Genomic DNA, 144,179 nt, shown 5'->3' with positions numbered 1-144,179 from the left:
TTCTTTCTGAGAAGCCCAGGAACATTACTTAGAATAGTGATGGGGACTTGGAAATCCAAATCTACAGCTAGTGACCTCCAAATCTAGCTGAAGGTAGCATAATTTATGCTATACTTATTGTTGTTAAGTTGAATATTGAACTTACACTCTCTTTGAAACCTTTCCAATCAAACTTTTTAGAGAAAAAAAAATTAAATTATGCTTAGTGTCTTAAATCGGGAATTAGCTCTGATGTATGACTTGTGTTTCTGAGGAAATCTGGATGTTGATTTTCAGATGCTTATTTCTCTGGGATTAGAAAATTACCAGTTAGCCCAGAGGGTAATATTATAGAGAGGAGAGCAAAACATGATTAAGGAAATATTTTCCTTACACCTTCACTCCCAAACATTATCATTCTCATAGACCACAAATACTTGCCTTTATTCTCCCTCTGTGGTCTTCTGAAAATGAGAGCCAAAACTAAGCTCTTTAAGTAGAGGGAAACCTCCTGTTGGCACAGAACTGCGGGGGTGGGGGGGAGAGAGAGAGAGAGAAAGATGTGCTCATTTCCTGAAACTAGAAGGGTTTGTGTGCTTCAGCAGAAATATTACTAAATTGGAGCCACAAAGGCACTATCATCAGCAAATCTGTACCCATGAAAACCCTGAGTGGCATGCCGAGGAAGGGACTTTGCCTAAGTTTCTTCTTCATCAGCAGCATTTACATTTTTCTGTTTACATGCTTTATCATTTTATATTTATACTATTCCTTGTTTTTCTTGCCCACTCCCAAAGATAAAAATGTCAGATTTGAGTCTTGATAGATCTTTTCACATAAACATCTTCCTGAGAAACACATCCAAAAAGGAGCCCTGTGAACTGTCTCAACCTGATCCCAAACTTCACTGCAGACCATGCCCTTGGATCTGTATCAAAATGAACTAATCTAGTTAATGAAATAATATTTATACTTCAGGGAGCTGAAGCTTCTCAGAACCTTAAATGATCATAGCAACTGTCAGTTATGATTATCCTGAGTAATTTTAACATTAAATGCCAGAGTTAGATATCCACCAAAGCTGATTTCACATGTCACATTGTGTTAGATTGAAAATGTTATGGGGAAGGCCAAAGGCTTCCTTTGTTACTGGGCTGTAAAAATCTACTGGCATTTGAGCCTCTTGAAATAAGGATCAATAGTAGTGGTTGTCAGTAATATCATAAATGACCTTCAAAGCACCTGATTTTTTCTAATGAATGGAACCATAAATTAAAGTCAATAGCTGTGTTATAGGGTAAAGTCAAAATATGCAACTTTTTTGTTTACTGACACCTGATATATGTCTTCTTCCTGCAAAACTTGACATTCCCATCTAGTGATGAGATTAAGACTGAGTGTGATTCCCTGGGAGAAATACAGTCATCTTAAATCCAAAATTGCTTTTGTGTAGATTCTCATAGACAGGAAGACCCTAAAAGTTTTTTGGATTAGCCAACTACAATGTTGCAGTCCCTTGTACCTCATTGCGTTCTGATAAGAGATATTTTGGAATGATTTTATTGTCTTGCCTGACACCACATGAACAAAAGCACATCCTTTTTGCTGAAAGCTTCCCTGGGTTGAAGAGTAATTCATATAGGATTCCTAGGATCTAATCTAGACTATGTTTTTTTTATTTTTTTTCTTCCAACCTTCTTTTCTAGGATTCTTCAGTTTACAGACAATGGTTAGATACTTGAAAGAGGCTTACTCTGCCTGGATTATAACTAATGAATTATGCACTGAAATCTTATGAATAACACTAGGCTTTATTGTCAGGAAGTAAAATATATGTAACTAGAAAATGCCATATGGTTTGTGGTTTCTTGATTAAGGATGACACTATCTGTTAAATGTATTACATTTGGGGTAGTTTATCAAAGACTGACTCTCATATTCATCTTGAGGTTATGTGTCTCCTGGCTGTTAGATTATTATTTTTTTCCATTTTTCTTGCCAACAGAACTTGTTGACTCCTCACTCCTCCACTTGTCATTTAAGGGATGAGATGCTCATGTAATGTATTGGATCTAAAGTGGTGAAGAAAAAGTCTTTGCTGCTGCTGCTGCTGCGTCACTTCAGTCGTGTCCAACTCTGTGCGACCCCAGAGATGGCAGCCCATCAGGCTCCACTGTCCCTGGGATTTTCCAGGTAGGAACACTAGAGCGGATTGCCATTTCCTTCTCCAATGCATGAAAGTGAAAAGTGAAAGTGAAGTCGCTCAGTCATGTCTGACTCTTAGCGACCCCATGGACTGCAGCCTACCAGGCTCCTCCATCCATGGAATTTTCCAGGCAAGAGTACTGGAGTGGGGTGCCATTGCCTTCTCCGAAAGTCTTTGCTATCAGAGAGAAAATGAATTATGATCTTGATCATATCAATGAGATAAGCATATCAATTAATTTTTAATATTTTATTGCATTATGAAGGTGCTTTAACAAAAATAGAGAATGAAATATGAAAATTGACACTAAGGATAATATTAGGCCTGAGATTCAAGAATATTTTAATTCTTATCTTGGCTTTTTCAGTGATTTATTTTATATGATTTTTGTGTCTTGATTTTCTAAACTGGAAAATAAAGAAGCTATTATAGTCTCTCTTCCCCAATACTATTATCAAAACTTATTTGATATTATGTGGTGTTTTTACTTTCTTCAATAACTTATATTATAACATATATTATGTATATAACATATATATTATAACAAAATAATAAAGGTAGCCATTGTGCAGAATTGTGATTATTTAATAACAGCTTTTCATTTATGTAAAGTCCTCTTCTTGTCATATTATTCTTCGCTATTGTGTAAGTTAGTTTTCCCCATAACTAAAGGTTTGGAACTTCAGTTCAGTTCAGTTCAGTTCAGTAGCTCAGTCTTGTCAGACTGCAATCCCATGAATCGCAGCATGCCAGGCCTCCCTGTCCATCACCAACTCCCAGAGTTACTGTATTTAGAAAATCTTGTATATAATTCTTTTTTTTTTCTTCAGTCAGTCAGTCCTGAGCTTCCCACTTTGATGATTAATGAAACTGAAACTTTATTCAATAGGGATGTAAAGGCAGAAATAACTGTAAGATTCATTCCTCTAATTATTTTATTAATTTTTATATACCACCCAGCTGCAAGAACCTGAATTGTACCCATACTGAAGATCACCATGATAGCTGGTTGTTAGCAAGAAAACTTTTCAGTTAACTGAATAAAACAGGATGACTTAAAGCACACCATATATATCCTCCCACTGCCTTACACATACTTTTTCTCTTCTGCCTTAATATTGACTAATTACCAAAAAGTCCAATTTAAATTAGTTTTTTAAAAATATTTTGTTACTTTGATGCACATACAAGATACATAAGAGATAGTGAAGTAGAAATTCTTTGCAAATGGCTATTGATCAAATTAATTGACAATTTTTCCTAAGTAAACCATTGCTTTCATTAATTGCTTACTTTATGAATTATACAAAGATGAATTTTATTCTGCCTCTGTCTTTATGATCAAAACCTGGAAATATGTCTAATTCAATGGACTTTTATTCTAATACAATGTTGAATAACAGAAATTTCTTGAGTATTTGCCATGTGTAGCTAAGGAGACTGTGGAGCATAATTAAGGAAGTATTTTTTAAAGTATTTTGTCAGTCAGAAAAAAATAATATATATGTGTATAGGTATATACCCACACACACACACACACATATATAAATATAGCTTAATTGCTAGTATTGCCACATTAACCTGCTTTATTTTTTAACATTGCATCATGTCCAAGGCTACCTACTTCATCTTTTATAATTTTGTGGTATTTTAATGAAAACGTATGATAAAGGATAAATCTGTGCATTTTAGACTGTGTCATGGTTAAATATCTAAATGTTAAATACATTACTGCACAAATATTGAATAAGTAACCAAATTTAAGCTATATGAAAAAAAAATTCATTTCAACCAGACAGAGTTAAGTAATGAAAGGTCATAATTATAACTGAAAATTACATTTGTTAAGTTCTTCCTCAGCTTCCTGGGAATAGCAAGGAAACTTAATTCCTGGAAGATAATTGTCTTTAATGCTGCTCTTACAGGTTTCTTTTTTTTTAGTTTAAGAAGGTCTTATTGTTGCTGCTATTAAAAAAATAAATAAATAAAAAAACCTTGCTTTCCCCACAATTGTATTTCTTCAGCTAGGAAAAATCTGTGTTTGTGTGTGTGTGTGAGTCAGTTGTGTCTGACTCTTTGTGACCCCATGGACTATAGCCCACCAGGCTCCTCTGTCCATGGAATGCTCCAGGCAAGAATACTGGAGTGAGTAGTCATTTCCGTCTCCAGGGGATCTTCCCAACACAGGGATCGAACCCTGGTCTCCTGCATTGCCGGCAGATTCATTACCATCTGAGCCACCAGGGAAGCACAGGAAGATCTCTAGATGCAAACTATTTTTTTGGTCATTGACCAATAATTAATGAAACTAAATAAACTCTGATATCCATTGGTTCTTGCTATATTATTTAGCCAAGATGACTTGAAAGAAGTTTTCTTTCTTCCAGACAGACTAGATATGTTTGATGAGCCTTAATATTCAGGTTCAAAAATTTAGGTTCAAATTTGATATTTTCTATATTAATTTCTGTCTTGGCAGATAAATATGGGTCGATATTAGTTCAAACACTTGGGCCTACATCATACAGTTGATTCTTACTGCACCATCAATTGATTTTTCTCCCTCCTATCTAAAGAACAGTTAGCAAAGAAAACTATAATCTTTACAAAATAAATGGAAATATCTTCCCCTCAGTTTTGTTAATCGGTCAATGTATTAACATCATCTCTAAAGATTGGTTGTTAAATATACCAGTGCTTTTTCTTTCTATCTAGAGATTAGGTTTAATGAAAAATTAAGGAAGGATAAGTTCACATGGAGTTAATTGAAAAAAAATATGAAAGCATGTTTGTAGAAGGATTAGAAAACTTATGTTTTGGTCTTAGGACTGTTTCGATGACTCTGGGAAAATCATTTAAATTCTTTGAACTTGAGTTTACTCTTGGGTAAACAAAAGATAATAACTTACTTTTCTTGCTTCATAAGTTCTTGTGACTATCAAATGAAAAATCTATATGAAAGAACCCTGAAAACTGCTATATAAACTTAACAGAAAATATGATGTTTCTGATCTGACAGCAAAGTAATGAAAGCAATATTATCAAAGGGATGCACTATTACTTTGCATGACTTCCAAGAAATTCTTTTGTAGAAATAATGCTGGAAAATAGACAAGGATCCCTTTATATTTGGCTATCTAATGTTTTTTTTTCTATTATCTCTTAACTACAGTAATTATAAAATGTAGTTAAAATTGTTATCTCTTGGTACTTCACTGTTGTTCAGTTGTTCAGTCATGTCTGGTTCTTTATGACTCCATGGACTACAGCACGCCAGTCATCTCTGTCCTTCATTTACTCCCCAAGTTTGAAAACTCATGCCCACTGTGTTGATGATGCCATCCAACCATCTAATTCTCCGTTGCCCTCTTCTCCTGTTCTCAATATTTCCCAGTATTGTAGTCTCTTCCAATGAGTCAGCTCTTCACATTATGTGGCCAAAATATTGGAGCTTCAGCTGCAGCATCAGTAGTTCCAATGAATATTCAGGATGGATATCCTTTAGAATTGACTGGTTTGATATCCTTGCTGTTCAAGAGACTCTCAAGAGTCTTCTTCAATACCACAGTTCAAAAGCATCAATTCTTCACCACTCAGCTTTTTTTATGGTCCAACTCTCACATCCATACAAGACTACTGGAAAAACCAGAGCTTTGACCATATGAACCTTGGTCAGAAAAGTGATATCTCTGCTTTTTAATATGCCATCTAGGTTTGTCATAGCTTTTCTTTCAAGGAGCAAGCGTCTTTTAATGTCATGGCTGCAGCCACACTCTGCAGTGATTTTTGAGCCCAAGAAAATAAAGTCTGCCACTGTTTCCATTTTTTTCCCCATCTGTTTGCCATGAAGTGATGGTATGGGATGTCATGATCTTAGTTTTTCGACTGTTGTGTTTTAAGCTAGCTTTTTCACTCTCCTCTTTCACTGTCATCAAGAGGATCTTTAGTTCTTCACTTTCTGCAATGAGGGCAGTGTCCTCTGCATATCTGAGGTTATTGATATTTCTCCCAGCAGTCTTGGCACTTCACATGTTGTACTCTGCACAGAAGTTAAAGAAGCAGGGTGACCATATACACCCTTGAAGTACTCCTTTCCCAATTTTGAACCAGTCTGTTGTTCTATGTCCAGTTCTAACTATTGCTTCTTGACCTGCATAAAGGTTTCTCAGGAGGCAGGTTAGGTGTTCTGGCATTCCCAGTTCTTTAAGTATTTTCCAAACTTTGTCATGATCCACAGAGTCAAAGGTTATAGTGTAGTCAGTGAAGCAGATGTAGATGTTTTTCTGGAATTTCCTTGCTTTTTCTATGATCCAATTGATATTGGCAATTTGGTCTCGTGTGTCTTTGCCTTTTCCAAACCAAGTTTGTGCATCTTGAAATTATTGATTCATGTATTATTGAAGAATAACTCAGAGGGTTTGAGCATCACCTTACTAGCAAGTGAAATGAGCACAGTTGTATGGTAGTTTGAACATTCTTTGTCATTGCCCTTCTTTGGGATTGGAATGAAAATTGACCTTTTCCAGTCCTGTGGCCACTGCTGAATTTTCCAAATTTGCTGGCATATTTAGTGCAGCACTTTAACAGTATCATCTTTAAGGGTTATAAATAGCTCAGCTGGAATTCCATCACCTCTACTAGCTTTGTTCATAGTAATGCTTCCTAAGGCCCATTTGAATTCACACTCCAGTATGTCTGGCTCTAGGTGAGTGATCACACCACTGAGGTTATCTGGGTCATTGAGAATTTTTTTGTATAGTTCTTTTGTGTATTCTTGCCACCTCTTTTTAATATCTTCTGCTTCTGTTATACCCTTAGTTTTTCTATCTTTTATTGTGCCCATCTTTACATGAAGTGTTTCCTTGGTATCTCTCACTTTCTTGAAAAGAACAGTAGGCTTGCCCATTCTATTGTTTTCCTCTATTTCTTTCCATTGATCACCTAGGAAGGCTTTCTTGTCTCTCCTTGCTATTCTTTGGAACTCTGCATTCAGATGGATATATCTTTCCTTTTCTCATTTGCCTTTTGCTTCTCTTCTTTTCTCAGCTATTTGTAAGGCCCCTTCAGACAACCATTTTTCCTTCTTGCATTTAGTTTTCTTGGGGATGGTTTTGGTCACCACATCCTGTACAATGTTAGTCCATAGTTCTTTAGGCACACTATCATATCTAATCCCCTTATTTGTCACTTCCACTGTATAATCACAAGGGATTTGATTTAGGTTATACCTGAATGGCTTAGTGGTTTTCCCTACTGTCTTCTATTTAAGTCTGGACTTTGCAACACAAAGCTCATGATATGAGCCACAGTCAGCTCCCAGTCTTGTTTTTGCTAACTGGATAGAGCTTCTCCATCTTCGGCTGTAAAGAATATAATCAATCTGATTTATGTATTGACCATCTGGTGATGTCCAAGTGTAGAGTCATCTCTTGTGTTGTTGCAAGAGGGTTTTTGCTATGACCAGTGAATTCTCTTGGCCAAACTCTGTTAGCCTCTGCCCTGCTTCATTTTGTACTCCAAGGCCAAACTTGCCTGTTACTCCATGTATCTCTTGACTTCCTACTTTTGCATTTCAGTTCCCTGTGATGAAAAGGACACATTTTTTTTTTTTTGGGGGGGGTGTTAGTTCTAAAAGATCTTGTAGGGATTCAAAGAACTGTTCAGCTTCATCTTCTTCAGCATTAGTGGCAAAGACTTGGATTAGTGTGATGTTTATGTTTGTCTTGGAAACGAGCTGAAATCATTCTGTCATTTTTGAGATTGCACCCAGGTACTGCATTTCAAACTCTTGTTAATTATGAGAGCTACTCCATTTCTTCTAAGGGATTCTTGGCCACAGTAGTAAATATGATGATCACCTAAATTAAATTTGCCCATTCCCTTCCATTTTAGTTCACTGATTCCTAAAACGTTCACTCTTGTCATCTCCTGTTTGAACACTTCCAATTTACCTTGATTCAGGGACCTAACATTCCAGGTTCCTATGCAATATTTTTCTTTATAGCATTGGACTTTAGTCTTACCACCATACACACCCACAACTGGATGCTGTTTCCACTTTGACTCAGCTCCTTCATTCCTTGTGTAACTCATTTTCTGCTCTTCCCCGGTAGCATGTCGGACACCTATTCATCTGGGGGCTTCATATTTCAGTGTCATATATATTTTGCCTTTTCATACTATTCTTGGGGCTCTCAAGATTTAATATCTAGAAAGAAATTCAGACCACACAGAAAAGATACAGACTACATCAAAGTCAGAGGGGAACTGATAACAAAATTTATTTTTTAGATTCCCAACATTCTTCCAAACATCTTATTATTTTCTAGAATAGAAACTTTAAATACCGCAAAGTATGGCAATTTTCTAAATAATTAACAAATCTATGTATTTTGATCTTATTTATAGCAAATGAGTTGTATAATTCCAGGGTTTCCTGGGGCAATTAAAGCTATTTTTGTGAGCACGATTTTAAAAAATAATATTAAAAGATGAAAATATTGATTAAAAACAGAGTAGAATGAACAAAGTAGTAAAGCTCACTGATTAAAAGCTGTTAACCACCACTTTCTTTTCCATTGCTATGAGTCTTTTCATTTAACAAATTTTTATTGAATGCTTACTCTGTATCAAGACCTGGGGATATAGTGGTAAGCAAGGCAGAACCTCAGCCCTCTTGGAGCCTAGTCCATTAGAGGAGTCACACTAATCACACATATGACTGGATAATACATATGACCGGGTTTTATACACACACACACAAATATATATATATATATATATATATATATATATATATATATATAATTTTCTTTGCTCATTCATCTCGATGTTTAGTTAGATTACTTCTGTATCTTCACCATTGTAAATAATGCTGCTATAAACATTGTATCTTTCTGAATTAATTTTTTTTTCCCTGATGTATACCCAGGAGTGGAATTGCTGGATAATATGGTATTTCTATTTTAAGCTTTTTAAAAGAAACTTCCATATGGTTTTATGAAGTAAATGCACCAATTTACATTATCACTAACAGTATATAAGTGTTTCTTTTTATCCCCATCCTTACCAATATTTATTATTTGTATACTTTTTGATGATAGCCTGACAGATGTAAGATGGCATCTCATTCTGGTTTTGATTTTCATTTCTGTAATGATTAGTGATGTTGAGCATCTTTTAATAAGGCTCTTAGCCAACTAAGTGTCTTCTTTGGAAAAATGTTTATCAGGTCTTCTGCCCATTTTTACTTGGGCTGTTTGCTTTTTGGTATTGAATGTTACAGATTGTTTATATATTTTGTATATTGAAAATATCATTTGCAAATATTTTGTTTCATTCAGTAGGCTATCCTTTTGTCAATGGTTTCCTTTGCTGTGTTAAAGATTTTAGGTTTAATTATGCCCCATTTGTTTAATTTTGATTATATTTCTTTGCTTTAGGTCACAGATTCAAAAAATCATTTTATAATTTATGTCAAGGGCTCTTCTGTCTCTGATCTCTTTTAGATTTTTATGGTTTCTAGTCTTACATTTAGGCCTTTAATCCATTTTGAGTTTATTTTTGTGTACAGTGTTAAAGAATGTCCTAATGTCATTCTTTTTCATTTAGCTGTCCAGTTTTCTCAGTAACACTTACTGAATAAACTGTATTTTCTCTATTGTATATTCTTGCCTCTTTTGTCATAGATTAATTGACCATGATGCATGGCTTTATTTCTGGACTCTCTAATCTTTTCCATTGATCTATGTGTCTATTTTTGTGTCAGTGCCATGCTGTTTTGATTAGTGAGGATTTGTGCCATACTCTGAAATCTGGGAACATGATATTGCCAGATTTTATCTTTTATTTTTCTTTATTGCTTTAGCATATTGTGTTTTTTGTGCGATTATATATTAATATTGGGAATATTTGTTCTAGTTCTGTGAAAAATAGCATGGGTATTTAGATAGAGATTGCATTAAATCTGTATATTGCTTTGGGTAATATGTCCATGTTAACAATATTAAATCTTTCAGTCCTAGAATGTGTGATATCTTTCCATTTATTTGTATCATCTTTGATTTCCTTCATCAGTGTTTTCTTTTTTATAGTGTTCTTTCACTTGGATAAGTTTATTCCTAAGTATTTTATTATTTATGATGCAGTTTTAAACTGGATTTTTTGCTTTCACTTTCCAATATTTCATTGCTAGCATATACATAAGCAATATATTTCTGCATATTAATATTGCAACCTACAACTTTACAGAATTTATTTATTAGTTCCTATAATTTTTGGTGGAGATTTTAGGGATTTCTATATATAATATCATGTCATATTCAAAGTGACAGTTTAACTTCTTCCCTTCCAATTTGGATACATTTTACTTCTTTTTCATGTCTGATTGCTACGGTTAGGACTTCTAATACTATGTTAAATGGAAGTGGCAAGAGAGCCTTCTTGTTTTGTTCCTGATTTTAGAGGAAAGATTTTTAGTTTTTCACCATTGAGTATGATTTTAGCTGTAGATTTGTCATAAATGTTTTTATTATTATTATTTTGAAATATGTTCCCTCTATACAAGCTTTGATGATAGTTAAAAGGACAGCCATTTTATTTGCTTACATGTTTCTTGTTTAGCCCTCCTCACTACACTGTATGCTCTAAGAGCAGGGACTTTATCTTGTTTTCTCCACTCTCCCTAGGACCTAGAACACAGTAGGCTCTCAATAAGCACTTTGAGTGCCTAAATGAATAAGCCATCAAACAAGCTCTATGTTGAGCAGAGAACCATCTCATAGTGCTTGGACAGGACTATAAGGTCTTGTGACAATAATTGCCTAAACATTCAATAAAATCGGATCTCAGTCTGGATCATTCCACTTAGAATTGAGAAATGTGCCTGGAGAAAGTGCTTGAAATAAAGCAAGAGGCTATTTCATTGTGGAATATATCTGCATACTGGGCAAGGATTCTGCCTTTGTTTCTGTGATTGAAATGCTTTTAGCCATTTCTTTCATTTTTCTATCATTCAATACTCATTTATTTAAAAAAAAATTATATTTCTTTCACACTGCTGTGAAGACTCAATCTAAATACTCCAAGAAGTTTCCTGTTCTAATTATTTTTATCTTATCATGGTAAGTGCAGTTATTGCTTGTTTTATGGCATATGTATTCCAACAAATTGAAAAGGAAATAAGCTTGCTAAAATAAAATTTTAAGTCACATTGGTTTACATTAAACAAATAAATTACAATAGGAAAGTATAGAGTAGGAAACTTACCAAAGAATTGATATGGTTGTACCCTTTACATACAGGATAGTATTACGTAATAGTAGTTCTAAGGCTTGCTGATATAGAAGGATATGTGTTATCTGTTATCTAATTCCAGGATCTCGCCTTACCCTTTATTTTATGTATGCACTTTCCCAAATTATAAAATTCATCCCACAACTGGTGAGATCCTGATTCTACACTTTGATCACATGCCCAGGAAGGGTAGTACTTAGCTTGATTTCTCAGGGTAGTATTTATTAATGTCCATATCAAAAAGGGGGAAGAAAGAAGAAATGGTAATCCCTGGTTGTATCTTACTGTCATCACAGTAACTCAAATGACATTTGAATTTACACAGTGGTCTCTCTAATGCTGCTGCTGCTAAGTCACTTCAATTGTGTCTGACTCTGTGTGACCCCATAGACAGCAGCCCACCAGGCTCCCCCATCCCTGGGATTCTCCAGGCAAGAACACTGGAGTGGGTTGCCAATTCCTTCTCCAATGCATGAAAGTGAAAAGTGAAAGTGAAGTCACTCAGTCATGTCCGACTCTTCGCGACCCCATGGACTGCAGCCTACCAGGCTCCTCTGTCCATGGGATTTTCCAGGTAAGAGTACTGGAGTGGGGTGCCATTGCCTTCTCCGCTCTCTAATGCAATGGTTCTCAAACTTGGAGGCATATTGGAATCAGCTGGGAAGTTTACAAAATACTGGTGTCTGAGACCCATGTCAAAAGACTCCAATTTAACTTCTGTGAGGTAATTGCTGCTGCTGCTGCTGCTGCTGCTAAGTCGCTTCAGTCGTCTCTGACTCTGTGCGACCCCATAGATGGCAGCCCACCAGGCTCCTCTGTCCATGGGATTTTCCAGGCAAGGACACTGGAGTGGGTTGCCATTGCCTTCTCCGAGGTAATATCTGGGCACTGGTATTTTAACCGCCCCCCCCCCCCAGGTGATTCTGAGATATAATCACACTGAAAAACTCTGCTTTATGTATTTGATTAATTTGATATCATTCATCAAAGTTGATAAGAGTAACTTTCTGAATCTATAAAGTTTGGAATTTACCCTGAGTAATTAGAACCAATTTAACCCTTGAAGCATCTTCAACCACAGCAACATGGCTATGTGTCCCCAAATAGTATGAGAAGTATATACAAATACTTCTTCCTAATACCTGAAAGATAGAAAATATTTATCAAGTTTTTGGGAAAATAAATTGCTATTGACAATGTCTTTTTCATATCTCAGTTGTATATTGATATAACTCTCATTTTGAGAGATAATAAAAATTAAAGGGAGACAAAAAAATAGAAGTATGATTAACTGTAAAGCTCTATTTCCTTGTAACAGCTTTGAAAGTCAAGATGGGCAACAGCTGTGTTTGAGTTATGTGGTCCATGTATATTGAAGAAAGCAGCATCTGCTGTTGTAGTACTGTGGTACTACTGTTGGACACTTATGTGACACAGCAGTGGTATATAGTTCCATTGACCCAGCTTTGCCACAGGTAGCTGGGCTTTTAGATCTGTTTATAAATCATCTTCAGTAGTACCAGCCAGGAACTGCTTTACAAAGTAACATAATAATAAATTTAATACCAGCACTTTTCCTTTAGGTGACAGTGAAAAAGCCAATCAAGGAAGTGCAAGTGAGGATGGTGACCTCTTGAACTCCATGCATTCTGGTGACTCTGTTTAATTCTATCTTTGTTGTTTCTTTCACTTGCTACATCTGTCTCTCAACCCCACCTTGTTGCTACATCATTCCAGTTGCTTGATGATCTATGAGAATGCAAGACTAATTTCACTATTAGGTCATCAAGGGCATTTCTCCATCTCAGTCAGCACCAATGAGAGTCCTTTAATTTCCCAACTTCTCAGTCATGAGGTTGACTATCATAGCTTACTGGAATAGTCCTTAAGAAGAAATTCTGATAATAACCTTAAGAAAGTGCTGAAGGTCATGAGATAATGACCTATGAAGCAAGGTAAATAGAACTGGGATTTTATATTATAGAGAAGAAAAGTCTGGGAGGAGTATTAAGGGAAGGGGACATTTTAGTTAGTCATGGAAATTCATGCTAATGGCACCTACCTATTTTTCTGTTAATATTTAGTTGGTTTAAGCTACCATACAAAACATATCCTGTACTGGATTTAAAGGTGATATTAACGGACAGAATTATAAGTGATCTCTCCACTTCTCTGCTTTCAGACTAGTCTGAGTATATATAACATGGTGCTAGTATGCATGCAGCCTAGAAGTCTGGTCCATTTTAGTTCACTGATTTTTAAAAAGTCAGTGTTCACTCTTGACATCTCTTTTTTTAAGACTTGCAATTTACCTTGATTCATGGACCTTATATTCCGTGTTCCTATGCAATATTTTTCTTTACAGCATCAGATTTTACATACATCATCAGTCACATCCACAATTGGGCATAGTTCTCGCTTTGGCTCCATCCCTTAATTCTTTCTGGAATTAATTCTCCACTCTTCTCCAGTAGCATGTTGGGCACCTACTGACCTGGGGAGTTCATCTTTCAATGTCAAATATATATATATATATATATATATATATATATATATATATATAGTCTCTTCATACTATTCATGAGGTTCTCAAGGCAAGAATACTGAAGTGGTTTACCATTCCCTTCTCCAACTTCAGCATTAGTGGTTGGGACATAGATTTGAATTGCTTTGATATTGAATGGTTTTCCTTGAAAATGAACATAGATCACCCTGTCATTTTTGAGACTACACCCAAATACTGCATTTCAGAATCTTCTTTTGACTATGAGGGGTACTCCATTTCTTATAAGGGATTCTTGCCCACAGTAGTAGACATAATGGTCATCTAAATTAAATTTACCCATTTCCATCCCTTAGAAGAAATGGAGTGGCCCTCATAGTCAACAAAAGAGCCTGAAATGCAGTACTTGGGTGCAGTCTCAAAAATGACAGGATGATCTCTGTACGTTTCCAAGGAAAACCGTTCAATATTGCAGTAATTCAAGTCTATGCCCCAATCACTAATGCTGAAGAAACTGAACTTGAACAATTGTATGAGGACCTACAAAGCCTTCTAGAACTAATACCAAAAAAAAAAAAACTGTATTTTTCATCACAGGGGACTGGCATGCAGAAGTAGGAAGTCGAGAGATATCTAGAGTAACAGGAAAGCTTGGCCTTGGAGTACAAAATGATGCAGGTCAAAAGATGGCAGAGTTTTGTCAAGTGAATGCACTGGTCATAGCAAAAAACTTCTTCCAACAAGACAAGAGACGACTCTACACATGAATATAGCCAGATTGTCAATACTGAAATCAGATTTATTATATTCTATGCAGAAAAGGATGGAGAAGCTCTATACAGTCAGCAAAAAAAGAAAAAGACCAGGAGCTAACTATGACTCAGATCATGAACTCCTTATTACCAAATTCAGACTTAAATTGAAGAAAGTAGGGAAAACCACTAGATCATACAGGTACAATCTAAGTTAAATCCCTTATGATTATACACTGGAAGTGAGAAATAAATTCAAGGGATTATATCTGATAGAGTGCTTGAAGAACTATGGATGGAGGTTCAAAACATTTTACAGGAGGTTTTGATCAAAAACAAGAAAACAAAATGCAAAAAGGTAAAATGGTTGTTTGAGGAGGGCTTACAAATAGCTGAGAAAAGAAAAGCAAAAGGCAAATGAGAAAAGGAAAGATAAATCCATCTGAATGCAGAGTTCCAAAGACTAGCAAAGAGTGTTAAGAAAGCCTTCCTAAGTGATCAATGCAAGGAAACAGAGGAAAAAAATAAAATGGGAAAGACTAGCGATATATTCAAGAAAATTAGAGATACCAAGGGAACATTTCAGGCAAAAATGTGCACAATAAAGGAGAGAAACGGTATGGACCTAACAGAAGCAGAAGATATTAAAAAAAGGTGGCAATACACAGAAGAACTATACAAAAAAGATCTTAATGACCCAGATAACTACCATGGTGTGATCACTCACCTAAAGCCAAAAATCCTGGAGTGCAAAGTCAAGTGGGCCTTAGGAAGCATCATTACAAACAAAGCTAGTGGAGGTGATGGGATTCCAGTTGAGCTATTTCAAATCCTAAAAGATGATGGTGTAAAAGTGCTGCACTCATTATGCCAGAAAATTTGGAAAACTCAGCAGTGGCCACAGGACTGGAAAAGGTCAGTTTTCATTGCAATTCCAAAAAAAGGCAAAGCCAAAGAATGTACAGACTACCTCACTATTCCACTCATCTCACATGCTAGCAAAATAATGCTCAATATTCTCCAAGGTAGGTTTCAACATTACATGAACTGAGAATTTCCAGATGTTCAAGCTGAATTTAGAAAAAGTAGAAGAACCAGAGCTCAAATTACCAACATCCGTTGTAACATAGGAAAAGCAAGTGAATTCCGGAAAAACATCTACTTCTTCTTTACGCTAAAGCCTTTGACTGTGTAGATCACAACAAGCTGTGGAAAATTCTTCACGACATGGAAATACCAGAACACCTTACCTGCCTCCTGAGAAATCTGTATGCAGGTCAAAAAACAACAGTTAGAACCGCACGTGGAGCAACGGACTGGTTACAAATTGGGAAAGGATTACGTCAAGGCTGTATATTGTCACCCTGCTTATTTAACTTATATACAGAGTACATTATGCAAAATGTGGGTCCAATGAAGCATAAGATGAAATCAAGATTGCCGAAAGAAATAGCAATAACATCAGATATGCAGATAACACCATCCTTTTGTCAGAGAGTGAAGAGGAACTAAAGAGCCACTTGATGAAATTGAAAGAGAAGAGTGAAAAAGCTGCATTAAAACCAAACATTCAGAAAACTAAGATCTTGATATCCAGTCCCATCACTTCATGGCAAATAGATGGGTAAACAATGGAAACAGTGACAGACTTTATTTTCTTGGGCTCCAAAATCACTGCAGATGGTGACTGCAGCCATGAAACTAAAATACACTTGCTGCATGGAAGAAAAGCTACTACAAACCTAGACAGTATATTAAAAAGCAGAGACATTACTTTGTTGAAAAAATTCCATATAGTGAAAGCTATGGTTTTTCCAGTAGTCATGTACAGATGTAAGAGTTGGACCAAAAATAAAGCTGAGCACCAAAGAATTGATTTTTTGAACTGTGGTGTTGGAGAAGACTCTTGAGAGTCCCTTGGACTGCAAGGAGATCAAACCAGTCAATCCTAAAGGAAATCAGTCCTGAATATTCATTGGAAGGACTCATACTGAAGCTGAAGCTCCAATATTTTGGCCACCTGATGTGAAGAACTGACTCATTTGAAAAGACCCTGATGCTAGGAAAGACTGAAGGCAGGAGAAGAAGGGGATGATGGAGGATGAGATAGTTAGATGTCATCACTGATTTGATGGACATGAGTTTGAGCAAGTCCTGGGATTTGGTGATGGACAGGGAAGCCTGGTGTGCTGCAATTCATGGGGTCACAAAGAGTTTGACACAACTGAGCAACTGAACTGAACTAGACCTCTAGTTGGTCTTTGTGTCTATGTCTCATTTTATATTCTCTGTTTCCTGAAAACATGAATACTTTTTACTCACTTTTGTAATTCTGTCACCAGCTTAGGTTCAGGCACATGGTAGGTACTCAAGAACTGAATGAGTACATGGACAGGAGAACAAAATCCAGCAGTGAATAGTTTTTGAGAAAAATATAGAGTCTTATTCCTTAGAATATATAGCCTCTGTGGGCTTCCCTGGTGGCTCAGTGCTAAAGAATCCACTTGCCAATGCAGGAGATGCAAGAGACCCAGTTTCAGTCCCTGGATCAGAAAGATCAACTCAAGAAGGAAATGCCAAGCCACTCCAGTATTCTTGCCTGGGAAATCCCATCAACAGAGGAATCTGGCAGGCTACAATACATGGGTTCACAAAAGAGTCAGACATGACTTAGTGACTGCTGCTGCTGCTGCTCTTAAGTTGCTTCAGTCGTGTCCGACTCTGTGCGACCCCATAGATGGAAGCCCACCAGGCTCCCCCGTCCCTGAGATTCTCCAGGCAAGAACACTGGAGTGGGTTGCCATTTCCTTCTCCAATGCATGAAAGTGAAAAGTGAAAGGGAAGTCACTCAATCGTGTCCAACTCTTAGCGACCCCATGGACTACAGCCTACCAGGCTCCTCCATCCATGGGATTTTCCAGGCAAGAGTACTGGAGTGGGGTGCCATTGCCTTCTCCGGACTTAGTGACTAAACAACAATAAATGCTTTAGATACAGATTTGATTCATGTTTGAGCCAGGAAGAGAATGAACAAGATCTTAGAATATTCATACATTTACTCACTCAACAAATGTTTATTAACCCTGAGAGTTTCTGTTTTAGGAACTTATGACATCAGTAAACATAATACACAGTATCCCTGCCTCAGGGAGTTCACATTCTAGCACATAATAAAATTTAGAATCTACCTGTCAATGTAGGAGACACAGAGATCCTGGTTCAATCCTTGGGTCGGGAAAATACCCTGGAAAAGGAAATTGCAACCCACTCTAGTATTCTTACCTGGTGAATTCTGTGGACCTAGGAGCTTGGCAGACTATAGTCCATGGGGTTGCAAAGAGTCGACATGAGTGAGTGTCTAACACCTGCCTTCTGCTCGAATATGTGTGATAATAAAATTTATACTTAAGGACTTGAATAATAAAAGCCAGATGAGGAGGAGAAATTGGTGAGGAGCTTTGCAGACTGAGAAAAGATAGTAAAAAGTTTTTTTTCTTGTAGATTTAAAGATAAATTTGAAATAGTTATGTCCATGAGGAGAAACTGTTAAGAGACCAACAGTGAGCTACACAGAACCTCAATAAGAAATTTGACCATAAGGATAAAAGGGTGAGAGCAACACAATGAGGCACCTGGAAAAGCAGAGGAAAGAAAAAGGAAGAGTACCTACTACCTCTAAGATTAGGGATAAAATATTAAGTATAAGCATTGGAAAATAATTGTTTAGAACATTTCTGTTGATCATGTTCATGAGGGCATGTTATTTTTCTCCATTTCAACATCTGTGCTCCAGCTGAGCTTTGTCAGCTTTTGCTATTTCTGCTTTGCTTTCAAACCAGTAAGACAGAATAAACTGATTTGCTCAAGAGTTCTCAACTTCTGTGGTCAGTGAAAGCCCATGACCTAGTAGGACACACTCTTGGCTCAGTTCAGAAATGTCCCAAAACAGAACATAGGGAGTTCTACTTCCACTTTCTAGTCCCTAAAGCAAAGAAATAGTCTTGGTGTGTGAAAGTTGATGGCTGTGCAAGGGACTAAGGGGATACACCAGGGAAAGTTTACTTGCTCTCCACTTGAACTAATCTGGACAGTGTCATATGATATGAAACAGCACAAACTTGGAGGCACAAAGAACAGGTTTAGATTCCTGGTTCCAATATGTTTGACCCTGACCAAGATACTAAATTTAAGATCCTCTGTATCATATACAGTGTTAATAACAACAGATAGAGTTTGGATAATGATGTAAAAATACTTCAGTTTCCAATAATCCTTAAGAATATAGATCTAAGGCTTTTCCATCTAGTATGCACTTTTGTAGGTTACCAGATACTCTTCCTCATAGGGAGGATTTTAAATTTCTACTGACTTTACTGGCTACTCTGATAAAGCCACCAAACCATTATATGAATGTAGGTTGTCTATTTTTTTCTTCACCATTTTCTCTGATATCAGCAACAATGCATGAAATTATTAAAATCAGAATAATACAAAGCAGAAATAGCTGATATTTATTGAGCATTTATATGCATTTCCATTTTATCTTCAACACAGCCTTATGAAATATGCACAAATTTTAGCTCTCTATTACATATGAGAAAACTGAGTTTAGAGAGATGAAGTGATTTGCATAAGGTCCTAGGCCTTAGTAAATAGAATATCTAGGATTAAAACTCAATCCTCCTCCTTCATATAAAGTGAAAGTCTCCTGTAAATCCACCCTATAGATTAGAGTTTAAAATTTGCCCCCCCCATGTATATACATATATGTAATACATAAAAGAACTCATACATTTAAAATTTGCTCTTTATTCAGTTAAAAATATATTGTAGACCTTTCTGTATCTGTGCATATAGGTTGACCCCTTTCATTTTGTTATTTTTTTTAGTTATTAGGTGGGGAGAAATTAACAAGATAGCATCAGTCAGGCTCTCTTTCCCCACATTCTCACACCCTCTAGCCCCATGTTCTGTAAACAATGACTTTGTAACAGCTGAGATCACATATAGCACTGCACGTGTGCATCACAAGGTACTCACTTGGTCGTGGGCTTCTTTGTGCAGTACACTTATACATGGGCTACTTTGTGTGGTACACTTATATGGGCACCATCTGGGAAGGTTTTGCTGCTGCATTAGAGCTACATTAGAGTGACACCAAGGTTATGTTATGTGAGGTTACTCAATAGCTACATTATGGTTATGTTATGACTGCTGCTACAGCTGCTGCATCAGCAAGGAAAGAGGCTGTGTTATGTCTGCCATGCCAGCCAGGAGAGAATAAATGTCTCTGCATTTCCTACGGTTCCTTGAATCGTCTTCCAGCCTCTTAGCTTGAGCCTTACCTACCCTGTGTTCAGCGGAGTGTGTGAATAGTATACTTTTGTTATTTGAAATTTAGATCCCTAGATATTTGCTTTAGAAGTGTAAATATGAGCAAATAAGCATTGTGTCCATTATTAAGTATTAAACACTGCTATGTGGAGATATCTTTATCTCCCCCTTTCCTCATGTATTCTTTATTATACTGATAAACTGCAATTTATTTAAATTATATTAAATTATTTAAATAATTCTAAATTATAGTTTGTATCAATGGACATATTCACTTCTATATTGATTTGCTCCTTCTAATTTTCCCTATTATAAGGAATGATGCAATAAACATCCTTTTTGTATTTCATTGTATCATGTCTAAATGTTTCTGTACAATGATGTCTTAAAATTAATTTTAAAAATTCAATAGCTCAGTAAATATGCTTATTTAATACTGACAGATATTGCCCATATTGTCTTCAAAAATGGTGGCACACATCTACACTCTGGCCATCCTCATGAGAGACTGCATCTTTCCCCACACCTCTACCAACAATGGACAATAACAACTGCTTTTATCTTCTGTCTATTACAGGTGAGGTTTAGCATATTTCCATGTGTTAGCTAGCCAAATGTATTACTTCTTGTGAATTTGTCATCTAACAATTGCTAAAATTTTCATTGGTTCATATCAGTTCAATTGCTCAGTTATGTCCAACATTTTGCAACCCCATGGATTGCAGCATGTCAAGCTTCTCTGTCTATCACCAGCTCCTGAAGTTTGCTTAAACTCATGTTGATCGAGTCAGTGATGCCATCCAACCATCTCATCCTTTGTCATCACCTTCTCCTCCTGCCTTCAATCTTTCCCAACATCAGGATCTTTTCCAAGGAGTCAGTTCTTCACATCAGGCGGCCGAAGTATTGGAGCTTCAGCTTTAGCATCAGTCCTTCCAATGAATATTCAGGACTGATTTCCTTTAGGATTGACTGGTTTGATCTCCTTGCAGTCCAAGGGACTCTTAAGAGTCTTCTCCAACACCACAGTTCAAAACCATCAATTCTTCAGCCCTCAGCTTTCTTTATGGTCCAACTCTCACATCCATACATAACTACTGGAAAAAACATAGCTGAGCATAGGCCCCAGGGGTCGGACTCTCAAGGAAATCAGGACTAAAGCTGGCTGGGTGTCTGGACACAAACTACAAACCTAATTACACCTGAGGAACCCTGGGTATTAATAACTGTGGGGGGAGGAGCAATCAGTCAATTTTCTTTTGGACACTGGAGCAACCTTTTCTGCCCTCAGTGAAGCCCCTGGTCCACTTTTCTCCTGACACACTACCATAATTGGGCTGTTTGGATAAGCCAAACGTTATTGTTTCAGTTTTCCTCTAAGCTGCAACTTGGACTCTGTGCTGTTTTCTCACGAGTTTCTCATCTTGCCAGAGTCTCCCTCACTCCTTCTGGGGAGGGATATACTGAGCAAGGTTTAGGAATCTGTCTTCATGAATATGGAGCCTACTCTTTCTCCCATTAATTGAACAAAATGTAAATCCTAGAGTGTGGACTGATGGAAAAACTATGGGTCGAGCACAAAATGCTGTCCCTGTGGTTATCAAGTTCAAAAACCCTCACCTATTTCCACACCAAAAGCAGTATCCACTAAAGCCCAAGGTTTAGGAAGGGTTAAAACTCATCATTGAAAATTTTGTTAACATTTTTTTTATAGAGTATATGAAGAAGTGAAGTCGCTCAGTCATGTCCGACTCTTTGCAATCCCATGGACTGTAGCACACTAGGTTCCTTGGTCCATGGGATTTTCCAGGCATGAATCCTGGAGTGGGTTGCCATTTCCTTCTCCAATCATTGAAAATTTAAAAGCACAAGGGCTATTAATTCCCTGTAACAGTCCATGCAACACTCCTACTTTGAGTATAAAAAAGTCAAATGCTAAGTGGAGACTTGTTCAAGATATATGAATAATAAGTGCCTAATCCTTATACTTTACTGTCTGAAAGTCCTGAATGAACCAAATATTTTTCAGTCATTGATTTGAAGGATGCTTTCTAGAGTTAAGCCTATACTAAATAATCCTCTACCTATGACTTCAAGACTACTAATAGGATTCTTGGACTTTACAGTCTATTGCTGCATTTGGATTCCAGATTATGGGGAACTTTTCTCACTTTTATATACACTTCTAACTGAAACTCAACAGGCCAAGACTGATAAGCTGGTTTTGTCATGAGAGACTCAAAAGGCTTTTAAGACTCTTCAAGCTGCTCTCTTGTAAGCTCCTGCTTTAAGCACCCACAGGGTTAGAATTTAATCTGTTTGTTACTGAAAAAAAGGTATGGCCTTGGGGGTGATGACACAATCCCAAGGGCCTCACCTACAGCCTGTAGCTTCTATTGGTTTGCTAGTGCCTAAAGCAAATATTTACTAATGGGTGAAAACTTACTGTACTGACTTCTAATGATATGAGCAGAACCTTAAACTCTAAAGTTCAGAGTGACAATGGCTCCACCTTTAAAGCTGCTGTAACTCAAATCATTTTTATTTACTGGTATATATTATTATATACAATGGGTATCATAGTTTTTTTTAAATGCTTTTTAAAATCTGTTTATTAAAATAATATATTTTAATTTCAGAAAATTATGAAGAGTAACAAGTACAAAAGAAAATTTAAGCCTGCCAACTAAAAGCACATATTAATATTTTATGCTTATTTTCCACTTAATATAATTACAAAAAGAAATTATTAAAGAAAATATATGATCATTGGGAAAAATGGGAAAATTAAAAAAAAAACTTTAAAGTTTTTTTGAAGCATTATAGTCAAGTACATCATATATTTAATCTAATTAAGATCATAACATGTATAGTTTTATACTACACTTCATTGCTTAATATTAGATTATAAATTTTTTCCTAAACCTTTAAAAATTTCTCCAAAACTGTAATGAACTTTTTTACAGCTTTATTGATATATATTTTACAAACTATAAAGTTTACTTATTCAGAGTATACAATTTAATCATTTTAATATATTCACTGAGTAGTATAATCATGATCCTAATCAATTTTAGAATATTTCATAACTCCCAAAAGAAAAATTTACCTATTAGCAGTCGCTCCTTATCCTTTCCCCTATCTCCCAGTCCTAGGCAACAACTAAATCTATCTTCTGACTCTGTATATCGTCCTATTTGTTAATGAAATTTTAATAATGACATATTTGTTTCTACCTACCAATATGGGTACAGATATTTTCTTAAAATCCTCCAGATGATGTGTGCTTGGGGAATGTAAACTTATGCTTGGCACAGTAGAAATGTTATCACATGGTGCGCAATTATGTAGCTTTTGGTGTGTCATAGGTCAAATCCTGTCTGAAGGCAAAATAGCTTCTCATATCTGAAGGCTAAAATCTAGCATGTTAGTCAAGGGTATAAGTGCTGAAGAGGAAGTCATCCATCCATGCAAAAGTGGCCCTGTTCCACCCTGAACTTGAGCTTGAAGAAACCACCATTCCCCCCAGTTCTTCCTATAGAAGATCCATCACATCTTCAAAGTTCATTTCAAATGTCAACACATTCTGCTCAAAAGTTTTCATAATCTTTTGGGAATTTAATTATTCACTCTGCTATGACTTTATAATATTTTAAACTCTTAGTTATAGCACCTTCTAATTTCAATTTTGTTAAACCTATCAGACACTAAGCATCTGGTACATACCAGGCCCTTGGCTGGGCCCAGAATTATATAGATTCAAGAGGGAGGACACATATGTACACCTATGCCTGATTCATGTTAAAATACAGCAGAAATCAAACACAATATTGTAAAGCAATTATCTTTCCGTTAAAAATAAATAAACTTAAAAAAAAAAACCTCATAGTACAAGACACAGTATTGATAGGAGTAACTCAAAATATGGACTCTGACTACAGACTGCATAGTGCATAGGTTTAGTTCTCAACTCTGATTAAAATTAGGTATAAAGCCTCAAGAAAGCCATCTACATTCCACAATGTAGATATATTACCCTGATCACCTGTAAAATATGAATAAAATTAGTACCTTCCTCTGGAGAAGGCAATGGCACCCCACTCCAGTATTCTTGCCTGGAAAATTCCATGGACAGAGGAGCCTGGTGGGCTGCAGTCCATGGGATCACTAGAGTTGGACACGACTGAGTGACTTCACTTTCACTTTCCACTTTCATGCATTGGAGAAGGAAATGGCGACCCACTCCAGTGTTCTTGCCTGGAGAATCCCAGGGACAGGGGAGCCTGGTGGGCTGCTGTCTATGGGGTCACACAGAGTCGGACACGACTGAAGCGACTTAGCAGCAGCAGCAGCAGCAGCAGCAGCAGCAATTACCTCACAGAAGTTAAATTGGAGTCTTTTGACATGGGTCTCAGACACCAGTATTTTGTAAACTTCCCAGCTGATTCCAATATGCCTCCAAGTTTGAGAACCATTGCATTAGAGAGCAAAGAAGGCAATGGCACCCCACTCCAGTACTCTTGCCTGGAAAATCCCATGGACAGAGGAGCCTGGTAGGCTGCAGTCCATGGGGTCGCGAAGAGTCGGACATGACTGAGTGACTTCACTTTCACTTTCCACTTTCATGCATTGGAGAAGGAAATGGCGACCCACTCCAGTGTTCTTGCCTGGAGAATCCCAGGGACGGGGGAGCCTGGTGGGCTGCTGTCTATGGGGTCACACAGAGTCGGACACGACTGAAGCGACTTAGCAGCAGCAGCAGTACCTTCCTCATAACCTTAAGGTTTAAGGGTTAAATAAGGGACATAATCAATATAAGGAACCTAAGACAGACCTGACATAAGTCAGTAATCAAACATCTTAGTGAAATGAATTGGGATTAATTTGAAAGTCCATTCACGAGAGGGATGAAACTCCAGTACTTTGGCCACCTGATGCGAAGAGTTGACTCATTTGAAGAGACCCTGATGCTGGGAAAGATTGAGGGCAGGAGGAGAAGGGGACGACAGAGGATGAGATGGTTGGATGGCATCACCGACTCAATGGACATGGGTTTGGGTGAACTCTGGGAGCTGATGATGGACAGGGAGGCCTGACGTGCTGTGGTTCATGGGGTTGCAAAGAGTCGGACATGACTGAGTGACTTAACTGAACTGAAGAGAAATATTGGCAGGCCCAGACTGTCAGGGATCTTCCTAGACAATAGGATGTCAGGGTTTCTTGCTCAACTTTCCGCGCCAGTGGGTAAAATGAATGGAAGTAGCAAGCACATGAAATGTGGACAGTGTGTATACATCACATCCACCCACTTAGTCAGCACAAATGTCTCACTTCCTTTTTTCTGTGACTTTAAGAATCAGAGTAAGAGAAACTTTGCTTTTTATTGTTCAGTCCAAAACAAACGAACAAACAAACCTGGTGGCATATATTAATACTTGCTTCATTTTTAATTTTTTTGTTTGTTTTTCTTTCTTTGAACATACACGCAATCAATGAATCTAGTCTTGTGTGTGTGTTTATAACGTCCCCACATTTAAGGTACAGATATATCAACTCCAAAACTGTTTTTCCCTCTTGAACTTCAGGGTTTTCCTACTTAGCTCCAAGAGACATCTGACAACTCTTCTGTGCTTTTCAGAAATATTTTGCTTGGCTTCTTATTCTCTTATATACCCTTGTCCTTTCTATTCTAAGTGTTCAGTCATAGAAAGAGCTTTTGAATCAAGCACAGTTGAAATTGTAGCTCAGATTTGCTTGATTCCAAAGCTCTTTCTGTGACTGAAATCAATAATGCCTTCTCCATCCTCTTTGCCTGGCTAGTGCTAACAAAATCTCAGGTTCTAGTCCACATTTCAGCTATTCTCAGAAGTCTTCTTAAACCAGTGAAGTCCATAGGAATTTTTACCATCTCTGTGTACCCACTGCACAAATAAATTTCTATCATTCCCTTATCATTTAGTATGTGAGACCTGTTGTTAGTTTACTTTTAAATGGATCTCCCTCTTTTATGTTTCTTTGGTTAATGTTTGAGTTATGCTTTGTATCTGTGTGCGAGTGTTTGCACATGTATATACATGCTTCTGCTGTTGTCTTCTGTTTTGCTTGGATATATGGATCTGTGTTTCAATGCTTGTTTTTGAAAAGGTTGAAAGTCTTTAGGTTGTCCTATGGTTTATGGCTTCCCTGGTAGCTCAGTGGTAAAGAATATGCCTGCAGGAGAAGAAGCTGCAGGAGACACGGGTACAATCCCTGGGTGGGAAAGATCCCCTGGAGGAGGACATGGCAACCCACTCCAGTATTCTTGCCTGGAGAATCTCCATGGAAAGAGAAGCCTGGTAGGCTACAATCCATAGGGTCACAAACAGTTGGACATGACTGACAAAACTTAGCACAGCACATGGTTCTGTGTTTCAATCCTTGTTTTTGTGTTCATGTGTATGTCTGTGTATATTTGTGTGTCTATATGACTGTTTTATATGTCTGTATTTTGTTTTTTTTTTTTTTTTTTTTTGCATGTATATTTCATGTGTTTTGTGGATAAGGAAATGGCAAACCACTCCAGTACTCTTGCCTGGAGAATCCCATGGAGGGAGGAACCTGGTAGGCTACAGTCCATGGGATCACAAAGAGTTGGACACGACTGAGTGACTTCACGACATGATGACAATTAATATTTATGCTTATGGTCATTATATACTCATATATATACATACATATGCATACATATATGGGACTTCCCATGCGGTACTAGCTGAGTGGTATGGGAGTGACTGTGAAGAGATACCCCACGTCCAAGGGCAGAGAAGCCTCAGCAAGACAGTAGGTGCTGGAGTGGTGGCTGCACGGTGCTCAATCAACTGTGAGGAGATATCTCATGTCCAAGAAGAAAGGAGAAGCCCCAGAAAGACAGTAGGAGGGGCAAAATCATGTTTAGAATCAAACCCCATACCCGCCAGAAACACTCAGAGAGCTCAAACAAACCTTGTGTCCACCAAGAACCAGAGACCCCACAGAGACACTACGGGTCAGCAGCGGACTGCCACAGGGGCAGGGGATCTGGGTGCAGTAGGCCTGCGTGTGGCATAAGCTCTCTTGGAGGAGGTTGCCATTAACCCCACCATAGAGCCACCAGAACTTACACAGGACTGGGAAACAAACTACAGGTGGGCACAAACAGAACCTTGTGTGCACCAGGATCCCACAAGAGACTGACCCAGACTTGCCCAAGAGTGTCCAGGAGTCTCTGGTGGAGGCATGGGTCAATGGTGGCCTGCTGCAGGGCCGGAGGCACTGAATGTAGCAATGCATGCATGGGACTTTTTGAAGGAGGTCAACATTATCTTCATTATCTCCACCATAGTTTGGCCGCAGGTCAAATAATAGGGAAGGAACACAACCCCACCCATCTATAGAAAATTGAATTAAAGATTTACTGAATATGGCTCCACCCATCACAAAAAGACCCAATTTCCCCCTCAGTCAGTCTCTCCCATCAGGAAGCTTCCATAAGCCTCTTACCCTTCTGCATCAAAGGGCAGACAGACTGAAACCCACAACAACAGGTAACTAACCAATCTGCTCACATGGACCGCAGCCTTGTCTAACTCAATGAAAGTATGAGTCATGCTGTGTAGGCCACCCAAAATGGACGGGTCATGGTGGAGAGTTTTGACAAAATGTGGTCCACTGGAGAAGGGAATGGCAAACTACTTCAGTATTATTGCGTTGAGAAACCCCTTAAACAGTATGAAAAGGCAAAAAGATAGGGCACTAAAAGACAAACTCCCCAGGTCAGTAAGTGCCCAATATGCTACTGGAGAAAAGTGGAGAAACAACTCCAGAAAGAATGAAGAGACAGAGCCAAAGCAAAAACAACACCCAGTTGTGGATGTGACTGGTGATGGAAGTAAAGTCTGATGCTATAAAGACTAATATTGCATAGGAACCTGGAATGTTAGGTCCATGAATCAAGGCAAATTGGAAGTGGTCAAACAGGAGATGGCAAGAGTGAGCATTGACATTTTAGGAATCAGCAAACTAAAATGGACTGGAATTGGTGAATTTAACTCAGATGACCATTATATCTACTACTGTTGGCAAGAATCCCTTAGAAGAAATGGAGTAGTCATGATAGTCAACAAAAGAGTCCGAAATGCAGTACTTGGATGTGATCTCAAAAATGACAGAATGATCTCTGTTCGTTTCCAAGGCAAACCATTCAACATCCAAGTCTATGCCCCCACCAGTAATGCTGAAGAAACTGAAGTTGAATAGTTCTATTAAGACCTACAAGACCTTCTAGAATTAACACCAAAAACAAACAAACAAAAAAAAGATGTCCTTTTCATTATAGAGGACTGGAATGCAAAAGTAGGAAGTCAAGACATACCTGGAGTAATAGGCAAATTTGGCCTTGGAGGACAGAATGAAACAAGGCAAAGGCTAATAGAGTTTTGCCAAGAGAATGCACTGGTCATAGCAAACACCCTCTTCCAACAACACAAGAGACAATTCTACACATGGACATCCCAAGATGGTCAATACCGAAATCAGATTGATTATATTATTTACAGCCAAAGATGGAGAAGTTCTATACAGTCAGGAAAAACAAGACCAGGAACTGACTGTGGCTCAGATCATGAATTCCTTATTGCCAAATTCAGACTTATATTGTAGAAAGTAGGGGAAACCACTAGACCATTCAGGTATGTCCCAAATCAAATCCTTTATGATTATACAGTGGAAGTGACAAATAGATTCAAGGGATTAGATCTGATAGACACAGTGCCTGAAGAACTATGGATGGAGGTTCATGACATTGTACAGGAGGCAGGGATCAAGACCATCCCCAAGGAAAAGAAATGCAATAAGGTCAAGTGGTTGTCTGAGGATGCCTTACAAATAGTTGTGAATAGAAGAGAAGCAAAAGGCAAATGAAAAAAGGAAAGGCATACCTATTTGAATGCAAAGTTCCAAAGAATAGCAAAGAGAGATACAGAAGCCTTCCTCAGCCATCAGTGCAATGAAATAGAGGATAATAATAGGCTGGGAAAGACCAGAGATCTCTTCAAGAAAATTAGAAATACCAAGGGAACATTTCATGCAAAGATGACCACAATAAAGGACAGAAATGTCATGGACCTAACAGAAGCAGAAGATATTAAGAAAAGGTGGCAAGAATACACAGAAGAACTATACAAAAACTATTTTCATGACCCAGAAAATCACAATGGTGTGATCACCAATCTAGAGCTAGACATCCTGGAATGCAAAGTCAAGTGGGCCTTAGGAAGCATCACTATGAACAAAGCTAGTGGAGGTGATGGAATTCCAGTTGAGCTATTTCAAATAATAAAAGATGATTCTGTGAAAGTGCTGCTCTCAATATGCTAGCAAATTTGGAAAGATCAGCAGTGTCCACAGGACTGGAAAAGGTCAGTTTTCAGTCCAATCCCAAAGAAAGGCAATGCCAAAGAATGCTCAAACTACCACACAATTGCACTCATCTCACACGCTAGTAAAGTAATGCTGAAAATTCTCCAAGCCAGGCTTTAACAGTACATTAACCATGAAGTTCCAGATGTTCTAGCTGGATTTAGAAAAGTCAGAGGAACCAGAGATCAAATTGCCAACATCCACTGGATCATCGAAAAAGCAAGAGAGTACCAGAAAAATATCTATTTCTGCTTTATTGACTATGCCAAAGCCTTTGACTGTGTGGACCACAAAAAACTCTGGAAAATTCTGAAAGAGATAGGAATACCAGACCACCTGTCCTGCTTCTTGAGAAATCTGTATGCATGTCAGGAAGCAACAGTCAGAACTGGACATGGAACGACAGACTGGTTCCAAATGGGGAAAGGAGTACAACAAGGCTGTATATTGTCACCCTGCTTATTTAACTTATATGCAAAGTAGATCATGAGAAAAGCTGGGCTGGATGAAGCACAAGCTGCAATCAATATTGCCATGAGAAATATCAATAACCTCAGATATGCAGATGACACGACCCTTATGGCAAAAAGCAAAGAACTAAACAGCCTCTTGATGAAAGTGAAAAAAGAGACTGAAAAATTTGCCTTAAAACTCAACATTCAGAAAACTAAGATCATGTCATCTGGTTCCATCTCTTCATGGCAAACAGATGGGGAAACAGTGGAAACAGTAGCAGACTTTATTTCCTTTGGCTCCAAAATCACTGCAGATGGTGACTGCAGCCATGAAATTAAAAGATGCTTACTCCTTGGAAGAAAAGTTATGACCAACCTAGACAGCATATTAAAAAGCAGAGACATTACTTTACCAACAAAGGTCTGTCTAGTGAAGGCCATGGTTTTTCCTGTGGTCATGTATGGATGTGAGAGTTGGACTGTGAAGAAGGCTGAGCGCCGAAGAATTGATGCTTTTGAACTGTGGTGTTGGAGAAGACTCTTGAGAGTCCCTGGGACTGCAAGGAGATCCAACCAGTCCATCCTAAAGGAAATCAGTCCTGAATATTCCTTGGAAGAACTGATCCTGAAGCTAAAACTCCAATACTTTGGCCACCTGATGTGAAGAACTGACCCATTTGAGAAGACCCTGATGCTGGCAAAGTTTGAAGGTGGAAGGAGAAAGGGACGACAGAAGATGAGATGGTTGGATGGCATCATCAACTCATGGACATGAGTTTGAGTAAATCCCAGGAGTTGGTGATAGACAGGGTGGCCTGGTGTGCTGCAATCCATGGGGTCTCAAAGAGTTGGACAAGACTGAGCGACTGAACTGAAGTGAATTTATGTGGTACTAGTGGTAAAGAATCTGTCTGCCAATGCAGGAAACATAAGAGTTGCCAGTTTGATCCCTGGGTCAGGAAGATCCCCAGATGGAGGACATGGCAACCCACTTCAGTATTCTTGTCTGGAGAATCCCCATGGACAGAGGAGCTTGGTGGGCTACAGACCATAGTTCCACAAAGCGTTGGCCACAACCAAAGCAGCTTAGCACACACACATATTTATACATGTATATATGTATTTGTCCTTATGTATATTCACCTATGTTTGTATATGATATTTATGGGTTTATGGGTTTGTATGTATGCATGTTCTTGAGCAGGACTTGTGTGGATTTCCTTTTTGCACCACTGCTTCCTTCCAGCTCAGTCAAACCCAAGGTACTCATACACACTGTGCTTAACAATATCATTTTTGGAGACATACGTATATGCATTTGAATCTTGTCTAGGTAGCTCTATACAGGTAACTGATTTCAGTATTTTGGGCTTCCGTCTCATTTTTAAAATGGTAACTTGTGCAATTCATTCATGAAAAATCTTTTGAGTATCTATTATATGTTAGTCACTGTTCTAGGCACTGGGGATATCGTATCAAACATGTCTTCATAGTGTTTACATTCTAGAGTGGAGGACAGACAACAAACAAATAAACCAGTAAATATACAATCTGCCAAGTAGTGACAAGTTCTAGAAAGAAAAAGAATAATAGCATAAGGAAGAATAGAGTGACAAAAGAGACACAAGCGTGAGTACAATAATACCATAATACCTACCTAGGAGATTGTAGATACTAAATGAAATAATCTGCACCAAGTGCTTAGTACAGTGCCTGGGAAAGCAAATGATTAAGAAATAGTAGCTGTCATTGTTATACTTGTTACTCTAAGTATATTATAGTTTGATTTTTAAATATCAGAAAAGATACAAATATCAAGTTTAGCAGTGCTCATGTTGCAATTGGGGAAGTTGAGGTACAGAAAGATTTAACTTGTCTAAAGTCTCAGAAAGATGCAGAGTCAGGTCTGTCTCTAGGATTTCTAACTTCACCTTCAATGGAATTTCTAACTTTCCCTTCAATGTTCTTCTTTCTCAACAGTTACTGAACCTACTTCAGGACTGTAAGTCTTCCCCAGAGAAATGTTGTGCATGCTCTTGAGGACCTTTATTTATGTTCAGATCTAGGAGATCCTAACAAGAGGCAAGAGGCAGTTCAATAATGCAATCACCAGGCCAGACAGAAATTGACACCAGTCCAAGGGGGCATGGGGTTCCAGCTCTTCATCAGGCAAAGACTGTCTAGGTGAAGAGGGGTGTGTGTGTGTGTGTGTGTGTGTGTGTGAATGGTGGTGATGGTAGTAGAATGTTGGTTGGAAAATACAAAAGCAGGGTTTTTCAAAGTTCAGGGTTCCCTGAGTTACCTGATGGGAAAGAATGACTAAAAGTTCCAGTGAGGTAGACTAAATGAAGTAACCAAAAAGCAAGGGACAGCCATACAAGGGAGACTGAATTTGGAAGCCAGAGGGACTTAAGAGAATCCCATGTGATAATGGCAGAATCTGAAATGCTAGAGTCGCCTCTTAGCCCTTGTCCAGCCCCAACTCATTTGTATGTAACCACTCCTTGACAGGCACTAGAGGTGGTTACACACAGGAGTGGAGGAGATGATGTCTCTCTTTGGAGACCCACTGCAGTGTGAATTTGTTGGGTGTATTTTTCCTCTTGGAAGTGTTTATATTTTCAAAGATTAGTGAACTGTTAGCAGTGCCAAACCTAGAGTTAGACTTCTGGTGGACTTAAAGTCACCCTGAGGCTTATGAAGAGAAGTAATTAAGCTTCTCATAAGGCTTAATATAACTTTTATGGGTCAGGTGTATGTATCAGTGTAAAACCATTTAAAAGGTCAATCTAATAGAGCATACCACTGTCAAATCAATTGGTAAGTACACTGAATGCCAGACCTAACTTTCCAACTAAAGAAATAAATAAAAGATTCCTTGTGAGCAGTAATGAAAACTTTACTCTTACCACCAAAGAGGCAGAGCTCTCAGAGAAAGCTTTCCCTATAGGAGATGTGGGGGTATATTCCCCCATAACAGCATTATTCATGGGCTTACAAATTATTTAAGCACTGATATATAAAAATATATTTCATAAACTTAATCTCCTGCATTCTGAGGCCCATAGACACCCATCTCCAACCCTTTGTTTATTTGAATAGACTGAATAGACAGGGGTTAACAGTACGACTGCTGAATATTGCATAGTCCAGCAAAGTTGATCTATTCTACCTGGGCACACCAGGAAGGAAAATACTTCCATAGTGGAGGGAGCACACTTATCCCAAAGTTATTCCTCAACCTTATCTTGTTGAGGAAACACAAAATAAACACAGCTTGGGAAATCAAAGACCAGAAACTCCTATTGGCTCCAGGGAAAGTCAAGACAATACTTTAGCAAGGGGAAGAATTGCTTCACTCAGTTAAAACTCCAACCCCAGGCAGGGTAGGGAGGGGGTGCTCATGTGACTTGTACTGAAATAGGGAAGGAAGGGGAATGTTAGATGAGACTTGGAGTCTGTGTGAGAGATATAAGGAAGAAAAGGAAGTAAGCAAGCACAGACTCTGGAAGCCATCAGGAGTTCATCTATTTAATATCAGGAGGCTAGAAGAAAGGACAGAAGTGGCTCTGGCTGTGATGGGGCTCTTACTGGGCCTGCTGCTCCTGAGCCACCTACTGGTGGTCATCTATGGTAAAGTAGCAAAAGGGGGCCTGGCTGCCACTTTTGACACAGGCAAAAATGGGGGAGTGGGGAGAGGTGGGGTTGAATACCTACTGAGGAAAGCCTACTCCTGCTAAATGAGTGACTGTTCTCAGCCAATGCTCCAGATTCTATCAGCTTTGGGCAGAAGGGAGGGAAGTGGTTGAAGGTTATTGAAGAAGCCAGGAGATAAGTTTGGGTAGAAACTGGAAAGGATCCTCCCCTGTAAAACATACACATTATTTTCTAGTATTTGTTGTATCTCAGGGACACTAAAAATGTTCCTAACTTCCTTGTGTTGAACTAAATCAATTCCTTTGTGGCTTCTATCAAAGGATCCCAGCCCTGTTTCTTGGAGACACAAAAAATATATCTTTTCAATGTTGTGACAGGTCTTTAGAATGCTGTGGACAGAATCAATGTTCCCTTGATTCATCTTTTCTCCAAGTTAAACAGCTTTAGCTCCTTCAACTGTTCTTCACAAGACTTGGTTTCTTATCATTTCCTAGGATGACTCACTTCCCTGTGGACATGGCCCAATTTGTCTGGGGTAATTTGTCCAACTTAATGCTGGACTTATATACCAAAAGAGGATTGACTATCTCATAGCAGCGTTATTTTCTGAAATCCTACTGTATCTTCATTTATACCCTTGAGAACTGAAATAGCCTTTTAGGAAACTGCTGCTGCTGCTGCTAAGACACTTCAGTCGTGTCTGACTCTGTGTGACCCCATAGATGGCAGCCCACCAGACTCCTCTGTCCCTGGGATTCTCCAGGCAAGAATACTGGAGTGGGTTGTCATTTCCTTCTCCAATACATGCATGCATGCTGAGTCACTTCAGTCGTGCTTGACTCTGTGTGACCCCATGGACAACAGCCCGCCAAGCTCCTCAGTCCATGGGATTCTCCAGGCAAGAATACTGGAGGGGGTTGCCATTTCCCTCTCCAGTGCATGCTAAGTCACTTCAGTCGTGCTTGACTCTGCGATCCCATGGACAGCAGCCCTCTGGGCTCCTCTGTCCATGGGATTCTCTTGACAAGAATACTGCCTTGGGTTGCCATTTCCTTCTCCCTTTAAGAAACTAAGCCTGAGTAATAGCTAAGTGAAACTCACGATAAGGTAAAAGGATCCTTGATTCATCCCTGATTATTCCATATCCTTAGAGGGAGAGACTAGATGAGTGCTAACTTGGTGCTATTTATGTTGTTAGAAAGAATCCAACTTTCCATAACTGACTCAGATTAAATCACCTTGTCCTGGGGCTCTGTCATCCATCAAATTCTAGAACCTCAGAGTTAGAAGAGACACTGAATTAAGTCACCCAAGAAGGAAAATAATTTTTTCCAGGCCACAGAGCAATTATTGTTCTTTCTACAACTACAATATTTTCACTCTCTAATACATTTTAGAGTGCACCTCTCTACTTTCTCCAAATCAGTTGATTTGAGTTGGGAATTAAAGAGACAGGACTGGAGCTCAGAGAACCATTTTGCAAATGTTAAATTTAAATCACATGTGTGTGTGTGTGTGTGTGTGTGTGTTGTTCCCTCCACAGCCTGTGGAGGTTATTTAGACCTAGAAGCAGGTCTATCATTTGTGTAGAGAGTCTTACACCACAGACCTGAGACTGGGAACAAACTGGCCAATAACACTTTCCTTCTCCCTTAATCTCAGTGTCCCCAGCTCATTTGTATAGTGAGGAGATCAGTTTGACTGATCTCAAAACACCCTGCCAGGTGGAAAGCTCTGAAGGACTGTGGCTTCACTTCTAAAAAGTCTCTCGATTTAAGACATATGTTTAAATAATAAAAATAAATCCTAACATTTGCATTTTATAAACACTATAAAAAATTTTCAAATATCTATTATGTAAGCTAATCCTCTATTGAGTGGTCATTATAATAGGGGGAGAGAGACCAGACACAGATGTTCAGGGTCATCAGAAGATGTGACTGCCTGTTTGATGATATGAGGATGAAAAGTTTAAATGGAGCCCATAATGGATCTCATAACCACCCAAACCAGGCCTTTCCTCGCTTTAGGATCAACACACAAGCCACAGATCTCTTTACTTTTTAAAGTCCAGGTCCCAGGAATAGTGTGGGCCTCAGTACTAACCCTTCTTTCTCAAGTCAAAACACTTTCCAACAAAGCCCTTTGAGTCAATGCCCAGCCCTTTTCTTTCTTCTGAAGGGATGAAATAGTTGAATAATATTCAATCTCCTGAGGGAGGAGAGCTAAGCTCTGAAGTTCTGGGAAAGATTTCTCAGAAAGCAGTTGGCAGATGAGAGAATTATTTTTTAGGCTGTCGAGAGGATATTTTCCAGTCCTAGGATAGCACTGTTCAGTTCAGTTCAGTTCAGTCACTCAGTCGTGTCCGACTCTTTGCGACCCCATGAATCGCAGCAGCCAGGCCTCCCTGTCCATCACCAACTCCCGGAGTTCACTCAGACTCACGTCCATCGAGTCAGTGATGCCATCCAGCCATCTCATCCTCTGTCGTTCCCTTCTCCTCCTGCCCCCAGTCCCTCCCAGCATCAGAGTCTTTTCCAGTGAGTCAACTCTTCACATGAGGTGGCCAAAGTACTGGAGTTTCAGCTTTAGCATCATTCCTTCCAAAGAAATCCCAGGGCTGATCTCCTTCAGAATGGACTGGTTGGATCTCCTTGCAGTCCAAGGGACTCTCAAGAGTCTTCTCCAACACCACAGTTCAAAAGCATCAATTCTTCGGCGCTAAGCCTTCTTCACAGTCCAACTCTTACATCCATACATGACCACTGGAAAAACCATAGCCTTGACTAGATGGAACTTTGTTGGCAAAGTAATGTCTCTGCTTTTGAATATGCTATCTAGGTTGGTCATAACTTTCCTTCCAAGGAGTAAGCGTCTTTTAATTTCATGGCTGCAGTCACCATCTGCAGTGATTTTGGAGCCCCAAAAAATAAAGTCTGACACTGTTTCCACTGTTTCCCCATCTATTTCCCATGAAGTGATGGGACCAGATGCCACTGTTAAACCATATCAAATAGATCCAGATAAGAAGGTGCTGGTTTCAGTTGTGGCTGGTAGATTAATCAGTTTAAAAAGTAAGGAGGCAGTGTGGAATCTGAAAGACTTCATTCTAGTCCTCCAGGCCTGGCTGTGCCCTTACTTTCTGTATGACTTTGAGTAAGCATCTTTCTTTCACTGAGCCTCAGCTTGTCCATATGTACCATGAGGGAATTTGTCTAGGTGGATTCTAAAAGCCCTTCTAGCTATGCCATACTGGAAGCCTCCAAATTCCATCCTGCCTGGTACTTCAAACCCTGTTGTACCAAGTACCTCACCATTTGGTGGTTTGCAAGGATCCATAGTGGGCAAAGTGTCTCCCCAAGTGTTGGGAATTTCCTGAAATAGATTTTCCCCTACCCAAATTTCCAGGAAAGTGATGAGTATTTCTTAATTTGACCTACATTTCACATTGGCTGCCAAGCTGCCTTGTTGCTAAAGTGTCCTCTCTAGTTTTCCTACAACCAAGGGATGACTTATTACCTGTTCATAACTCGATAGGTCCCAGCAGGTTGTAAAGGAGATGTACTAGAGTGTCTGTTGAGGGCACAGGCCAAAGGCTAGACTTTAGTGTTCCCATTGATAGAAGCCCTGGTATTTGGCAATACATTCTGAGAGCTAGAACACATGCCCCCACTCTATCTTTCGTCTGTTTGATTAAAGCCTGGGAATCTTAGGCTATATAAAAATCTTTTATTTGATAAGGGTTTCCCTGGTAGCTCAGATGGTAAAGAATCTATCTGCAATGCAGGAGACTTGGGTTTGATCCCTGGGTCAGGAGCATCCCCTGGAAAAGGGAATGGCTACCCACTCCAGGATCCTTATCTGGAGAATTCTATGGACAGAGGAGTGTGGTGGGCTACACTCCATGGAGTTGCAAAGAGTCAGATATAACTGAGCGACTAACTCTTTTACTTTCTACACTTTGAAACTACCTCTCCTAAGAGAGATATAAAAATGTATCTAAATACAATCCCTGGTTCCTGACTCCAGTTAAATAAAACACAAAATTCTCAAGATATGAGCTTATGGATGGAAATTGTTGATGGAAGGTGGTATCTCTCTCAATATCCTCAACTTTTCCCCCTTAGTTTCCTTTCTCAGCAAGCCAAGAAACAATCACCCTTTGGCCCTATCACCATTCCTACCAGTCAGCTCTAAGATTATACTCAGAACCTTTTCCCTTCCAAATATTTTCCTCTCCATTCCTCCTCAGGATGAAATTTTCCAATGTACTTTTGCTGAGAACTCAGAGAAACAAAAATGAAGATAAAGAAAGGATAGAAATCAGAAAAAATATCAAGCTTACAAATTGTATGTTTTCAGCATTTAACAATAGCTGATGATTTTACTAAACAGAAATGCATCTTATACAAGTTTCCACCCTGAGAATTGTCCTTTGCCTGCCTCTTTCTTCCCTTCCAGAAAATAATTTTAGTGCAAGGACCCAATCACTGAGCCTTTCTGAGGGAGCAGTGAGGAATAAGCAGGGTAGATAGTCTTTTCTTTCTGAAACCTGAAGCCACCGCATTTCTCCAAGTGCATAATTACATGCAGTAAAATAGCTCAGACCCAATTGCTCAGCGTTTGCTCCCATACTTCTTTTGGAAAATGTTGAAAGAGGTTTTTCCCATGGATTTACAGAATATTAGAGTTTGTAGGATCCTTAGAGATCATTCCATTCAGAATTTCTATATAATATATGAAAAAAATAGGTCCAACATGGTGTAAATTGACTTATACAGGATCACTTCAAAGCAAGGAAGTGATAGGAAAAGAACTTGAAACTCACAAGTGCTAAAAACAAAACAAAACAAAACCAAAAAAAACAACTTTAGGGCTTTCCTTCTAAGGACTGGTTCTGATTGATAAGAGAGCTGGCAGAGAACAAAACGTCATGGAAAATATGAACGTATGAGTTAAGGCCGTGTTTCTCAGAACCCTCTTGAAGCCTGCCACTGCCATCTTAGCTCTCAGATGAGTGTACCATCTGTGTCTTCTCCCTTCTTCTGTTCCCTTCTCTTCAGGACATCCCATCCTGGAAGTGCCTGAGAGTGTGACAGGGCCTTGGAAAGGGGATGTAAATATTCCCTGTACCTATGGTCCTCTGCAAGGGTATACACAAGTCTTAGTAAAGTGGCTGGTAGAACGTGGATCTGACTCAGTCACCATTTTTCTACGTGACCCCTCCGGAGACCATATTCAGCAAGCAAAGTACCGGGGCCGCCTGCATGTAAATCATGAGGTTCCAGGAGATGTGTCCCTCCAACTGAATACCCTGGAGATGGATGACCGGAGCCACTACACATGTGAAGTCACTTGGCAGACTCCTGATGGCAACCAAGTTGTGAGAGAGAAGATCGTTGAACTCCGTGTCCAGAAACGTGAGTCACTATGGGTGTTAAGAAAGTACTGATAAGCAAAGACCCAATAAAAGACTGCAATCTTAGAAAGTCCTAAGAAACCCAGAGACCTTGGTTTACCTCTACATAGTCTCTCTTCAGTTATATGTGCTAATCAGAGGTAGTGAACAGGATATTCTCAGGGTTATCACTCTCGTGGCAGAATTTAATAAATGTTGGGAAGGCTTTTTGGCCTTCAAATCTCTACCCCTTCACGTGTCCCAGAAATTCCAGGACCCATAGCCTGATTGTACCCTTGGACTCTCTTAAAACTCATAAAAATAAGTATATCTGATCAGGTTATCAGAGAAGGTAAAAATGTTGGCAGAGAAACTCTGGGGAAGGGTATGCATGGATTAGTAAAAATAAGCTTAGCTAGCTTGACAATTTTACAAAAATCTAACCCCTGGTCATCCAAAACTTCAGATAAACCAAAAACTCTGAACAAAAACAAGCAAACAAAGCAAAATGAAAAATGAAACCAAAACAAAAAAGCTGTTTGGGCTTTGTTTTAGTCAGTTTATTTTTTAAACAACAGATAGCACACATCCCCAAATAATATAAAATGACACTTACTCTTTCCAAGGAAATTATTTTTATTTAAGTTGTCTTATTCCCTTTTATTCCCCACATCAGCAGACCTTTTTTTTTTCCCTTTGCAGAGATATTTATAACCCTAGACTCAACATGGATGACAGCCTTGTGTTTTCATATCCTTGTAACTTCCCAGAGCCTTCTCCTTTGTCTTCCCTTTGCATTATCTGTTTCTAAACCCACAGTGATGACTGGCAGTGGCTATGGCTTCACAGTACCCAAAGGAATGAGGATTAGCCTTCAATGCCAGGCTTGGGGTTCTCCCCCCATTAATTATGTTTGAAACAAGGAATAGACTAACAACCAAGTACCCATCAAAGTAGGAATCTTCAGTATCTTACTTTTGAAGTCTGCAGTGGTAGATGACTCAGGTTCCTATTTCTGTACTGTCAAGGGCTGGTTAGGCTCTGAGCAGCACAGTCACACTGTGAAATTTGTGGTCAAAGGTGAGCAACATTCTTTCTTGATGAGAATCTCAGTGGACTACCTTGCTCCAGAGATATATCAACATAATGCCCTTATCCCAGAGAAAATAAATTGGGGCAGAGTGGGGAGGGAGTCCTGGGTTATTCAATTACTAAGTAAAAATTCTGGACTGGCACAATAACACTGGAGACATTTCCTGTCGTGTTGTAGGTTAAGTAGATGAAGATGGTAAAGGGAAAAGTAATAGTTACTAAGTACCCTTTTTTGCCATATACAATGCACAAGAAGTTGGCACATGTTTTCTCATTGAATCTCACAATTATCTCATGAGATAGCTATCATTACCCTTATTTTACAGAAGAAGAAACTACACATCAGAAAGGGAAATCTACTTGTCCAGGGGCTTACTGTTTGGAAGTTCAAGGCAGGATTTGTACTCAGGTTTCATGTTCTTCCACTATGTCTGATTGCCTCTCGTGATTGAACCTATATCAGTTTCTGGGCACCCTTTGGGATACTTTTTATTGGTTTGTTTTTGTTGTGCTTTGATTGTTTGTTTTTTTGCTGTTATTGTTTTTATTTTGTTGGTTGATTGTTCAGTTTTGCTTTATGAAATAAAGCCCAGATCTCTGCAGTTTCTTTAAATTTCCCCTCTTTTTCCCTAAAGCCAAATGCAAGTTCTGGTTGAAGTCTAATCAAGGTCTGAATGTTTATTACAGAATTATTTGGAAACACTGCAAACTGTGTACATAATGATTGTAGACTGGAATTTAAATGAACAGCCCAGCACTGATATGGCCAAATGAATCTTGTTGCACTTAAAGAAATCTCCTTGGAAGGGAAGATACTTATTCCAAGATGGTTTTTATTTCCCAAAACAAGTTGAGGGCTAACTTCCTTTATGAGATTACCCTCAGAGCCTCCTGAAAATTATTATCCTCAGAAGATGTCTCTGTGTAACAAAAGTAAGCAAACTGTCTCCTTCCACTTGGGTTCAGTTCAGTTCAGTTCAGTCACTCAGTCGTGTCTGACTCTTTGTGACCCCATGAATCGCAGCATGCCAGGCCTCCCTGTCCATCACCAATTCCTGGAGTTTACTCAGACTCATGTCCATCGAGTCATTGATGCCATCCAGCCATCTCATCCTCTGTCATCCCCTTCTACCCCTGCCCCCAATCCCTCCCAGCATCAGAGTCTTTTCCAATGAGTCAACTCTTCGCATGAGGTGGCCAAAATATTGGAGTTTCAGCTTTAGCATCAGTCCCTCCAATGAGTTTCCCTGGTAGCTCAGAGGTTAAAGTGTCTGCCTACAATGCGGGAGACCCAGGTTCAATCCCTGGGGTGGGAAGAGCCCCTGGCAAAGGAAATGGCAAGCCACTCCAGTATTCTTGCCTGGAGAATCCCATGGACAGAGGAGCCTGGTGGCCTACAGTCCATGGGGTCACAAAGAGTCAGACATGACTGAGCGACTTCACTTTCACTTTCCAATGAACACCCAGGACTGATCTCCTTTAGAATGGAATGGTTGAATCTCCTTGCAGTCCAAGGGACTCTGAAGAGTCTTCTCCAACACCACAGTTCAAAAGCATCAATTCTTTGGCACTCCGCTTTCTTCACAGTCCAACTCTCACATCCATACATGACCACTGGAAAAACCATAGCCTTGACTAGATGGACCTTTGTTGGCAAAGTAATGTCTCTGCTTTTGAATATGCTATCTAGGTTGGTCATAACTTTCCTTGCAAGGAGTAAGCGTCTTTTAATTTCCTGGTTGAAATCACCATCTGCAGTGATTTTGGAGCCCAAAAAAATAAAATCTGACACTGCTTCCACTGTTTCCCCATCTACTTCCCATTAGGTGGTTGATATTGGTTTGAGAGTCCTGTTTGGCCTGAAGGGATTTGTTTGCCAAAGTTTAGATGTAGTGAGGATGTGTGTGCTGTAAGTTTTGGTCTGTTAGTTTAGGAAGGAATAAGGGGAGTCTCATCCTGAAAGAAATTTATGGACACTGGTCCAGTTCTTTGAGAGATGACAATCTGGTCAAGCAGAGAAAGACATGGCCAGAAAGCAAAAAAAAAAAAAAAAAAAAAAAGTGTGCTTCATAAAGAGACAAGTTGAACATTCTCATCTTTCTATAAGTGTGTTTCTAGCCCATTTGGGCATGACCTTGCTCACAACCAATCAGCCTGTCTATTCCTTTTCCAGTCCATGTTTACAGACAATAAAACTGTTAGGCAATGCTCACAACTGACCTCTAGTGACAGATAAGGAAATTGAGGCCCAGAGAAGTTACATCCTTTCCTGCTCTCTGATCCAAGTTACTTTCTCTTGGCTTCCTCTACCTGCCTTCTCTTCTACCTCAACATGGTTCCTTAAGTCTGGTCACCTGATTCATCTCTGTCCTACATACACTTCACACTCTGTGTTATTCCCCAATTCTGGAAAAAGTACAGAGATGCATTGGCCCCGCTTTAGTTTCATACTCTGTGTCATCTACTGCCTGTCCCTATGCTGTTTGTCAATCAATTTGCTCATCTCTTTCTGACTTATTTCATGTTTCAGCCCTGTTCCCAGAAGATGAGGTCACCTTCTTCTTAACTTGAGAAGACCCAGATCCCCACCCTCAGATGTGAACTCTATCAAGCACCCTCTCTGCTTCGACATTCCCTTGCTCATTCCCTCTTGGCTCAGTGTAAGTTATATCTTTTTCTCCACAGAAAAATCCTTTACCTCAGCTCTTAACCTCATCTACTCTAACTCCATGCTTCATCCATTATCCTCTACCTAAGCCTAATATATATATATATATATATATATATATATATATATACACACACACACACATATATATATGCTGCTAAGTTACTTCAGTCGTGTTCGACTCTGTGTGACCCCAGAGACGGCAGCCCACAAGGCCCCCCCACCCCCGTCCCTGGGATTCTCCAGGCAAGAACACTGGAGTGGGCTGCCATTTCCTTCTCCAATGCAGGAAAGTGAAAAGTGAAAGTGAAGTCGCTCAGTCGTGTCCGACTCTTTGCGACCCCATGGACTGCAGCCTACCAGGCTCCTCCGTCCATGGGATTTTCCAGGCAAGAGTACTGGAGTGGGGTGCCATCGCCTTCTTCGATTATATATATATATATATTTTTATATATATATATAAAATTGATGTATATGTGTATTATGTAAGCCTAATGTACATATATATGTAAATAACATCCACAGTGGCTCAGATGGCAAAGAATCTGACAGAGAGACCTGGGTTCAATCCCTGGGTTGGGAAGATCACCTGAAAGAGAGCATTGGAACCCACTCCAGTATTCTTGCCTGGAAAATCCCATGAACAGAGGAACCTGGCTGGCTACAATCCATGGGGTTACAAAGAGTTGGACACGACTGAGTGACTAACACCTTCATTTCAACATATGTGTCATTAAATAAAACTTTACATCTGCCACCCAATCTCTCGGCTGTGGCCACTACCAACCTACTAAAACAGGTAGTTTTTATTGTCTGTCCCTCCTTATTTACCCCAATATAACTTTGTAAACTGGAGTCATCACTTACTTCCAAATCTCCAATTTCACATCTTTGCTCCTCTTCTCTATTCGCATCTTTGCTCCTTTGTCATAAATTAATTGTCCATGTAAGTGTGAGCTTATTTCTAGGCTCTCAGTTTTGTTTCATTGATCTGTGTGTCTGTTCTTGTGCCAGTATCATACTGTTTTGATTACTATAGTTTTGAAGTATAGTTTGAAATCAGAGAACATGATGCCTCCAGCTTTATTCTTTTTTCTCAAGATTGTTTTAGGTTATTCTGCATTTTTTTGTAGTTCCACATAAATTTTAGAATTGTTTGTTTCAGTTCTTTGAAATGTACCATTGGAATGTGGACAAGGATAGTATTTAATCTGTAGATTATTTTGAGTAGTATAGATATTTTAAAAACATTAATTTTTCTGATCCAGAAAAATGGGATCTCTCCTTATTTAGTTGTGTTTTCAATTTCTTTTGTCAGTGTCTTACAGTTTTCATTGTACATGTCTTTTAACATCTTGGCTAAATATATTACTAAGTATTTTAATTTTTGATACAATTATAAATTGGATTATTTTCTTATCTTTCTGAGAGTTATATAAAAATACCACAAATTTCTGTATATTGATTTTATATTTTATTATTTTACTGAATTCATTTATTAATTTTAAAAGATTTTTGGTGGTCTTTAGGACTATCTTTATACAGTATCATGTCTCTTTTCAAATAGTGAGAATTTTGCTTCTTCCTTTCCAATTTGGGTACCTTTTTATTTTCAAAATTGTTTCCTTAATTTTATTTTTGGGTTGTTCATTGCTAGGGTACAGAAGTATATTGATCTTATATCCTACAATTTTGCTAAACATTTATTTGCTCTAATCATTGTTTTGCGGATTCTTTAGGTTTTTCTAAATATGATTTTGTCATCTGAAAATAGAAATAATTTTATTCCTTTCTTTCCAATTTAGATGCCTTTTATTTGTTATTCTGGCACAATTTCTCTGGTTAGTACCCACAGTTCAATGGTGAAAAAAGCATGGCAAGAATGGGAATCATTGCCTTCTTTGTGATCTTACAAGAAAATATTCTTTCTTTCAACATTAAATATGATGACAGATGCCTTTATTTTGGTAAATGTTGCTTGGGTTGAGAACATTTCCTTATTCCTGGCTTTTTGAGTGCTTTTATAATCAAAAGGTATTGAATCGTGTCAAGTCATGTTCTGTGTCTATTGAAATGATTGTGTATTTCTTGCCTTCTTTATTTTATTAAGAGAGTGTATTATCTTGACTCATTTTCAAATGCTGAAGCAATCTTGCATTCCTGGGATAAACTGATCATGGTACAGAATCCTTTTAATATGCTGCTAGATTTGGTTTGCTAGTATTTTGTTATGGAGTTTTGCATCTATATTCATAAAGAATATTGGTTCTTAGTTTTCTTTTGTTTTTTATGTCATTATACAATTCCATGTGATATGATAAAAATGATCTCATATACTGAGCTAGGAGGTGCTACCATACCCATTTTTTGAAAGAATTCGTGAAGAGTTGGCATTATTTAAAAAAAAAAAAAGTTTATAGAATTCAACAGTGAAACCACACCTGGGCTTAATCTTTACTTTATATGAAGTTGTTTGATTAGCAATCCAATCTTTTCACTCATTAAAAATCTGTCTTTTTTGATTTCCTATTTCTTCTGTACTCAGTTTCAGTAGATTGTGAATTTCTAGGAATTTACTGTTTGTGTCTTAGTTAATCCATTGTCATACAATTATTCATAGTATTCTCTTGTCATTCTTTTTACTTCTACAAAGTAGATACGTCTCCATTTTCATCAAAGACTTAAATAATTTGAGCCTTATTTCTTTCTTTTTAGTTTGGTCTTGCTAAAGGCTTGCCAATTATGCTGATCTTTTTCAACAATCAAACTTTGGTTTTGTTGATTTTATTTATTTATTTATTTCAATTTTCTATTTCATTTATCTCTGCTAAATATTTGATTTCTTCAATATGCTTATTTTCTGCTTAGTTTTCTCTTCTATTTTTAATTTTCTTTTTAAGGTGAAAGATTAAGTTATTAATCAGAATTTTTTTAATTTTTTGGTGTAGGTATTTATAGCTAAGTACTATTAGCTATAGTACCTAAGTAGTACCAAAATACTATTTTCACTGTGTCCAATAAGTTTTGATATGCTGTGTTTTTATCTTCAATAATTTGCAAGTATTTTCTAATTTCTTAATGATTTCTTATTTAACCCATTGATTATTTAGAAATGTTTGACTTTCACATATGTTTGCATCTCCCTAATTTCCTTCTGCTATTTTTTTTCTAATTTTACTGTATTATGGTACATTATTATAATTGCTTCAAATTTATTGAGACTTATTTTATGGCTTAACATATATGGTATATTCTGGATTATGTTCCATGTGCACTTAAACAGGATGTGTATTCTGCTGTTGTATTGTGGAGTGTCCTGTACATGTCTTTGGGTCCATTGGTTAACAGTATTTTTCAAGTCTTTGATGTCCTTGCTGATCTTTTAGCTAGGTGTTCTATCCATAGTTGAAAATGTAGTATTCAAATCTCAAGCTGTTACTTTTTAATCAACTACTTCTCCTTAAAATGCACTCATTGTTTGATTCATGTTTTGTTGTTAAGAGCATACATGTTTATAATTGTAGTGTCATTGATTGACTGATCCTTTCATAATTATAAAATGTGATTCTTTGTCTCTAATAACAATTTTTTGCTGCTAAGTAAAACTACTATTTTGTTTGATAGTAGTATAGGTACTCTGGCTCTATTTTGTTTACTGTTTACATGGCATATTTTTTTCTTTCTTTTAATAACAAATCACTTGTGTCTTTTGAATCCTAAATATACATAGCTTGTAGTTGAATTATGTTCCTTATCCATTCTGTGAATCTCTGCCTTTAAATTTGAGAATTTAATCTGTTTATGTTTAATGTAAGTGCTGATAAGATAGGGTTTATGTTTGCCAATGTGCTATATATCTTGTCTTTTCTCATTCTTTTGCTCCTTCATTACTTCTGTTTTGGGTATTAAATAGATATAATATAGTGTACTATGCAATTCCTTTTGTTGTTTCTCCCATATATATTTTGTAACTTTCTTGGTGGTTGTCATGGGGATTACTATTAATTCTTAATTTACTACAATCTAGTTTGAATTCTTGCTAACTTAATTTCAATAGCATATACAACTTTGTTTATTACATAATTCCATTCTCCCTCTTTATGCTGTTATTGTAACAAATTACATCTTTATGTATTATAACCATATCAACATAGGCTTTTAATTATTGTTCCTGTATTTGTCTTTTAAATCAGATAGAAAAAAGGGGTTACAAACAAAAAAATACATTTATACTCTTTCTATGTTTATTTAGATAAATTACCTTTATTTGTGCTTTATTTCTTAGCTTTGATTCAAGTTACCATTCACTGTCCTTACATTTCACCCTGAAGAATCCCTTCAGGATTTCCCACAGTACAAATGTGCTGGTAACACATTCTCCCCATTGTCTTGGAATGTTTTAATTCTGCTTCGTTTTTGAAGGACAATTTTGCTAAATATAGAACTATTGATTGATATAATATGTACTTTGAATGGGGCTTCTCAGTTGGCACTAGTGGTTAAAAAAACAAAAACAAAAACAAAAACCTGCCTGCCAATTCAGGAGACATAAGAAATGAGAGTTAGATCTCTGGGTTGGGAAGATCTCCTGGAGGAGAGCATTGCAACCCACTTCAGTATTTCTGCCTGTAGACTCCCATGGACAGAAAAGCCTGGTGAGCTACTGTCCACTGGATGGCAAAAAACTGGACACAACTGAAGCAACTTAGCCTGCACATACTTTGAATATGTAAGCCCTCTGCCTCATGACCTCCATTGTTTTCAATAAGAAATCAGCTACTGATTTTTTTTTATGGTTGCTAATATTTTATTTAGCATTTTTGCATTGATTTTATTGTGGTATTGTTGGTGTACAATATTAAGCTTCTGGTGTACAATGTCGTGATTCACAAATTTTAAAGGTTATACTCCCTTTACAGTTGCTATGAAATAGGGCTATATATTTGGGGTTCTACCATGTATCCTTGTAGCTTATTCATTTTATACATAATAGCTTGTAACTCTTAATTATCTACCCCTTCTTGCCCTTTCCTCTCCCCATTCACATATTATTTAATCCATTTATCTGATGATGGTCATTTACGGTCTCTCCATGTCTTGGCAATCATAAATGGTGCTGCAATAAAAATTGGAGTGCGATTTTTCTTTTTTTCAAATAAATTCCCAGGAGTGGAATTGTTGAGTCATATTATAGTTTTATTTTTAGTTTTTTTGAGAAACATCCATGCAGTTTTCCACAGTGGCTGTAACACTTTTACATTCCCTTAAAAAGTGTGCTACAGTGCCCCTTTCTCCATATCATCATCAACACTTGCTATTTGTGATCTTCTTGATAATACCCATTCTGATAGGTGTGAAGTGATATCAAATTGTGCTTCTAATTTCCATTTCTTAGATGATTAAAGATGCTGAGCAACTTTTCATGGGACTGTTAGCCATCTGTACACTTCTCTGGAAAAAAATGACCATTCAGATCTTCTGAAATGAAAACCACTAGTATTCTTTCCTTGAGAAACCCATGAACAGTATGAAAAGGCAAAAAGATAGGACACTGAAAGATTAACTCAGTAGGTAGGTGCCAATGTGCTACGGGAGAAGAGTGGAGAAACAACTCCAGAAAGAATGAAGAAATGGAGCCAAAGCGAAAACAGCACCCAGTTGTGGATATGACTGGTGATGGAAGTAAAGTCTGATGCTGTAAAGAGCAATATTGCAGAGGAACTTGGAATGTTAGATCCATGAATCAAGGCAAATTGGCAGTGGTCAAACAGGAGATGGCAAGAGTGAGCATTGACATTTCTTTTATTTAATTAATTTATTTATTTTACTTTACAATATTGTATTGGTTTTGCTATACATTGACTTGAATCCGCCATGAGTGTACATGTGCTCCCCATCCTGAACCTCTTCCCTCCTCCCTCCCCATCCCATCTCTCTGGGTCATCCCAGTGTACAAGCCCCGAGCACCCTGTATCATGCATCAAACCTGGACTGGCGATTTGTTTCACATATGATATTTTACATGTTTCAATGCCATTCTCCCATATCATCCCACTCTCACCCTCTCCCACAGAGTCCAAAAGACTGTTCTATACATCTGTGTCTCTTTTGCTGTCTCACATACAGGGTTATCATTACCTTCTTTCTAAATTCCATATATATGTGTTAGTATACTGTATTAGTGTTTTTCTTTCTGGCTTACTTCACTCTGTATAATAGACTCCAGTTTCATCCACCTCATTAGAACTGATTCAAATGTATTCTTTTTAATGGCTGAGTAATACTCCATTGTGTATATGTACCACAACTTTCTTATCCATTCATGTGCTGATGGACATCTAGGTTGCTTCCATGTCCTGGCTATTATAAACAGGGCCACGATGAACATTGGGGTACACGTGTCACTTTCAATTCTGGTTTCCTCAGTGTGTATGCCAGCAGTGGGATTGGTGGGTCATATGGCGGTTCTATTTCGAGTTTTTTTTTTTAAGGAATCTCCTCACTGTGCTCCATAATGGCTGTACTAGTTTGCATTCCCACAAACAGTGTAAGAGGGCTCCCTTTTCTCCACACCCTCTCCAGAATTTATTGCTTGTAGACTTGAACCCAAAGATAGCAGCCATTCTGACTGGCATGAAATGGTACCTCATTGTGGTTTTTATTTGCATTTATCTGATAATGAGTGATGAGCATCTTTTCATGTGTTTGTTAGCCATCTGTATGTCTTTTCTTGAGAAATGTCTGTTTAGTTCTTTGGCCCACTTTTTGATTGGGTCTTTTGTTTTTCTGAAATTGAGCTGCAGGTGTTGCTTGTATATTTTTGAGATTAATTCTTTGTCCGTTGCTTCATTTCCTATTATTTCCTCCCATTCTGAAGGCTGTTTTTTCACCTAGAATAAGCAAACTAAAATGGACTGGAATGGGTGAATTTAACTCAGATGACCATTATATCTACTACTGTGGGCAAGAATCCCTTAGAAGAAATGGAGTAGTGATGATAGTCAACAAAAGAGTCTGAAATACAGTACTTGGAAGCAATCTCAAAAATGACAGAACGATCTCTTTTTATTTCCAAGGCAAATCATTCAATGTCACAGAAATCCAAATCTATGCTCTGACCAATAATGCTGAAGAAGCTGAAGTTGAATGGATCTATGAAGACTTACAAGACCTTCTAGAACTAATACCCAAAAAAGATGTCCTTTTCTTTATAGGGGACTGGAATGCAAAAGTAGGAAGTCAAGACATACCTGGAGTAACAGGCAAATTTGGCCTTGGAGGGCAGAATGAAGCAGGGAAAAGGCTAATAGAGTTTTGCCAAGAGAATGCACTGGTCATAGCAAACACTCTCTTCCAACAACACAAGAGAAGACTCTACACGTGGACATCACCAGATGGTCAATACCGAAATCAGATTGATTATATCCTTTGCAGCTAAAGATGGAGAAGTTCTATACAGTCAGCAAAAATAAGACCAGGAGTTTACTGTGGCTAAGACCATGCACTCTTTATTGACAAATTCAGACTTACATTGAAGAAAGTAGAAAAAGCCATTAGACGATTCAGGTATGACCTAAATCAAATCCCTTACGATTATACAGTGGAAGCGGCAAATAGGTTCAATGGACTAGATCTGCTAGATGGAGTGCCTGAAGAACTATGGACGGAGATTCATGAAATTGTACAGGAGGCAGTGATCAAGACCAACCCCAAAGAAAAGGAATACACAAAGGCAAAACCGTTGTCTGAGGAGGCCTTACAAATAGCTGTGAAAAGAAGTTAAAGGCAAAGGAGAAAATGGAACATATACTCATTTGAATGTAGAGTTCCAAAGAATAGCAGGGAGAGAAAAAAAGCCTTTCTCAGGGATCAGTTCAAAGAAATAGAGGAAAACAATAGAATGGAAAAACTAGAGATCTCTTCAAGAAAATTAACATTACCAAGGGAACATTTCATACAAAGATGGGCATAAAAAGGACAGAAATGGTATGGACATAACAGAAGCAGAAGATATTAAGAAGAGGTGGCAAGTATGCACAGAACAACTATACAAAAAAGATCTTCATGTCCCAGATATTCACGATGGTGTGATCACTCACCTACAGCCAGACATCCTGGAATGTGAAGTCAAGTGGGCCTCAAGAAGCATCAGATCAGATCAGATCAGATCAGTCGCTCAGTCGTGTCCGACTCTTTGCGACCCCATGAATCGCAGCACACCAGGCCTCCCTGTCCATCACCAACTCCCGAAGTTCACTCAGACTCACGTCCATCGAGTCAGTGATGCCATCCAGCCATCTCATCCTCTGTCGTCCCCTTCTCCTCTTGCCCCCAATCCTTCCCAGCATCAGAGTCTTTTCCAATGAGTCAACTCTTCGCATGAGGTGGCCAAAGTACTGGAGTTTCAGCTTTAGCATCATTCCTTCCAAAGAAATCCCAGGGCTGATCTCCTTCAGAATGGACTGGTTGAATCTCCTTGCAGTCCAAGGGACTCTCAAGAATCTTCTTCAACACCACAGTTCAAAAGCATCAATACTTCGGCGCTCAGCCTTCTTCACAGTCCAACTCTCACATCCATACATGACCACTGGAAAAACCATAGCCTTGACTAGACGAACCTTTGTTGGCAAAGTAATGTCTCTGCTTTTGAATGTGCTATCTAGGTTGGTCATAACTTTCCTTCCAAGGAGTAAGCGTCTTTTAATTTCATGGCTGCAGTCACCATCTGTAGTGATTTTGGAGCCCAGAAAAATAAAGTCTGACACTGTTTACACTGTTTCCCCATCTATTTCCCATGAAGTGATGGGACTGGATGCCATGATCTTCGTTTTCTGAAGGTTGAGCTTTAAGCCAACTTTTTCACTCTCCACTTTCACGTTCATCAAGAGGCTCTTTAGTTCTTCTTCACTTTCTGCCATAAGGGTGGTGTCATCTGCATATCTGAGGTTATTGATATTTCTCCCAGCAATCTTGATTCCAGCTTGTGTTTCTTCCAGTCCAGTGTTTCTCATGATGTAGTCTGCATATAAGTTAAATAAACAGGGTGACAATATACAGCCTTGATGAACTCTTTTTCCTATTTGGAACCAGTCTGTTGTTCCATGTCCAGTTCTAACTGTTGCTTCCTGACCTGCATACAGATTTCTCAAGAGGCAGATCAGGTGGTCTGGTATGGACAAAGCTAGTGGAGTTGATGGAAAAACAATTGAGCTATTTCAAATCCTAAAAGATTATGCTTTGAAAGTGCTGCACTCAATATGCTGGCAAATTTGTAAAACTCAGTAGTGGCCACAGGACCAGAAAAGGTTAGTTTTCATTCCAATCCCAAAGAAAGACATTGCCAAAGAATGCTCAAACTACCACACAATTGCACTCATTTTGCATCCTAGTAAAGTCATGCTCAAAATTCTCCAAGCCAGGCTTTAACAGTACATGAACCATGAAGCTCCAGATGTTCAGCCTGGATTTAGAAAAGGCAGAGGAACCAGAGATCAAATTGCCAACATCTGCTGGATCATCGGAAAAGCAAGAGAGTTCCAGAAAAACATCTATTTCTGCTTTATTGACTATGACAAAGCCTTTGACTGTGTGGATCACAACAAACTCTGGAAAATTCTGAAAGAAGTAGGAATACCAGACCTCCTGTCCTGCCTCTTGAGAAATCTGTATGCAGGTCAGGAAGCAACAGTTAGAACTGGACATGGAACAACAGACTGGTTCCAAATCAGGAAAGGAGTACATCAAGGCTGTATATTGTCACCCTGCTCATTTAACATATGCAGAGTAGATCATGAGAAACGCTGGGTTGGATGAAGCACAAGCTGGGGTCAAGATTGCCAGTAGAATATCAATGAGCTCTGATATGCAGATGGCACCACCCATATGGCAGAAAGTGAAGAAGAACTAAGAGCCTCTCGATGAAAGTGAAAGAGGAGAGTGAAAAAGTTGGCTTAAAGCTCAACATTTAGAAAATGAAGATCATGGCATCTAGTCCCATCACTTCATGGCAAACAGATTCTGCAACAGCTGAAACAGTGAGAGACTTTATTTTTGTGGGCTCCAAAATCACTGCCGATGGTGACTGCAGCCATGAAGTTAAAAGACGCTTGGTCTTTGGAAGAAAAGTTATGACCAACCTAGACAGCATATTAAAAAGCAGAGACATTACTTTGCCAACAAAGTTCCATCTAGTCAAAGCTACGGTTTTTCCAGCAGACATGTATGGATACGAAAGTTTGACTACAAAGAAAGCTGAGCACCGAATAACGGATGCTTTTGAACTGTGATGCTGAAGAAGAGTCTCGAGAATCCCTTGGACTTCAAGGAGTTCCAACCAGTCCATCCTATAGGAAATCAGTCCTGAATATTCATTGGAAGGACTGATCCTGAAGCTGAAACTCCAATCCTTTGGCCACCTTATGTGAAGAACTAACTCATATGAAAAGACCCTGATGCTGGGAGAGATTGAAGGTGGAAGGAGAAGGGGATGACAGAAGATGAGATGATTGGATGGCATCACGGACACAAAGTACATGAGTTTGAGTGAAGTCCAGGGATTGGTGATGGACAGGGAGGCCTGGCTTGCTGCAGTCTATGAGGTTGCACAGAGTCAGACTTGACTGAGCGACTGAACTGAATTGACGATTTTCCAATCAAGTTATTTTTTTGTTGTTATATTGAGTTATATGAGCGCTCTATATTTTAGGCATTAACACTATCATTCTTAGTTGCAAATATTTTCTCTCATTCAGTAAGCAGTCCTGTTTCATTGATTTTTTGTTTGTTTGTTTGTTTGTTTTGCTGTACAAAAGGATTTAATTAGGTCCCATTTGTTTATTTTTGCTTCTTTTGTTTTAGGAGACAGATGGAAAATAATACTGCTATGTTGTTGTTCAGTTGCTAAGTCATGTCTGAACCTTTGCGATGAGACCCCATGAACTGCATAATACCAATCTCCCCGGTCCTTCACTATCACCTGGAGTTTGCTCAAACTCAAGTCCATCGGGTCAGTGGTGCTATCTAACCATCTCACCCTCAGCCACTCACTTCTCTTTTTGCCTTCAATCTTTCCCAGCATCAGAGTCTTTCCAATGAGTCATCTTTTCACATGGGGTGGGCAAAGTATTGGAGCTTCAATTTAAGCATCAGTCATTCCAATGAATATTCAGAGCTGATTTCCTTTAAGATTGACTGGTTTTATCACCTTGCAGTCCTAGGGACTCTCAAGAGTCTTCTCCAGTACCACAATTTGAAAGCATCGATTTTTCAGTGCTCAGCATTCTTTATGGTTCAACTTTCATATTTGTACATGACTACGGGAAAAACAATAGTTTTGACTGTACGGAACTTTGTCAGCAAACTGGAGTCTCTACTTTTTAATATGTTCTCTAGGTTTGTCATAGCTTTCCTTCCAAGGAGCTAGTGTCTTTTAATTTCATGGCTGCAGTCACTATCACCAGTAATTTTGGAACCCAAGAAAATAAAATCTGCAACTGCTTCTCTTTTTTTCCCTTCTAATTGCCATGAAGTATAGGACCAGATGCCATGATCTTTGTTTTTTGAATGTTGAGTATTAAGCCAGCTTTTTCATTCTTCTCTTTCACCTTCATCAAGAGGCTTTTTAGTCCCTCTTTACTTTCTGCCATTACAGTGGTATCACCTTTGTAAGCATAGTGATGTATCTGCATTTTAACACATTGTATATGCATTTATTTAACTTCTATGCAAAGTACATCATGTGAAATGCCGGGCTGGATGAATAACAAACTGAAATCAAGATTGCCAGGAGAAATATCAACAACATCAAATATGCAAGCAATATCACCCTAATGCAAGAAACCAAACAGGAAATAAAGAGCCTCTTGATGAAGATTAAAGAGGAGAGTGACAGAGCTAGCTTAAAACTCAGTATTAAAAAAAAAAAATGAAAATCATGACATCCAGTCCCACTACTTCATGGAAAATAGATGGGCAAGCAATGGAAACAGTGACAGATTTTATTTTCTCAGGCTTCAAAATCACTGCGGATGGTGACTGCTGTCATGAAATTAAGACATTCTCTCCTTTGAAGGAAAGCTCTGACAAACCTAAACAGTGTATTAAAAAGCAGAGACATTACTTTGCCTACAAAAGTCTTTTTAGTCAAAGCTATCATTTTTCCAATAGTCATGTACAAATGTGAGAGTTGGACCATAAAGAAGACTGAGCACTGAAGAATTGATGTTTTTGAACGGTTGTGTTGTAAAAGACTCTTGAGAATTATTTAAATAGCAAGGAGATCAAACCATTCAATCCCAAAGGAAATTCATCCCAAATATTCATTGGAAGGACTGGTGCTGAAGCTGAAGCTCCAATACTTTGGCCAAGAAGACTCATTGGAAAAGACCCTGATGCTGAGAAAGGTTGAGAGCAGGAGGAGAAAGGGCTGACAAAGGGTGGGATGTTTGGATGACATCATGGACTTAATGGACATGAGTTTGAGCAAGCTCAGGGAGATAGTGAAGGACAGGGAAGCCTTGTGTGCTACAGTCAGTGGGGTTGCAAAGAGTCAGATGGACCTGCAGTCAAGGGGGTTGCAAAGAGTCAGACACAACTAAACAGGAATAAAAAAGTAATAAAAATAAAAATGTCAATAAAAAATAAAAATGTCAAAAATTTTTTGACATTACATAGCATTTTAAAATATTTTGTCTGTGCTTTTCTATCCTCTTCTGTAACTTCCATTATGTGTATATTGGTACACTTGAAGATGACCTGCAGTTCTCTGAGGTGCTGGTCATTTTTCTTCATTCACTTTCCTTTCTGTTTCTCTAATCTGCTAATTTCAATTGTCACCAGTTTTACTGATTCTTTATTCTGCCTGTTTAAATCTGTTTTAGTGAATTCTTCTTTTTAGTGGGTTTTATTCTTTCAGTTGGAGCTTTTCAGATGTCAGAAGTGGTAAAGAACCCAACTGTTAATGCAGGAAATATAGGAGATGCCAGTTTGATTACTGGATCAGGAAGAGCCCCTGAAGGAGGGCATGCTTACCCACTCCAGTATTCTTGCATGGAAAATCTCATGGAGGGAGGAACCTGGCAGGCCACAGCCCATAAGATTGCAAAGAGTCATACATGACTGAAGCAACTTAGCATGCATGCATTTTGTTCAGTTATTGTATCTTTCATCTCCAGGATTTCTAGTTTTTTCCTGTTTTATAATTTTTGTTTACTGACATTTTCTACTTGGTTTGAAGTTTGTAACATTGCACAGGAAGATGTGACCAAAACTATCCCAAAGAAAAAGAAATGCAAGAAGGCAAAATGTTTCTCTGAGGAGGCTTTCCAAATAGCTGAGGGAAGAAGAGAACTGAAAGGCATGGGATAAAGGGAAAGATATACCCAACTGAATGCAGAGTTCCAGAGAATAGCAAGGAGACATAAGAAGGTCTTCTTAAGAACAATGCAAAGAAGTATAAGATGACAATAGAATGGGAAAGACTTGAGATTTCTTCAAGAAAATCAGAGAGATCAAGGGAACATTTCTTGCAAGGTTTGGCATGATATATGACATAAACGGTAGGAAGTTAACAGAAGCAGAATAAATTAAGAAGTGGCAGAACTCTACAAAAGAGGTCTTAATGACCCAGATAACTATGATGGTGTGGTCACTCACCTAGAGCCAGACATTCTGGAGTGTGAAGTCAAGTCGCCTTAAGTACATGACCACAGACATAGCTAATGAATATGATGGGATTTTATCTGAGTTATTTAAAATCCTAAAAGATGATGCTGTAAAAGTTCTGCACTCAATATGTCAGCAAATATAGAAAACTCAGCAGTGGCCACAGGACAGGAAAGGCCAGTTTTCATTCCAATCCCAAAGAAGGGCAATAACAAAGAATGTTCAAACTACCATACAGTTGCACTCATTTCACATGCTAGTAAGGTTATACTCAAAATCCTTCAAGCTAGACTTCAGCAGTACTTGAATTGATAATATCCAGATGCACAAGCTGAGTTTAGAAAAGGCAGAGTAACCAGAGATCAAACTGCCAACATTTGTTGGATCACAGAGAAAGCAAAGGAATTCCATGAAAATATCTACTTCTGCTTCATTGACTACACTAAAGCCTTTGACTGTGTGCATCACCACAAAGTGTGGAAAATTCTTAAAGTAATGGGAATATTCATTGGAAGGACTGATGCTGAAGCTCCAGTACTTTGGCTATCTGATACAAAGAGCAAACTCATTGGAAAAGACCCTGATGCTGGGGAAAATTTGAAGAGAAAAGAAGAGCATTTCAGCAGATGAGATGGTTAGATAGCATCACTGACTCAATGGATATGAATTTGAGCAAACCCTGGGAGATAGTGAAGGACAGGGAAATTTGGTGTGCTGCAGCCCATGGGTTCACAAAGAGTCAGACACAACTGAGTGACAGAACAACAACTTGGTTTGAATTGCCCTCGTTATTTTAGTTTTTTGGACATAGTTTCCTTTGATTTATTTCTTTTTTTTTTTTTTAATAACAAATTTAGTTGATTTAAAGTATTTTTTTTCTAATGAGTCCAGTATCTGTACTTCCTCAGAGAAAGTTTCTATTCATTGCTTTTTTTATATATGTTTACAGACTATATTTTCCAGTTTATTTTTTTAATTTTATAAATTTATTTTTAAATTAAACAAAGATGAATATTTTTAAAGATAAAAAGTACAATTCACAAAGATAGATATCATAAACCATGAGGTACCTAACAGAAAAGAAACAAAATACATAAAGCAAAAATCTCAGAAGAAATATAAGGGAAAAGAAAAAATATATAATCATAGTGAAACATATTAACATTTCTCTGAGAATATTTTATCAAATGCAGAAAAAAATAAGAATAGGAGCATATTGATGATGTAGTCAATAATTTAAATACAATTGATTTCTATTTATATAAATGTACATAATTTTATATCCTACAAAATGTATTTAAAATTTTATATCTCTTACGTTGCTATTAGATGTCCATAGTACATTTATAAAAACTGGTAAACAATACTAAATTTCAAAATGTAGAAATTGTGTGTGATTCAGTTATGCATATATTCATATATTATCTTTGAAATTATTTTCCATTATAGGATAATATAAGATATTGACTATATTTCCCTCTGCTACATAGTAAACCTTTGCTGCTTCTTGCCTATCTATTTTCTTAAATTATAAATCTAACATTCTATTCATACTAAATCAAATAAGTGGAATCAAACTGTCACACATTTTTTTAGTTAGGCAAAAGTTCATAAGTTTTCTAAAATATATATACATATTATTTACAGTTGTGCAAGCCTCATGATGGGAGGGACTGGTGGTGGGAAAAACTGAATACTCTACCCAGCAAGACTCTCTCCTTAAGATTTGATGGAGTAATCAAAAGCTTTCCAGACAAGTAAAAGTTAAGAGAGTTCATCACCACCAAACCAACTTTACAACAAATGCTAAAGGAACTTCTCCAAGCAGGAAGCAAGAGAAGGAAAAGATCTACCTACAGAAAATGAACCTAAAACATGAAAACTGTAGTTTTGCACTTAAATGCAAATGAATTAAATGCACCAAACAAAAGACATAGACTGGCTGAGTAGATGAAAATATGTGCATGTATGTACTTCCACTTATCACTCTGCTTGATCCTCCCCCGAGTTGTATGTAATTATTTTATATTATTAGGCTAATCATGTTCCCATTATGGCTTGACATTGCAATTATCTTTTATTTATTTTTTTTTGTCTGTCTGTCTTCATTTCTTTTCATTCTTTTCTCTATATTCTGTTCTCCTGCAGTGATTTTCACCTTTCTGTCCTCCAGGTCAGTTATCTGTTCTTCTGCCTCAGTTATTCTGCTATGGATTTCTTCTAGTGTATTATTCACCTGTTTGTTCTTCAGTTCTTGTAGGTCTTTGGTAAACATTTCTTGCATCTTCTCAATCTTTGCCTCCATTCTTTTCCTGAGATCCTGAATCATCTTCACTACCATTACTCTGAATTATTTTCCTGAAAGTTTGCCTATCTCCACTTCATTTAGCTGTTTTTCTGGGGTTTTATCTTGTTCCTTCATCTGGGACATAACTTTCTATTTTTTTTATGATGATTAACTTTCTGTAATTTGGTCACCGTCAGACTGTGCCTCTTCTCTCTTCTCTGTTTGCCCTCTGATGAAGGATTATAAGAGGCTTGTGTAAGCCTCCTGATGGGAGGGACTGGTGGTGGGAAAAACTGGGTCTTGCTCTGGTGGGCAGAGCCTTGCTCAGTAAAGCTTTAATCCAATTATCTGCTGATGAGTGGTGTTGCACTTCTTTCCTGGTAGTTTTTTGGCCAGAGGTGACCCAGCCCTTGGGTCTACAGGTTCTGTGGTCTGGCTAATGGCAACCCAAGAGGATTTACACCAAGGGGGACCTTCCCAGACTGATGTTGCCAGTGTCCCCATCCCTGTGGTGATCCCCTGCAGGCACATGCCTCCACAGGAGACCCTCCAACACTAGCAAGTAGTTTTGATTCAGTCTCCTGTGGTCTCACTGCTCCCTTCCTCTGAGGCTTAGTGCACACAAGCTTTTGTTTGTGCCCTCTAAGACTGGAGTTTCTGTTTCTCCCAGTCCTGTGGAAGTCCTATGATCAAATACTGCTGGCCTTCAAGGTCAGATTCCCTGCATATTCCCAGTCTGTTTGTTGGGTCCCCAGGCTGGGGAGCCTGACATGGGGTTCAGAACCTTAGCAACAGTGGGAAAACTTCTTTGGTATGATTTTTCTCCAGATTGTGTGTCACCCACCTGGTGGGTAAGGGATTTGATTTTATTGTGATTGTACCCCTCCTATTTTGCTATGGCTTCTTTGTCTTTGTATGTGGGGTGTCTTATTTTGGTAGGTTCCAACATCCTCCTGTTGATGATTGTTCAATAGCTAGTTTCAATTTTGGTTTTCTCGCAGAAGGAGATGGTGCTCTACTCTGCCATCTTTAACCAGAAGCTCCATACTTTCTAGTTTCTTTGCATGTCTCATATTTTGTTGAAAATTTGACTTTTTAAATAATATAATGTGACAAATTTAGAATTCTGAGTCTCTGTCTCTCTCCAGGGCTTGCTTTTGTTGCTGCTTTCTATATTAATTGCTATTTATTTGTTCAATAACTGTCTGAGCTAATTCTATGTAGTCTCTTGTATTCTTTGTCATGGATTGCCACTTAAGTCTCTGATCAATTTAGTGGTCAAATATTTATTGGACAGATATTTCTTTAAATAGTTGGAATCAATAAAACTCCAAGGGTTCTGTTGCTTGTTTAACTGTTTTCAATGCTTACCCAGGAAGTTTATAACTGTGCTGTAGCCTTCATTTCCTGCTAATGCAGAGCCTCAAGGCTAGTCAGAGATAAGAACATATGACATTCTCATGTCTTTCCTGAGCATGCACACAATACTATTCATGTCTTGGCTTTCCAGATTTCATGAATGTGTCAGAGATTTTCAAAGTCTCTGAACATTTAATTACTTTTTTAAAAGCTTTTTGGCAAGTCTCTTGTTTACCTCAGTTGTTGTTTAATGCTCCAGGCACCTGTCTGACAAATACACCCCTTCCCTGGCAAAAGTTTTAGCACTAGATGATCAATGAAGATAAGCCTTTTGAATCAGGTCTTTCAGGGAACTGCCACAGAAGTCAAATAATGACAATTTTGGGGGGAATTAAATCTGTTCTGTTCAGTCTAGCACCTTGAACAAGGCTTATTTTCAAGGCTACTACTGGCCTGGGACAGGGTAATAGAGCTGGGGTAAATTAAAATGCAACAATACTTGCTGTACTTAACAAGATTGGAGTGTTTTTCTTCCATAAATGCTACCTGGGTTGATTCAAATCTTTGGCTATTTTTCCAAAATCTTAAAGAAAAAAAGTTAAAAAAAAAAAAGTGTCAGTCATTTCACTGCTTTTGTGAAGAAATAAGTGTTTGGAGGTTATTACTCTATTATCTTTACTAACTCACTACAGACACCTTCTTTGTAATATTTCTAAGACCCTCTCAAGAGAATAAGTAGCTAAATTTCAACTGGAAGTTAGTTAAAACAAAATATTTTCCCCATCCAGATTAATTAAGTATCTGACTGGCCATTAATTATTTTCCATTTTTTCCTAAAACATTCAACTGTTCACTCAGGGGTGCCAGGGCCCTTGAAAGGACTCCCTTTTCCTTGCAGATTCCTCAAAGCCACTTGAGACCAAGACTAAGTCACTTCCAACCACGCAAACCCCCTTGGAAGGTGAGTTTTACTGGCGTTCTGTGGGAATAGGGAAGGTCTGAAATGGTGTCATGGAAGCCAAGGGAGGAGGCTCAATGCCATTAGACAGGTAATAAGAGGTCACTGGGTTCTTCAGAAGGAACATAGTAATAAAGACATGGAAATAAAAAGACCTAAGGGTCATGAAGAAGTGAATCATATATATATATATATATATATATATATATATATATATATATTTCTCTGTAAAAATGTCTGAGGCAAAAAGGATAGAATTTGAATAACTCTATAGGAAAAGTGAAAAAAGAAAACTGACTTCTGCTCTGCTTCTAGTCTGAATTGCTATGGGACTTCAGGTATATTTTCTCTCCTCTATGGGCCTTCTTCCCACCAACAGTAAAAAAGCAAAATAAGCTATCACATTATTGTATTGAATTGGCCAAAAAGTTCAATCAAGTTTTTCTGTAAGATATTATGGAAAAACCCAAATGAACTTTTTGGCTAACCCAATAATAGTGGTTAATGACATGGCCAGGAATTCTGGAAATCTTAGCACAGATACCCATAGAAGAACTGCAATCTTTGTAGCCACCCTCCATCTTGAAAGTTCCTATCTGGAAGACAGATCTCTGACCCTAATAATCCTGTTGTTATAGTAACATACACAGTGAATATATCCTGGGGCAGAACAACTGAAATGGATGGTGATATTGGAAAGACAAGTGCTGGACCAGGTAAGGGAAATGTTAACACATCTATTCTTCCTTTTTGGCTCTTAACTTTGCAACAAAAAGTTTCCACTATACACACTATTCTATGCCATTCTACTCTGCAAACTGTTACCTCCTATGTTCCAGGCTATGATCAAAGGTCCTAGAGACAGATGAGATGGATAGAATGGAGAAAGGATAGGGAAAGATACAGATACAGGGATGTTCAAAGTCAGAATGGGTTTAAGGGTAGTGATATCTGTGTTCTTATTTCTCTGTTGGCATGATAATGTACTTCCTAAACATTCTATGTAAGAATTGGAATGGGACTATGGTTTCAGCCAGCTCTCCCAGGGAGACAGGCATTGGAACAGGTAAGGGTAGTGGCAAGGCTTCATTACTTGAGTTATTCTTCAGAGGTCACCAAGCAGCTTGTAGCTGATTTCTGATTCCTTCAAAGTTTCAAGGATCCCTAAGTCAAAGTCTCAGAGATGCAAACCCCAAATATAAGTTCTTTGGGTTTTCACCTGGAGCTAATAGCTGGTATGCAGTGGTTTGAATACATTGATTATTAAAACAATGAAATACTTATATTTTATATCATTTTATTTCATCAACAATACTAGTTGATGCTAGATGTTTCTTTTAACCACTGTTTCCCATTATCACCTTGGCTGCCTTGGCCCATCCCTCAGAACTCTCTAGACCACCCCCATGGTCTGGCAACAAAAGTATTGATGCCTGGAGACCTCTAAGACTCCAGGTCTACAGTAGGTATCTGTTTTGATTGATAGGTACATAATAGTTTGATGACTATCACTCCTGGTCTTATCCTCTGGTTGTGTGTCATTGATGGTGGACTTCTTAATGCCTCTGTACTTCTGCCCTCCTGGTTGCAGAGTTTCTTGGTAGTCTCAGGTCACAGCTGAAGCTTGTTTTGTGTTCCATTTCTGTGTTGTCACTTTTGGCTTGAAGACTTCTATAGTTCCATGTCTCCCCTATGGCAATATCCATAGAAGAAGCGGGGCTAGAAGATACTTCTTACGACAGTTGATTTGAGAAGATGGGAAAATAACTTTTGGAAGAATGGATACTCTAAGATTTGGAGTTTATGCTCTACATCCTCTATTATTTATTTTACAACTTGACTCTCTCCAATGAGGAACCTTCCCTTGATCTGTATCATTTTATAGCTTGGGTTCTCTCAACTCCAATCAGAGCTCTAAGGACCACAAATACCAGATGTCTAAGATATAATATTTGGGGATCTAGAGAAAACAAAGTCAGTTGCAGCAGTAAATCCTAAGGACACTGGGATTCCTTTCCCTCTCCATCCATATCCCCTGACCTCACTCCCTAGATTCAGAATATTATAGCTACAAGTGCATTAAACATCATCCAATCTTTTCACTGAACTTATGGGGAAACTAAGGTATTAGTAAAAAATCTGATTAAAGTCACTGTATTTATTCTTCTATGACTTCTATGTATTTAGCCTTCTAGGACTACTGAAAAAGTACCCCATACTTAGCACCTTAAAATGACACAAATGTATTATCCTATACTTCTGGACATCAGAAGTCTGACACACTGGGCTAAAATCAAGGTATAATTGGGCTGTGTTATTTTTGGAGACTGGGGATAATCAGTTTCTTTGTCCTCCTTTCAGTTCCTAGAGGTTACCTTCTTTCTTTGGCTTCTGGTTACCTTCCACCAGTTTCAAAACTAGCAATGTAGCATCTTCAAATATCTCACTATCATCCCCTTTTCTGTTTCCTTCTTCCACTTTGGGGAGACCCTTGAGATTCCCTTGAGCCCACCCAGATATTTCAAGATGATCTCCCCACTTCAAAGTCAATGAATTAACAACCTTAAATATATCTGCAATCTTAATTCTTCCCTACAATGTAAACTAACATACTGGGGATATGAATATGAGCATCTTTGGAGGACCCTTATTCTGCCTACCACAGTCATACAGCAAATAAATAACAGACCCAGGACCAGAAGCCTAGTCCAGGGGTTTCCTTCATGATTTAGACAGGTAACCCAGGAGACAGTGGAAATATGTTTTGAGGATTAAGAAACCTGAATACTTGGGCAGAGAAGTAATTGATCGTAATCTCAATACGGTAGTATTTTTGTGAAGCTGGGAAGCACTTTCTCCTAAGAAAATGTGAGAAACCTCTTGTCTTGGCCCCATGGAAAGCATGGAGTACTGGTTCAAATGTCCAGGCCAATCAGCCATCAATGAGTGGACCTGAAATAACTTGCATGTACATGGAGTCTCTAGCTTCTCTCAAGTCTTTCTCATGGATCCAGGGTTTTGTTTGTCTCTCTGTCTAGCTAAATAAGTTAGGAGAAGATGAAAAAGAAAGAACTGTGAGCTAGTGTAGACTGATCCTTGGAGTCTCTGTTTCTGGACTGTTTTCAACCAGATACCACTTGGTTTTGTTTTGCCCCTTAGGAAAAGGCCTGTCTATCTTTGCCATAATTCTCATCATCTCCTTGTGCTGTGTAGTGTTCATCACCATGACTTGTATCATGGTCTGCCGGAAGACATCCCAACAGGGTGAGTGATGAATATGAATGGGTGGCTTTTGCTTATTATTTCATTCAGCAGTACAGATCAGATCAGATCAGTCGCTCAGTCGTGTCCAACTCTTTGCGACCCCATGAATCGCAGCACACCAGGCCTCCCTGTCCATCACCAACTCCCAGAGTTCACCCAGACTCACGTCCATCGAGTCAGTGATGCCATCCAGCCACCTCATCCTCTGTCGTCCCCTTCTCCTCCTGCCCCCAATCCCTCCCAGCATCAGAGTCTTTTCCAATGAGTCAACTCTTCGCATGAGGTGGCCAAAGTACTGGAGTTTCAGCTTTAGCATCATTCCTTCCAAAGAAATCCCAGCATAAACTCTGTATCAAGCACTATGTTAGGCACTTCAAAGGGTCCCCAGCCTAACCTGAAAGTGAGTATAGGAAATCCATGGAGACAGACATGCAATAAGAGTACAACATATGAAAGTTAATTCACAAATCTTTTTACTCAACCTGGCACAGCATCTACATAGTCACACACCACATAGTGGATTTTTAATGAGGATGCAAGAGAAGGAGAAGCAACAATTACTTGCCTCAAGTTATTTACAGTTTAATTAATGTAATCAAGGTAGAGTCATGGAGTTTATCAATAACAATACATAGCTATAAAGGTTGTGAACTCAAAGCTTGGAGAAGATAATCAATGCTAAAAAGATCCAAAGGATAGGAGAATCAGTTAGGGGTAGAATAATTATCAAGGGCTTTCAGGAGGAGGCAGGACTTAGACCATACCTTGGAGGATGAAAGCCATTGATAGGGGACAGTATTCTACAAATACAAGAAATTACATGAATAAAGGGGTGAAATTGTAAAAGATAAATGTGAGTGGAGTCATCGATAGAGAAAATTCATGTAGCCAAGCAATAGAGAAATACAAAGGAAAAGATAAGTTCATTCCTGATTCTAGAAAGTCTTGAATGACAGGTTAAGGAATTTGGAATTTCTTCTCTAAGCCTTGCATTAAAAATCACTTAAAAAATTTAAGCCAGGCAGTGACATGATTACACTATAGTTGTCAGGGTCATTTAACATCTGTTTGCCAACAGAAGAAAAAGAGACTCTTAATGTTTACTTCTAAGTAAAGCCTAACTACACCTCAATTCCTTTTGCACTAGTCATTTTAACTAGCATTTATGTGTCTCTTCCTTTGAAGTAGCTCCTACTCCCTAATAGTCTGATTTCTACCATAGGTCTCTCCAACCCAAAAAGAGGAGGAAGTCTTGGGTTTCTCCTTGTCCTGGGTTTGAAGTAAAAACTCTTGTCTTGGCCAATTACCATGGCTATGATCCATGAGGCTAAACTTGGAAGTGGAGATATCTTAAGTTGCCATAAATCCTAGGTGTACTAAAAGGAAAACATTCATTATAGTCTCAATAAGACTAAGTATAAACTGTAACAATATTAGATTATTTCCCTTTCAAAAACAGTCCAGGGCTCCCTATGACTCAGAGGACAGAGGTCAAAATGTAGCATCCCATTGAAGGCCCTCTGTAATGTGGCTCTGGCCTATCTTGTCAACCCCCACCATTCTCTTAGACCTAGTTTCATTCCCAGTCACTGAAGTCAAACAGGCAAATAGGTGACACACCTCATGTCTTTATACTTTTTCCTCCCTGGATTGCCTTTCCAGAATTCCTGCATTCTATCTCTGTATAAGGGAGACAGCCTCAGGGCATCATCTTGATTTAACAGGTAGCTTCTGAGTACCTACTATGTACCATGCACTAGGCATATAAAAATGAAAAATATCCTACAGTATGAAAGCTGCAGAGCCAATCAGGGAGGTAAGGCATGGAAATGTAAGGCTTTATCACAAAACAAAAGACCTGCAGCATTCTGTTTTTGCTTTGTTGTGGTTTAATGCTTACATTCCCAGTTGCATCTCTGAAAGATTACAAGCACCTAGAGGGCAGTACTAAGAGACATCCATCTTTGTACCAGGCTATAGAGCTTCCCTGGTGGCTCAGAGGTTAAAGTGTCTTCCTGCAATGTGGGAGAACTGGGTTTGATCCCTGGGTTGGGAAGATCCCCTGGAGAAGGAAATGGCAACCCACTCCAGGATTCTTTCCTGGAGAATCTCATGGGCAGAGAAGCCTGGTAGGCTACAGTCCATGGGGTTGCAAAGAGTTGAACACGACTGAGCAACTTCACTTCTTACTTATAGAGCTTTTAAGCCAATGTAGAATGTAGAATGTAGGTACTTCTCCTCCACAGACACTAGGGGGCAATGGTGATTTATTCCAAGATCCTTCCTGGATGCAGGATGGGGATAAATGCACTTGAGAATGACTCAAGCTATAGTCTCTATAGAATGTAGAATGTAGGTACTTTTCCTCCACAGACACTAGGGGGCAATAGTGATTTATTCCAAGATCCTTCCTGGATGCAGGATGGGGATAAATGCACTTGAGAATGACTCAAGATATAGTCTCGGGCATCAGACTGATAATTCAGGCCCTTTTGTCTGGGGTCTGAATGGCTGCCAAGTTTTTCATAAAGACTCCCTGAAGGATATTTGGCAAGACTCCTGGGTGGAGAGTGGATCCAGTTCCAGTGTCCCTCCCCCCATCACACCAAGCTCTAGCCCAATGTCCAGAGTCAGACTGTGCCAAAGATGACAGTGATCAAGTGTGCTTCCTCTTCCTTTCCCAGATAAATCTGCATCTGTTGAAAAACAGGTAAATCTGTATTTCAACCCACCTTCTTAACAATTTCTATTTGTTGGAAGGCTGAGACATATTGAGATTCCCCCTTTCTGTCTCTTCTTCCCTTTTCTTTTCACAAGGACTTGCATTTGGCCCTTACCCATTCCCTATGGAGACTTCTGACTTGATTCTTGTTTTTTTTTTTTTTTTTTTTTCTAGATCATGTCTATGAAGTGGCCAGGTAAGATAGCTTCTCATCTTCTATCTTCTGACCTGTTCCTTGTCCTCAAGTTTGTTGATTATTGGCATAGAGGCAAAGGGGTTTGGTACAGACCCAATATTAAGCCCAGAGGCCTTCAAGGTCAGGGCACAACTTTCTTCCTTCTCAGAAGCACCTCCTGTGGTACTGTCCTGACCCAGTGAACACACAAAATAATCCAAGTCCATCATACCTCTGTTCCAAGAATCCTTGGGTGGCAGGTGCCTGGTGGTCAGTTGTCAATAATTGGGGCAGAAAAGTGGGAAACCAAGGTACCAGATTCAAGTTTCTTCTCATGGGTGGTGGGCTCTTGGACCACAGGTTTCATGCCAGGGAGGCCAGTGACTCTGGTGAAACAATGAGGGTGGCCCTCTTCACAAGTGGCTGCTCCGATGAAGAGCCAGCTTCCCAGACTCTGGGCAATGACTACTCTGATGAGCCTTGCCTGGGCCAGGAGTACCAGATCATCACCCAGATCAACAGTGACTATGCTCATCTGCTGCATACAGATTCCCTGGATTATGAGCTTCTAGCCACCAAAGTCAAGAATGTCTGCTAAAAATGTCCTACTGAGGTGATGTCTATTGACATAATTGCCTATTCAGCCCAGGAATTCTACATGGCCCCTTTCCCTGCTGTTTCTTCCTGGTTAGTCCAACATCTCTTCCTTGCCAACAATGGGGTTCCTAAAAGTAATCGGTTTTGCCTAAGAAGTTGCCATATGTACCTCAAGCAAGCCTGCTGCTGGGCCATGCCCTAGACCCTTCTAGTTGTCCTGCCTACAGCTTCCATTGCTTTTCTCCAAACATCAGAAGAAAGTGCACATAACACTAGGACTTGGTCACCATGCCTCCAGATGCCACTCAACTTTGGCCTCTTGGCACTGAACGACCAGAGAGAGGCTCAGCTCTGCCAGGTCAGAGGATGAGTTAGGTTCAGGTCACTTCCCTTTCCCTAGTGCCAGATAACTTTGAATCAAGATTATCATGAAACAGACCAGGATTCAGATCTGCTCCTGTACTATGAGCCTAGTGCTCTGGTATTCTTTTGATGCTCAATAAATATCTAAGCATAATAACATTGGTCATATTGGTCCTCTCTCAAGTACCTACCAAGAGTGATTAAAGTAAGACTAGTTGAGATGATTGAGGCCCTGGGAGTATGGATAGAACCTTTTCTTTTTTTGTTTTTTCTTCCCTTGCACCCATGCTATCCTTACTTCATTTCAGCAGTGAGCTCACTGAAACACAATAAACCTTTGGTAAGAGAGTACTCAACTGCCTTCTATTCTTCTCTTAATCATCCCTCCAGCTCCACCTGGGTGACTCTACCCAGGTTAATTGGAAACCATAAAAAAAGGAGTCTTTCTTCTGTCTCAGGGACTGTGGGTCTACAGATAAAGAGCTCTCCTTCTTTTCAAACTATAGATGCATCACCCTCAGAGATTTTTACTTCCTAGATTCCTGACATCTTTGGAAAAGTTATACTTTTCATAGGTCATCTTTATCTCCTGACCCCTTCTTATAATGTGAGGTGAAGGTCACAGCATGAAAGTCTTTCTTCTCAAGCAGGAATAGATACTAGGAGTCTGTGTGTGTGTGTGTGTGTGTGTGTGTATCTTTCTGAATATGTGTTCACGCAATGTACTTTTTAAATCATTCTCCTGGGTGAAGACCTGTTCTGGGCAAGTTCAACTTTTCCTCAGGTAATTCATGTCAAATCAACTTCTTCACCCTCTGTGGAAGCTGACGTGTACCACTTTTGATTACAATGCAACTCCAAGGTCATTTCAGATTTAACCAACAGCTGCCCCCCATACACTGATTACAAAAGTCAAAATTATACACAAAAGTGAGCAAGGAGCCCTTTGTTTTATAGGAATGAAAGTAATGAATCAAGAAGCACTTCCATCACCAGGGCCTGTATGCATTTTTTTTGTTGCTACATAAATTGTTCCAGAGTAGAAAAAATTGAAAGCAAACATTTAAATTATTTTAATGATGCCAGTTAACATGGATGCTACAAGTTGATTAAATGTCACACAAAAGATAAAATTACAGACCTAGGATCATATATATATTACAGCAGGAAACTTCCAGAGATCGTCTCTGTCCAAAACCTGATAATTTTTTACATATAAAATAAGTTAGTAAGAAAGTCCTAAGTATAGACCTAGTCCAAATATACAGTATAGAGTAAACAAAAATGATGTGATAACATTGGACCTGTCTTAGGCAAGTAGCTGTTTGGTAAAAAGACAAGATCTCCAGAAGAGAGGAAAAATATAAAGTTCCTCTAAGGTAGTTTCTCAAATTTTGTTCCGTGAAATTCAAGACCCAGGAAATGGATCACCAGAAAAAAATTCCATAATCAGATAAGCATGGGAAATGTTTCACTCTATGGCTCTCTCTTGGAGATTTCCAAAGCAATATTTCAATATTAAAGTCTCTGAAAAATCCTGCAATAAAGTATCTATATAATTTTTGCTACCAAGTGATTCCAAAACTTACTTGCTCTCTGAGTCTACTTTTTTGCTCTCATCCTCTGACTCTTGACCCTATTTCTCAGGGATAAAACCCTCCATATTGGCAGTTACCTCACACACCCTATAGCATTGTAGTTACCAAAATTGGTTTTTCACAAAGTTCCTGGGTAGCATTTGACCCAAAGGTCCAAAGCTAAGGGACTAGTGGAAAATTTTTCTATCAATAAGCATTTATTAAGTATTTTCTGTAACTAGAGCATTGTGCTGAGGTTGGAGTAGGGATGGAATGGGGAGAGAGCAATCACGGAAAGAGTATTGTTCTCTAGGAGTTCACAATCTAGTGGGGAACTAAAAAAATACCTCCCTTAGGATTCATGTTGATGTATGGCAAAACCAACACAATATTGTAAAGTAATTAGCCTCTAATTAAAATAAAAAATTTAAATTTTAAAAAAGAAATTATGAAATATTTGAAATATTGTTAGAAAACTTTGTCCAAAATATATGACTTCAGAATATATCCATTATTGAGTGTCAGAAAAGCTTGAATTTGTTTAAGAACTCCTTCGAGGTTGTTGTTGAGAATTCTGCCATTAAAAAAATAATAATAATAAACAAGACAAACCAAAAAAAAAAATAAGCTCACTAACAATTCAAAAGGTACCATTGGCCAGTAAGAGATAAATGGGTACATACAAGCACCCAGGCAAGGCGTGTGTTGAAGAATGAAGCAGGAAAGAATATAAGTTAACTTTCAAGTCTTTGGAGATGCTGGACTTTGGCTGGGCCAGGAATTATGGGAAAGAATTGGATGAGAAGAGAGAAATAAAGAAGGTATTCCCAGAAGGAGAAACAGCATGAGGAAAAGGAGAGAGATAAGTAAGGTCAGAGTGTGTTTAGAAGTCAATATTAAGTGTCAAGAAATTGGGTTCCTAAGTCCTGATGTCCTTGCTAGGTGACTCTGGGAGGGGAGTGTGAAGGAAGAAAGTATGAATCAAAGAACGTTTACATCCCTTGAAAATGCCCAAATGCCTTTTCAAGACTATTGTGTCGCCCTAGGGCTCCCACTGTGTGTAGCAGAGCTGCTTCATTTTTCCCCCACACCTTCATGTATAATGGTTTATTTCCCTCAAAGTCACCAAAAACAACTTCTGAGAATTTAGTTGGTATTTGCTGAGTGTTCTTGTATCCAACTGTCTTTCTTCTGTTGTATCTCAAGTGTCCCGGCCTGGAGCTGCTAGGCATATGCCACACTTGGGGTATTTGACAAACTGACACTACTACATGGAGTGTCCAACTCAGCTTGTCAAATACACGGAGCATGACACTGCAGGAGGCTGGGCCAGGGGCTTCAGTGGGGAGGCGAGATCATCCTGGAAGATGTGACCTTGGAGGGAAAGAGAGAGAAAGGAGTCACACCCTGAGCACCAGGGAAACTGCAGAGGCTGTAGGGACTAGGTGAATCACCAAAATAAGGAAGTGAATGAAATAGGCAATAAGGCTTTTAACAAGAAGGATCTTTATGGTATATGTGGAAGGCCCAGTTGATACTGCAGGTGAAGTCCCAGTGCCCAGTTGGGGGGTTCTCAGGGCTGAGTCCTATAGCTATGGCATTTCTAGTGGTCCTTAGCTACAGTGAGGTTCTCTGTGCAGGAAAAGACCAGGTCCCAGAGTAAATGTCCATGTCTCACCTTCCTATGGTTCTCACAGTGTTCTCACAGTTCGCACAGTGTTCTATGCTATGTGTGCTATGTGTGCTACTCAGTATGTTATGTTCTTACAGTGTCATGGCTATGAACAAAGGCTTTTAGGCTAAGCTTGGGCATGAATTCTGGCTCTTCCATTAAGTAGTTGAGAAATCTTGGATAAATCATTCCATCTCTCTGAACTCTAGTTTTCCACATCCACAAAATGGGTGTAAGTATTGTTGGCAGTGGACTTGGCAGTCAGTTACTGGGATCATTCAATGCAGTCATATGAAAAATAAAGAAGCTACCAGGAGCATGATCATGCATGCCTGGAACTTCTGAGAGAATTCCCTTAGCAATGCCCAAATCCTGTTCCTAAAAGTTCTGGGTTGTCTGTGTCAAATTCTTCCCCTCCCAAGTGTGATATTTGATATATGAGAAAGTAACTGGCTTATATTAAATACTGGCATGAAAACTGCAAACATTCCAAAGAATATAAAACTGTCCCATGAGGCGAGAAGGCCTTATCCTAGATAAGACAAGGCAGAGGGACTTCTCTGTCACTGAAACAGCACAGTGTATTTTTGTAAAAAATAAATAAACCTTAACTCTTTCAGTTGAATATATGCTGGTAAGGGGGTGATGTGTGTGCATGCGTGCTATGTTGCTTCAGTTGAATCTGACTCTTTGCAACCCTGTGGACTGTAACTCACCAGGCTCCTCTGTCCACGGGATTCTCCAGGCAATAGTACTGGAGTGGGTTGCCACGCCCTCCTCCAGGGGATCATCCCACCCCATGGATCGAACCCGCATTTCACGTCTCCTGCATTGGCAGGCAGGTTCTTTACCACTAGCACCACCAGGAAGCCTCAAAGGGGTGACATGCTCCTCCAATTTGATATCTGAGAGTAACTTCAAACTTAAAGCTCTAAACAGTATTTTCCACCCTCTACCTCTCTACCTATCCAATCATTTCCCTCTCTACCTATCCAATCCATTCCAAGTGACCCAGAAGTGTGGCTTTTTCAGCCAAAGCAACAATCATGATCACCAGATAGGCCATAGTGGAAAGAATCAGACAAACTTTGTCTGATTTAGAACAAAGACAAACTTTTATACAAACTTTTCTAATGCTGCTGAGGGCACCAATTAGCCAACTGTGGCTTTGGGAAAGTTTTCCCTTAGGTTTAAGTTGTCCTTTGAGCTTCAGTTGTCTCCCCTGGAAATGGTAACAAGAAAACTTACCTGGAAAAAGCGTTGTAAAAGTGTCTGGTGACCTTTCCAGAGCCTTTCATATAGGAGTTCACGGACACCTTAGCTCGGTCCCTGGAGAAGCCAGCCAAGGAAGCTGATTAACAGAGTTTGAGTTCAGGGTGGCCAGAGAGAGAGAACTGTACTGATGCCTTTCTTCTATTATCATTGTTATTGACTACCAGCTTTTGTGAGAAGACCTGGATAAACTGGATGTGCCCACAGCCTTCTGAACACCCTTTCTGACTTCATCAAAAAGGAAGAGAGATTTGAAGAGGTTAAAGATTCTTTTTTAGTACATGAAACTTAAGAGCCTTATAGACCATTTCGTCCCAGTATTAATGGAGTCAGTAGTTGAGCTGAAACTACACTGGTTTTATTTCCACTTTTGATGTTCTAGTCCATGCCTCTCCCACAGAGTATAATGAAAGCAAGTTTAGCTGAGAAAAGCTGGCCAAACCCATAGGAAGAAGAGGTGGATATCTACATGGAGCAGTATTGAGGGACACTGAAAGCTTTTCTCTTGGTCTGTTACACTACATAAAATATCATCTGTTCTCTGCCTGCCATGGGAGGTCTAATACACCAAGTAGTAAGACTTGCCCTGCAACTGACCCAGTTGTGCATCCTCACACTGGGAGCAGTATGGATTTTTTTTTTTCAGGCATAGTTAAACCCCCTGCTCAGCCTCACCCAAAGATATTTACTCAGCATCACTTTCACATCCCTTCTCAACAGAGGGCTGACAACCTTCAAAATAAGAAATATAAAAATTAAAAGAGTCTCTGGACACAATTCGTCTAATCTTTCCCCTCCCATTTTTTGCAGAAAAGGCCAAAAATATGTGTCCTAGAATAGAGAAAGGACTTGTTCAAAGATACATAATGGGTAAACAGCAAAACCAGAACTGCTATTCAAATATCCTGACTTCTGGTTCCAGAGAACTTTTCACTCCCATTTGACTGTCTCCTAAACTGTCTGTTATTACCATTTTAGGATTCAGGACAGAAGGGGACCAATGGGACCCTTCTTCTCCCCCACCCTTGATCCAGGATTCATGAGAAGTGTCCAAAGAGAATGAGATGAGTGGATCCAAGCCACCTTTAGTAGCCATAGACACTGCCCTAGTTTGGGAACCCAAACAGAGAGGGCAAGTGGATACTATACCTGTTACTGAATTGGTGCCTTCATCTTGTAGGAAGCATAGGTTCCCTGGTGATGCACCATCCTGCAGAAGTCAGAGGGAACTGGGCTTTATGCTTTGAGCAGGAAGGTCCTATGTTTTGAAGGGCCTTTGGTGTCTTCAAGAGGAAACAGAAATGAGGAAGATAAGGCTGAGGTTAGCCAACGGAAATCTGAGTGCAAAATGACAAAACAGTGCCGTTGTGAAAGGGTCTCCTACTGCAGCAACAGTCCCCACTGCTATGCCCTTGCCCACTGCCACTAAAGTCCACCAGGAACTAATTCCCCAAGCTTCATAAAGTCAGAGTAGAGAGCTCTGGCTGCCCTAGGTTCTGCCTATGGCCAGAGAGGTTTCCTCAGAATTATTGAAAGAGTCCTGAAATGTCAAAGCTAAGACATTGTCAAACAAAAATTGTCAAAGTTTAGAAACTGATCCTCTGAAGGATAAAAGGAAATGCCTGATATAAAAAAGCAAGATAGTGGCATACATAGAACTTGAATCTATTTCTGTCAACTCCAAATTCATGTGTTCTCTCACCCTGTCAGAATGTTTCCTGTTCCTAAAACATTCATTTTAAGTCCATTGGCACAAAATATAATTTACAGGGGTAAATTTACAGGTACAAAATGAAGGGCTCCTTGTAAAAAAAAAAAAAAGAAAAGAAAAGAAAATCAAGATGGTGACAGCAGAACATTAAGCTAAGTTTGGGGTCTTTTTTAAGCATGAAGCCCTGTGAAATTTACAGATCACATACCTTTGAAGCTGGCCTTGCTAGCACAGTTCTGCCCACAGGTTGCATTCTGGCATCTAGGGAACTTAAGACAGAATGAAAAAAGAAATGTCATACCTACAAAGCATTTATTATATGTTTTGCATAATGCTTTTATTATGTGTTTTACATGTGTTATTTAATCAACAACCATTTAGTATGGTACTATCATTTTTCCTATTTATAGGTGAAGAAACTGAGACACATAGAAGTAAAGTGGCTTTCCTAAAGAAACAAAACTGGGAAATAATTGAGAAGGCAGAATTTGCACTCAGGTCTTTCTGATTCCAAATATTAGGCTTTTTCTACTCTCTCATTTTGATTACAAAGAAAGTAATTGACCTTAAGAAGGAAAAGATAATGCCAGACCCTTAAATTCAACTGTGACCTTCAGGATTCATGAGGAACATGACGGATATAAGAAAGTAAATGATTTCCTAGATCCTGTTGTTTGCAATCCTTGGGCAGTTTCCATTCACAGCCAGGAAGACTGAATTCCCATTATGCAGGCACTACATCATGAAACCTGATGGCATGGCAGATGGCATGTCATAGAGGCAATTCCTGCTATGCTTTCAGGCTATATTTGCATGATCACTGTCAATGATTGCAGTGCCCAAGACTCAGTGAATAATCTATCCAGACACATACAGTAGTATAAATTCAGGTTCAAGAGAAAAAAAAAAAAAAAAAAAAACATCCTGGAAGCCAGGAGTTTTGTGTCCTACTCCCAGATCTGTGAGCTCTGTTCCCTCCCTTAATCTTACTTTCCATTTAACCAACAGAGATTGAGCTAGATGATCTTGGTGGCCTCTCCAACTCAAATATTCCCTGGTTACTTTATAACCCTTCCATCACTGCCACTCTCTCACTATGGTCTTCTCTGCATATGCAGGGCTTAGAGGCTCTAGGGGATAGCTTGAATAGGGATTCACTCACATTCACACTGCTCTGTAGAAAACTTTCTTCTACCAGAATAATTTATTGACTTAGTCCTTGAGACTAGTTTCCCCAGATCTATCTTCTAGAAAGATTCAGTTCCTTTTTTGTTGTTGTTGTTATTTCTTACTAAAACTTGGGGTGGAGTCAGGGTTGTCCCTTGACCACTATCCTAGGGAGGGACCCTTCCTCTCTACTTATATCCTAGAGATTGAGTAATTTCAGCTGCCCACTTTTTTTTTTCTCATTTATCAGTTAAGGTACTCTCCTAGATTTTTAACAGGGACCCTCTGGAAACAACATCTTCAATTAAAGTAGCAATTGTTGTTACTGAGTTGCTAACTCATGTTTGACTCTTTTCTGTCCGATGGACTGCAGCATGACAGGCTTTCCTGCCCTTCACTATCTCTTGTAGTTTGCTCAGATTCATGTCCATTGAGTTGGTGATGCTATCTAACCATCTCATCCTCTACTGTCTGCTTCTTCTTTTGCCTTCATTCTTTCCCATCAGAGACTTTTCCAATGAGTCAGCTCTTCACATCAGGTGGTCAAAGTATTACAGCATCAGCTTCAGCATCAGCCTTTCCAATGAATATTCAGGGTTGATTTTCTTTACGATTGACTGGTTTGATCTCCTTGATGCCCAAGGGACTCTAGAGAGTCTTCTCCAGCACCACAATTTGAAAGCATCAATTCTTCAGTATTCAACCTTCTTTATGGTCCAACTCTCACTTCCATACATGATACTGGGAAAACCAGAGCTTTGATTATACAGACCTTTGTTGGCAAAGAGTTGTCTCTGCTTTTTAATGCTGTCTAGGTTTGTCATAGCTTTCTTTCCAAGGAGAAAATGTCTTTTAATTTCCTGGTTGTAGTCACCATCCACAGTAATTTTGGAGGCTAAGAAAATAAAATCTGTCACTGCTTCCACTTTTATCCCTTATATTTGCCATGAAATGATAGGACTGGATGCCATAATGTTAGTTTTTTGAATGTTGAGTTTTAAGCCAACTTTTTCACTCTCTGCTTTCACCCTCATCAAGACGCTCTTTGGTTCCTCTTCACTTTCTAACATTAGAATGATATCATCTACATGTCTGAGGTTGTTGATATTTCTCCCAGAAATCTTGATTTCAGCTTTAGATTCATCCAGCCTATAATTTCATATGATGTACTCTGCATGATGGCAAATTTGAGCTTCATAGTAGGTCCGTGAAAAAAGAGTGTTCAGAGTCAGGAGGATCTACAACTCATGCCTACTGTGCGAAAGGTCTGAACTACAGTAAATAGCATGGGGCTCCTCAGAGACTCTTTTTACCCCATAAACACAAAGCATGCTGGGAAGGGCCAAATTTGCAGCAATACACAAAAGGGACTTTTCCTTTAGGTCTGTTGTCCAACCAAAAGACATAGAATTCTTTCATTTTGGATGTTCTTTGGCTTGACTGTACTTATGAGACAAGATATGGGGGAAGTGAGGTGGATAAGGGGAGCAGGCAGAAGGTGCTAGAGTCTAATACTGTAGATGCATTCATTTATTCACTCAGTGTTGAAATGAAAAAATAAAAAACACTGAATTTTGAGTCAGAATTCTTATGTCTTAGATGCTGTGTTATAGCCCCTGGGTTATAGATCCATCTCTGAAACTGATTAATTATGTCTTTGAAAAATCATGTACAGCTTGTTTGAGCACCAGCCACCACATCATATCAAGGAATTCTCAAGCTAGAGAGGAGAAGGATGTAGGCATACATCCAAGGAAATAAATATTTCTACAGTGTGAGACAAGTGATTTGATGAAGGTACAAAATGCTATCAGAAGAGGGAGTGAGAAAGCCATGATTCTTCCAGGGCAGAGGGTAAGAAGGTGGTGGTGATTAAAAAGGTTCTTAGAAAAAGAAGGATAAAAATATAAGTAAAAACCTATATTTTTAAAGATGGATAGAGAAAGTAATGATGATTACTGTCCTTGGAAAGCCTTCTGTGACCACCCACTCTTGACAAAATTAATTGCTCCTTGCTTTGCCTGCCTCTTTGCCAGACCAAAAACTGCTAAATAGAGACTGTGTCTGATCCCTTCCTTTCTTCACAGGACCAAGAATGAAATAGTTGCTCTATAACTGTGAGTTGAATAAGTGAATGCATCAGTGCATAAACAAATGAATGAGCCCAAGATCCCCACATTCCTTAGCCTACCTCACCCCCATAAAAGAAATGAGAAGCCCCTCTCGACACTGAGTTCAACTCCCTGCTCATTTACCCCCACCCACTATAGGAAGCCTGTCAAGAAAAGGCCCCAGGAACAATTGCAATGCTGAGGCCACTTCCTGTGCAAGAAGCCAGTGTCCACACACTCCATCTCAACCTTGGTGATTGTTGTGTATATGATTGCACAGGGGCTTCCTGCAAAAGGAAACCCAAAGACTGATGCAATGCATAGGGCACCCTCAGGCCAAGATCGAAGAATTTCATGTACTCATAAGCTTGAGGGCAGATGGTTCACTGTGAGGTTCCCCAAAACCCAGTGAGAGTAACAAGAAACATGGCAGTAATTAATATACCAACTATAGCTCAAGTTTATTCAACATGTGTGTGTCGAGTACTTATCAGCTGCGAAGGTCTATAGTTGTTACCAAGGGGAAAATACATATATATATACATACATACATATATACACACATATACACACACAACAGAGCAGTAGTATACATCTAATAGAAATGTAACATAAGCCACAAATTTTCTAATAACCACATTAGAAATTTGAAAAAATAAACAGATGAAAGCAATTTTGATAGTATATTTTATTTAACCCAATGCATCCAAGATGTTTTCTTAACCAGTAAGCAATGAAAACATGTTTTAATGAGGTATTCTACACTCTAAAATGTTGTGTGTATTTTAAACTTACAGTTCATGACAATATTCAATCACCACATGTAACTAGTAGCTACCACAATTGGACAGCAAAAGTACAAGATGTAGTCCCTGCTCTCAAGGAATTTACAGCCTATCCTAGGACTCAGATTAATACAAAGAACAAGTACTATAGTGGAGTGAATATAAGGAAAAGAGCACTGCACCTGAAGTCAGGAGACATAGACTCCAGTCTTCTCTGCCACTGATTCTTTATGTGACCTTGAGTAAAACCCTCTCCCTCTATGAGCCATATCTAAAATGAGGCTGGAATAGATGCATTCACTCAACAAATATGTGTTTGTTTTTTTTTTTTTTAATATCAGGCATGATGTGAGGCACTCAGAGTACAGAGAACAAGACACATAAGATGCCTCCCTTCTTGGCACTTTCAATGTGGTGAAAAATAGTCATTGAACAAATAGTTACAGGTAAATATGACAAGAAAGGGGGAATCTCAGAAAGTTAGGACACAGGGAACCTAATCCACAAGGCTTGGATAGGTCGAGAAAACCTCTCAGAGGAAGTAAATTTTGAAATGAGACTGAAGAATAAGAAGGAATGAGCCAAGCAAATAATTGTGAAAAGCTATTCTAGACAGAAGAAACAGCTTATGTAAAATCTCTAAAGTGGGAAAATATGTGGCATATTCCAAGAAGATAAGGAGGTTGATGTGGTCTAGAACAGAGTAAGGAAAGGAAAGAATAGCTCAAAGCAATGTAAGAGAAGTAAAGGGGAGATCAAACTGAAGAAGCCCTTGTATACTGTTGAGAGTTTGAAATTTATCCAATGAGACATGAGAAACCAGAGAAGGTGCAGGTGGTTCAATACTCTTTCATCTTCAATACAAGGAACTCTGGAGTCAAGGGTGTGGAAAGAAAAATTAATTCCAACTGCTTGGAGACTTCACAGAAGTGGCAGCATTTAAAAAGAGCCTTGAAAGATAATTAAGATTAATAGTCAGAAAAGGACATTCCAGGCAGAAAGAAGAACAAAAGTAAAATTGCAGAGGTAAAAAAGAGCTTGGTGAGCTTGTATGAATGGAGGGACCACTGATATAACAGGGTAAATATAGCCCAAGAATATCTTTGAATATCTATAGATATACTAGAATAAGAGCAGCCCCAAAGCCTGTCCAACTCATCAAACGTGTTCTGGGAGAAACAAGGCAAAGGCCTTGTACTTACCAAGAAAATTTACTAAGTGCCAGGCACTGTCTAAAGCCCTTTGTATGTATTAGTTTATGCAATATCCTCACAACAACCTTATGAGGAAGATACTAAAATTAACCTCATATGACATATGAAGAGCTGAAGTTCAAGGAGGTCATGTCATTTGCCCAAAGGCTATGCAACAATTTATGAAGAGTTAGATTTTTAAAGCAATATACAAAAATATTTAATATGGCTCTGGTTAACAAACAGCAAACTCAAGTCAGTTATCATCTCAGTCTACAAGGGTAGTCATATACAGAAAAATCTCAATTAATTTCCAATTTATGACTATTAGAGGGTCTGAGCTGACCTTTGCTTAGTTTCTTGGAAAGAAAAAACTATATGTGTGAATGGGAATTCCCTGGTGATTTGGTGGTTAGGACTGCATGCTTTCACTGACTAGGGTGCAGGTTCGATGCCTGAAAAGGAAACTAAGACTCCACAAGTCAAGCAGTGCAATCAAAAACAGTAAATAAGATAGGAGTTCTAGAGAGTTGTTTAAGACTTAGAAAAACAAGTTGGTTGTACTCTTCACTTCTTCTTTTTAAAATTTATTTAATTGGTCAATAATTACTTTACATTATTGTGATGGTACCTTACCACCAATCAGAGTTCTTCAGAAGCTTCCATTTATGACAGAACTAACTGAAGAAACTAGCCAAATACTCCTACAATGGTTCACCTAAAGGTAAAAACCCATAGGCAACAGTTGTGGACAGTGAAGGAAGGAAGGAGGAAAAACTTGTCATAGCCCATTGCATATATTTGGAAGGAATGAAATCGCATTTCTTTAAAATATATAGTCTCTAAATTCAGACTGGGATGGGTGCCCCTGGTATCACTGACTTGGCGTGCAAACCATGTTCACGCCATTTTCATCTTCCTAGTGTTTCCTCTGACTAAACAAAGGGCAAGAATGGTGCATTTTTGCGGACAAAAAAAGAATTTAGGCCAAACCTTTGTGCTTACACCACAGCTAATAATTACGATGAATGAACTCTTTTCATTAATGTTCCTGTCCCATATTGGCATGTTAGTTTCCACAGGCTTATCTAAGGAGTGTCAGCAATTAGTATAATAGGTAGTTCAGAATCTCCAATGAATATCCTGAACTTTTCTAACCCCTAAGAAGGTGTTATAATGTAGATGGTCAAATGTCTCTTGCTAATAGTGTTACAGTTAGATTAAGTGACAACAAAGATGCTAAAAGTGGGCACTTGATTGGTGGCAGACATTGAAGATTGTCACCTAAGGCCTTATACTATAGTGACAAGAGCATTGAGTTTGTAGTTCAAAGACCTGAATTTGAACTTCAGTTTGCCACTTTACAGCTGTAGGTAAATTACTAATGTTTCTGACTATGCATTTCCCCATCTCAAAATGAAACTAATAAATAGGTACTTCATGGGACTCAGCAGAATGACATAGCTGAGAATTCCTTCAAGGCCAGACATTACAAGGTAAGAAGAAAAAGAAGATAAATATTCGTGGAAGAAAAGGCACTGCTCCTCTATTCTCAGTTCTAGGCTGAATGAGATGTGGGAAATGGAAGGGAAAAAAGTATTGTTGAGTGCTTATTATATACTTCATACTCTCACATCTATTTTATCACTCCTCTCAATAAACTTGTAGAATTAGAATTATTCCCTGTTCACAAAATGAAGACACAGAAGCTCAAAAAAATTAAGCAATTTCCCTTAGAGTCACATATTTAGTAAGTGACAGAGCTGAGATTTAGACTCTTATTAGCTGTGCACCTAAGAAAGCATGAGAACGGCTACTCAAGGCTCACCATCTCCTTTGGTCTCTTAAAACCATGCAGTCCAGCCACTCTCCCTAACCTTTGAGAAAAGGGGGTTCTCCCAGTACATTACAAGTTCCATGAGGTCAAGAACCATCTCTGTAATATCCACTTTTCTATAAAGTTGCTGATTTATTTTTCCTGTGATTGAGAGTTCTTTATATATTAGATAGATTTCTCCCTTTGTATGTAATAAGAATTGCAAATGTCAATAGTTTAGCATTTGTCATTTGACCTTCCTTCTAACATTTCATATTTTTGTTCATTGTATGTGTCTTCTACCAAACTCCAGGAGGGCAGTGATTATAACTTATTTACAGCTATAACTCTAGTGCCTTGCTTATAGTAAACGTTCAATAAATATTTGTTAATGAAAAATAATTATTAATGTTGTACAGGCCTGAAAATGAGGTGACATGTAAATACTGAGTGCCTTGACCATCCCTTGACCCTGGTTCCTAATGACCTGGGATCTTAATTAATCAAGATTAAAGATTCATTGAAGAAAGTCCTGGACACAGTGGCAGGAGAGCTGAGTTCCAGGCTCAACTATGCCATGGCTTATAGTATGAACTTGGGGAATTTCCTTCTTTGCTCTTGTTTATAAATTTGGCAGACTAGATTATCTTCAGGGCTTTCATGGTGGCTCAGTCAGTAAAGAATCTGCCTGCCATGCTGGAGACCTGGGTTTGATCCCTGGGTTGGGACGACCCCCTGGAGGAGGGCATGGCAACCCACTCTAGTATTCTTGCGTGGAGAATTCCCATGAACAGAGGAGCCTGGTGGGCTACAGTCTGCAGGGTCACAAAAAGTCTGGCATGGCTGAGCAACTAAACACAGACGGTCTTCAAGAACCCTCTTTTCTCATTTATGAATTTTTCAAATGGTCTGAGTGATAGAGATATCAAAGATAATACAATTGACCAGGACACTACACTCCCAGATTTCTTGCTCTAGTGAGAGAAATAGGCACTCACCAAACAATCTTACAGTAAAAAATCAAGATTTATGTAGGATAAATATAGAGCCTTATAAAAGAAAATGATAGTAAATCTAATTTTGCATGAGTTTAGGTAAGTCTTCCTTCCAAACTGTCTAAAACTGAGATCTCGAGGATGACCTAGACTAAGTAAAGTTCTCTGGGTTTTGTTTATTTAATATAAATCTGTGTATGTGTTCAGCTGTTCAGTCATATCTGACTCTTTGCAACCCTGTGGACTGTAGCCTGCCAGACTCCTCTGTCCATGAGATTCTCCAGGCAAGAATACTGGAATGGAGTGCCTTTTCCTCCACTAGGGGATCTTCCTGACCCAGGGATCAAACTGGCAGCTCTTATGTCTACTGCATTGGCAGGAGGATTCTTTTACCACTGAGCCCCCTGGGAAGTCCTTGTTTAATATACACATATACATTAAAATTAATTATTTTGTGTATATATTGTATTCTTTACTATGTATATTTATTATATAATTTACAATTTTATTATAAATAATATTTATATTAAACACAAACATATACACATAAATCCTAACCTAACATGTGAAATAAGTTTTCTAAACTGTAAAATGATACTATGAATGTGAAGGATGACATTTTTCATGTGGCTGGGGATTTCTCTGGACCTGTTTTGAGACTTTACTCTAAGACCCTTTGAGGCTGAACCTGAGGCTGAACCTGAGTCTCCCTGAGACTTGTAGGGGGATCTTCTGTTACTTTTAGTAGTATAAAGCAAATGCCATCTGTCTGACAGGCAAAGACCTATTCAGAAGCCTGAGAGTCTCTAACTACTAATTAGGCCCACTTCTCTGACCCACTGATGCTATCAGACATCTTGGAAAGCTGCCTGGTTTGACTCAGTGCTTCGTAAAGAAGGTAGGTTGAGGGGTGCTCTGTGGGCTCCTCTGGATAGTTTGACTCTGTCCAAGACATGCTCAGCTCTTGTACATTGTGGCATGGATTCCCAGCATCCACAGGTTTTCTCACATTTTCATTATCTATTAAGTATAAATAGGGAGAAGAAAGGGGGAGCAACATCTGGAGACTCCAGCATTGTGTTGATAGGACTAGGGAAACAAAGGAAGTGGGGGAAGGGAGCTAACAGTTGGCTAATGGCTATTATGTCTCAGGCGCTGTGCTGGATACTTTTATGCACATACTCTCATGTAACCTTCACAATCATTCTAGGAGGTAGGAATTGTTCTTCCTTTCCCACAAATGAGAAAAATGAAGTTCAGAGTGCTCAAAATGATTCATGTCAAGTCATTCAGTAGCAGCTGAGCAATTCTCTTACTTTCTTCTATACCAAATGCCACTTGAAAGAGTCATTTTAGTAACTTCTGTAACTTCCACTGCCTCCAGGCTGGATAGTAACAATTTTTATTGCAAAGTATAGGGAGAATTATTTATACATTTGGGGAGGGGATTGGAAATATAGAGTTTCTTTCACTTCTCTTGCCATGAGCTATGCTCCACTGGCAGGAAGTTGATCCTCTCATCTCATCTGAACCATGCCTGTTGTGGTTTAAGTCAACTTCCTCTCCCCTTATCCTACTTCTCCTCCAAATATGTGTCCCTGTGTTGCAAGCCTCCAACTTCTTATGCCCTTTTGAACCTCCCACTTTTACTCCTAAGCCAAACAAAGTGGTTTCTGAACTCAGGTTAAGGCCACTCTCACTTCACCTGCTTCCATTACTCCATTGGCTCTGCTTACACAAAGCTTACCAACTCAATGGCCTCTTATCAGATGTCATTCTATTTGGTGTTTCATATGTTGATCACAGTCAACTTTTAAACAATGCTCACCTCATCATTCTTCACTTTACACAAAGTTTAAGTAGTTTTTAAAAATTGTCTCATTTTTTATCTTCCTTATTCACCATAACTTAAGCTTTTTCTTTTCTATCCCCATCTCTGCACTGACCCTGTTATCTGATGTCACCAAATTAGCATGAATTCTTTCTCAACCAAACCAAAAGCCTCCCTACCAGCTCCCATTCCCTTCATTGTCTCTGCAATTGATGATGCTGTCAGCCATTCCTTTTTTCTCAAATTCCTGTGGTTTATAAGTTAACCTCCCTTTTCAAAATGAATTCTGTCATCAAAGTCACACAAGCATGGTTCAGATGAGATATAAAAATCAACTTTCTGCCAGAAGATCATAGCTTATGGCAGGAAATGTCCTCTTCATTTGTTTCCCTACTGCCTAACACAGCACCCAATCCAGAGTAGTATTCAATGAGAATAGTTGAATTGGTGTGCCTACTTTTCTCTGATTTGCTTATCTTCCTGACCACTCTTTTTGGTTTTCTTTATGAATTCTTTTCTTTTCCTGCTCCTTATTACATATTAACTGTTTCCTTGAGTGCTGTATCTTTCTCTGTGTGTATGTGCTTGTGTCTACAGCTTGTTCACTCTATATCCGCCCCCCACTTCCACATTCAGTTCAGTTCAGTTCAGTTCAGTCGCTCAGTCGTGTCCGACTCTTTGTGACCCCATGAATCGCAGCACGCCAGGCCTCCCTGTCCATCACCAACTCCCGGAGTTCACTCAGACTCACGTCCATAGATTCAACTGAATACTGAGCATATCCCCCTGAATGTCAAAGTCCTCATATCCCTGACCCTATACCTCAAACCTTTTAATAATCCTGAAGGGAATCCACATCCCTATGAAAGGGAATCCAAGATAGAGAGATCAGTCATCTTTGACTACAATTATAAATTTTTATTAATACTCATTAGAACACTTCTTTTTATCATGACATTTCATGCCCCTGCCTTTCTCTCATTATAGCCTGGAGTTCCCTCAAGGACAAGAGTCTCTTGGATAATTTCTATATCCTCAGTTTGAGGCACAAAATAAGTTACTATTTAGGAAATGTTACCTAGTAATGAGGTCAGCTCCCATAGTGCCTGTTTAAGGGGGAGGATAATCTTGTTCTTAATGATTAAGATGAAAATGAAAATATACATATGAATATGATGCTTATTTTCAGTCAATGATGTGTTTCTCTTTAAAGTTTGGAATTTATCGTCAGGATGGTCTTTTACTCTAGTGTTTAAAAAGGATCAGTGGCTCTCCATTGCCTGAAGCTAAAAGTTGAAAATTACTCAACCAGTTAGCCAGGACCCTTCACAACTTGTCCACAACCTATGTCTTCATCCTTATCCACCTATTCTGTATTCTAACTACAACATCACATCCCCTATACTCTAGTAGTACATCTCTGACCTGTTTATATGCCTCTCTATAGACGTGGAAAGTTTCCTGGCCCCCTCACATATATCCTGAAAGGTGGCCTTGTGTTTGTTCTTCAGGCTCAGCTCAATTATCATCTTTAGGAGACCACTCTTAGCTTCATAGACAAAGTGTCCTATACTACATATTTTTGTTCAGTCACTAAGTCATGTCTGACTCTTTGTAACCCCATGAACTGCATTACACCAGACTCTCCTGTCCTTCATTATCTCCCAGAGTTTGTCTGCTGCCTCTTCTCCTTTTGCCTTCAAACTTTCCCAGCATCAGGGTTTTTTCCAATGAGTAATATCTTTGCATCTTGTGGCCATGGTAGTGGAGCTTCAACCTCAGCATCAGTCCTTCCAAAGAATATTAATGGTTGTTTTCCTTTAGGATTGACTTGTTTGATCTTGCAGTTATTGCCTGATCACATTGCATTTAAGTTATCTGTTAACATACCTAGGATGAAATCAGGCATGGACCTTGATTTATTTGCTTTGGGATTCCCAGAACCTTAGGGTAAGTCTGCAGGAAGCAGACTTTCTGTAAATTCTTGTTAAATCTGATTAAAATACCTATTGAAAGATCCTTTCCACACATGTTCAGTTGCCAACTCCAATCCTACCCCAGTCAAAAATCTCTTCAGATAGCAGGGTTATCTCTTTTCATAGGCTCCACACCTAGCACACAGTAGGCTCTTAATGAAAGACCTAGAATCATATCCTGGCTGAAGGTGAAGATAAGATTGTACAGCAATTGGGTTTTCTTGCAAATCTCTGCTTTCTTTCTATGAACATACTGATAGAAAATTTGAAAAGAAATGAACAAAGTTTCAATCAGGGTTACATTTCTGTCACCTTAAGTAAGGAAGATAAGGAAATTAAAATCCAAAAGAAAGGGAAACCCTAGTGGAGAGGAGAAGGAAAAGATATATTATATAAAGATAAAAGGAGAAAATCTATAAATAGACTTCTCTCTCTTGGCCACTTAATAGGAAAGTAACTAGGTTCAATTGACTCAATGATTACTTTTCTGAGATTTCACAGAACTACTGATTCTTATTTACAGGGTAAGAGAGAGATTACAGAATGCAGACATAGACTGTAATGGGACAAGAGCCTATGTAGAACAAGGTTATGACCTAAACCTAGATCCTGGCTGTGTCATTGACTCACTTGGGCAAGATTCTTACCCTCTCTGGGCTCCATTTTCCTTATCTTCAAAATAAATAAATTAGTTTCTTGACATTATAGAATGAGGTAAAAATGCTCTCCAAGGATAAGGTCTTTCTTCTTGTTAGATTACACTCCACAGGCCTACAAGCCTCTGTGCTTGTTCAGTTTCAAGACGAAAGAAAGAGCCCAGAGTCAACGACAGAGACATCAATGGCTTAATAGATGAAGGATCTTACATGTCTGAAGTAAGCTGGTGGAACAGCCCCCCACCATGTGGAGTGGAAGGTAGGCAGGTCAGAGTCTCAGGCTCACTCCTAGTGGGGAGGAGAGACTGTCAGTTATAGGGGGAATTTATGTTGGGTTCGCTCATCATTTACCAGGGAAACTAGAACAGGGGCACATCCCTAACTGCCCCTTTGATAAGAATAATCACTAGCTTGGACCTGGGGCAAGTATATAGGAAGGTCAATCATATGAGTAGGGTGCAGGTAAAGCAGGCAGTGGTCAAGCTGGGGCTGTACAGAGAGCAAGACAACAGCCACATACACTTCTCAAGCAGAGATCTCTCATCTTGGGGCACAAGGTTCAGTTTTGCCTGACCTCTAAACACCATTTTTGAGAAAACATCTGGAGTTGACCTGACTATGGTCTATAACTACCTCATGCAAGCCAAACTCACAGAGAATGGATCTATTAACAAGGGGTTTGTGTTTGCTTGTTTGTTATATTTTTTAATTCTAGAGCAAATATAATCCCCAAATAGCTGATTTTTTCCATCATCAACAAGATTAACTCATCTGCAGAAATAACCCAGAGGGGTAAGTGGAGATTCTGTATGAACACTGGGAAAAAAAAAAAAAAAACAGAGCCAAGAGCTGAAAGTGGTCATTTTATCCATAGTAATGTCTAAGGGACAGAGAAAAGAAATGAGTAACCCTGATCCTCCTTTTAATATCCCATCAGACCTCTTAGGGCTTCCCTGATAGTTCAGTTTGTAAAGAATCCACCTGTAATGCAGGAAACCCCTGTTCAATTCCTGAGTTGGGAAGATTTGCTGGAGAAGGGATAGGCTACCCACTCCAGCAGTTTTTGGGCTTCTCTTGTAGCTCAGCTGGTAAAGAATCCACCTGCAATGCAGGAGACCTGGGTTTGATCCCAGGGTTGGGAAGATCCCATGGAGAAGGGAAAGGATACCCACTCTAGCATTCTGGTATGGAGAATTCCATGGACTGAATGGAGTCCATGGGATCACAAAGTGTAGGACACGACTGAACAACTTTCACTTTTCAGACCTCTTAAGATTCCACCTTAGTTAGGTTTCTGATTTCTGTTAGGCACTGTTCTTTCCTACATGGATTAGTGAGGGCCTCTCTCCCCTTAAAGACTTTTCCATGTAATCTATTACATGCTGATTTTACTGGGCAAAATCTCAGAGGAGCAGAGATTTTCCCTTTGGGCAGAGGGAAAGAGGAAAAGGATCTCACTTTGCCCATATTCCTATGCACAAAGAGATACACCCTCTCCTATGATAGAAATTGGAGTGAGTTCAAGGGACTCTGGAAGAAAGAATTTTCAGATGTACTTTATCTCTGTTGAGGTTATTGATTTGAGAAATTTGTAACCAAAGTGTTGCATTATTATCAAGTTTGTTGCTCAGTCACTCAGTCATGTCTGACTCTTTTGCAATGCATGGACCCATGGACTGTAGCCTGGAAGTCTCCTATATTCGTGGGATTTTCCAGGCAAGAATATTGGAGTGCATTGCCATTTCCTTCTTTAGGGGATCTTCCTGACCCAGGGAATGAACCTATGTCTCCTGCAAGTCTCCTGTATTGCAGGCAGATTCTTTACCACCAGGGAAGCCCATTGTTATCGAGATGAGATACTATTTCATGGGGAAAGCCCTAGGCTTCATTGAAGTTACTCTCATGATGAGACAGAATTGGTGAACATACTAGTCAAAGAGAAGAAGTTATCCTCTCCTTCTTTCCCCTGCACTCCTCTCCTCTACTTTTTTTTTTTTATTTCTACTCATTCCTCTCCCATCTTCTCATCCTTTTTTTCTTTTTCCTTTTTTCTTCTCTCTTCTCCTTTATCTTCTTCTATGCTCTCCCTCAAGCTGGGAGTTGGGACAGATATTAGGACCAGTGCTAATGTAAAATGGAGCCTGAAGTTATAATTGGGTATTTGACTTCCAGACAGAAGAAGAGGGGGAGGGGGAGGGGGAGGAGAGAAGGAGAAGCAGCAGAAGGATGAGGGGGAGGAGGAGGAGGAGGCAAAAGCAGAGGAGAAAGAAGAAAAGAGAGCTATAGAAAAGAAATGAAAATAGATTTGAAATTTTCATCAGATCTCTTTTCACGAAAGCATTAAGATTTTGGACTTAATATCTAACCTTCTTCCAATACGTCTGCCACAACCAGAATAAGTTTTATCTACACAAAACACTGAACTGCAGTTTCTGCTCTTCCTGGAAACATCTGATGCTACGAAAAGCTTTGCTGTCATCCAAAGGTAAAACCATACTGTAAATGGGCTCACAGATGACTTCCTCCCTCTGCATCCAAGTTGGAGTTCCCCCATGCACATATTCTTCCTGGGCAGTGTCAAGAGTCTGAAGTGCCCTTTTAGATTTTAGTTTATATAAGACTGTCTCAGCCCAAGTTGATCAGACCTAGAGTAAAAGAATGATGTACTTATCCATCGGACAAGCTGAGGCAAAAGTGATCCATATCCACAGGCTTCACTTTCTAACAAAAAGATGGCATCATGGACTAGTTAATATCTCCAATCTTTAAGAGCCCTTAGAGGACAAATATATTCACTTCCTTTTTATACAGATGAGAATACTGAGACTGAACAAAATTTTTTAAAAAGTCATATGGGAAAGAGATTAGCTCCTGCCTGGCACATAATAGACACTTAATAAATGCCAGTTCCTTTCTGTGCCACTTAAAAGGGATTCCTCGGGTTGCATCCAGTGTCATTCCTGCATATTATTTTGCCTCCAGATGGCTATTAACCCTAGTCAGATGGACTATATACACCTCTGGCTCTAAGGTCTTAACTTGAAATATCCTCTTCATGGAATGTTCTCCCTTCCAATCCAAGCTAAAGTAACTGTTCTTACGCTTACACCTTAAAAATCCTACTGATTTCCTTCATAGTGTCTGCATGCATGCTAAATTGCTTTACTCCTGTATGATTTTTTTCTGACACTATGGACTGTAGCCTGCCTGGTTCCTCTTTCCATTTGATTCTCCAGGCAGGAATACTGGAGTGCTTTGCCATGCCCTTCTTCAGGAGATCTTCCCCACTCAGGGATCAAACTGGCATCTCCTGTCTCTCCTGCATTGACAGGAGGGTTCTTTACCACTAGAACCATTTGGAAAGCCCTTCCTTCACAGTTGTTGCTGTTGCTGTTGTTATTCAGTTGCTCATTCATGTCCAGCTCTTTGCAACACCATGGACTGCAGCATGCCAGCCTTCTGTCTCTACCACCATCTCCCTGAGTTTGCTCAAATTCATGTCCATTGAGTGGGTGATGCCATCCAACTATATCATCTTCTGTCATCCCCATCTTCTTATGCCTTCAATCTTTCCCAGCATCAGGGTGGGCTCTTCACATGAGGTGGAAAAAATATTAGAACTTCAGCTCCAGCATCAGTTCTTCCAATGAATATTCAGAGTTGATTGCCTTTAGGATTGACTAGTTTGAACTCTTGCTGTCCAAGAGACTCTTAAGACTCTTCACCTGCATCACAGTTTGAAGACACCAATTCTTCAGTGCTCAACTTTATTTATGGTCCAGCTCTCATATCCATATATGACTATTGGAAAAACCATAGTTTTGACTATATGGACCTTTGTAGGCAAAGTAATTTCTTTGCTTTTCAATACACTGTCTATGTTTGTCATAGCTTTTCTTCCAAGAAGCAAGTGTCTTTTAATTTCCTGACTGCAATCACCATCTGCAATGATTTTGGAGCCCCCAAAATAAAGTCTCTCACTGTTTCCATTGTTTCCCATCTATTTTCCATGAAGTGATGGGACTGGAAGCCATGATATTCTTTTTTTGAATGTTGAGTCTTAAGCCACCTTTTTCACTCTCCTCTTTCACCTTCATCAAAAGGCTTTTTAGTTCCTCTTCGCTTTCTACCATAAGGGTAGGGTCATCTGCATATCTAAGGTTATTGATATTTCTTTCAGCAATCTTGATTCCAGCCTGTGCTTCATCCACCCCAACACTTTGCATGATGTACTCTGCATATAAGTTAAATAAGCAGGGTGACAATATAGAGACTTGACTATCCCTTTCCAAATTTGGAACCAGTCCATTGTTTCATATCCAGCTCTAACTGTTGCTTCTTGACTTGAATATAGGTTTCACAGGAGGCAGGTGAGGTAGTCTGGGATTCCCATCTTTTGAAGAATTTTCAACTGTTTGTTGTGAACCACACAAAGGCTTTAGCATAGTCAATGAAGCAGAAGTAGATGTTTTTCTGGAATTCTCTTGCTTTTTCTATGATCCAACAGATGTTGGAAATTTGATCTCTGGTTTCCCTGTCTTTTGTAAATTTAGCTTGTGCATCTGAAATTTCTTGGTTCACACAGTGTTGAAACCTAGCTTGGAGGATTTTAAGCATTACTTTGTTAGCATGTGAAATGAGTGCAATTGTGTGGTAGTTTGAACATTCTTTGGCATTGCCCTTCTTTGAGATTAAAATGAAAATTGACTTTTCCAGTCCTGTGGCCACTGTTTTCCAAATTTGCTGGCATATTGAGTGCAGCACTTTAACAGTATCATCTTTAGCATTTGAAATAGTTCAGCTGGATTTCAATTACCCCCACTAGCTTTGTTCATAGTAATGCTTCCTAAGGTCCCCTTGACTTCACACTCCAGTATGTCTGGCTCTAGGTGACTGATTTGGAATAATTTAATATTTGGTCAATTTACATGCTTACTGTTGATAACCTCCCTGGTTTTGGATACTGCATTTTGTGACTGTAAGCTCTGTGATAAAAAGGAAACTGTGTTTTATTCACTAATATATTAACTAGTGCTTAGTACCTGGCATATGGTGTGTGTGCTTAGTCACACAGTTGTGTCCAACTCTTTGTGACCACATAGACTGCATGTTACCAGGCTCCTTTGTCCATGAGGATTCTCCAGGCAACAATACTGGAGTGGTTTGCCATACCCTTCTGCAGAGGATCTTCCCAACATAGGGATCAAACCCAGGTCTCTAGCATTGCAGGCAGATTCTTTACTGACTGAGCCACCAGGAAAGTCCTGGCATATGTCAGTCAGCTCAGTCGCTCAGTTGTGCCTGACACTTTGTGACTCCATAGACTGAAGAACGTCAGGCTTCCCTGTCTATTACCAACTCCCAAAGCTTGCTCAAACTCATGTCCTTTGCATCAGTGATGCCATCTGACCATCTCATCCTCTGTCGTTCCCTTCTCCTACCTTCAATCTTTCCCAGCATCAGGGTCTTTTCAAATGAGTCCATTCTTCACATCAAGTGGCCAAAGTATTGGAGCTTCAGCTTCAGCACCAGTCTTTCCAATGAATATTCAGGACTGATTTCCTTTAGGATGGACTGGTTGGATCTCCTTGCAGTCCAAGGGACTCTCAAGAGTCTTCTCCAACACCACAGTTCAAAAGCATCAATTCTTTGGTGTTCAACTTTCTTTATGGTCCAACTCTCACATCCATACTTGACTACTGGAAAAATCGTAGCTTGGACTAGACGGACCTTTATCAGTTATGTCTCTGCTTTTTAATATCCTGGTTGGTCATGCTACTGCTAAGTTGCTTCAGTCGTGTCTGACTCTGTGCGACCCCAGAGACAGCAGCCCACCAGGCTCCTCCGTCCCTAGGATTCTCCAGGCAGGAACACTGGAGTGGGTTGCCATTTCCTTCTCCAATGCATGAAAGTGGAAAGTGAAAGTGAAGTTTCTCAGTCGTGTCCAACTCCTAGCGACCCTATGGACTGCAGTCTACCAGGCTCCTCCATCCATGGGATTTTCCAGGCAAGAGTACTGGACTGGGGTGCGATTGCCTTCTCCAAGGTTGGTCAAAGCTTTTCTTAAAGGAGCAAGCATCTTTTAATTTCATAACTGCAGTCACCTTCTTCAGTGATTTTGGAGCCCAAGAAAATAAAGTATGTCACTGTTTCCATTGTTTCCCCATCTATTTGCCATGAAGTGATGAGACTGGAAGCCATTATCTTAGTTTTTTGAATGTTGAACTTTAAGACAGCGTTTTTACTCTCTTCTTTCACTTTAACCAAGAAGGTCCTTAGTTCCTCTTCACTTTCTGCCATAAGGGTGGTGGTGTCTGCATACCTGAGGTTATTGAAATTTCTCCCGGCTGTCTTGACTCCAGCTTGTGCTTTATCCTTCCCAACATTTCACATAATGTACTCTGCATATAATAAGTGAAATAAGCAGGGTGACAATATACAGCCTTGATGTGCTCCTTTCCCAGTTTGGAACCAGTCCATTGCTCCATGTCCGGTTCTAACTGTTACTTCTTAACATGCATACATTTTTCTCAGGAGGCAGGTAAGGTGGTCTGGTATTCCCATCTCTTGAAGAATTTTCAACAGTTTGTTGTGATCCACACAGTCAAAGGCTTTAATGTAGTCAATGAAGAAGTAGATGTTTTTCTGGAATTCTCTTGCTTTTTCTATGATCCAGTATATGTTGGCAATTTGATCTCTGGTTCCTCTGCCTTTTCTGAGTCCAGCTTGAATATCTGGAAGTTCTTGGCTCACATACTTTTGAAGGCTAACTTGGAGGATTTTAAGCATTATCTTGCTAGTATTTGAAATGAGGGCAACTGTAAGAAAACTGACTTTTTCCAGTCTTGTGGCCGCTGCTGAGTTTTCCAAATTTCCTGGCATATTGAGTGAAGCACTTTAACAGCCTCATCTTTTAGGATTGGAAATAGCTCAACTGGAGTTCCATCACCTCCAGTAGCTTTGTTCATAGTGATACTTTCTAAGGCCCACTTGAATTCACACTCCAGGATGTCTGGCTCTAAGTATGTTGTGGTTATCTGGGTATTTAAGATCTTTTTTGTATAGTTTTTCTGTTTATTCTTGCCACTCCTTCTTATAATCTTCTGCTTATGTTAGGTCCATATTATTTCTGCCCTTCATTGTGCCCATCATGGCATGAATTATTCTCTTGGTATCTCTAATTTTCTTGAGGAGATCTCTAGTCTTTCTCATTCTAATGTTTTCCTATATTTCTTTGCACTGATCACTTAGGAGGGCTTCCTTATCTCTCCTTGCTCTTCTTTGAAACTCTGCATTCAGATGGATATATCTTTCCTTTTCTCCTTTGTCTTTCACTTCTCTTCTTTCCTCAGCTATTTGTAAAGCTTTCTCAGACAACCATTTTATCATTTTGCATTTCTTCTTCTTGGGATGGTTTTGATCACTGCTTCCTGCACAATGTTACAAATCTCTGTCCATAGTTCTTCAGGCACTCTATCATATTTAATCCCTTGGATGTATTTGTCACTTCCGCTGTATAATTGTAAGGGATTTGATTTAGGTCATACCTAAATGGCCTAGTGATTTTCTCTACTTTCTTCAATTTATGTCTGAATTTGGCAATAAGGAACTCATGATCTGAGCCACAGCCAGCTCCTGGTCATTTTTGCTGACCATATAGAACTTCTCCATCTTTGTCTGCAAAGAATATAATCAATCTGATTTTGCTATTGACCACCTGATGACATCCATGTATAGAGCCATCTCTTGTGTTGTTGGAAGAGGGTGTTTTCTTGCATATGGTAGGAGATATCAAATAATACTTGGTGAATAAATGGCTGTTGTCCCTGACACAACATAAGTCAAGATGAAAGAAGTTGACATTACTGGGGTTAGTGTTATGGTTATGCTGAATTGGAGACTTTGAAGGCAGGAAATTCCAAAGAGCTATTAAGTTGGATAGACAAAAGGCTCCATCAAGAGCAGAGCTCAAGGTCTTGGATGGAGGAACCATTAGGTGAGTGTGCTTGCTTGCTAAGTCACTTCAGTCGTGTCCGACTCTGTGTGACCCCATAGACGGCAGCCCACCAGGCTCCTCCGTCCCTGGGATTCTCCAGGCAAGAACACTGGAGTGGGTTGCCATTTCCTTCTCCAATGCATGAAAGTGAAAAGTGAAAGGGAAGTCGCTCAGTTGTGTCCTACTCCTCGTGACCCCATGGACTGCAGCCCACCAGGCTCCTCCATCCATGGGATTTTCCAGGCAAGAGTACTGCAGTGGGGTGCCATCGCTTTCTCCTAGGTGAGTGTAGTTTAGCAGTTTAATAGGGAAAGAGGCTACTTAATGGACCACTTCTCTGGTCCTCGTTAATTCAATATGTATAAGCTATATTAGAGTATGTATAATGTAATAAGTAATATAGTATATATAAACACCAATGGCAACATCCTCAAATGTAAAACAAAGGTCATAATCTTTGCCTTGCATACATTGCAGGACTTTTGTCAGATCTGATGTAATAATAGGTGTGAAAGAGGAAAGTAGGATGGGGTGGGAACTCAAAAGTGGGTGGCTTATCAGTCACCACCCCTAGTCCAGGCTTTGCCTGAGGTGGCCTCTGTAACTGCCTCCCCAGTGGTTACTCATTGCAGAGTCATTGTGAAAAGGAAGTCCCAGAAACAACAGTCTGGACTTCTAACCCATACCTCCTCAGTTGCTCAAGAATGGCAGTTGGCTTTTGCATCAGTCCCTCTGTACCATTCTTCCTCCACCCTAACCTCCCCAAAGCCTATGTGTGGCAATTTCCATGCTAGTATTTCTCCACTACTGTGGCAATATTCTGATTTCTCAGAGTTTTAAGGACCCTGGGTTGGGGGCCTCAGGAGATGGAGGTAGGAGGAATCAGGTTTTCCGAACCCCTCAGCATGACACCTGGTCTGTCAGGGAACATATCTGTCAGGCCATCCTGCTTTCTCCTCAACCTTTTGGAGTTTAGGTTAATCTGACAACTTGGATTGGTCTTCTTAGGGCCCAACACTGGTAATACAGCTTAGATCAGAGCAGATCCCATAACTGGTAAACAGGTTAAAAGCCTAAGTTTAGCTATTCCTAGTTCTACCTCACTCCCATATCACTATCTTAATCACAAAAATCATATTGATCATGTTTGAGGGTGGTAAAGCAGAGACACACATCCTTGGCAATGTCCTTTTCATATTTTTTTATTCACTAATTTAATAAACACATGAGTACTTACTCTGAGTCAGGTACCTGTCTAGTGAGAAAGATAGCCAAATAAACCGACTCAATTAGACCAAAGTGCTCATCACTATGATATATAGCATAGTTTTTACATGTAATATAATATGTATGAGCTATACTATAGTATATATGATATAATAAGTAATTTAGTATGTATAAACTACAGTGGCAAAACATGAGTAATAAACTTTCTGAGGAGGGCAGAAGCAGTTTCACAGAAAATAATTTAAATGAGACTTGAAAGATAAATAAGATAATAGCAGGAAGTTTGTAGATAATGGTAGAAAGAAGGGCATCATAGGCATTCTAGAAAAGCATCCTAAAATACATGTGCAGACATATATATAAAACAGGTAATTTGGAGTGATTAAAATTCTGTGTGGTTTTATCACAGAATTTATGTTGAGGAATGGCAGGAGATGAAACTGAATAGATGTGCAGTTCCACATCACTGGGGACCTAGAATGTTATGCTGAGTTTAGAATCTGCTCCCCAAATAATGGAAACTTATTGAAGGGAATACAAAAATTTATTTAGCAACTCCTTGAAGTATATTTTCTGAATGCAGATTCAAACAGTCTAACAAATGAACATGTAATTATGAGAGCAATAAGACCAGAGTTTTAGATTTTAAACTATGCTGGAAAATCTGAAATCTATGTCTACCACATTTATGATTATCACTGCCTAAAGATAGAATGTCCAATTTTGTATCAAAGGTCTATAAATATAGACCAAATTTTAATTTTGTATACTTGTTTCCAGAAAGCCAAGAGCCCAAACTTTCTCAAAGGATCAAATATTAGCCAAAAAAGGGAAAAGAGTTCAGCAAGAAAAATAAGATTGTGCCAGCAAGAGAACAATGAGGGGGTGCCAAGAAACCTTGAAATTCTAGGCCTGGAGTGAAATAATTGGAACCTGGGGGAATAGATACAGATATTAAATGACAATCAATATCTCGACTCCTCTCACCACACATCCTTCTTCTCAAGAATATCCTATTTATGTGTCACTTTATGTAGCTGTTCTCTATTTATTGAAAACTAAAAGGAGAACTAGATTCAGTCCAAGCTCTGAAAAACAGAGTATAATGTCAAGGGCTGAGTTGCGTCCTTCAAAAATTCATATGTTGAACTCACACCACCTCAGAATGTGATAATTGTTTTTGCATATAAGGCTTTTAATGAGGCAATTAACTTAAAATTTGGTCATTAAGATGGGCCCTAATACAATCTGACTGGTGTCCTTATAAGAAGAGGAAATTTAGACACTAAAAGAGACACCAGGAATGTGTACATGTGGAGTAAAGACCATGTGAGGACAGTGAGAAGGTAGCCACCTCTAAGCCAAGAGAGAGGCCTCAGGAAAAAACAAATCTGCTGACATCTTAAAGCTCTAGCTTTCTGAGTTGTAAGAAAAAAACGTTTTTTTTTTTTTTCAGTCACCCAGTCTGTGTTATTACGGCAACCCTAGAAAACTAATCTTCAGAGACTGATTTTATTTTATTTTTTGTGTCCACTGTCCACTGATGCCTTTCTCATGACATTATGAGTCCCTGGAAAAGGAAGTTCTTCTTAGTAGTCTGCCACTTCCTCTTTTAACCACTATGACCAGGTCACCTCATCGGCAGTGTCACCCAAGCAATGAATCCAGTTTCCTGTATTTTCTATTTCAAGTCTGGTCAAGGTACCAAGTGATTTTGTCACTGGCATATTTTGTCTCTATCTGTGAGGTCCCCAGAAATAGTCAGATACAGGATAGTCATGGCAAGAGTAGCATAGATTGGAGATACCATCAACTTTTAGGTAAAGCCAAATGGAAAGGTAGAAGATCCCTGCATTTTTACTTAAGAGAGTTTCTGTGTTCAGCTCTGCTCATAACTAGTTATGTAACTCTTAAACACAACCTTTAATCTCTCTAAACCTTGGCTTTCTCATCAATAAACAGGTGGCAACATGTATCTTCCTGGACTCTTAAAATGACTAAATAAAATGATATATAAGAGCTGATCATTTTTAAATCTGGAGTAGTTGAATTTTGGATAGTCATCCTGAAGCTGTGCCATATCTGACAAAGATCACGTCCTCCTTCCAACTCCACATCCTCTACTTGTTCATATAGAGGCCAGATTAGACCAAATTTGATTCTGTTTGGAAAATGAACCTAATATAATCAGCAAGAAACATATGAGCTTAGCCTTTTGCAGAAAGAATTGAGCCTAAAAAATAATTTGGACACAAACTACTGGTATGAAAGTAAACTGAACATGTCCCAAGTCTCAATCAAGAGAACAGGCTGTGTTCCAAGTCCAGTGATGAGGAAGATGCAGCAGGAATGGAATTTGGTATATAGAAAACCGTAACCTATTCAATTATGTGTAATTTGGCTGAAGTTTCTGTTGTGTTGTGACAACAGGGAGGAGGTTGAGGGGAATTGTCTCCCTAGAGGCTAGAGAAAGAGGAGATAAAAACAAATGAATGTGTTGATGTGCTACTGGCACTATCCACTAAGGGCCACTGAGGAGATGTGGTTTAGAAACAGCATGTGTAATACAGCTTTGAGATTTCAGTGGACAGTGAGCTCAATGTACGTCAAGTGTGAAATGTGGTGGCCAAAAACTAAAGCTGCTTTGGCTGTATTTACAAAAATAGAGTGTCCAGAACAAGGGAGGTGACAGTCTTGTTCTACTTAACACTCCTCAGACCACTGAATGTTTTCCCTTATGGGAACCATGCTCTGAGAGGTACACTGACAAACTGAGACAGTTGAGGCCCCAATATTTCCCTGAAGTAGCTATTGGTTTAAACATTCCCCTGGAGCATCCCTAACCTCCAAGCTCACTATAGCCAAGCCCTGATCACAGACTAACTTCAAGCCATATCATATAACTTTCATCAGCCAGAGAGCCATAAGTCCTGGAGAATTTGAAGTCTTACATTCATCAGCTTCTTAAGCTTTTGGGTTTTAAAGGCATGAGTCAATTCAACTAAAGATCATTCTATTTTGTTATAAAACTTCATAAATAAAAACTATTTAGTCCACTGCCGCCTACCATAACACAAACTGTTTTGTGTGTTAGGAAGACTTTCCTAGGTCCCAAGCCTAGATGGGTTTCTCAGTAAACAAAAAGGGTGGAAATGTGGGCACATAGGCCAGATAAAATGGACTACTTTTCCAAACTTTTTGGACTTGCTCATACAACTGTTAGGAGTATTTCTTGTTCAGGATTGTGGTTTTTCTCAGAATGGATGGTGTCCCTCAAATGCATCATTGGAGTTTGATGGATCACACTCTGGGGCCACACTTAATCCTCCATTCCATGTTTCTTGAGGCTGAAGGTGGTTTCTTACTGCAGAGCATACAGAAGAGACAAGCATCCTTAAGCGTGATCTTACTGTCTTCTTGAAAGAATAAGTACAAAAAAGTCTGAGGTGTTCTTATTATTCTCTGTCCTTACACTGCCTGTTGATGTGATTAATGTTGTTCTTGTTTATATCTTGTTTATATTCTTGCACTTGTTTTCATGGATCTGGATATTCTTGCTATTGCTCTGAGTTTTGATGTTGCTACTGTTATTGGTCTTGCTCATGTTGATAATGCTATAATGGAGTGCACAGTCCTACTGGATTCCCACAAGTAGGAATTCATAGTTTCCCTAGTTTCTTCAGAAAATACTTGATCTACCTATCATCTATTTCTGCTGGTTTTCCTAGAAGGATTCTGGTAGTGGACTTGTCCTGGGGATACAGAGGATAGTCTTTGCCTCATTTTTGACCAAAGATTAATAATTAAGTGCTAGATTATCTATTCAGCCAGGGCTTTTATCGGAGAAGGCAATGGCAACCCACTCCAGTACTTTTGCCTGGAGAATCCCATGAACAGAGGAGCCTGGTGGTCTGCAGGCCATAGGGTCGCTAGGAGTCGGACACGATTGATAAATTTTACTTTCACTTTTCACTTTCATGCATTGGAGAAGGAAATGGCAACCCACTCCAGTGTTCTTGCCTGGAGAATCCCAGGGACAGTGGAACCTGGTGTGCTGCCATCTATGGGGTCGCACAGAGTTGGACATGACTGACACGACTTAGCAGCAGCAGCAGTGCTTTTATAGTTAACTTTATTTCAAAAAGCAATACTTTTCAAGCAGACTGTGATCATAAATCTAATGAGAAATACCTTTAGGGTATGAGAGATCCTTTCCAATTGATCCTGGCTGCTTGAATGGGAGCACTACTACTCATCATTTCTCTATTGCAGCCTATCCAGTGGCCCACCAGCTTGGATTCCTCAATCCTTTTAGTCAAGGTACTTTTCTTTCATAGAACTTATAATTATTTGTAACTATTTATGTAAAGGTCCATATAGTCAAGATATGATTTTTCCAGTAGTCAGGTATGGACATGAGAGTTGGACCATAAAGAAGGCTGAGTGCCAAAGAACTGACACTTTTTAATTGTGGTGAAGAAGACTTTTGAGAGTCCCTTGGAAAGCAAAGAAATCAAACCAGTCAATCCTAAAGGAAATCAACCCTAAATGTTCATTGAAAGGACAGATGCTGAAGCTGGAGCTCCAATACTTTGGCCAACTGATGCTAAGAGCTGACTCATTGGAAAAGACCCTGATGCTGGGAAACATGGAAAGCAGGAGGAGAAGGGGACAACAGATGTATGGCATCACTGACTCAATGGACATGAATTTGAGCAAATTCTGGGACATGGTGAAGGACAGGGAAGTCTGGCATGCTGCAGTCCATGGGGTTGCAAAGAGTCAGACAATGACTTAGGGAACAACAACAATATATATATAGACAGAGCTTCCCTCGTGGCTCAGATGGTAAAGAATCGGCCTGCAATGCAGGAGACCTGGGTTCAATCCCTGGGTTGGGAAGATCCCCTGGAGAAGGGAATGGCAACCCACTCCAGTATTCTTGCCTGGAGAATCCCCATGGACAGAGGAGCCTGGTGAACTACAGTCCATGGGATCTCAAAGAGTCAGACATGACTGAGTAGCTAAGCACACAAGCACATCGACAGAGGAGCCTGGCAGACTATGATCCATGGGGTTGCAAAAAGTCGGACACAGCTGAAGCAACTTACCATGAGTGCATGTATGGTCATTTAATTAATATTTATCTATCCCATTTAACTAATCAAAATTTTCACGGGGGCAGGAATTATCTCTTTTGTTGTTGCCGTTCAGTCACTAAGTCCTGTTCAACTCTTTGCAACTCCATGGACTACAGAAGACCAGGCTCCCATGTCCTCTTTTGTTCAACATTATATATTCTAGAGACTGGAAGATAACAGGCTCTCAAAAAGTAGCTGAAATAGTTGAAAAAAAGAATCAACAGATGCTAAGAAAAGTTCACTTGCCTCTTAACATTCAAAATGCTAGCACATTAACTATTTATTCAGTGGTATTTTATATATAAACCTTAAATGTGATTTTTTAAAAAAGAGAGAAATCCAAATGGAAATATCAACAAAGGGTTTGAATAGCTATTTCACAGAAAGGGAAAAACAAGTGTTTGTTAAATATATAGAATATATAGAAGATCTGCTGGGGCTGCTATGGCTTGGACCTGAGGATGGATGCCTCTCCAAGACTGTGACCTTGGTATCAAGATCAGTCTTGACTGCACCCCATGAAGACCCATGATCAACAGGATGGTGCTGTCCTAGTTTGGGACACCAGGTCTGAGGACAAGATGGTAGGGTAGAAAAACCTGAGCTCACATTATCTCACAAAAACATCAAAATCACAACTACCTGCAAAACAACCTTCAGCAAAAAATATTTGAACCTACCAAAAATGATATTCTTCTTTCAAAGACAAAGAAGAAGCCACAATGAGATGGTAGGAGAGGTTCATTTGTGAAACAATCAAATCTTATACCCACCGGGTGGGTGACCCACAACCTGGAAAAGAACCTTATTGCAGAAGTTCTCCCACAGGAATTAGTTCTAAGCCCCGCATCAGGCTTCCCAACCTGGGAGTCTGAAATCAAGAAGAAGGGCTTCCAGAGCATTTGGCTTTGAAGGTCAGTGAAGCTTGGTAGCAGGAATTCAACAGGACTGGGCAAGTAGAAACTCCACTCTCAGAGAGTGCACACAATGTCTCATGTGTACTGAAACCCAGGGGAAAAGTAGTGACTTCATAAAATCCTTGGTCAGACCTACATGGTGAACTTGGAGGATTTCCTAGGGAGTAGGGGGTAGCTATGGCTCACTGAAGGGACCAGAACACTGGTGGCAGAGATACTGGAGAGTACTTGCTGCCATGAGCTATCCTGGAGGCTGCCATTTTGATTCCTAGACCTGGTCCCACCCAATAGCCTATAGGTTCCAGTGCTGAGGGCTTCCCTGGTGGCTCATATAGTAAAGAATCTGCTTGCAATGCAGGAGACCTGATTCAATCCCTGTGTCAGGGAGATCCACTGGAGAAGGAAATGGCAACCCACTCCAGTATTCTTGTCTGAAGAATCTCCTGTACAGAGAAGCCTGGCAGGCTACAGTCCCTGGGGTCACAAAGAGTCAGGCATATCTGAGCAACTAACACTAGGCATTAAGCTCCAGTACTATGATGCCTCAGGCCAAACAATCAACAGGGCAGGGATATAGCCCCACTCATCATCAGACAGGCTGCTTAAAGTTTTCCTGAGCCCACAGCTGTCTCTAAACACCACTTGACATGGCTCTTCCCACCAGAGGGAAAAGACCCAGTTACACTCACCAATGGGAAGGCACCAGTCCCTCCCAACCAGGAGGCCTGTACAAGCCTCTTAGACCAGTCTCATCCACTGGAGTGAAGACACCAGATGCAAGAGGAACTATTATCTTGAAGCTTGGGACTGAAAACTCAGAAAGTTAGACAAAATGAGACAGCAGAAGAATATGTTACAGATGAAGGAATAAGATAATACCCCAGAAGAATATCTAAGTGAAGTAGAGATAAGCAATCTACCTGAAAAAGAATTCAGAGTGATTATAATAAAGATGATTCAAGATCTTGGAAAAAGATGGAGACACAGACTGAGAAGATATGAGAAATGTTTAACAAAGGGCTGCTGCTGCTGCTGCTAAGTTGCGTCAGTCGTGTCCGACTCTGTGTGACCCCATAGATGGCAGCCCAATGGGCTCCTCTGTCCCTGGGATTCTCCAGGCAAGAATACTGGAGTGGGTTGCCATTTCCTTCTCCAATGCATGAAAGTGAAAAGTGAAAGTGAAGTCGCTCAGGTGTTTCCGACTCTTAGTGACCCCATGGACTGTAGCTTACCAGGCTCCTCCATCCATGGGATTCTCCAGGCAAGAGTATTGGAGTGGGGTGCCATTGCCTTCTCCAAACAAAGGGCTAGAAGACATAACAAACAAACAAAGATGGTTGCAGAATACAATAACTAAAATGAAATATATCCTAAAAGGAATGATAGCTAAAAAAATAAAATAAAAATAAATGAAGAACAAGCTGGAAGACAAAATGGAAGAAATCACCGCAGTGGAACAGAAGTTAAAAAAAGAGTGTACACAGATGGTTAATTCATGCTGATGTATGACAGAAATCAAACCAATATTATAAAGCAATCATCAATCAATTAAAAATAAGTAATTTTTAAAAAAGAAAAAAATGTAAGAAATGATGATAATTCAAGAGTCCTCTAGAACAACATTAAATACACCAAAAAATATATGAAAAGATATTTCATATGAAAACTTGAAATTGGGCAATTTTACTACTAATCAGGGAAATGCAAATTAAAACAATAATAAAATACTACTTCTAATCACCAAAAAATAAAGTTTGATAATTTCAAGTTTGGCAAACTTGTTGAAAATAATCTCATGCACTGCTGATGAGAATCTAAATTGGTTCAGTCATTTTGGAAGGGATTTTTCAACATATACTAAATGTTAAAATAGGCATCCAATTATATAATTCACTTTAAAATAATCTAATATATATGGGGAAGTGGAGTATAAATGAAACAAGTTTGGCCATGTGTTAATTATTGAAGCTGAGGGCTATGCATCCCATGACATACTGATTACTCTCCTCATATCTATCCTAAAGGAACATTTGTACACATGTGCACAAGGAGTCTTGCCAAGCATATTTATTTCAGTGCTGTTTGTAATAGTGAAAGATTGAAAACAACTTAAACTTACATCAATAAGTGACATAGTTGAATAAACAATGGTGCATCTCTACTACATGATACCACACATCAGCTTAATGAAATGAGATGTGTTTAGATATTGAAGTCATGATTTTGAGTGAAAAAAGTAAATTGCAGACTAATATGTACAGTATGTCACAATTTATGTAGATAATAAACACCATGTATATCACCAAAATAATGTCTTACACACAAATCTTTAGAGAACCACCTGTAAAAAGATATACATACTATGATAATAGTGGTTATTTCTGAGGGGTGGGGGAGGGGACCAAGACTAAGATAAGATGGGACTGCTGGTTAAAGAAGATATTAATCTTACCTGTAAATTTTATATACTTAAATTTTTGAAAGAACAATACATTAAAATATTATGTGAGTAGCTAAAAAAAAAAATTTAAAAGATCCAAAAATAAAAATAATAACCTGAAAAGTTGTTTGTGTTAAATTGTTAAGTGAAAAGACATGGTTACAAAACATATAATTGAATTATAAGGGTAAATATACACAGAGAAAAATGTCTGGAAGGATGTACACTGAAATGTTTGCACAGTTATCTTTAGGTGGTTGTGGCGGTGGTGGAAATTTAGATAGTTTTATATTACATCTTATGTGGATTTGCTTACCTGTGTTTTTTCATTTGTCTATAATAAATATATATTTATATAATAAAAAATAAGCTAAAAAATAAAGTATGATAGCCACTGAATTTGCCTTTATAAAGATGCAGGCTCCCTTAAAACAAAAGAAGTCAGTGATGTAAAAGAAAAGCCTAGATGGAAATCTTTAGGTAGAAGGGCCTCGATCTCTGCCACTTAAAAGTCCAGTCAAAAAACACTGAAACACTGAGCAGTTTATTCTGTGTCAGGTCTATTGCAGGGCCATGGGATTGGGAGTGGGAGTGGAAGGACTAAAACCAAATTCCTGCTCTAAGGTTGAATTTGTACTTGAGACTCCTTCACTGTACTTCCCACTGCTACTGCTCTGCACATGACCCCTCTCCTCCAACTCCCACCATTATAGAACATATCAACACAGAACATTTGCTTCCAATACAGACACTTCAGGTTCTAATTTCCTTCTGAAAACCAACAAAGGAGCAACAATTCATCTAAATAGTGAAACCCATCTTTCAATAGGCTATCCTAACCTTGACTGCATTCCTTCTCTGCTAGCTCCTTGTCCCCCTAGCTGAAAGTACCATTTATTTTCCTTATCTCCCATTGGTGTTCTTCTATCCCCACTCCCAAGGAAACATACGCATACAAACCTTCTTTTTTGTAAAACACTTTTTCTTTGTTATTATAAAAGTAAAACATGTTCAGAATAGAAAACTTTAAAAGTGTGGAGAATTAAATATATGCAGAGGAAAAAAATCCACAATTTTAGAATCAAGAAGTAAACACAGCTAACTTTTTAAAGACATTTTTTACCTTTTTCCTGTGTGTATGCAATGGTTGATTTTCTTAATTGGTATTATAAGCTTCATACAGTGTTTTGTCTTCTTTTATTCACTTAAAACCAAAAAAGTGACATTTTCCCATCTTACTAAATATTCTTTAAAGTCATGACTTTTAACGGTTGCATAGCATCTCTTATAGCTATATCATATTTATTTAGACATTCCCTGGAACATTTAATGTGGCCCATTATAAACATTCATCTCTATCTATAGATATCTAGATATAGATATCTATATATCAATTTATAAATCTATCAAGTACCTATTCAAGCATGAATTTCAGTAAATCCACAAATGTGTGTAAGTAGGAAAAATAACTTTATTTTTTATAACTGAATTTCTATCTCCAGTCCCCAGTCTGCTGAATTGGCAAAAACATAACCTCTGCAGTAATGAATATTCTGGTACATACATCTTTGTCAGATTACTTCCTTATGATAGAATCCTAGAAGTGAAAATATAGAGTCAAAGGACATGAACTTCATATTTAAGGATCCTCATCTCTATATAGATATAGCTGTAAATATGGATATAGATGTAAATATAGATGTATATGACCTCCCTGGTTTCTTCTCTGGTGGCTCAGAGAGTAAAGAATCTGCCTGTAATGCAGGAGACCTGGGTTCGATCCCTGGGTTGGGAAGATCCCCTGGAGAAGGGAATGGTAATCCACTTCAGAATTCTTACCTGGAGAATCCCATGGACAGAGGATCCTGGTGAACTACAGTCCATGGGGTTGCAAAGAGTCAGACATGACTGAGTGACTAACACGCATATAGATATATATAGTATATATTCTTATATATAAAGGTATAGGTAGCTAATTGACTATAAAACACTTTTGTTAAAAACCCAAGCCCTTTTACTGATTTCACATTAAAGAGATTACCCTAAGGTTCCCTATCTATCTTTGTTCTAATTTATAATAAGGCACTGACTCAGTCTGTAGACCTTTTGGTAGAAAAGGGCACAAAGCTCTGGTACTGTATAGAGAATTAAACTCTGCCCTGCTTTGGATATTTCTAATCAAAGATTGATCCTTGGTGAGACCCTCCTCCATGGGAAGTGCTCTGGCATGTAACAGTGATTTTGTATGGAAGTCTTAAGGATTATCTCATCCTGTAAGTGGGAAATTATTCTCAGGGCTGTTGTGAAAGTTATATGAAAAGGGTATGTGACATTTCCCAGTTCAGTACTTGGCACATAGTATGTACTCAATACCATAGCTCAATCTGTTCCAGTGAATTTTAGGTTCTTGCCCTGTCACAGCAATAACTCAGAGACCATACAGGGAAGTCAAGAAAGTAAAGTGAGGATTTATTTAAGCAAGAATATGCTCTCAGAGGGAGAACAGGCAGACAGAGAGTAGCTGCCCTGGGGGTCTTTGGTAGGCTGATTGTGTGAGCCTGTGTGTATGCTCAGTCACTGAGTTGTTTCCAGCTCTTTGTGCCCCATGGACTGTAGCCCACCAGGCTTCACTGTGTTGGTGCACAATTGGTAGGTACTTCTTATCTGCAAGGCTAATTTTATTGTAATGAGAGTATAATGAACAGCAGATTACATTCTGACACAGGAGATTCCTGACTTTCTTCTAAGACACTTATCACCCAAAATGTATGGTTTCTTGTCAATATGGAGGTTCCCACTTCTGTCTGCCCATGGATCCCTGTTGTTTACAAGATGCATGGTTTCTTGCTACCTGTCCCCTGACGCCCTTTCTCTGCTCATATCTAGCTACCTGCCTACTGTAACAGATATGCTAATATTCTGATAAACATGAGATGATTACCTGATAAGGCAATTGATTATTTAATTGACCATTGATTCCATTTTTTTTAGTGGGGATTTTTTTTATTTTATTTATTTTAATTAGAGGCTAATTACTGTACAATATTGCATTGAATTTGCCATACATCAACATGAATCCACCATGGGTGTACACGTGTTCCCAATCCTGAAACCCCCTCCCACCTCCCTCCCCATACCATCCCTCTGGGTCATCCCAGTGCACCAGCCCCAAGCATCGTGTATCATGCATCAAACCTGGACTGGCGATTTGTTTCTTATATGATAGTATACATGTTTCAATGCCATTCTCCCAATTCATCCCCCGCCTCCATCTCCCACAGAGTCCAAAAGACTGCTCCATACACCTGTGTCTCTTTTGCTGTCTCACATACAGGGTTACCGTTACCATCTTTCTAAATTCCATATATATGCATTAGTAGACTGTATTGGTGTTTTTCTTTCTGTCTTACTTCACTCTATATAATCGGCTCCAGTTTCAACAACCTCATTAGAACTGATTCAAATATATTCTTTTTAATGGCTGAGTAATACTCCACTGTGTATATGTACCACAGCTTTCTTATCCATTCATCTGCTGATGGACATCTAGATTTCTTCCATGACCTGGCTATTATAAACAGTGTGGCAATGAACATTGGGTACACGTGTCTCTTTCAATTCTGGTTTCCTCAGTGTGTATGACCAGCAGTGGGATTGCTGGGTCGTATGGCAGTTCTATTTCCAGCTTTTTAAGGAATCTCCACACTGTTCTCCATAGTGGCTGTACTAGTTTTCATTCCCACCAACCGTGTAAGAGGGTTCCCTTTTTCCACATCTTCTCCAGCATTTATTGCTTGTAGAATTTTCAGATCAGTTCAGTTCAGTCGCTAAGTCGTGTCCAACTCTTTGCGACCCCATGAATCGCAGCATGCCAGGCCTCCCTGTCCATCACCAACTCCCGGAGTTCACTCAGACTCACATCCATCGAGTCAGCGATGCCATCCAGCCATCTCAACCTCTGTCGTCCCCTTCTCCTTCTGCCCCCAATCCCTCCCAGCATCAGAGTCTTTTCCAATGAGTCAACTCTTCGCATGAGGTGGCCAAAGTACTGTAGACTTTTGGATCACAGCCATTCTGACTGGCATGAAATGGTACCTCATTGTGGTTTTGATTTGCATTTCTCTGATAATGAGTCATGTTGAGCATCTTTTCATGTGTTTGTTAGTCATCTGTATGTCTTCTTTGGAGAAATGTCTATTTAGTTCTTTGGCCCATTTTTTGATTGGGTCGTTTATTTTCCTGGAATTGAGCTGCAGGAGTTGTTTGTATATTTTTGAGATTAGTTGTTTGTCAGTCGCTTCATTTGCTATTATTTTCTCCCATTCTGAAGGTTGCCTTTTCACCTTGCTTATAGTTTCTTTTGTTGTACAGAAGCTTTTAATTTTAATTAGATCACATTTGTTTATTTTTGCTTTTATTTCCATTACTCTGGGAGGTGGGTCATAGAGGATCCTGCTGTGATGTATGTCAGAGAGTGTTTTGCCTATGTTCTCCTCTAAGAGTTTTATAGTTTCTGGTCTTATGTTTAGATCTTTAATCCATTTTGAGTTTATTTTTGTGTATGGTGTTAGAAAGTGTTCCAGTTCCATTCTTTTACAAGTGGATGACCAGTTTTCCCAGCACCACTTGTTAGAGATTGTCTTTTCTCCATTGTATGTTCTTGCCTCCTTTGTCAAAGATAAGGTGTCCATAGGTGCGCGGATTTATCTCTGGGCTTTCTATTTTGTTTCATTGATTGATATTTCTGTCTTTGTGCCAGTACTATCCTGTCTTGATGACTGTGGCTTTGTAGTAGAGCCTGAAGTCAGGCAGGTTGATTCCTCCAGTTCCATTCTTCTTTCTCAAGATTACTTTGGCTATTCTAGGTTTTTCGTATTTCCATACAAATTGGGAAATTATTTGTTCTAGCTCTGTGAAGAATACCGTTGGTAGCTTGATAGGGATTGCATTGAATCTATAGATTGCTTTGGGCAGTATACTCATTTTCACTATATTGATTCTTCCGATCCATGAACATGGTATATTTCTCCATCTATTAGTGTCCTCTTTGATTTCTTTCACCAGTGTTTTATATATATATATATATATATATATATATATATATATATATCTTTAGTTTCTTTAGGTAGATATATTCCTAAGTATTTTATTCTTTTCATTGCAATGGTGAATGGAATTGTTTCCTTAATTTCTCTTTCCATTTTTTCATATTAGTGTATAGGAATGCATGGGATTTCTGCGTGTTGATTTTATATCCTGCAACTTTATTATATTCATTGATTAGCTCTAGTAATTTTCTGGTGGAGTCTCTAGGATTTTCTATGTAGAGGATCATGTCATCTGCAAACAGTGAGAGTTTTACTTATTCTTTTCCAATTTGGATTCCTTTTATTTCTTTTTCTGCTCTGATTGCTGTGGCCAAAACTTCCAAAACTATGTTGAATAGTAGTGGTGAAAGTGGGCACCTTTGTTTTGTTCCTGACTTTAGGGGAAATGCTTTCAATTTTTCACCATTGAGGATAATGTTTGCTGTGGGTTTGTCATATATAGCTTTTATTATGTTGAGGTATGTCCCTTCTATTCCTGCTTTCTGGAGATTTTTTTTATGATAAATGGATGTTGGATTTTGTCAAAGGCTTCCTCTGCATCTATTTAGATAATCATATGTCTTTTATTTTTCAATTTGTTAATGTGGTGTATTACATTGATTGATTTGTGGATATTGAAGAATCCTTGCATCCCTGGGATAAAGCCCACTTGGTCATGGTATATGATCTTATTAATGTGTTGTTGGATTCTGATTGCTAGACTTTTGTTAAGGATTTTTACATCTATCTTCATCAGTGATATTGGCCTGTAGTTTTCTTTTTTTGTGGCATCTTTGTCAGGTTTTGGTATTAGGATGATGGTGGCATTATAGAATGAGTTTGGAAGTTTACCTTCCTCTGCAATTTTCTGAAAGAGTTTGAGTAGGATAGGTGTTAGCTCTTCTCTAAATTTTTGGTAGAATTCAGCTGTGAAGCCTTCTGGACCTGGGCTTTTGTTTGCTGGAAGATTTCTGATTACAGTTTAAATTTCCATGCTTGTGATGGGTCTGTTGAGATTTTCTATTTCTTCCTGGTTCAGTTTTGGAAAGTTGTACTTTTCTAAGAATTTGTCCATTTCTTCCACGTTGTCCATTTTATTGGCATATAACTGCTGATAGTAGTCTTTTATGATCCTTTGTATTTCTGTGTTGTCTGTTGTGATCTCTCCATTTTCATTTCTAATTTTATTGATTTGACTTTTCTCCTTTTGTTTCTTGATGAGTCTGGCTAATGGTTTGTCAATTTTATTTATCCTTTCAAAGAACCAGCTTTTGGCTTTGTTGATTTTTGTTTCACCAGCTAAAGTCTACCTTGTGGGCTGGCATCATTCATTCCAGATTCAAGTAATTTGACCTGTTGTCAAACAGGTATTTGGTTAGATTTGGAAAAACAGTTCGCTAGAATGTATATCTAAGTGTTGTGCTAAAACTATGTGACTACCACCAGAGAAGTGTATCTGCTCTTGAAAAAAGTTAAGATAGAATTGAAAAGATATCTATCTCTGAATTATAAATGACCAGTTAAAAGACATTCTAAGATTCCATGCTAACTGCAATCATGTTTTTCAGTATCCTGGAGTGCTTAAGGAAGGCTTTCTGGAGAACACAGGACTTCAAATTAATCCTCCAAATACTTGTATAGGTGCAGATAAATGAAAAGAGGATGGTGTTAGTAGCGGGGGGAGCAGCTTAAACCAAGATATTGCCAACATTAAAAAACATATAATGTGAGAATTGCAAGTTAAGTTTTTTTTTTTTTTTTTTTTTTTAAATTTAACAAAATTTGAGAACTTTATTGAATGGCATTTAAAGAGTAAATGGAAAATTTTTTTTTTAATTTTATTTTTAAACTTAACATAACTGTATTAGATTTGCCAAATATCAAAATGAATCCGCCACAGGTATACATGTGTTTCCCCATCCTGAACCCTCCTCCCTCCTCCCTCCCCATTCCATCCCTCTGGGTCGTCCCAGTGCACCAGCCCCAAGCATCCAGTATCGTGCATCGAACCTGGACTGGCAACTCATTTCATACATGACATTTTACATGTTTCAATGTCATTCTCCCAAATCTTCCCACCCTCTCCCTCTCCCACAGAGTCCATAAGACTGTTCTATACATCAGTGTCTCTTTTGCTGTCTCGTACACAGGGTTATTGTTACCATCTTTCTAAATTCCATATATATGCGTTAGTATACTGTATTGGTGTTTTTCTTTCTGGCTTACTTCACTCTGTATAATAGGCTCCAGTTTCATCCACCTCATTAGAACTGATTCAAATGTATTCTTTTTAATGGCTGAATAATACTCCATTGTGTATATGTACCACAGCTTGCTTATCCATTCATCTGCTGATGGACATCTAGGTTGCTTCCATGTCCTGGCTATTATAAACAGTGCTGCGATGAACATTGGGGTACTCGTGTCTCTTTCCCTTCTGGTTTTCTCAGTGTGTATGCCCAGCAGTGGGATTGCTGGATCATAAGGCATGTCTATTTCCAGTTTTTTAAGGAATCTCCACACTGTTCTCCATAGTGGCTGTACTAGTTTGCATTCCCACCAACAGTGTAAGAGGGTTCCCTTTTCTCCACACCCTCTCCAGCATTTATTACTTGTAGACTTTTGGATCGCAGCCATTCTGACTGGTGTGAAATGGTACCTCATAGTGGTTTTGATTTGCATTTCTCTGATAATGAGTGATGTTGAGCATCTTTTCATGTGTTTGTTAGCCATCTGTATGTCTTCTTTGGAGAAATGTCTATTTAGTTCTTTGGCCCATTTTTTGATTGGGTCATTTATTTTTCTGGAGTTGAGCTGTAGGAGTTGCTTGTATATTCTCGAGATTAGTTGTTTGTCAGTTGCTTCATTTGCTATTATCTTCTCCCATTCTGAAGGCTGTCTTTTCACCTTGCTAATAGTTTCCTTTGATGTGCAGAAGCTTTTAAGGTTAATTAAGTCCCATTTGTTTATTTTTGCTTTTATTTCCAACATTCTGGGTGGTGGGTCATAGAGGATCCTGCTGTGATGTATGTCAGAGAGTGTTTTGCCTATGTTCTCCTCTAGGAGTTTTATAGTTTCTGGTCTTATGTTTAGATCTTTAATCCATTTTGAGTTTATTTTTGTGTATGGTGTTAGAAAGTGTTCTAGTTTCATTCTTTTACAAGTGGTTGACCAGAGTTCCCAGCACCACTTGTTAAAGAGATTGTCTTTAATCCATTGTATATTCTTGCCTCCTTTGTCGAAGATAAGGTGTCCATATGTGCGTGGATTTATCTCTGGGCTTTCTATTTTGTTCCATTGATCTATATTTCTGTCTTTGTGCCAGTACCATACTGTCTTGATAACTGTGGCTTTGTAGTAGAGCCTGAAGTCAGGTAGGTTGATTCCTCCAGTTCCATTCTTCTTTCTCAAGATCGCTTTGGCTATTCGAGGTTTTTTGTTTTTCCATACAAATTGTGAAATTATGTGTTCTAGCTCTGTGAAGAATGCTGTTGGTAGCTTGATAGGGATTGCATTGAATCTATAGATTGCTTTGGGTAGTATACTTATTTTCACTACATTGATTCTTCCAATCCATGAACATGGTATATTTCTCCATCTGTTAGTGTCCTCTTTGATTTCTTTTACCAGTGTTTTATAGTTTTCTATATATAGGTCTTTAGATTCTTTAGGTAGATATATTCCTAAGTATTTTATTCTTTCCGTTGCAATGGTGAATGGCATTGTTTCCTTAATTTCTCTTTCTGTTTTCTCATTATTAGTGTATAGGAATGCAAGGGATTTCTGTGTGTTGATTTTATATCCTGCAACTTTACTATAGTCATTGATTAGTTCTAGTAATTTTCTGGTGGAGTTTTTAGGGTTTTCTATGTAGAGGATCATGTCATCTGCAAACAGTGAGAGCTTTACTTCTTCTTTTCCAATTTGGATTCCTTTTATTTCTTTTTCTGTTCTGATTGCTGTGGCCAAAACTTCCAAAACTATGTTGAATAGTAATGGTGAAAGTGGGCACCCTTGTCTTGTTCCTGACTTTAGAGGAAATGCTTTCAATTTTTCACCATTGAGGATAATGTTTGCTGTGGGTTTGTCATATATAGCTTTGATTATGTTGAGGTATGTTCCTTCTATTCCTGCTTTCTGGAGAGTTTTGATCATAAATGGATGTTGAATTTTGTCAAAGGCTTTCTCTGCATCTATTGAGATAATCATATGGTTTTTATTTTTTAATTTGTTAATGTGGTGTATTACATTGATTGATTTGCGGATATTGAAGAATCCTTGCATCCCTGGGATAAAGCCCACTTGGTCATGGTGTATGATCTTTTTAATGTGTTGTTGGATTCTGATTGCTAGAATTTTGTTAAGGATTTTTGCATCTATGTTCATCAGTGATATTGGCCTGTAGTTTTCTTTTTTTGTGGGATCTTTGTCAGGTTTTGGTATTAGGGTGATGGTGGCCTCATAGAATGAGTTTGGAAGTTTACCATCCTCTGCAATTTTCTGGAAGAGTTTGAGCAGGATAGGTGTTAGCTCTTCTCTAAATTTTTGGTAGAATTCAGCTGTGAAGCCGTCTGGACCTGGGCTTTTGTTTGCCGGAAGATTTTTTATTACAGTTTCAATTTCCATGCTTGTGATGGGTCTGTTAAGATTTTCTATTTCTTCCTGGTCGAGTTTTGGAAAGTTGTACTTTTCTAAGAATTTGTCCATTTCTTCCTCGTTGTCCATTTTATTGGCATATAATTGTTGATAGTAGTCTCTTATGATCCTTTGTATTTCTGTGTTGTCTGTTGTGATCTCTCCATTTTCATTTCTAATTTTATTGATTTGATTTTTCTCCCTTTGTTTCTTGATGAGTCTGGCTAATGGTTTGTCAATTTTATTTATCCTTTCAAAGAACCAGCTTTTGGTTTTGTTGATTTTTGCTATGGTGCTATGGTGCATCACCATAGCAAAAATCAGCAAGTTAAGTTTTATTTGAGGCAAAATGAGGACTTCAGCCTGGGAGATAGTACCTCAGATAGCTCTGACAAACTTCTCCAAAGAGGTAGGCAGAAAGGTCAGTACATGTGTGATTTTGGTGAAAAGGGAATACATGCAAACAAGCACATATTTTTCCAGAAGGTTTCTACTAGTCTCATGAAACTTTACTAATCCCAAGGAACAGTGTCACCATGAAGAATTTTAGTGCTTTTCCAGATATGAGGAGATACAATAACCTGGCTCATAAAATCAGCTCCTGAAAATATCTAACTAGCTAAAGACCCATCCATTCTGAAGGAGATCAGCCCTGGGATTTCTTTGGAAGGAATGATGCTAAAGCTGAAACTCCAGTACTTTGGCCACCTCATGCAAAGAGTAGACTCATTGGAAAAGACTCTGATGCTAGGAGGGATTGGGGGCAGGAGGAAAAGGGGACGACAGAGGATGAGATGGCTGGATGGCATCACCGACTCAATGGACGTGAGTCTGAGTGAACTCTGGCAGTTGATGATGGACAGGAAGGCCTGGCATGCTGCGATTCATGGAGTCACAAAGAGTCGGACATGACTGAGCGACTGAACTGAGCTGAAAGACCCATCCTGACCGTTTACTGGAGCACAGAGTGCCTCATTTGATCTCCTGTGGCCTCAGCCTGCAATGGCTTGGAGAGGGGCTTGGGTTGCCAGCCAGAGATTGGGCTGGGTCACAGCGGTGAAATCACCAGATCCTAGCCACTAGACCAGTGGTCAGTGACAAAGGCCCTGGCCCTTTGGCTTTGCAGAAAAGAATTTCCACAATAATATAAAGTAGTGAAGACAGTAAAGTACTTAATAAGAGGGAAAAAAGTGCAGTACATGTGGATAAGCACATGGGCAAATTCAGTGAGAGAAAGTCACTGAGCTGTGCCCTTGCGGCAGTTTCAATTACTTCTATGGAGCATATCTTCTTGGTTTCATTTGGCCAATCATTTTGATTTGCCTGAGTCACAGTCAATATTTGGCATATATCAGTGTCAACTAAAAAATATAGTCACAACCTGAAATTAGAGAGTTATTTTATTTGGTGGGAATGTTTAGGACTCTGAGCCCAGAAAACTGCTCCAAAGAGGAAGGAGAGGGAGTCAAGTTAGTTTGTAACAGAGGGAGCAGGCAGTCTGAACATCAAAGATCAAGTATCAAGTTAAGGAATATAGCATTCTATATATAGGAAGATACAAGTCTGGGCTCACTAAATTCATTCTTGTCATATGCACCTCAGCTATCTGGGGCCAAACCTGTTTCCTTGTTCACCCTGCTTCTTGCATCACCCCAGCTCCTCAGCAATCACCATGAGGTGGGAGTGGTGGCAGCATTTGCTGGATCACAATTTTGGGAGTCCTAATTCACATTTGGAGACCAGAAATCACTGATGGCTATGACATTTCTTATTTATTAATATGGCAGGAGATATTTTCATTTCACATCAGGACCTCTCATCTGTGTGCATGCATCTCTTAGCCAAGGTGGATTTTACTGAAAAGGCATCTGGGTAGAACATCCCTTGACATAATTCCCCTTTGGCTTTCAAGGAGCCTTTCTGTGTATGTGTGGTCAAGGAGGTCTCCTGATGTCAAGAACAAGAAATATGTGGTCTGAGCAGGGCTTAGTCTCCTCTCATAATTATCCTGCTATTCAGAGTTTTGGTCCATAAGGAATGAATCTCCAATTGCTTTACTGGGGGGTGGGGGGGGGGCTTCTGTTTCCTGCCTCAATTTCTGTTCTCCATGCTGAACTCCTTTCAGGGATATTGAATGTCAGGAGTTTCATCAGCACATGAGTTAATCCTTATAGAAGTTGAGGGCAAGTGCCCATTGCCAGTGCCAATTTGTACTTGGCAAGATAAAGGTTAACCTGGGATAACATACTGGGACAAGGGGTGAAAGCAAGAGGTAAGAGGCCCCAAATGCTGAAATTAAAAGCAAGATAGCATGGATAGTACTTTAGTATACAGCCTCTATCTACTAACTGAATGCAAATCTTGCCTTTTTAAAAATTTGACTTTTGGAAAAATAACCCTGGTATTTTGTAAGTATTTATAAGAAATGTATAAATGTTTATAGCTTGGTACCACCTGAGGATATGTGGGAGTCTCAGCAGAGAGGGGAGATCTTTCTTAGAGACAGAAACACACATAAAGTGATAGAGATGCAAGACACAAAAAGAAAGAACATTTAGAGAAGAACAGTAGCAGATCCCTAAGTCTATGCCTAAGGTCAAGAAGTACAAACAGAAAAAGTCAGTTACCAAAGAGAAGCATCTAAAAGCAGAAGAATGCCTTAAGGTCATTGAACAAGGAGCACTTCCAAACACATTCTATGAGATCACCATCACCCTGATACCAAAACCAGACAAAGACAACAGAAAAAAGAAAACTACAGGCTAATATCACTGATGAACCTAGATGAAAAAATCCTCAAAAAATTTAGCAAATAGAATTCAGCAACACATCAAAAAGCTCATACACCATGATCAAGTTGAATTTATACCAGGAATGCAAAGATTCTTCAATATATGTAAATCAAACAATGTGATACACCATATTAACAAATTGAAATATAAAAATCATATGATCATCTCAATAGATGCAGAAAAAGCCTTTGACAAAATTCAGCACCCATTTATGAGTAAAACTTCAAAAATGGGCATAGAAGGAACTTACCTCAACATACTAAAGGCCATGTATGAGAAGCCCACAGAAAACATTATTCTCAATGGTGAAAAAATTGAAAGCGTGCCCCCTAAGATCAGGAACAAGACAAGGGTGTCCACTTTCATCACTATTAATCAATATAGTTCTGAAAGTCCTAGTTACACCAATCAGAGAAGAAATAAACAAATAAAAAGAATCCATATCAGAAAAGAAGAAGTAAAGCTCTCACTATTTTCAGATAACATGGTATTATACATAGAAAACCCTAAAAATGCTATCAGAAAATTACTAGAGCTAATCAGTGAATTTAGCAGAGTTGTAGAATAGAAAACCAATACACAGAAATCAACTGCATTTCTATATACTAACAATGAAAAATGACAAAGAGAAATTAAGTAATGAATCCCATTCACCATTATAACAAGAAGAATTAAATATCTAGGAATAAACTTACCTAAGGAGACAAAAGAACTGTACAGAGAAAATCATAAGACACTAATGAAAGAAATCACAGATGACATAAACAGATAGAGAGATATTCAATGTTCCTTGGTAGGAAGAATCAATATTTTGAAAATGACTCTGCTACCAAAGGCAATCTACAGATTCAATGTAATCCCTGAAAATTACCAATGGCATTTTTCACAGAATTAGAAAAAAATATTTCACAATTCATATGGAAACACAAAAGATCTTGAATAGTCAAATCAATCTTGAGAAAGAAGAATGGAGCTGGAAGAATCAACCTTCCTGATTCAGATTATACTACAAAGCCACAGTCATAAAGAGTGTATAGCACTGGCACAAAAACAGAAATATAGATCAATGGAACAAAATAGAAAGCCCAGAAATAAACCCATGCACATATGGGTGCCTTATTGTTGAGAAAGGAGGCAACAATATACAATGGGGCAAAGACAGATTCTTCAATAAATGGTGCTGGGAAAACTGGACAGCTACATGTAAAAGAATGAAATTGGAGCATTTCCTAATATCATACACAAAGATAAGCTCAAAATGGATTAAAGACCTAAATGTAAGATGAGAAACTATAAAACTCTTAGAGGAAAACATAGGCAGAACACTCGATGAGATAAATCAAAGCAAAATCCTCTATGACCCACGCCTAGAGTAATGGAAATAAAAACAAAAGTAAACAAGTGGGACCTGATTAAACTTAAAAGCTTTCTCACAGCAAGGAAGGTAAAAGGTAAAAAGTGCTTTTACCTTTTATAAAACAGGTAAAAAGCCCTCAGAATGGGAGAAAATAATAGCAAATGCAACAACTGACAAAGGATTAATTTCCAAAATACACAAGCAGCTCATACAATTGAATGCAAGAAAAACAAACAACCCAATCAACAAGCAGTAAAAAGACCTAAACAGATATTTATCCAAAAAACACATACAGATGGCTAACAGACACATGAAAAGATGCTAATCATTGCTCATTATTTAAAAATGCAAATCCAGAGGGATGGTATGGGGAGGGAGGAGGGAGGAGGGTTCAGGATGGGGAACACGTGTATACCTGTGGCGGATTCATGTTGATATATGGTAAAACCAATACAATATTGTAAAGTTAAAAAATAAAATTAAATTAAAATAAAAAATAATAAATAAAAAAATGCAAATCAGGGGGCGGACCTAAGGTGGCAGAGGAATAGGACGGGGAGACCACTTTCTCCCCCACAAATTCATGGAAAGAACATTTGAGTGCTGAGCAAATTCCACAATACAACTTCTGAACCCTGGCAGAGAATACCAAGCACCCAGAAAGGCAACCCATTCTCTTCAAAAGGAGGAAGGACAAAATATGAAAGATAAAAAGAGAGACAAGAGTTAGGGACAGAGACCTGGTCTGGGGAGGGAGTCATGAAAGAGGAGAAGTTTCCAAACACCAGAAAACCCTCTCACTGGCAGGTTTGTGGAGAGTTTTGGAATCTCCAAGGGCAACATAACCAGGAGGGAAAAAAACAAACAAAAAACCGCACAGATTACATGCCTAGCCGAAACTCTCAGCAGAGAGGTAGCCCAGACGCTGGAGTCTGCCAGCAGTGAGCTGAGTAGGGGCTGAACAGGGAGGTGTGGGCTGCATATTTAGGGTAGGGACTGGGCCTGAATGCCCTGAGAACAATCTGAGGGAGCTAAGGTGAGATAGCAACCCAAAATGTGATAGCCAGAGGAAAAAAGAAAAAAAAAGAGAGAGAACTTTCCCACAACAGCCTGGCCTGCTCACAGAACAAAGGATTGAGCAAACACCAGAGGAGAGCTAGCCAAATGCGGATCAGCCCCTTCCCCCACTGGAGGCAGAGAGGCAGGTGGGCTGCAGCCAGAGCCAGAAGGTGAGAGGCAATCTTGGCCCCAGAGATGGCATCCTCCACCAAACTGTGAGTAGGCTCCCAGTTACTAACCAGTCTTCCTGGGATCCTGGACAGTTGACATCCACCAGGATGGTGGCAATCAGAGATCAGCTCTCCAAAGGAGACACACGGCATACCTGAGACAGTGCTCTTGTGGTGCACCCAGGAAACCAAGTGCCTGGGACTAGGGAGGTGATAAGATGCACCGCCAAATTGGGAGTGTGCTCGCCAAGCAACTGGTCGCCTGACCTGCTTGGACCTTGGAAGGGCACAAAAAGCAGGCCCAACCGTCTCTGTGCCTTTGTGGGGTACCCGAGAACCTGAACCTGAGCGGCTTAGGACTGGGAAGTGCACCCAACCCAGGGCCCACTTTAGACAGTTCTGCTGCAAAGCAGTCTGGGGCCTGGGCAGTGTAGACTGGGAAAGCACACATACTGAGAGTGTGGGGCAAACCCAGTGTGGCCCAGACACTGCGAGAACTCCCCACACATCCAGTGATATTTGTTTGCAGTGTTTCTCCCTCCCCACAGTACAACTAAACAAGTTAGCCTAAATAAGTGACCACCTTCGCCCCCTTGTGTCAGGGCAGAAATTAGACACTGAAGAGACTTGGAAACAGAGGAAGTCAAACAAAGAAGAGGGAACTGCTCTGGAAGTGACAGGTGCAACAGATTAAAACCCTGCAGTTAGCACTGACTACACTGGAAGGGGCCTATAGACCTTGAGAAGAAGTATTAGCTGGAACAAGGAACTATCTGAAACTAAACTGACACCACACTGCCCTCAACAGCTCCAGAGAAATTCCAAGATATATTTTACTACTATCATTTTTTAATTTTTAAATTTTTTATTACTCCTTTAATTTTCATTTTTATAACCTACTATTAGCTTGCAAAAAAAGACCCTATTTTTAAAGCAAATTTCACATATTTTTTTATAATTTTGTGATTGATTTTGTTTTGTATTTTTAATATAGTATCTTTGAGAGTCTAACCTCTAATCTAGATTTTTAATCTTTGCTTTTTGTTTTTTGTTATCAATTTTGCACCTTTAAGAATCCAATCTTTAGTATCCATTTTTATGTAGGAGTGTGATTACTAGCTTGATTGCTCTCTCCCCCTCTTGACTCTCCTTTTTCTCCCCCAGGTCACCTCTATCTCCTCCATCCCCCTTCTCTTCTCTACACAACTCTGTGAATCTCTTTGGGTGTTCTGGGCTGTGGAGAAGACTTAGGGAACTGATTACTGGCTAGAACTGTTTCTCTCCTTTTGACTCCCCCTCTTCTCCTCCTGGTCACCTCTATTTCCTTCCTCCCTCTTTTCTTCTCTATGTAACTCTGTGAACCTCTCTGAGTGTTCCAGACGGTGGAGAGCATATAAAAACTTGATTATTGGCTAGATTGCTCTCTCCCTGCTTGATTCCCTGTCTTCTCCTCCTGGTGATCTTGATCTCCCTCCTCCCTCTTCTCTTCCCCATGTAACTCTGTGAACCTTTCTGGGTGTCCCGCAATGTAGAGAATCTTTTTGCCATTAACCTAGATGTTTTATCATAGGTGCTGTATGGATGGAGAAGTCTTATGGCTACTGTAAAAATAAGACAAATCCAGAGGCAAGAGGCTTAAATCCCAAACTTGAGAACTCCAGAATACTCCTGACTCCAGGTAACATTAATTGATGAGAGCTCATCCAAAAGGCTCCATACCTACACTGAAACCAAGCTCCACCCAAGAACCAACAAGTTTCAGAGCAAGACATATTGAGCTAATTCTCCAACAATGCAGGAACATAAACCTGAGCATTAAAGTACAGGCAGCCAAAAGTCACATCAAACCCATGGACACCTCAAAACCCACTACTGGACACTTCACTGCACTCCAGAGAGAGGAGATCCAGCTCCTCCCACCAGAACGTCAACATAAGCTTCCCTAACCAGGAAACCTTGACAAGCCACTCGTCCAACCCCACCCACAGGGAGCAACCTCCACAATAAAGAGGAACCACAAAGAACCAGCATACAGAAAGGCCACCAAAACACAGCAATCTAAACAAGATGAAAAGGCAGAGAGATATTCATCAGATAAAGGAACATGATAACTGCCTACAAAACCAAACAAAAGAGGAGGAGATAGGGAGTTTACCTGAAAAAGATTTCAAAATAATGATAGTAAAAATGATCCAAAATCTTGAAAGCAAAATGGAGTTACAGATAAATAGTCTGGTGAGAAGGATTGAGAAGATGCAAGAAATGTTTAACAAGGATCTAGAAGAAATAAAAAAAGAGTCAATCAATAATAAATAATACAATAACTGAGATCAAAAAAAAAAAAAAAAAACAAACTCTGGACAGAACCAAGAGTAGAATAACTGAGGCAGAAGATAGGATAAGTGAGGTGGAACATAGAATGGTAGAAATAAATGAAGCAGAGAGGAAAAAAGAAAAAAGAACTTTAAAAAATGAGGACAACATCAGAGACCTCTGGGACAATGTCAAACACCCCAAAATTCAAACCATAGGAGTCTCAGAAGAAGAAGACAAAAAGAAAGGCCATGAGAAAATACTTGAGGACATAATAGTTGACAACTTCCCTAAAATGAAGAAGGAAATAGCCACCCAAGTCCAAGAAACTTAGAGAGTCCCAAACAGGATAAAACCAAGGCAAAACACCTCAAGATACATATTAATCAAATTAACGAATATCAAACACAGAGCAAATATTAAAAGCAGCAAAGGAAAAGCAACAAATAACACAAGGGGATTCCCATAAGGATAACAGCTGATCTTTCAATAGAAACTCTTCAGGCCAGAAGGGAATGGCAGGACATACTTAAAGTGATGAAAGAGAAAAACCTACAACCCAGATTACTGTACCCAGCAAGGATCTTATTCAAATATGAAGGAGAAATCAAAAGCTTTACAGACAAGCAAAAGCTGAGAGAATTCAGCACCACCAAACCAGCTCTTCAACAAGTATTGAAGAATCTTCTCTACACAGGAAACACAAAAGAGGTTTAAAAACTTGAACCCAGAACAACAAAGTAAAGGGCAACGGGATCATACTTATTGATAATTACCTTAAATGTAAATGGGTTGATGCCCCAGACAAAAGATAAAGACTGGCTGAATGGATACAAAAACAAGACCCCTGTATATGTTATCTACAAGAGAACCACCTCAAAACAGGGGACACATACAGACTGAAAATGAAGGGCTGGAAAAAGATATTTTACACAAATGGAGACCAAAAGAAAGAAGAAGTAGCAATGCTCATATCAGATAAAATAGACTTTGAAATAAAGGTTGTGAAAAGAGACAAAGAAAGACACTACATAACAATCAAAGGATCAATCCAAGAAGAAGATATAACAATTATAGATATATATGCACCCAACTTAGGAGCACCGCAATATGTAAGGCAAATGCTAACAAGTATAAAAGGGGAAATTATCAGTAACACAAAAATAGTGGAAGACTTTAATACCCCACTCACACCTATGGATAGATCAACTAAACAGAAAATTAGCAAGGAAACACAAACTTTAAATGATACAATGGACCATTTAGATCTAATTGATATCTATAGGACATTTCACCCCAAAACAATGAATTTCATCTTTTTCTAAAGTTCACATGGAATCTTCTCCAGGATAGATCACATCCTGGGCCACAAATCTAGCCTTGGTAAACTAAAAAAAAACACTGAAATCATTCCAAGCATCTTTTCTGATCACATTTCGGTCAGATTAGATTAGATGTCAATTACAGGAAAAACTATTAAAAATACAAACATATGGAGGCTAAATAACACGCTTCTGAATAACCAACAAACCACAGAAGTCAAAAAAGAAATCAAAATATGCATAGAAATAAATGAAAATGAAAACACAACACAAAATCTATGGGGCGGAGTAAAAGCAGTGCTAAAGGGAAGGTTCAAAGCAATACAAGCTTACCTCAAGAAAAAAGAGAAAAATCAAAGAAATAACCTAACTTTACATGTAAATCAACTAGAAAAGGAAGAAATTAAGCACCCCAGGTTTAGTAGAAGGAAATAAATCATAAAAATTAGGGCAGAAATAAATGAAAAGGAAACAAAGGAGACCATAGCAAAAATCAACAAAGCTAAAAGCTAGTTCTTTGAGAAGATAAATAAAATAGAAAAACCATTAGCCAGACTCCTCAAGAAACAAAGGGAGAATCAAATCAACAAAATTAGAAATGAATATGGAGTAATCACAACAGACAATACAGAAATACAGATGATCATAAAAGACTACTCTCAGCAGCTATATGCGAGTAAAATGGACAACTTGGAAGAAATGGACAAATTCTTAGAAAAGTATAATTTTTCAAAACCAAACCAGGAAGAAATAGAAAATCTTAACAGACCCATCACAAACATGGAAATCGAAACTGTAATCAGAAATCTTCCAACAAACAAAAACCCAGGTCCAGACCACTTCAGAGCTGAATGCTACCAAAAATTTAGAGAAGAAGTAACACCTTTTGTACTCAGACTCTTCCAGAAAATTGCAGAGGAAGGTAAACTTCCAAACTCATTCTATGATGCCACCATCACCCTAATACCAAAACCAGACAAAGATGTCAAAGAACAAAGAAAACTACAGGTCAGTATTACTGATGAACACAGATGCTAAAATCCTTAACAAAATTCTAGCAAACAGAATCCAACAACATATTAAAAAGATCATACATCATGACCAAGTTGCCTTTATCCCAGGGATGCAACAATTCTTCAACATTTGCAAATCAATCAATGTGAAACACCACATTAACCAATTGAAAGATAAAAACATATGGGTATCTCAATAGATGCAGACAAAGCCTTTGCCAAAATTCAGCATTCATTAATGATAAAAACCCTCCAGAAAGCAAGCATAGAAGGAACATACCTCAACAAAATAAGAGCCATATATGATAAATCCACAGCAAAAATTATCCTCAATGGTGAAAAGTTGAAAGTATTTCCCCTAAAATCAGGAACAAGACAAGGATGCCCACTCTCAACCCTACTATTCAACATAGTTTTGGAAGTTTTAGCCACAGCAATCAGAGAAGAAAAAGAAATAAAAGGAATCCAGATTGGAAAAGAAGTAAAACTCTCACTGTCTGCAGATAACATGATCCTCTACATCGAAAACCCTAAAGACCCCATCAGAAAATTGCTAGAGCTAATCAATGAATATAGTAAAGTTACAGGAGATAAAATTTACACATAGAAATCCTTTGCATTCCTATACACTAACAATAAGAAAACAGAAAGCAGAATTCAGGAAACAATTCCATTCACCATTGCAGTACATGGAATAAAATACTTAGGAATAAATCTACTTAAAGAAACAAAAGACCTATATAAAGAAAACTATAAAACACTGATAAAAGAAATCAAAGATGACACAAATAGATGGAAATATATACCATGTTCATGGAGTGGAAGAATCAATATAGTGAAAATGAGTATACCTCCCAAAGCAATCTATAGATTCAATGCAATCCCTATCAAGCTACCAACGGTATTTTTCAGAGAACTAGAATAAATAATTTCACAATTTGTATGGAAATACAAAAAACCTCGAATAGCCAAAGCAATCTTGAGAAAGAAGAATGGAACTGGAGGAATCAACCTGCCTGACTTCAGACTATACTACAAAGCTATAATCATCAAGACAGTATGGTACTGGCACAAAGACCAAAAAAAAAAAAAAAATAGATCAATGGAACAAAACAGAAAGCCCAGAGATAAATCCACACACCTATGGACACCTTATCTTTGACAAAGGGGTACAATGGAGAAAAGATCATCTCTTTAACAACTGGTGCTGGGAAAAGTGGTCAGCCACCTGTAAAAGAATGAAACTAGAACACTTTCTAACACCATACACAAAAATAAACTCAAAATGGATTAAAGATCTAAATTTAAGACCAGAAATAATAAAACTGCTAGAGGAAAACAGACAAAACACTCTCTGACATAAACCACAGCAGGATCCTCTATGACCCACCTCCCAGAGTAATGGAAATAAAAGCAAAAATAAACAAATGGCACCTAATTAAAGTTAAAAGCTTCTGCACAACGAAGGAAACTATAAGCAAGGTGAAAAGATAGGCTTCAGAATGGGAGTAAATAATAGCAAACGAATCAACTGAAAAAGAATTAATCTCTAAAATACACAAGCAACTCCTGCAGCTCAATTCCAGAAAAATAAACGACCCAATCAAAAAATGGGCCAAAGAACTAACCAGACATTTCTCCAAAGAAGATATACAGATGGCTAACAAGCATATGAAAAGATGCTCAACATCATTCATTATCAGAGAAATGCAAATCAAACCCACAATGAGGTACCATCTCATGCCAGTCAGAATGGCTGGTATCAAAAAGTCTACAAACAATAAATTCTGGAGAGGGTGTGGAGAAAAGGGAACCCTCGTACACTGTTGGTAGAAATGCAAACTAATACAGCCACTATGGAGAACAGTGTGGAGATTCCTTAAAAAACTGGAAATAGAACTGCCATATGACACAGCAATCCCACTGCTGGGCATACACACCAAGGAAAACAGAATTGAAAGGGACACATATACCCCAATGTTCATCACAGTGCTGTTTACAATAGACAGGAGATGGAAGCAACCTAGATGTCCATCGACACACGAATGGACAAGTAAGCGGTGGTACATATACACAACGGAATATTACTCAGCCATTAAATAGAATGCATTTGAATCAGTTCTAATGAGGTGGATGAAACTGAAGCCTATTTTACAGAGTGAAGTAAGTCAGAAAGAAAAACACAAATACAGTATATTAACACATATATATGGAAATTAAAATGATAGTAACGATGACCTTATATGTGAGACAGCACAGATGTAAAGAACAGACTTTTGGGTTGCGCGAGAAGGCGAGGGTGGGATGATTTGAGAGAATAGCATTGAAACATGTGTCTTACCATATGTAAATTAGATGACCAGTGCAAGTTCCATGTGTGAAGCAGAGCACTCAAAGCCAGTGCTCTGGGACAACCCAGAAGGATAGAGCAGGGAGGGAGGTGGAGGGGGGAGGTTCAGGATGGAGAAACACAAATACACCTATGGCTGATTCATGTTGATGTATGGAAAAAACCATCAAATATTGTAAATTAATAATTGTCCAATTAATATAAATTAATTTTAAGAAAGCATTATAAAGCAATTATCCTCCAATTAAATGTAAATTTAAAAAGAAAAAAGATAACCTCAATGAGTGAAAAAAAAAAAAAAAGAAAGAAAGCCATTAGACTGCAGTGATTTGAGTGACTTAGGAATCTGTGTAAACAGACCAAAGCCTAAGCCTGTAAGGATGTCCTCAAGGATAACAAACTGAAACCTAAGGACAATACATCACAAATAGTCACGCAATGCAACTGCTTAAACTATAGCCAAGTTATGTTTTTTTTACTTATGCCTGCCTCTTCTCTATAAAAGTCTTTCCTTTAGTTCCTGTTGGTGGAGCACTCTTAACCATTTTCAGTCCAGTCCTGCCTAATTCCAACTAAGGTTTGCTCAAATAAACTCAAAGTTTGTAATATGCCTCAGTTTATCTTTTAATACTCCCATGCTTCAAAACGGAAAAGGCAATGGCACCCCACTCCAGTACTCTTGCCTGGAAAATCACATGGATGGAGGAGCCTGGTAGGCTGCAGTCCATGGGGTCGCTAAGAGTCGGACACGACTGAGGAACTTCACTTTCAATTTTCACTTTCCTGCATTGGAGAAGGAAACGGCAACCGACTCCAGTGTTCTTGCCTGGAGAATCCCAGGGACGGGGGAGCCTGGCGGGCTGCCGTCTATGAGGTCACACAGAGTCGGACATGACTGAAGTGACTTAGCATAGCATGCTTCAAAAACTCCAATTCTTCCCATTGTGATTAATGTAAACTCTGAACTTCTCACCTATGATAATATGGTTCTTGCCTACCTCTCCAGTTTTGTTTTCTATGACACTCTCCTTCATACACTTTGCTATAATTACAATGTCCTTTTTACATCTCTTGAAAATTTTAAACTTGCTTCTGTCCCAGTGCCTTTGCAGGCGATTTCTTCTACCTGAAGTGCTTTTTGCTCAGAATTTTGCATGGTTGGCAACTTTGCTCCATTCAGGTCTCAGCTCAAATATTATCTCTTGTGGTAGTTATTCTCCAAACATGATTCCCCAAGGAATACACTCCTTCATTATTCTTATTCTTGTATATCTCATCTCTTTAAATCTGGGATGGTACTATACCTTCCTTGCAACTAATAGAATGCGACGAAAGTGATGCTACATAACTTGTGAGGCTGTATCAGAATATTTATAGCAAATGTATGGGACAGTGCTTTGCAGAGTAGGTCCTCAGTATCTGTTCAACTAATGAGTTGTCACACTGGCCTATTGGAATGCTTATTTTAGGTGAAGCTAACCACTATGTTAAGATGGCTGATAACCCTAAGATCACCATGCTATGAAGAGGCCCATGCTAGTCATGTGGAGAAGTCACAGAAAGAGAGAGAGACCTGTGATGCCAGTGTGTCTAGCCACCCCATTTTGAGTCATTTTAGTTTATCTATGGCCCCAGATTAAATACCATCCATGCAAGTAAAGAAGCCATCCTGGACATTTTACTTTCTTCATAATATGTATCACCATTAAAACTACTCTTGTTTACTAATCATTTTTCATTTCTATTGTATATCTTGTCCTACTAGTATGTAACATCTAGGAGAACAAAATATTTGTATACTATTATATTCCCAGCAACTAAATCATGCATCTCAGACTTTTTTGTGTGTACAAATCACACAATTCACTTTCAATTCACCACAATTTAAAGTGGTGATCTTTAAATTTGGATTCTGATTCAGAAGTCCTGAAATGGGGCCTAAAATTTCAGAATTTCTAAAAGGCTCTTAGGTGGTACAGATACTACTGGTCTACAGACCATGCACTGAATAGCATGACAATAGAGAGCTCTAGGTAGAAGTCACTGAATAGGATCCACCTGAAAGAATTTGTTCCCTTCTGTGTGAACCTCTGGCTTTCTAGCATCTCTTGAAAAATCAGAAGGTTTAGAATCCCTCGGCTAACATTTCCACCTTGCAATAGTCGACTGGAGCTGGGTGCAGCTGCTCTCTTTTAGGGACATAGAACCAACCTTGTAGCTCCTGCTTAGCCCCAGCAGACATCTGAATGGTGACTTATACTCTTCAGGGCTCTCTGACCTTCATTTTTATTTTAACTCTACAATTGCAGGAGATCAAAATCAAAAATGTCTTCTCCTTCAAACAGATTTTTTCTATAGAAATGATAATATTTGTATATTGCATAATATGTGTATATTTCAGGAATGTGGTCTATATAGAGTAGTGCTTCTCAAACTTTAATGTCCATTGATATTTTTGTAAAAATAAATATTCTGATTAGGTGGTAAGATTGGTATTCCATGATGTCAACAACATCAATATGAACCACACTTTGAGGAGCAAGGGCTGGAGCAATTCCTACCACAGAAAAGGACCTCAATATTTGTTGGACCAGTTAAGGTGTTTCATATAATGACCCTATTACAATAACATTGCCTCAGTTTTATAGACAAGGTAACTAATATTCACAAAATTGAGTGACACATCAAAGGTCATACAGTTAGTATGTAACAGAGTCTACACTCAAATTGATCCATCTGATAATAAAGCCAACTTCTAATTTTCTAAAATCTCACCTGGATAACCTTTGGACGGCTTTATAATTGGGTATAGTATGATTTTTATAGACAGCATGTGGACCATCAGATTCTCAAACCCCCTCACTTCCCTAGAATTTCTTATATAGGCTATAAAATCTTGAACCCCAAGACTAATATTTGAATGAAAAAACTTAGAGAAGTTAAGGCCTGTTATAGAAGCAAGATAGCTAGGAACATGTCAGGATCATGAGTAGTCAGTTATATCATAAAACATTGGGCACAGATAGGAGTAATATTCAAAATATTTAATAAAATGTATGGCAATGGCCTCCAAATATCTGAATAAATATAGGTCTGTGATGTTAAAACAAGGTTCAAGAAACATTACCCCTTTAGTTGCTATATCCTAGGAAGGATTAGGTGTTTCAGGTGAGGGATTAGTGCAGTAAGGGATATGTAGGGAGCTTAGGGTAGTGACTATTTACCAGCTGGTATAGAAACACTTCAATATTTAAGAGATGATATAACTTTGAATTTCCTGAATATTAGCCCTAAGTATCAGAAAGTGGAGGGTTTCCCAGGTGTCTCAGCAGTAAAGAATTCTGCTTCCAATGCAGGAGAAGCAAATTTGATCCCTGGGTCAGAAAAATCCCCTGAAGTAGGAAATGGTAACCCACTCCAGTATTCTTGCCTGGAAAATTCCATGGAGAGAAGAGCCTAGAGGGCTACAGTCCATGGGGTTGCAAAGAGTCTGACATGTCTGTGCACATACACATGCAAGACCTGGATTCGCCCACAGAGCAAGACCCAGATTTCCCACAGCCGGTCCCTCCCATCAAGAAACTTCCACAAGCCTCTTATCCTTATCCATCACAGGGCAGACAGCATGAAAACTACAATTACAGAGAGCTAACCAAACTGATCACAGCCTTGTCTAACTCAATGAAACTATGAGCCATGCCATGTAGGCACACTCAAGATGGATGGGCCATGGTGGAGAGTTTGGGCAAAGTGTGGTCCACTGGAGAAGGGAATGGCAAACCACTTCAGTATTCTTGCCTTGAGAAACCCCTTAAACGTATGAAAAGGCAAAAAGATAGGGCACTAAAAGATAAACTCCCCAGGCCAGTAGGTGCCAAATATGCTACGGGAGAAGGGTGGAGAAACAACTTCAGAAAGAATGAATAGATGCAGCCAAAGCAAAAACAACACCCAGTTGTGGATGTGACTGGTGATGGAAGTAAGGTCTGATGTTGTAAAGACTAATATGGCATGAAGTGAAGTGAAGTCACTCAGTCGTGTCTGACTATGGACTGCAGCCTACCAGGCTCCTCCGTCCATGGTATTTTCCAGGCAAGAGTACTGGAGTGGGTCGCCATTTCCTTCTCCAGAGGATCTTCCCAACCCAGGGATGGAACACAGGTCTCACACATTGCAGGCAGACGCTTTACCATCTGAGCCACCAGATCAGACCAGATCAGATCAGTCACTCAGTCGTGTCCGACTCTTTGTGACCCCATGAATCGCAGCATGCCAGGCCTCCCTGTCCATCACCAACTCCCGGAGTTCACTGAGACTCACGTCCATCGAGTCAGATGAGATGCCATCCAGCCATCTCATCCTCTGTCGTCCCCTTCTCCTCCTGCCCCCAATCCCTCCCAGCATCAGGGTCTTTTCCAATGAATCAACTCTTCGCATGAGGTGGCCAAAGTACTGGAGTTTCAGCTTTAGCATCATTCCTTTCAAAGAAATCCCAGGGCTGATCTCCTTCAGAATGGACTGGTTGGATCTCCCTGCAGTCCAAGGGACTCTCAAGAGTCTTCTCAAACACCACATTTCAAAAGCATCAATTCTTCGGCACTCAGCCTTCTTCACAGTCCAACTCTCACATCCATACATGACCACAGGAAAAACCATAGCCTTGACTAGACGAACCTTTGTTGGCAAAGTAATGTCTCTGCTTTTGAATATGCTATCTAGGTTGGTCATAACTTTCCTTCCAAGGAGTAAGCGTCTTTTAATTTCATGGCTGCAGTCACCATCTGTAGTGATTTGCAGCCCAGAAAATTAAAGTCTGACACTGTTTCCACTGTTTCTCCATCTGTTTCCCATGAAGTGATGGGACTGGATGCCATGATCTTCGTTTTCTGAATGTTGAGCTTTAAGCCATCTTTTTCACTCTCCACTTTCACTTTCCTCAAGAGGCTTTTGAGTTCCTCTTCACTTTCTGCCATAAGGGTGGTGTCATCTGCATATCTGAGGTTATTGATATTTCTCCTGGCAATCTTGATTCCAGCTTGTGTTTCTTCCAGTCCAGCATTTCTCATGATGTACTCTGCATAGAATTTAAATAAACAGGGTGACAATATACAGCCTTGACGAACTCCTTTTCCTATTTGGAACCAGTCTGTTGTTCCATGTCCAGTTCTAACTGTTGCTTCCTGACCTACATACAAATTTCTCAAGAGGCAGGTCAGGTGTTCTGGTCTTCCCATCTCTTTCAGAATTTTCCACAGTTTATTGTGATCCACACAGTCAAAGGCTTTGGCATAGTCAGTAAAGCAGAAATAGATGTTTTTCTGGAACTCTCTTGCTTTTTTCATGATCCAGCAGATGTTGGCAATTTGATCTCTGGTTCCTTTGCCTTTTCTAAAACCAGCTTGAACATCAGGAAGTTCACAGTTCATATATTGCTGAAGCCTGGCTTGGAGAATTTTGAGCATTACTGTACTAGTGTGTGGGAAGCCTAATATTGCATAGGAACCTGGAATGTTAGGTCCATGAATCAAGGTAAATTGGAAGTGGTAAAACAGGAGATAGCAAGAGTGAACACTGACATTTTAGGAATCAGTGAATTAAAATGGACCAGAATGGGTGAATTTAATTCAGATGCACATTATGTCTTCTACCGTGGGCAAGAATCCCTTAGAAGAAATGGAGTGGCCCTCATGGTCAACAAAAGAGTCCAAAATGCAGTACTTGGGTGCAATCTCAAAAATTACAGAATGATCTCTGGTCATTTCCAAGGCAAAACATTCGATATCACAGTAATCCAATTCTATGCTTCAACCACCAATACCAAAGAAGCTTGAGTTGAGCAGTTTTATGAAGACCTACAAGAGGTTCTAGAACTAACACCAAAAAAAAGATGTCCTTTTCATCATGGGGACTGGAATGCAAAAGTAGGAAGTCAAGAGATGCCTGGAGTAACAGGCAAATTTGGCCTTGAAGTACAGAATGAAGCAGGGCAAAGTTTTACACAGTTTTTCCAAGAGAATGCACTGGTTATAGCAAACACCCTCTTCCAACAACACAAGAGATGACTTTACACGTGGACATCTCCAGATGGTCAATACCAAAATCAGATTGATCATATTCTTTGCAGCAAAAGATGAAGAAGCTCTATACAGTCAGAAAAAACAAGACCGGGAGCTGACTGTGGCTCAGATCATGATCTTTGTATTGCAAAATTCAGACTTAAATTGAAGATAGTAGGGAAACCACAAGACCATTCAGGCAGCTATGGCCTAAATCAAATCCCTTATGATTATACAGTGGAAGTGACAGCTTCAAGGGATTAGATCTGAAAGACAGAGTGCCTGAAGAACTATGGATGGAGGTTCACAACATTGTACAGGAGGCTGTGATCAAAACCACCCCCAAGGGAAAAAAATGCAAAAAGGCAAAATGATTGTCTAAGGAGGCTTTGCAAATAGCTGAGAAAAGAATAGAGGCAAAAGACAAAGGAAAAAGCAAACATATATCCATCTGAATGCAAAGTTCCAAAGAATAGCAAGGAGAGCTAAGAAAACTTTCCTCAGTGATCAATGCAAAGAAATAGAGGAAAACAACAGAATGGGAAAGACTAGAGATCTCTTTAAGAAAATTAGAGATACCAAAGGAACATATCATGCCAATATAGGCACAACAAAAGACAGAAATGGTATGGACCTAACAGAAGAAGATTTTAAGAAGATGTGTCAAGAACACACAGAAGAACTGTACAGTAAATACTCTAGAAGGAATCAATAGCAGAATAACTGAGGCAGAAGAATAAATGTTAGCAAGAAGATCAGATCAGATCAGTCGCTCAGTCGTGTCCGACTCTTTGTGACCCCATGAATCGCAGCACGCCAGACCTCCCTGTCCATCACCAACTCCCGGAGTTCACTGAGACTCAGGTCCATCGAGTCAGTGATGCCATCCAGCCTCTCATCCTCTGTCGTCCCCTTCTCCTCCTGCCCCCAACCCCTCCCAGCATCAGAGTCTTTTCCAATGAGTCAACTCTTCACAGGAGGTGGCCAAAGTACTGGAGTTTCAGCTTTAGCATCATTCCTTCCAAAGAAATCCAGGGCTGATCTCCTTCAGAATGGACTGGTTGGATCTCCCTGCAGTCCAAGGGACTCTCAAGAGTCTTCTCCAACACCACAGTTCAAAAGCATCAATTCTTCGGCACTCAGCCTTCTTCACAGTCCAACTCTCACATCCATACATGACCACAGGAAAAACCATAGCCTTGACTAGACGAACCTTTGTTGGCAAAGTAATGTCTCTGCTTTTGAATATGCTATCTAGGTTGGTCATTACTTTCCTTCCAAGGAGTAAGCGTCTTTTAATTTCATGGCTGCAGTCACCATCTGTAGTGATTTTGGAGCCCAGAAAAATAAAGTCTGACACTGTTTCCACTGTTTCCCTATCTATTTCCCATGAAGTAATGGGACCAGTTGCCATGACCTTCGTTTTCTGAATGTTGAGCTTTAAGCCAACTTTTTCACTCTCCACTTTCACTTTCATCAAGAGGCTTTTGAGTGCCTCTTCACTTTCTGCCATAAGAGTGGTGTCATCTGTATATCTGAGGTTATTGATATTTCTCCTGGCAATCTTGATTCCAGCTTGTGTTTCTTCCAGCCCAGCATTTCTCATGATGTACTCTGCATAGAATTTAAATAAACAGGGTGACAATATACAGCCTTGACGAACTCCTTTTCCTATTTGGAACCAGTCTGTTGTTCCATGTCCAGTTCTAACTGTTGCTTCCTGACCTACATACAAATTTCTCAAGAGGCAGGTCAGGTGTTCTGGTCTTCCCATCTCTTTCAGAATTTTCCACAGTTTATTGTGATCCACACAGTCAAAGGCTTTGGCATAGTCAGTAAAGCAGAAATAGATGTTTTTCTGGAACTCTCTTGCTTTTTTCATGATCCAGCAGATGTTGGCAATTTGATCTCTGGTTCCTTTGCCTTTTCTAAAACCAGCTTGAACATCAGGAAGTTCACAGTTCATATATTGCTGAAGCCTGGCTTGGAGAATTTTGAGCATTACTGTACTAGTGTGTGGGAAGCCTAATATTGCATAGGAACCTGGAATGTTAGGTCCATGAATCAAGGTAAATTGGAAGTGGTAAAACAGGAGATAGCAAGAGTGAACACTGACATTTTAGGAATCAGTGAATTAAAATGGACCAGAATGGGTGAATTTAATTCAGATGCACATTATGTCTTCTACCGTGGGCAAGAATCCCTTAGAAGAAATGGAGTGGCCCTCATGGTCAACAAAAGAGTCCAAAATGCAGTACTTGGGTGCAATCTCAAAAATTACAGAATGATCTCTGGTCATTTCCAAGGCAAAACATTCGATATCACAGTAATCCAATTCTATGCTTCAACCACCAATACCAAAGAAGCTTGAGTTGAGCAGTTTTATGAAGACCTACAAGAGGTTCTAGAACTAACACCAAAAAAAAGATGTCCTTTTCATCATGGGGACTGGAATGCAAAAGTAGGAAGTCAAGAGATGCCTGGAGTAACAGGCAAATTTGGCCTTGAAGTACAGAATGAAGCAGGGCAAAGTTTTACACAGTTTTTCCAAGAGAATGCACTGGTTATAGCAAACACCCTCTTCCAACAACACAAGAGATGACTTTACACGTGGACATCTCCAGATGGTCAATACCAAAATCAGATTGATCATATTCTTTGCAGCAAAAGATGAAGAAGCTCTATACAGTCAGAAAAAACAAGACCGGGAGCTGACTGTGGCTCAGATCATGATCTTTGTATTGCAAAATTCAGACTTAAATTGAAGATAGTAGGGAAACCACAAGACCATTCAGGCAGCTATGGCCTAAATCAAATCCCTTATGATTATACAGTGGAAGTGACAGCTTCAAGGGATTAGATCTGAAAGACAGAGTGCCTGAAGAACTATGGATGGAGGTTCACAACATTGTACAGGAGGCTGTGATCAAAACCACCCCCAAGGGAAAAAAATGCAAAAAGGCAAAATGATTGTCTAAGGAGGCTTTGCAAATAGCTGAGAAAAGAATAGAGGCAAAAGACAAAGGAAAAAGCAAACATATATCCATCTGAATGCAAAGTTCCAAAGAATAGCAAGGAGAGCTAAGAAAACTTTCCTCAGTGATCAATGCAAAGAAATAGAGGAAAACAACAGAATGGGAAAGACTAGAGATCTCTTTAAGAAAATTAGAGATACCAAAGGAACATATCATGCCAATATAGGCACAACAAAAGACAGAAATGGTATGGACCTAACAGAAGAAGATTTTAAGAAGATGTGTCAAGAACACACAGAAGAACTGTACAGTAAATACTCTAGAAGGAATCAATAGCAGAATAACTGAGGCAGAAGAATAAATGTTAGCAAGAAGATCAGATCAGATCAGTCGCTCAGTCGTGTCCGACTCTTTGTGACCCCATGAATCGCAGCACGCCAGACCTCCCTGTCCATCACCAACTCCCGGAGTTCACTGAGACTCAGGTCCATCGAGTCAGTGATGCCATCCAGCCATCTCATCCTCTGTCGTCCCCTTCTCCTCCTGCCCCCAACCCCTCCCAGCATCAGAGTCTTTTCCAATGAGTCAACTCTTCACAGGAGGTGGCCAAAGTACTGGAGTTTCAGCTTTAGCATCATTCCTTCCAAAGAAATCCAGGGCTGATCTCCTTCAGAATGGACTGGTTGGATCTCCCTGCAGTCCAAGGGACTCTCAAGAGTCTTCTCCAACACCACAGTTCAAAAGCATCAATTCTTCGGCACTCAGCCTTCTTCACAGTCCAACTCTCACATCCATACATGACCACAGGAAAAACCATAGCCTTGACTAGACGAACCTTTGTTGGCAAAGTAATGTCTCTGCTTTTGAATATGCTATCTAGGTTGGTCATTACTTTCCTTCCAAGGAGTAAGCGTCTTTTAATTTCATGGCTGCAGTCACCATCTGTAGTGATTTTGGAGCCCAGAAAAATAAAGTCTGACACTGTTTCCACTGTTTCCCTATCTATTTCCCATGAAGTAATGGGACCAGTTGCCATGACCTTCGTTTTCTGAATGTTGAGCTTTAAGCCAACTTTTTCACTCTCCACTTTCACTTTCATCAAGAGGCTTTTGAGTGCCTCTTCACTTTCTGCCATAAGAGTGGTGTCATCTGTATATCTGAGGTTATTGATATTTCTCCTGGCAATCTTGATTCCAGCTTGTGTTTCTTCCAGCCCAGCATTTCTCGTGATGTACTCTGCATAGAAGTTAAATAAGCAGGGTGACAATATACAGCCTTGACGTACTCCTTTTCCTATTTGGAACCAGTCTGTTGTTCCATGTCCAGTTCTAACTGTTGCTTCCTGACCTGTATACAGATTTCTCAAGAGGCAGATCAGGTGGTCTGGTATTCCCATCTCTTTCAGAATTTTCCACAGTTATTGTGATCCACACAGTCAAAGGCTTTGGCATAGTCAATAAAGCAGAAATAGATGTTTTTCTGGAACTCTCTTGCTTTTTGACTAGTGGAAATAACTTCTGAAAATCAGAATAAAGGGAAAACAATGGAAAGAACTGAGGATAGTCTCAGAGAGACCTGGGACAATGTTAAATGCACCAACATCCAACTTTTAGGAGTCTCAGAAGAAGAGAATAAGAAAGGTCTGAGAAGTTTTGAAGAAATTATAGTAAAAAGCCCACCTAATATGGAAAATGAAATAATCAAGTCTAAGAAGCGCAGAGTCCCATACAGGACAAACCCAAAGAGAGACACGTCAAGACACATAGTACTTAAACTAGTCAAAATTAAAAGCATAAAGCATTAACAGAAGCAAGGGGAAAACGTCAATTAACATACAAGGTAATCACAATATTAACACCAGGTCTTTCAGCACAAACTTTCTAGGTCAGTAGGTAGTGGCAGGATATCTCTAAAATATTGAAATGGAAAAACCTACAATCAAGATTACTCTACCCAGCAAGGATCTCATTCAAAATTAATAAAGAAACCAAAAGTTTTTCAGACAAAAATTAAGAGAATTCAGCATAACCAAACCAGTTTTACAACAAATGCTACAGAAGGAGAAGGAAAACACCTACAAAAACAACTCCAAAACAATTAAGAAGATGTCAGTATGAAACACATATCACTAATTACTTTTAAATCCAATGAATTAAATACTCCAACCAAAATACATGGAATGACTGAGTGGATACAAAAGCAAGTCCTATGTATATGCTGTCTATAAGAGACTAATTTCAGACCTAGAGACACATACAGATTGGCAGAGAGAGAATGGAAAAAGGTATTCCAGAGAACGAGATGACAGAGGATAGATGGATATTAAGCATATCTCTCCATGGATACAACACTAGTACACCTTCAGACACATAAGATCTTGCAGAACACCAGCTGAAAGCGGGAAAGAGTACCTGAAATGAATATATAGAACCAGGAAGAACTTGCTAAGATGAAGGAAGTGTGTGTGGGGGAGGGGGGAGGGGGGTGTGGAAGGAGAGTGAGAAGGACTAGACCTGCACCTGGGGAGTGGGGGAACTGAAGCAGGGGTCAGATCCCTACATCAAGGAAAATATTTGGGGCAGAGGAGAAGCATTTGAGGCTGTTGGGCAGTGAAGCAGCTGATCAGTGACAGTCTTGTTGAATTGAGAATCACAGAGACAGTCTTTGCTGCAATTATACATACCGTGGACAGAGATGCAAGTCCCCTAGAAAGCACAACAGCTGGGAGCTGGAGTGTAGGGACTGGAGAGCAAATCCCAGGGTGAGGTCTGCTGTTGGCTGCAGGGAGATGTCCCAAGGGGACATGAAGGAGGAGATCATGGTTGGAAATGACTGTGTAGGAAAACCAGGCAGCCATGAAGGCAAAGTGATACTGTTGAGTCATGTACAGGGCAGGAAGCCAACACTGTAGCCTCTCTCTCCCACATACCAGCACCAGCAACTGAACAATAGAGAAAGACCCCAGACAGGCTGGCCCTTTAAGCCTCTGATGGGCCAAACAATAGAGAAGGACTCCAGCCAGGAGGGCCTTTTAAGTGCCTGATCAGGCCAAGCAAAAAAGAAGGGCCAGCCAAAGAGCCCCTCTTTTCACCAGCTTCCAGAGGCTAGAAAAAGACTCTGACTGGGCCATAGCTCCTACTGTTGAGGCAGTCAGTATCCCTACACATTTGGTGCTTCCAGTGTCCCTGTGATCCAAGCAGCTGTGCCACATCTATACTCAACACTTGCTGGGGCAGAGCTGCCAAAAGCTAGAAAAAAAACCAAGGGTATCACATTTCATGCTGCTCTAGATGCTGGCTCCTGAGTACCTGGTGGTGCTGAGGCCCTTGTGATCCAAGCAACTGTGCCACCTGGGTCCTTCTTGAGGCAGACCCAGGTCCTCCAGGGCAGACTTAGGAGCAAAGCCCTGTGGATGACTCACATACAGAGGTGGAGATAAAACCACAGTTGAAACACAGGGACACTGTGGCTAAGGAATAGGACCCAAATGCTTCCCACCAGCTATACAAGTGGCAGGTTAAATCCAGATGATCAACTGGGCTGACTCTGTGTCCTATGGGATGTATAAAAAGACAATGAAAGTTCCCACAAAAGAAAATGACTGGCTCTGGCACCTGGAGGTGGACATTGGAGGCAAGAACACACAGGAGTAAGACCAGATTAGAGTCTGAGCTGCCACCACAGCAGGTCTGGAGACCAGTCCAATATCAGAGGGCATCCTAGGGAGGAGAGGTGGACTGTGACTCACAAAGAGGGAAAAGATACTGACAGCTGAGATTCAAAAATATATATTTATTATTCTTATATTTTGACTTGTTCTGCAGTTGTTTCTTGATTTTTTCTTTTTCCCCCCACTGTTGCTATATTTGTTGATTTTATTAGTACTATTAAATTCATTTAACCTTCTGATAATTTTTAATCATACTTTTTAATTATTTTATATCTTTCTCCTCTACAGTGGCCTTTTGCAGTTTTGTGGCATATATTTTTCTCTTCTTTTTTTTTATTTTTACAAAATTTAAAAGTTTATTTTTTATTATTTTACTACATTTATTCTTTTGTTTGCCTTTCTTATTGTTATTTTCCTGTTGTAGTTGCTCTAATATATATAAATCTTTATCTACCTCTTTTAACTATGCTTTTCTATTCTTTTTCTCACCATATTGGTTAGTTTATTTTGTTTTCATTGCTTTATTCCCCAGTTGGCACCTTGCTTTGGTTTTGTATTCCAGTTTATACTTTAGTTTTGTTGTAAAAGGTTAATATTATTTTTGGTTTCCTTTACTCGCCAGGTCAATCTCTTGAAATTTATTTTCTTGAGGGGGGCTATTTCAGTTTTGTTTATGGGTTTATATGTGCATGTGTATATTCCATTATTTTTGTTTATATTTGATTTATCTTGTATTTGCCATTTGTCTGGGTCTCCCCCTTTTAATTCTTATTTTTTGCTTTTGTGTGTTTGTTTTAATCTCCTTTAATGCCATAACAAACAACCTGTGAAATCTGTATTCCCTGGCCATAAATTAGGCCCTGAGCCTTTGAAGTGTGACCGCTGACACCAGGACACTAGATTTCCAGAGAACTACTAACCCCAGGGAGTATGAATCAGTAAGAACTCCCACAAATACTTCCACCTGTGTATAAGACCCAGCATCACCAACTGCCAGCAGAAATCTGTGCAGGACACCTTGCCCAAACAACAGCAAGACAAAAGCACAGATTCAGTCATCAGCAGATAGGATTACCACCTCACAAAGCCCCACCCGTCAGAGGAAAAAATAAATAAAAGCAAAAACTCATGTCCTTCCACCCGAACACAAGCACAAGTCACATTGAATGTGAAGCCTACACAATTAGACCAACCTTACCCACCAAGTGCAGAAACCAAAAGGAAAAAGGAATTCAACCTCAAAGCCTGGGAAAAGGAAACCTCAAACACAGTAAGTTAATAAAAAAGAAAATGCAGAGACATACTGTGCGAATGAAGGAAGAAACACAAAACCAAATAAACAAAAAAAGAAATAAGCAAATTGTCTTAAAAACAATTCAGAGTAATGATTATAAAGATGATCTGAAACCCCAAAAACAGAAAGGAGAAAATGCAAGAATCAATTAACACATTTAACAAAAACCTAGAAGAAATAAAGAATAAACAGAGACAGCACAATCACTGAAATTAAAAATACTCTAAAATAGCATATTTTATATGCTATTTTAGCATAGCATATAATAGCAATAGCATAATATCTGAAGCAGAAGAACAGATAAATGAGCTGGAAGTTAGAATGATGGAAATAACTGTTGATGAGCAGAATAAAGGAAAAAGAATGGAAGTAACTGAGTATAGTCTCAGAAACTTCTGGGACAATATTAAATGCACCACCATTGAAATTATAAGAGTCCAGAAGAAGAATATAAAAAGAAGAGTTTGAGAAAAATTTTGAATAGATTATAGTCAAAAATTTCTCCAATGTTGGAAAGGAGACAGTCAGTCAATTTCACGAAGCATAGACAATCTCATACAGGATAAACCCAAGGAGAAACACAGCTAGACACATACTAACCAAACTAACAAAGACTAAATACAAAGAAAGAATATTAAAAGGCAGTAAGGGGAAAACAACAAGTAACATATAAGGGAAACCCCATACAATTAACAGCTGATCTTTCAGAAGAAACTCTGCAGGCCAGAAGGGAATGGCAGGATATATTTAAAGTACTGAAAAGGAAAAATCTACAATCAAGATTATTCTACCTGGCAAGGATCTCATTCAAAACTGATGGAGAAATCAAAAGCTTTACAGAGAAGCAAAAGTTAAGAAAATTTAGTACTACCAAACCAGCATCACAACAAATGTTAAAGGGACTTATTTAAACAGGAAACACAAGAGAAGGAAAAGACCCATAAAAACGACCCAAAATAATTAAGAAAATGCCAATAAAAACATATATATCAACAATTACTTTAAATGAAAATGGGTTAAATGCTCCAACCGAAAGATTCAGACTGGCTTAATGGATGCAAAAACAAGACCCAAATATATGGTGCCTTCAGACCTAGAGACACATACAGACTGAAACTTAGAGGATGGAAAAAGATACTTCATGCAAGTAGAAATCAAAAGAAATCCAGAGTAGCAATCCTCATATCTGACAAAATAGACCTTAAAATAAAGAATATTGCAAGAGATAAGGAAGGACACTACATAATAATCAAGGGATCAATCCAAGAGGAAGATATAACAATTGTAGATATCTATGCACCCAACATAGGAGCAGCTCAATACATAAGATAAATACTAACACAGAGAGAAAGCTAAACTGACAGTAACACAATAATAGCACCTCACACACCTCACTCACATCAATGGACAGATCATCAAAACATAAAATCAATAAGGAAACACAAGCCTTAAATGACACATTAGGCCAGATGGTTCTAATTGATATCTTCAGGACATTCCATCCAAATGCAGACATATACACCTTCTGCTCAAATGCACATGGAACATTCTCGAGGATAGACCACATCACAGGTCACAAATAAAACCTCAGTAAATTTAAGAAAAATGGAATCATATCAAGCATCATTTCTGACCACAATGCTACGAGACTATATATCAATTACAGGAAAAACAATGTACAAAGACGTGGAGATTAAAAAAAAATATGTTTCTAAATAACAAACAGTTTACTGAAGAAGTCAAAAGGGAAATAAAAAAATTTCTAGAATGAAATGACAATGAAAACAGGACAACTCAAAACCTGTGGGATGCAGCAAAAGTAGTTCTAAGAGGGAGTTTATAGCAATACAATCCTACCCCAAGAAACAAGAAAAACATCAAATAGACAACCTAACTTTACTCCTAAAATAACTGGAAAAAGAAAAACAAAACAAACAAACAAAAAATAAAAGTTAGCAGGATGAAAGAAATCATAAACATCAGAGCAGAAATAAATTAAAATGAAATGAAGGAAATAATATTAAAGATTAATAAAATTGAAAGCAGGTTCTTTGAGAAAATAAACAATATTGACAAACTTTTAGCCAGATTTACCAAGAAAAAAAAATGGAGAAGAATCAAATCAATAAAATTGGTCATGAAAAATGAGAGTTTGCAACAGACAATGCAGAAATACAAAGAATCGTGAGACGATTTTGATCAAGTATAAAACAATCTAAGAATCTATTTTATAAAACAATCTAAGAATCTATTTTTTTCATGTTGACCATTTGGACAACATGAAAAAAATAGATTCTTAGAAAAGTTCAATCTCCCAAAATTGAACCAGGAAGAAAGAGAAATTATGAACAAGTCAATTACACGCACTTAAATTGAAACTGTGATTTAAAAAAAAAAAAAAAAAAAAAAAAACTCCTGTAAAACAATAGCCCAGGGACAGATGGGTTCCCAGGGGAATTCTATCAAACATTTAGAGAAGAGCTAGTGCCTGTCAGAAAACTAAGATCATGGCATCCGATCCAATCACTTCATGGCAAATAGATGGGGAAACAATGGAAGCAATGAAAGATTTTATTTTTGAGAGCTCCAAAATCACTGCAGGTGGTGACTGCAGCCATGAAATTAAAAGACACTTGCTCCTTGGAAGGAAAGCTATGATCAACCTAGACAGCATATTAGAAAGCAGAGATATTACTTTGCCAACAAAGGTCTGTCTAGTCAAAGCTCTGGTTTTTCTAGTAGTCATGTATGGATGTGAGAGTTGGACTATAAAGAAAACTGAGTTCCGAAAAATTGATGATCTTGAACTGTGGTGTTGGAGAAGAATCTTGAGAGTCCCTTGGATTGCAAAGAGATCCAACCAGCCCATTCTAAAGGAAATCAGTCCTGAATATTCATTGGAAGGACTGATGGTGAAGCTGAAATTCCAGTACTTTGGCCACCTGATGCAAAGAACTGACTCACTAGAAAAGACCCTGATGCTGGAAAAGTTTGAAAGCAGAAGGAGAAGGGGCTGACAGAGGGTGAGATGGTTGGATGGTATCACTGATTTGATGGATATGAATTTGAGTAAGCTCCGGGAGTTGGTGATGGACAGGGAAGCCTGGCGTGCTGCAGTCCATGGGGTCACAAAGAGTCAGACTTGACTAAGTGACTGAATTAAACTGAATGCCTATCCTTCTAAGACTCTTTCAAAAAATTGTAGATGAAGGAACACTTCCAAACTCATTCTACGAGGCCATCACCCTGATACCAAAACCAGATAAAGATTGCACAAAAAAACAAAATTACATACCAATATCACCAACAAATATAGATGCAAATCCTCAACAAAATTCTTGCAAACATAATCCAACAACACATTAGAAGGATCTCACACCGTAATCAAGTGAGGTTTATCCCAGTGATGCAATGATTCTTCAATACATGCAAATCAATCAATG

The 144,179-nt window shown here is 39.0% G+C and overlaps 1 protein-coding gene and 1 long non-coding RNA gene across 7 annotated transcripts; one reads left to right on the top strand and one right to left on the bottom strand.

Annotated features, from left to right (window-relative positions):
* The first annotated feature begins 33,416 nt into the window (after nucleotides 1-33,416).
* Nucleotides 33,417-121,365, top strand: VSIG4 (V-set and immunoglobulin domain containing 4). Of its 3 annotated transcripts, none has more exons than XM_025275786.2 (7): nucleotides 33,418-33,591; nucleotides 38,679-39,035; nucleotides 60,980-61,042; nucleotides 61,678-61,755; nucleotides 64,199-64,303; nucleotides 67,200-67,221; nucleotides 121,314-121,365. In XM_025275786.2, the coding sequence occupies exons 1-7, from the start codon at nucleotides 33,537-33,539 to the stop codon at nucleotides 121,348-121,350; spliced, it is 717 nt and encodes a 238-aa protein (XP_025131571.1). In that variant the 5' UTR covers nucleotides 33,418-33,536; the 3' UTR covers nucleotides 121,351-121,365. The 3 variants fall into 3 exon arrangements, with proteins under 3 accessions (XP_025131572.1, XP_025131571.1, XP_006070026.1); XM_006069964.3 differs by lacking the exon at nucleotides 121,314-121,365 and adding an exon at nucleotides 67,561-68,317 and having other exon boundaries at nucleotides 33,420-33,591; XM_025275787.2 differs by lacking the exons at nucleotides 38,679-39,035; nucleotides 121,314-121,365 and adding an exon at nucleotides 67,561-68,317 and having other exon boundaries at nucleotides 33,417-33,591.
* LOC102400063 lies at nucleotides 69,210-75,644 on the bottom strand. 4 transcript variants are annotated; one of them, XR_003106608.2, is made up of 6 exons: nucleotides 75,555-75,644; nucleotides 74,601-74,661; nucleotides 73,831-73,964; nucleotides 73,357-73,413; nucleotides 72,658-72,909; nucleotides 69,210-71,111 (listed from the first exon to the last, which is right to left on the bottom strand). It is a non-coding gene; the product is annotated as an uncharacterized LOC102400063 (long non-coding RNA). The 4 variants fall into 4 exon arrangements; XR_006548443.1 differs by lacking the exon at nucleotides 73,357-73,413 and having other exon boundaries at nucleotides 72,658-72,905; nucleotides 75,555-75,641; XR_003106607.2 differs by lacking the exon at nucleotides 73,357-73,413 and having other exon boundaries at nucleotides 75,555-75,637.
* Nucleotides 121,366-144,179: the final 22,814 nt, after the last annotated feature.

Source organism: Bubalus bubalis, chromosome X, assembly GCF_019923935.1.
Source record: "Bubalus bubalis isolate 160015118507 breed Murrah chromosome X, NDDB_SH_1, whole genome shotgun sequence".
In the NCBI taxonomy this organism is placed as follows: Eukaryota; Metazoa; Chordata; class Mammalia; order Artiodactyla; family Bovidae; genus Bubalus; species Bubalus bubalis.
Note: the sequence above shows the minus strand (reverse complement) of the source record. Positions and strands in the feature narration are given on the sequence as shown.

Excerpts from the sequence above, each read along its gene's own strand:
- VSIG4 (XM_006069964.3), top strand. The coding sequence starts at position 33,537 with ATGGGGCTCTTACTGGGCCTGCTGCTCCTGAGCCACCTACTGGTGGTC. Across the intron at positions 33,592-38,678 it reads CCTACTGGTGGTCATCTATG|GACATCCCATCCTGGAAGTG; the intron begins GTAAAGTAGCAA and ends CCTTCTCTTCAG. Across the intron at positions 64,304-67,199 it reads CCGGAAGACATCCCAACAGG|ATCATGTCTATGAAGTGGCC; the intron begins GTGAGTGATGAA and ends TTTTTTTTCTAG.